The sequence below is a fragment of the Thunnus maccoyii genome, chromosome 5, assembly GCF_910596095.1.
Source record: "Thunnus maccoyii chromosome 5, fThuMac1.1, whole genome shotgun sequence".
In the NCBI taxonomy this organism is placed as follows: Eukaryota; Metazoa; Chordata; class Actinopteri; order Scombriformes; family Scombridae; genus Thunnus; species Thunnus maccoyii.
In genome coordinates, this window is record NC_056537.1 from 1,126,347 (window position 1) to 1,243,065 (window position 116,719).

General features: G+C 38.8%; 4 protein-coding genes across 11 annotated transcripts; all 4 read right to left on the minus strand.

The window, feature by feature from the left end:
- Positions 1–2,903: 2,903 nt before the first annotated feature.
- Positions 2,904–8,074, minus strand: LOC121897241 (protein NLRC3-like). The gene is made up of 4 exons (XM_042411635.1): positions 8,007–8,074; positions 6,281–6,385; positions 4,834–5,069; positions 2,904–4,699 (listed from the first exon to the last, which is right to left on the minus strand). Exons 1-4 carry the CDS (start codon positions 8,072–8,074, stop codon positions 2,904–2,906), a joined length of 2,205 nt encoding a protein of 734 aa, XP_042267569.1.
- An 11,309-nt stretch (positions 8,075–19,383) lies between these two features.
- On the minus strand, positions 19,384–33,772 carry LOC121897242 (NLR family CARD domain-containing protein 3-like). The gene is made up of 7 exons (XM_042411636.1): positions 33,645–33,772; positions 32,199–32,434; positions 30,273–32,061; positions 23,865–24,038; positions 21,793–21,969; positions 20,173–20,343; positions 19,384–19,402 (listed from the first exon to the last, which is right to left on the minus strand). The coding sequence occupies exons 1-7, from the start codon at positions 33,770–33,772 to the stop codon at positions 19,384–19,386; spliced, it is 2,694 nt and encodes an 897-aa protein (XP_042267570.1).
- A 20,845-nt stretch (positions 33,773–54,617) lies between these two features.
- Positions 54,618–56,830, minus strand: LOC121897243 (protein NLRC3-like). Its single transcript, XM_042411637.1, has 2 exons — positions 56,548–56,830; positions 54,618–56,413 (listed from the first exon to the last, which is right to left on the minus strand). Exons 1-2 carry the CDS (start codon positions 56,813–56,815, stop codon positions 54,618–54,620), a joined length of 2,064 nt encoding a protein of 687 aa, XP_042267571.1. The 5' UTR covers positions 56,816–56,830.
- Positions 56,831–66,985: 10,155 nt separating this feature from the next.
- On the minus strand, positions 66,986–113,411 carry LOC121896762 (NACHT, LRR and PYD domains-containing protein 12-like). Of its 8 annotated transcripts, none has more exons than XM_042410748.1 (12): positions 113,284–113,411; positions 111,850–112,085; positions 109,930–111,712; positions 103,492–103,665; positions 100,262–100,438; positions 98,686–98,862; positions 79,388–79,561; positions 76,371–76,544; positions 74,234–74,407; positions 71,953–72,126; positions 68,425–68,601; positions 66,986–67,374 (listed from the first exon to the last, which is right to left on the minus strand). In XM_042410748.1, the coding sequence occupies exons 1-12, from the start codon at positions 113,409–113,411 to the stop codon at positions 67,365–67,367; spliced, it is 3,558 nt and encodes a 1,185-aa protein (XP_042266682.1). In that variant the 3' UTR covers positions 66,986–67,364. The 8 variants fall into 8 exon arrangements, with proteins under 8 accessions (XP_042266682.1, XP_042266681.1, XP_042266686.1 ...); XM_042410747.1 differs by having other exon boundaries at positions 109,930–111,715; XM_042410752.1 differs by lacking the exon at positions 100,262–100,438 and having other exon boundaries at positions 109,930–111,715.
- Between the last annotated feature and the right edge of the window lie 3,308 nt (positions 113,412–116,719).

Here is a 116,719-nt window from a genome sequence, read left to right on the forward strand (position 1 = left end):
CCTGCTATCACTGCAATCACCTCATTCCCCTCACCTGAGCTTCCCGCCCATCTCCCTACACGCAAACCATCAGGAGACAGTTTCACCTTTCTCACTGCTGTTATATAGGAGCATGTGTTTAGTTTAAGGAATTGTTATGAGGAAAATGTAATCTGAGACACTACTGCATTTTATTTTATAGGAACATCATCTGTCTCATTGTGTTTTTTGGGTTTTTTTTATTATCATAACCTTTTCTTTTTCTTTATTTGTCATGCAGAAAACCATCTTATTGACATGTCTATATTTATTAGCCTACATGAATATAAAGTTACTGAATTTCATTGACTGTTTTATGATACAGTACAGCTGTTTCAAACACATTGTGAGCATTTTTGAAGCAGCAGGTTCTGACTTTTGCCAATGACAAGTTTCTTATTTTCCCCGGCGGCAGAACAGGTGAAGAGAGCAGTGAATTTAACTTAAATTTCTTCCCCCCTTTTATTGTCATATTGTCATAAGCTTCGAGTAGACAACGTTTGAGAGAAAATGACTTTCTGTCTCTGTCATGATGTCAGTGTTCATGCAGCAGCAGCTGCTTATCATGGGAGTAAAGTACAAAAATAGATTTACGTGGTTTAAAATGTTTTTCCACATGTTGTCATGTATGAAGAGACCCAAAATGATCACTGTAGGTGGACTACTTGATTTCTATAGATGACTTATTTAAACAGCATAAATGTTGTATATGAATGATTCTGTCTCAGAGCTTTTTGATCCATATAAACAGCTGATCACTGTAACTGTGATCACTATAAGCAGTTAATACTGTATACATTTAAACACAGCAGAAGGTCATGGTTTGGACTTTATTTAATTTTCTTTTTGTCTTCACAGTTTGAACAAAATGAATGAATGAATAAATAAATAACTTCAAAATAACGCTGGCACACTTTTATTTCTTAAATTATAAATGCTGAGCTTTTAAATAAAAGGGTTGCGAGTGTGAAAAGACACTTGATGGAACCGTCTTTTGAGAGTCTGTTTCCGTCCGTCAGACATTCTTTGACACGCAGCTGAATTAAGTTTGACCGTTAACCTGCCACGGAGCAGCTAGTTCTGCTGACTAAGTTACCATGGTTACTGAGCTGGGACTCATAGAAGCCGCGGTGATGGAACGAACTCTCACTTAAATTATCGAGGCTTATCGAAATAAACCAGGCTATCCCATTAGCCAGCTTGATGGAACATCCCTCTGGATAAAGATTTATTCTTCAAGTTCCTGTTGCCTGCAGTCTCCTGTGTTTGAGTCCACCTGCTCTGCTCTTCACAACATACCTGACGCACAGGGATTTTCAGCCTCATAGAAACTGATATTTAATTAAATGTGTTTTCTGCTGACAGACAGCAGACTCACCTTCCCTCCCTGACTATATCATCCATGACACAGGCTAAATTAGTAGAAGGAATATAAAAATAATACTCCTTCTACTGAATGATGAAAGTTGTTTTATGCTTCCTTTATTAATCAGGCCTACAGTGAAAATTTTAATCAAAAATGTTAAATAGACTGAGAATCAGAAAACAAAACATCTAAACTTGGGAGTGATATTACACCTGAGTTGGTTCTGTTAATTGTCTCGATATAAAACTGAGATGTTAGTGATGTAATATCAGATCAGTCCGATCAGCTGCTGCGTCTAATCACTACAGATTTCCAATAAAGGGTTGTGTCAGTTTGATAAAAAATGAAGGATGATCTTGTGTACTGTTTACTCCCTCCTTCAGGCAGCCTCCTCTCTCCTCCAAACAGAAATAAGCAAATTCAAACATCCTTCATGATGAGACCAATTTCCAGATCAATTTCCGGGTCACCCGAGGAGAGAGAAGACATGAAATAAGATCATGAGAAGCACCTATCATATCAAAGTGTCTCCACAAAGTTCAAATGAAATTGTCTTGCTCATAAAACCTGAGCAGCTTCAAACTGAGTCTCTTCAATTATCACCGTGCACTCACAGCAATTAAGTGTTATCAGCAGGAAGAGCTTTGTAGACTTTTTTTGCCCTGGGTTTCGCCTCTCAGGCTTCATACAAGCTGGTAGCTGCAGCAGATCACAGATATTACATGTATGTGTCTGTATATAAAATAAACAGACACATTATAGAAAGGTACAGCAGGTTCTGTCCACTGGAAAATACTGTTGTCTGTTGTGATGAAATAATGACTCTTTAAACATTTTCAACAAAAACTTGAAACCTGAAGATATTTTGCTGGATTTGTATTAAACCCAAAGGAAGAAAACTAGAAGGTGAACAATAAACTGTAAAATCATTATAAATAAACAGAATAACTGTATTTACTAATGTGAGGTATAAACACACCAACAATAATAAGTTTTTCTTGCTCTCATAGCATTTGAACATCTGAAGAACATTTGAAGTGAAGCACTATAAGTCAGAGTCGTCGTGTTCACATCCACAAACCCTCAGTGGGATAGGTGCTGGATACAAAATCTATTCAACTGGGATACAAGGAGAACTCACACACTGGAATCACAGCTCCATTTAAATTTACTGGTAACATTTCAACTGATTACAGGTCTTCCTCAGACAAATACCCACAGGAGGAAAATGAAGGATATTTATATCAAAATGACCAGTGACATAATCAATGTGTCAAGATATCCTCATCACTATGAAAATAAAAACATTAATGTGAACAGAAATATGTTTTCCTTGTGATAAGGATGTCTTGACACATGTGAATGTGCTTGCAGGTACTCCTTGTAGTGAAGCACTACTCATGTATAACTTTGGCAACAAGCAGGTGTAACACATGTTTAACACTTTGATAGTGTGCATGTGTGAATCTTTACTGTAATACTGATGGCAGCTTTATAATGTTGATAATCACATCTGGACTTACTGGGCCTTTCTGCAGTTCCTCACAGCTGGGATCAGTCTCCGTTTTCCTTCCTCTGATGTGTTGTACTTCTTCAGGTCCAACTCATCCAGAACCTCCTCTGACATCTGCAGCATGTAGGCCAGAGCTGAGCAGTGGATCACAGAGAGTTTCTTCTCTGATCTGTTCTCTGACTTCAGGAACTCTTGGATCTCCTGATGTACTGAGCAGTCGTTCATCTCCATCAGACAGTGGAAGATGTTGATGCTTCTGTCAGGAGAGATTCTGTGGGTGTTCATCTTCTTCAGGTTGTTGATGGCTCTCTGGATGATTTCTGAACTGTTCTTTGTCTGACCCAGCAGGCCTCCTAAGAGACTCTGGTTGGACTCCAGAGAGAGGCCATGAAGGAAGCGCACAAACAGGTCCAGGTGGCCATTTTTACTTCTGAGAGATATCTCCATGGCTCTCTGCAGGAAGACATACAGAGGTGAGTGACTGTAGCATTTTCCCAGGAAGTCCTCCAGTACCTTTGTCTTCCTGTTGGTGTAACAGTGGTACATGTAGACTGCAGCCAGAAACTCCTGAACGCTCAGATGAACAAAGCAGTAGACTGTTTTCTGGAAGATCACACTCTCTCTTTTGAAGATCTCTGTACAAACTCCTGATAACACTGAGGCCTCTGTGACATCAAGACCACACTTCTTCAGGTCTTCTTGGTAGAACATGATGTTTCCTTTCTCCAGATGTTCAAACGCCAGCCTCCCCAGCTTCAGAAGAAGTTCCCTGTCAGCCTTCGTCAGCTCCTGTGGACTCGTCTCATGTCCATCATCGTACTTGTGCTTCTTCCTCTTTGTCTGAACCAGCAGGAAGTGTGAGTACATGTCAGTCAGGGTCTTGGGCAGCTCTCCTCTTTGGTCTGTAGTCAACATGTGCTCCAGAACTGTAGCAGTGATCCAGCAGAAGACTGGGATGAGACACATGATGTGGAGACTCCTGGATGTCTTGATGTGTGAGATGATTCTGCTGGACAGCTCTTCATCACTGAATCTCCTCCTGAAGTACTCCTCCTTCTGGGTGTCAGTGAAGCCTCGTACTTCTGTTACCCTGTCAACACATGTAGGAGGGATCTGATTGGCTGCTGCAGGTCGGGAAGTTATCCAGACGAGAGCCGAGGGAAGCAGCTTCCCCTCGATGAGGTTTGTCAACAGCACGTTGACTGATGACTTCTGTGTGACATCAGACACGACCTTCCTGTTGTTGAAATCCAGTGAAAGTCTGCTTTCATCCAGGCCATCAAAGATGAACAAAACTTTCCAGACAGCGAGCTTCTCTGCTGTGACCTTCTGTAATGTTGGATGGAAATCATGGATCAGCATGAGGAGACTGAACTGCTCATCTTTGATCAAGTTCAGCTCTCTGAACGAAAGCAGAATCACCAGACTGACATCTTGGTTTTCCGAGCCCTCTGCCCAGTCCAGAGTGAACTTCTGCACTGAGAAGGTTTTTCCAACGCCAGCGACGCCGTTGGTCAGAACGACTCTGATGTCTTTCTGTTGGTCAGGTAAGACTTTAAAGATGTCGTGACACCTGATTGGAGTGTCATGGAGGGTCTCCATCTTGGAAGCTGCTTCAAGCTGCCTCACCTCATGTTGGGTATTAACGTCTTCACTCTGTCCCTCTGTGATGTAGAGCTCAGTGTAGATCCTGTTGAGGAGGGTTTCACTTCCTGCTTCATCACTTCCTTCAGTCACACATTCACATCTTCTCCTCAGACTGATCTTATGTTCATCTAAAACCTCCTGCAGACGACTTTCTGCTGAAAGAGAAGAAAAAAAGGTATAATTAAAAAGAAATATGTCTGACTGTGTTATTTCTCAGTAGGACAGAGGAGGTAGATTCCTGTCCTGTTTTCAGAGATGATGACATCAGCAGACAGATCTTCAGTCTTACTTTGTACAGTGCTGGTCTGACTGTCTGTCTGCAGTCCAGGTCTGGTTCTGGATCTTTCTGTACACTGGGGACAGGAGGAGTCTCCTGATGAAGCAGACTGGTCCCAGTATGAAGTGATGCACAGTCTGCAGAACCAGTGTCCACAGCTGGTAGAGACTGGATCCTTCAGGACGTCCTGACACAAAGAACAGCAGGACAGCTGCTCCTCCACAGAAACACCCCTCTTCTTCCTCTCTCTGTGGACATGAACACATTCTTTATGACACATGACATTAGTGGTGGCCAACCGACAGCTCACAAGTTGATGCAGCTCTTTCCCTCCATAAACAGTCCAGACTGTCAGTATTTGGACAGTTACACATTTTTTTGATCTTCAGGCTCTGAGCTTCAGCACATTCAATTTAAATAAAATAATATATAATATATTTATAAGGGTTCAGAAGTAATTAGACAGACACAACAATGTGCCAGCAAAGGCAGAGAAGAAGAAGAAGAGTGCAAACTAGTAAACATGGATGTAAACAATGCAGGATTTAAAATACTAGCTTCAAAAATCGACTTTGCAAATGTTTCATGAGGAGGGAAATGGATTCAACACATTTGTTAGACCACAAGGATTCACACAATGTGTTTTGGTCAGTAAGTCAATGTAAACATGACTTTTGTCTGTTAACAAGAAAACTCCACAGGGCTCCTTTAAGCTACTATGAGACTTTAAAAGTCAGGAAAAATAAGCAGGAGGCAACTGAGCAAAACAGAAAAGTCCACTTGTGAAAAATAACAGACTGCTGCTCTTTTGTCTTGTGTTGTGGTGGTGAACAGAGAGCTCTGCTAAATATCTTCATAATGCATCTTTTCATTTGTGTCTCTCTCTCACTGTTTCTGCTATAATCTCTCTCCCTCTGTGTCAGTGTGATACAACAGTTTTACACATTTGACTTTTCCCAAACGTTAAATGTCAGACTCAGTTTCCTCTAATGCAGTGGTCAGTCTGCAGTGATAAATCAGCTGCAGCAGGCTGTTTGTATACATTTCCATTACTTCCTCCCATATTTTGTGTCTTTGAACAGGAACACATTAAGACACATTCTGTATTGCAGGAGACCAAACACTCAATTTTCTTCCATTTTACCTGCACAAAACCCCGGTGCAGTCCTTTAGTAAATAAGGAGACACAATGTGACTTGTTACTAAATCCTTAGTAAATATCACCCTGGGTTACCTGCTACTACTTTAGATTGTTAGACTGGAAAATCAAATAGCAATATCAGCCCTGTCTCTGTCTCTGGTTAACATGTACATGAAGATCTGTTCTAGATTACAGCTGAATGGAAGGTAGTTCATTATTTCTTTCCACTGTGTTTCCTTCATATCTACACTACAACCTTAATGAAACCGTCTCACTGAATCATCTTCAGGTCAGTTTACAGTAGAAACAGTCTCTTACTTTGTGTCTGAGGGTCCAGGTTCATTACTGATGTCTGGAGGACGATCTTTAGACCAGTCACTCTTCATAGACAGACAGCTGGATATCAGAGACTCTGCTCTCTGTCTGTGGAAACAACAATTGTTTTACACATATTATTAGTTCTTGTAAAGAGCAGGTTTAACATGAAACATGGCTCAGGGTCATGATTCAATAACGACAACAAATAGTTATATTCATCTCTCCTTCTTCATGTTCTAAACATTTTATCTACAGCTGGATATATTTGCGTGAAGAGTTTTTAAACATCTACATGTTTAAGAACACAAAGTCTGACATGTGAGCTGTGAAAATGCCAAATGACAAAAAATGAATTTTATATAACAGTTTATTTTTCTAACAGTTAAACACACAACATGTAATTTCAGCCACAAGGGCTCTCAATCAAAACAATAACAATAGATGGAGTGTGATGACGGTGTGAAGCAGCAAGGGATCATGGGAGTTGTTGTCTTTGTTGTTAAACAACCAGCTTCTCAGGGTTAGGATAACTCCAGTGTTCATCATTCAGGATGTCTTTACTGGGAGCTGAATTATTCGCAGAGGTCTCCCCCTCTCCAGAACAAACAGACCCACTGATTAAAACAGGTAAAAACACTGAATGAAGCAGTTTCACTTTAAAAATCAGTGTTTCTCCGACATTGTTTGGTGGACACAGAACATCAGGGAGGGGCTGTTAGCTGAGCTGCTGCTAACATTTTCTCAGCTTGTTTCTCTAATAACTTAAGATCCAGACGTTCAGCAGATTTTTAGCATGAGCTGAATTATCGGAAGATGTCTCCTCCTCTCCAGAACAAACAGACCCGGTGATTAAAACTGGTTAAAACACTGAATAAAGCAGTTTCACGTTAAAAATTAGTGTTTCTCCAATGCTGTACGGCGGACACAGCATGTCAGGGAGGGGCTGCTAGCCGAGCTGCTGCTAACTTTTGCTCAACTTGTTTCTCTGATAATTTAAGGTCTTTCTAAATCCTTCATCTGGTTAAAAGATACAGTTAAAAACGACCAACATCTAAAAAGTTTATCATAAAATGTGGCTTAAGACAGAATAGGAGTTGATTTATGACAGTTTCTGGCAGGTACCACAACGCCTATGTATTATCTTGTAGGTGTATATTGTTTGGTAGATGCCACTGTAGAGGACAACCACAATGCTGACGCATGTATCTTGTGTGTGTAAACTCTTTGGTAGAGGAGGTATGACGCCATTGACAGGTGACCAAATGAAACAGACCTTTACCTTGATTAAAATTATAAATTTCTCTGGGTTTGAAAATTGTTGGAACCATTTGGTTTAATGTAAGTACACAACTCAACAAAACATATAACGTAGGTCTAGTTGTTTTTAGACATTTTAATGCAGAATAGTTACATATTATAGTTTTAAACTAAAGGCACTGCTGCCTGATGCTGGGCTGTCAGATTAACTTGTTCATGTCTAGAAAACAAACAAAACAATCTGTCCTCTGTAATTTAACCTGCATTAAATATTGCAACTAGCACTCTTAAAACAAAATGAAAGCTATAAACGAAGAAATAATGCAGTCGATGTTCAAACAACAAAAACATCAGTAACTGAATTAAAAAACACAGAATTATGAAAGAACAGAGTTGTAATGTAGGTTATCAAATGAGATTAAAAACTGAATCATCTTCAGGTCAGTTTACAGTAGAAACAGTCTCTTACTTTGTGTCTGAGGGTCCAGGTTCATTACTGAGGCGTGGAGGACGATCTTTAGACCGGTCACTCTTCATAGACAGACAGCTGGATAACAGAGACTCTGCTCCGTCCTCCTCTTCCTCCGAATCCTTCATCTTCTGGAGTCTGAGAGGTAAACCAGTAACACTGGAGACACACACACACACACAGTAGAATAAACCCAGTCCTTCCTCTCAACTTAGTAGCTTCTTATTAGTTTACATGACTTCAACTACAACCATGTGTGTTTTCCAGCCATCACAAAGATAAACTTTGACTCTGCTTTAAATCCAACAAACAGACTTCAGATAAACATCTGTGTGGTTCTTAACTGTGACTTCTCTCTATTTTAACTGCAGCAGTGTGTCACGTTACATCACTGTGAGGACGCAGAAACCAGGAAAAGAACAAAGGAAACAACGTTTGAAGACGTCAACACTGTGATTTCATATTTTTCTGACACAGTTTAATCAACTAAACAATTAATCAGTAAAATAATCAGCAGATTGATCAATAATGACAGTAATCATTATTAGCAGCCCTGATATTAACACTCACCCTGCCTCAGACTGTTTCCTCCTTCTGCTCTGTTGACTTTAAAATGGAGTCTGAATAGACTGGACTTTCACCTTTATTCCCTACCTGTTTACTCCTCCCTTCTTCTTCTTTACTGGAAGTCACGTACGTGTGTGTGTATGTGTGTGTGTGGTGTGTGTGTGTGTGTGTGTGTGTTTGTGTGTGTGTGGAGAGAGAGCGGTAATGTGTTGAATGAACAATTGCATCTGAAATTACTCTGAACTTTACAAATTAACTCACAGCTCAAAGTGTGAGCAGAGAATTTTATTGAAGACGTTTCTGATAACATTTATGTTCACTGTTAGCAGAGCAGCTCACAGCAGCTTTCAGTTAGCAGGTAAAGTTGAATCTGACTCAACTATCTGCTAATTTAACACAATGTCACAATCAAATATGTACAGGTAAATGTTCCTGGTAGATAACTTTCTAACAGGATGGCATCAGTCTTTAACCAAACATATTGTGGATAACATCCTGTTCAGTGTTATAAAGCACACCCTCCTGCATGTTTAGCTGCCAGCAGCAGCTTAGTCCGATGCTTTGGTTCAGACTGAAATTTCTCAACAAGTATTTGATGTATTGTTATTAAATGTTGTTCAGACATTCATGTTCCTCAGAGGATGAATCCTATTGACTTTGGTGATGCTCTGACTTCTCCTCTAGCGCCACCATGAGGTCGACTTTTTACTTCTTTATTGAAATATCTCAACAACTATTGGATGGATTGCTGTGAAATTTAGTTTCACACATCCATGATCCCCTCAGGGTGTGTATCATAAAAACAAGGTAGGTAGGTAAAAAAATAATTAAACAACTAAAAGATTAATTATATATTTAATAATTAGGATAAAATATAAAAATAAACAGACTAAAGATAGAGCAATAACTAGATGACACTTTGTGCTGAATGTACACTGATAGTAATGTCCTATAATCAGCTGTACATGAAGGTTCAGGATTAAATTACATTGAATTCCTGCTGCAACTAACAATTATACTCATTATTGATTAATCTACCAGTTATTTTCTATATTAATCAGTTAATTGTTTTGTCTATAAAATGTCATAAAACAGTTTTGTCTGGTCAACAGGCAGCGGAGCATCAAGACCAGAACAACGAGGCTCAAACGCAGCTTCTACCCAGAGGCTGTTAGACTCGTGAACTCCACGCCTCATTGGACACACTTTCACCGTTCGGCCTCTGTTCTGCTATCTGTCATGCTGCCATGTTAACTTAACATGCTGCTCTTTTTCTAACGCTGCTGTTTTTATCATGCTGTGCAGCTTTTTTTTATCTATTGCACTGCAGTATTTATTAGATATGCTTATTTGTGTTATTTATTCTTAGTATAGGACTAATTATTATAGATTATTTTTAGACTTATTGCATTGTACGCGCTGAACCTGAGTACAAATTTCGTTTACATGTGTAAGCATGCAAATGACAATAAATTAACCTTGAACCTTGAATCATTATTAGCAGCCCTGATATGAACACTCACCCTGCCTCAGACTGTTTTCCTCCTTCTGCTCTGTTGACTTTAAAATTGAGTCTGACTGAATACTTTCACTTTTACTTTCTGCCTGTTTGCTCCTCCCTTCTTCTTCTTTACTTTAAGTTACATGTTTGTGTGGTGAGAGAGAGAGAGAGAGAGAGAGAGAGAGAGAGAGAGAGAGGTAATGTGTTGAATGAACAACTGCAGGGCAGCACTCAATTACTGTTAACCGATTCACAAATAAAAAAACACAAAAAACTTTTTAATAAATCCCTTTTCTGTACTCAAAGATTGATTAAAAAACTCCCACACTGGAAACCAGGAGTCTTCCTCCAATTCCTCGACATGTGTCTGGTTCTCCAGAAGCACTGTGAAGCGTCCTCTCTCCTCTCATCTTGAGCATGTCTTTAAGAAAATACGAACAATACCTCCCTCTCTGTCTGCTGAAAGTCATCTGCCAGTAGTTCTCTCCTGCTGAAAACAGCCCTGTCTTCCATTTGTTTGTTATCTGGCCTCAGTTCATCCTGTGAGCCTTATCGACCTCCAACCACACACACTGCAGTCTGTAAAGCCCTCTGCTGCATGTTCTTTAGTCCTTTACTTGGGCTAAAAAGTTTTTTAATATTATCCTGTTAAACCAGAAGTCTTCCTCCAGTGCTGCTGTTCACCAGCTCGGGGGCGTCATGTAGTAAAGTGGGCATGTCTTGTAATAAAGGGGGGTATCTTTTATTAAAGTGGGGGTGTCTTTTAGTAAAGTGGGGGTATCTTTTAGTAAAGTGGGGGTATCTTTTAGTAAAGTGGGGTATCTTTTAGTAAAGTGGGGGTATCTGTTAGTAAAGTGGGGGTATCTTTTAGTAAAGTGGGCATGTCTTTTAGTAAAGTGGGGTATCTTAGTAAAGTGAGGGTATCTTTTAGTAAAGTGGGCATGTCTTTTAGTAAAGTGGGGGTATCTTTTAGTAAAGTGGGGGTGTCTTTTAGTAAAGTGGGGGTATCTTTTATTAAAGTGGGGGTGTCTTTTAGTAAAGTGGGGGTATCTTTTAGTAAAGTGGGGGTATCTTTTAGTAAAGTGGGCATATCTTTTAGTAAAGTGGGGTATCTTTTAGTAAAGTGGGGGTATCTTTTAGTAAAGTGGGCATGTCTTTTAGTAAAGTGGGGTATCTTAGTAAAGTGAGGGTATCTTTTAGTAAAGTGGGCATGTCTTTTAGTAAAGTGGGGGTATCTTTTAGTAAAGTGGGCATGTCTTTTAGTAAAGTGGGCATGTCTTGTAGTGAGGAGGGGGTATCTTTTAGTAAAGTGGGGTATCTTTTAGTAAAGTGGGGGTATCTTTTAGTAAAGTGGGCATGTCTTGTAGTGAAGAGGGGGTATCTTTTAGTAAAGTGGGCATGTCTTTTAGTAAAGTGGAGGTATCTTTTAGTAAAGTGGGGGTATCTTTTAGTAAAGTGGGGTATCTTTTAGTAAAGTGGGGGTATCTTTTAGTAAAGTGGGCATGTCTTTTAGTAAAGTGGGGGTATCTTTTAGTAAAGTGGGCATGTCTTTTAGTAAAGTGGGCATGTCTTTTAGTAAAGTGGAGGTATCTTTTAGTAAAGTGGGGGTATCTTTTAGTAAAGTGGGGTATCTTTTAGTAAAGTGGGCATGTCTTTTTTTTCCGGTCCATTTATTGAAGGCTTCAGCAGGAACACATCAGTCCTTCCTGTAAAATGTGACGTTACAAACAAACAGATGAGCTTTGGTTAAAGAGCCGACCGAAGACAATCATCTGTGATGTAAATCAACCACACATTTCACACGCATGTAGCAAACCGACAGACGTGATGTTTTGGACACATTGACTCCACACAACACAGTTTATTGCGTTCACAGGAAGAAGAAACGTAGAGCTTAGCCTCCGAGCAGCTCTCAGGTCTGAAGGCTTTAAAAAGGAGCTTCTGTGCTTCCAAACAGCTCAGTGACGTCTGAGAGAGAAAGAAGACGTGAGTCTGTGTTCAGGACCGACGACAAAGTCAGTGTTTCCCACAGGAAGAGAACTTATCTATGGAGGTCAGAGGTCAGAAACAACCTGAACTCATTAAAACTGATTTACTTGTCTGACAAAATGATTTTAACACAAGATCTACTTACTAGAGTCTTAACTTCAGTCACATGACAACAGGTGACAACTTCATCCACTGAAAGCTCTGGAAAAAAGTAAGTATAATAGTATAATAGTAAGTGGACTTTGTGTTAAGATTATTTCATCAAACTATTTCCAAGAATGAACTTTAACATTTGACTGAATGATTTCTGCTAAAAACAAATGAAACCAGGATGTGTAAACAAAATGCATTTATAAAATGTCTGAACTGGAGAACAATCACAGTTTGTGTTTAAAGCACTTAAAAACAAAAAGTCGTCTGTAGTAAGGGACACTTGAGTGTGACGGGGCGGCTGTGGCTCAGGAGGTAGAGCGGGTCGTCCACTAATCAGAAGATTGGTGGTTTGATTCCCGGCTCCTGCAGTCTGCATGTCAATGTGTCCTTGGGCAAGATACTGAACACCAAATTGCTCCTGATTGCTGCAGCATCAGTGTGTGAATGGTTGGTTTCCTCTGATGGGCAGGTTGGGACCTTGCATGTTGGCCCCTGTATCCATTCAGCATATGAATGGATGCGAATGTGATTCAAAGTGTAAAAGCGCTTTGAGTGGTCAAAAGACTAGAAAAGCGCTTTACAAGTACAGTCTGTTTACCATTTGAGTAAGTTTTTATCTCCTTCATCAGCAGCTTCAGTCCTACAAGTTCTGGTTCATTTATCCAGAGAAAATACTACAAATACAGCAGCAAACAGCTTCAAACGTCACTCTACCTGGTAACGATAAGACGCGCAACATCTGTCTCATGTTATAATATTATATTTAAAAGAGTTAATTTACCATAAAATGACTCAACAAAAACCTGAAATGTTCTGGTGTTTCCTCTGGCTTCTGCGGCAGTGTTCGGTTTATGTTTCTGTCTGTGATTTATGAAGTTTGTTGTAGACGGTGAAGGTCTGAAGATCTGATGTCAAAGTTTAAGTTTCTATTCTGGTTTGTAAATGTAAACGCAGCACTCTGCTCTGACTGGTAGGCAGTTATATACATGACACAATAACACAAATATTCATTCTGTATTTCCTGAAATATAATTACATGTTGATCTTTAAAAACCCAGAAGACGTTTAACCAACACGTCCTGCTGTTCTGAAGCTGTTTCAGAATCTTCTGGATGAAAAAATATTCCGTCTGTTGCTTCATGAAAAATATTTTCTTTGTTTTCTGATCCAAACAAATATGGAAGCTGAAAACCGTCGACTCTTCCTGCTCAATTTGTACGACGTGAAACACGACTGAAAGGTTTTTGTCAGTTATATTTAGATATATTGCGTCACTATTATTAATAATTATTTTATATTTTCATATAAAACATGTTCTTACTTTTCAAGGTCTCATGTCCAGGTAGCTGAAAATAACCTGACACTGCACTTTCTGTACGCCACAAGAAAAATATGAACATGTTGTTTTGTATGAAAACATAATAAAAAGTAACATAATACCAATATAACTGATCATACCTTTTAATATTGTTTCACATCTTTTTACAGCCGCCATCTTTGTTTGGATCAGGAAGCAGGTTTCAGTCTTTTTCATGGAGCAACAGACAGAATATTTGTTCATCCAGACGGTTCAAAGAGTCTTTGAAGATTCTGGAAATATCTCCTGAACATCACAGTTTATTTTCAGATTTTAATTGGATGTTTTGTGCTGTAATGGAAACACATGAGAGGTACAAACTGCTGCCAGACGACTTTTAAATACAAATAAATACAAAAATGGGAAAAATTCAGTTCAACTCAGACGCCCAAATAAATTCTGCTGTAATTAAAGCAGAACAACAGACTCATCATGTCCCAAACACAACAAATCATGATCTGCACTGTGAGGACTCAAGTGTGTGGAGGAGCGAAACAAACTATTTCTGTAACTGATAGTGAACCGAGTGCAACACAGCCGAGGATCATGGGTATTGTAGTATTTAGAAACTAAAACGGACAAAACTTGATTCCTCAGAAACAAAAGTGTAAATAATTGGAACTGATGGTCAGAATTTACAGATCCACTCCTGACATATTGTAAGATGTATATAAAATACCTTTAAAAACTTACATCTCCTCCTTCTGCCTCATTAAAAATCCAGAATCTATGAATATCTAAATATATTTTATTTCTACAGTTTTCCTGCTGGACATCAGATGTCTGCTCCTTTACTGTAATGTTCATTCTCAGTGTTTGTGCTCTGGAGGCTTCAAGTTTCATCATCACACTGTGTAAGTTGAATACTGGACCATGATTGGCTCCAAACTAGCTGTGATGTCACATCCTGAAAATCAGATTTTCAGTGAGCTCAGAGAAATTTCCTCCTTCAGCAGATGAATGAAAACAAACTCTGCACAGAGACGAGAACAAACATCCAGCTGAAGGAACAAGAACGAACATGTTTCTGAGAGGAGGAACTTTAAACATATGATGGTCACATGATCCAGGAGCATTTCTGTGTTCAGTCACATTCAGGAAATTGTTTAAAGAAAACTGAATACAGAACAAGGAAAAACACTTCACTGATCTATAACAACAGACTTTGAACTCCTTCCACTGCAGCTGCTAACAAGCTGTAAACACATCTAAACACATCATATGATCGACTTCTTCTCAGCGTAACACGACCCTGACGGCTGGAAACTGAAGTTTGTCACCTTGAATTTGGTCTTCAGGTTGTCCCACTTCTTGGCGACCTGGTCAGGTGTTATCTTCCCCGTCAGACCCATCTCCTTCACTATTCCCCTGCAGACCAAACAACACCAACTCATCATATAAACACACACGTGTACAATAACCATGCAGCTGCTCTGTTGTGGTGTCAAACATCTCATTAAACACATGAAGAGGAACCTTATTAAACTGATTATAAAGCTCCAGAGGTTTAATGATCACAGACTGAACATGTGAACATCAGTGCAGATGTTCTATCTTGTGCTTCTTTACCTCCAGGCCGGCTTGGCGGTGTTCCTCCTCCTGGTGAACAGAGACTCGTTAGCAGCTCGCAGCTCAATTAGTCTCCTGGTGTCGTCTTCAGTCACTGTGATGAAGGTTAGAAACCAGTAAAGATACAATAGTTTTAGATATACATCAGATCAGGTCAACATGACAGAAGCAGATCGATCGATTGTTTTAGTGACATCTGCTGGTTCCAGCTTCTGAGGATTTGCTCCTTTTCTGTTTTAAATCATTATAAACTGAATATTTTTGGGTTTTGGGATGTTGGTCAGACAAAACTAAACATCTGTCGCAGATTATAACGTGATTTTCACTATTATCTGACATTTTATAGACTGTGAATCAAGAAAATACTGCAAAGATTCATAGATAATGAAAATAAAAGTTAGTTTCAGTCCTAATTGTCTCTAAAAAATCTTCAACAATAGAACCAGTGTAGATGTTCAAGAAGAACTTGACTGATTTTTTTACTTTGATTACTTTTCCCTCAGTAGATCAATAATGAGGATCTGTGCTGCATCTTTCACCTGAATCTGATCATGTCTACACTGAGCTGTCTGATTTTACACTCAGTTGTTGTTTTTGTCCACAAAGAGTTTCAGGAGGTTTTATAGTCAAACACCTAAATAGAAAAACAGGTAAATATCTTCTTCTTGGTCCTTTTTTCAGTTGGAAACAACAAAACTGCATCACAGTCGACATGACGCCTCTCATATTAGTAATGGAGCTCTTTGCTTTAGAAAGACATTTTTTAGCATCTAACTTCATGTTGCAGTGTTTCCTCTTTATTTCTGTCACAGTGCAGCGCTGCTCTGATGGATTCATGTTTTCTAATAGTTTCAGGACATTTTAGGGTGAAATCTCAGAAAAGCAACCACTTTGGTGCTTGTTTCAGCTCAGTACTCGCACTCCAAGCCCGGAGCTGAAGGTCTAACTCGGGATGCACAAATCACTCACTCACCAACAAGCTCCACGCCACAGACAGTAACCATCCATCAATTTTAATTTGTCCTTTTTAGTAGTTTACTACAACTCGATTCTGATTGATCAACCATGACATTCAACAGTGTAATATAATGACTATCACCTCTATTCAAATCACAAACATTCTCCAAGAGAAATATTTCATGGGGTTTATTTATTTGTACCAGTCAGGGCCGAGCTGTCGGCTGTAATCAGTAGACGAGTGTTTGTTAAGCGGTGGGGGATTCTCCAGGCTCTGGGCAACTGACTCGGTGACTCGAGTCACTTGAAAATCCAACTCTATTTAGTCAGTGACTCATAAAATGTTGAGTCAGTAAAAAGAATCGAACCGCCAATCTCATTCTCAAAGACTGAAAACCTGCTGCTTCACCCACAACACCCTGTTCAGTGAGCTTCAGCCCCTCCCATCAGGCCCACGTCTTCAGGCCTCCAGCTGCAACAGTAACAGAGCGAGGAATTCCTTTATCCCATCAGCCATCGCTCTCTATAACACACAGCAGCACATAAACACTCCTGGTACTCACAGCAGTACTGTAGTCAGTGCTGCACAGTGGAAAGTATGGTATTGTGTATATTTCTGGGCTGCATTGTGTCTTCTCTCACATTGAATCTTTGTACTCCAGGAGCACTGCTGGACCTGCTGTGTAGTAGTTTAGTGTATTTTATGAAGGATGTGTGCCATGTGTGGACTATGTCTTGGATTGCTTTTTTCTTCTTAGTGTGTATGTTTCTTTTATTGTGTTTGTTAAGTAAAACCAATTTCCCTAAATTTAAATTTTCTCTATTTTTTGACATTTCATGGACAAAATGATTAATAGGAACATTTCTAACTAGATTTACTCTCCTCTCCTCACATTTTTTAAAATGTCTTTTTTCATGTATTTATTTCTCCTTGTTGTGCATCTTAAACCTATAATGCAGAACTTTTACTTATAAATGAATGTCCGCTACATTCAAGCCAAACAAGTTCACACATTGCTGATTAAACCAATCACTGCCAGATAAATCTCTCTGTATACATATATATACTTCACAGTATACAGAGTTTTTAATCTGGTGGTGAGTTTCCCGCGCTGGTTCACCAGTAGTGATGCATTTTACGTCAACCATTGATGATTGGTTTGCCAGAGCTGAAGGGCCATAGAGCATGAGCACCAGATAGTGAAACAAGTCATTTTGTGGGTTGTGATGCTCAGAAAAATGTATCCACCATTTTACAGCTGTTACAGTACTTAACTGGAGTTACATTCAGGTAACTACTATTTACTCTCACTGCCAGATAGGGGAGACAGAAGTTCCACACTGCAGGTTTAAGTCTGTATGGATTGCTGTTTTCTTGTATTGTCACTTGGTGGCGCTGTTTCCTTGTTGCAAACATGTCTCATATACAGAAAAACATACAATTCAACATATGAGAATAAAGTTTCCAATAATAAATGACTGATGAATAAATATGAACTCAGGTGGAAATGAAATCTATAAATAGACCAAATTACACAGACAATTCTTTCCTGGAAACTTTGAAGAAATTAATATGAAATTATAAGAATAATGGAACTTTAAAATAAAGCGTAGGTAAAAACTCGGATGGTGTGTCCTGGTGGTCCAGTGGTTAAGCAGAAAAACCTGACAGATCCACAGATATCCACAGATGGTTCATTTATACACAAAGACAGAAAAAATAACTACAATAAAAATAGATGTTATACATGAAGCTGAAGCTTGACACAAGATAAACACACACAAGTTTATTTATTTCCACAGATGTTTATTCGAATTTGGTCTTTGTTTCCCACCACCATCATCCCACCACCCTCCCTTCACAAGTCTATAAAACTTCTCAAAACCAACGTTACACAATGTTTTACACAAAACTAACACACACATACAGGAAGAAAATAAACCAGTAAAACACACATTAGATTCACATTTAAGATGTGCAGCATATAGAACAAAAATAATCAGTAGATCAGTGGATAAAATGAGTTTGAAGAAGTGATTTAAAGGAAGATAATGACTTATCAGACTGAGCTCCTCAAACAGGTTGATCCAGAGCCCTGACAGCAAAGACCAGGACCCATATTTATCTGTGCTGATAATCAGCACTAATTCATTTCCCACCACTCAGTGTCAACTTATAGAAAAACAAGCATGTTACACTTTATGGTAACGGGGAAAATGCAGCTGTGCAACAGTGACGATTCTGTCAGAAGCGACAATGATGGAAGTCATGAATCAAACTTTGATCTGGCTTAATGCACGTCGTAAAGATAATGAGCATGACGAGGGTCCTCAGTTACAGCCCACTAAAACTTTGATTTACACACAATCATGTCAGCTGCACAATGAAGGATATCTCAACTTCATTACAACAGCTCAAATATTTTATAGGCTTATTTTTTATTGAGGCTCCTTCAAATAACAGCAGAGCTACAGCCTGATATTTGAGTGAGGAGGATGCACCTGAACAATATATGTTTTTATTGTTACGCTGTATTTACCTTCATGTAGAGAACACAAGTTCACACACAATATGTGCAAGATGCAGCACTATTACAGGCTGTGAAACCATGTGGCTGAACCAAGATCATTTCACACAGCTGAGTCTAATTACCTGTTATCTTCATTAACATATAGGCTACATTTATTTCTCAGGCTTTCTTTACACTTTGTAAATATCATCTTATAATGAATTTTGGCATCATAGTTTTGTTCCATAACCTTGGTAAGTTACCTGCCTGGTTACCTGCCTATACACATAATATACCAAATTACCACTGTTTCATATTTCCAGCTGAGACTGTGAGAAAACTACAACACGTCATCATTATTTCTACTTTGCTGCTCTGACTGTGGTAAAACAGCGACGTCTCACTCTCTCCCAGGAGTAATCCTTCTCCTGCTGACAGTCACAGTAAATTCTCTTCTGCTTCATTAATTAGTTTTAGTCCTCGTTAACTCTCAGTGTGATTCTGAGACGCTTGATAAATATGGGCCCAGGGTCAGAGTCTGACTTATAACACCTGTTTTTAATCTTTTCTGCATCAAACAGCTCATGTATAACACATCTGTAAAGTGCTGATTCAACAAAATCCAGAGATAACTGTTCAGTTTGTAGTCAGTAAAGAGACTTAAGTGAAGATGAAAAAATCCAGATCCAGAATCTGGTCCAGATGGATCATCAGGATCCAGCTGATCCTCTCTCAACACACACTCCTGGATGTTCACTCACACTCTGACAGAGATCAAAACATCCCCTCCCATCTGATGAGAGAAGAAGAAACAACAGAGGTTAAAATCAGTGTTTAGTGAGACTCACTTCATCAGCTGTCAGTCAGTGATGCAGCACATCCAGTATAAAGAGCAGCAGGGACTTCAGTCCTGTTCAGACCAGAAGTGGAACAGCTGTGCAGCGTAGCCTGCTTCCTTTCAGCTCTCATGTTAACATGTTGGAGTGAACACACTGAGCTCCAAGCTCACACACCTGCACAGACTTTTGCTATCAAGTCTGTTTACTCTGCAGATTTCATTGAAGTACACAGAGGAAATAAAGTGCTGAGAGTCATGAACACATCATTACTGCAGAAACAGAGACATTCACTCATCAGTTTACTGATGGATTTACTGTTGATACATGTGAACTGTTAGAAAAGTTGAAAGCTACAGAGTCTCTGTGGGATTTGAAGATCTTTTCTGCTGTTAAATCATCACATGACAATCAGTCAGAGCTCTCAGCTAAACACCTGCTGTGATTCCTGGACTTCAGCAGAGGTTCTGGTCTGTATAAAGACCACATGGTTACTAAACGTAATGATGCTTGTGTGAAATCAGAGCCAGTGATTTGCAGGCTGTCTTTCTGTCCAATCCTGAAGCCTGTCACCATTCTCCTCTCACAGCTTCACTGAGGAAAGCAGCCACTGAGAAGGTTGAAGGTTCACCAGGAAATACTGAATCTTTGCTTTGATACTAACTGTGCTTAATACAATACTGCTGAAACCAGCACGGACTGACTCCAACTCTCTACTGACCTCAGAGTCTCCAGTCTACAGTCTGGACTCTCCTGAAGGTCAGACAGCTGCTCCACGTCTTCGCTCTGCAGGTAGTTTCCTCTCAGATTCAGCTCTCTCAGACGGGATGAGGGGTTGGACTTCAGAGCTGAGGCCAGAGAATCACAGCTGATCTTTGACAAATTGCACCACCCAAATCTGAAAAAAAAAAAAATGACGTCACTTTAGAAAACAAAGTTCCTTTTTTAAATCATTCAATGTTTCATAATCTGTTCACATGTGAAGAAGGTTTAGAAGCTGCTGGAACAGCCTTCAGAGGATCTGAGAGGAGCTGAAAATATACATATTTTTAAACATAAACTAAAAACCATCTGTTTAGTCTGGCTTTTATGTAGTGTTTTATCATTTTATGGTTTTATTATTTATACTTATTTTATTTATCATCATTATTTATTTTATTCTATTTATCAACATTTTACTGTTGATCATTATCGATTATTTTATTCTATTTAATATTTAACATTTTACTATTTTACTAATCTATTTATAATGTGTAGTATTTGACAACTTTTTGTTGTTTTTATTGATTGTATTATCTTTTATTATTTATATTTTATTATCTTAACTATCCATTTTTTATTGTTGTCTTATTTATTGAACCTTTTTTGCTTTTTTAATTGCTTTGGTGTTCATTAGTCTCTAAATCCATTTTTAACATCCTACGTTTTGTCAGTCACTTGTGCAGCACTTTGAATTGCATTTTATTTGTTCGAAAGGTGCTATATAAATAAAGTTTGATTGATTGATTGATTGATTGATAGAACGTAGAAGTTTATAAAATGGAAACTCCAAACACCTGAACCCAACAGGATGCAGGTTAAAAACTGTCAAATATAAAAGACAAAAAAAGTTTCAGTGGTTCAGAGTGAATTATCCAGTGCAGATTTTTCTTGTTATATGAAGGTTTTAAATGTGCAGCTCAACATTGCTCTGACACAGTCAATGGACTAAACCACTGAAGAAGAAAATAGACTTTCCCATTAAGATCCTCAGTGTGGATCAGCATAATATCAGCTTTATGTCTGCAGTTTAGTGTCACCACAACTGTCACATCATATTAATCTCAGCACAGCAGTAAGAAATGGTGTCTGACCTCAGAGTCTCCAGTCTACAGTGTGGACTGAAGACTCTGAGGTCACCTGCATTGATCTCTGTGTCCCTGTGTGTGTGTGTGTGTGTGTGTGTGTGTGTGTGTGTGTGTGTGTTCTGATGGATAAATATCAATGATCAGACATTATTCATTAAAACACATTAAAGAATATAATAAAGAAATATTTCTCCTTCATCAAATAAACTTTTTAAACCATTTGAAACAGATATTAGTTGAGAGGATCTTCTGTATACAGATGTGACTCTTTACTATGAATTATAAACATTAATTGACTTTAACAACTAACAGTGGACATTTTCTACAGTTTCTTTAAGAATCCGTCATCTTTTATAACTACAGACTAAGCTTTGTACAGGAAAAAATGAAAATGTGGGGAAAAAAATAACTTCATAGATGTAAGTTATGTATGTACATGAATTAGGTTCAGTTGTTAAACATTAAGATCAACAATAGTAACAGACAGTCAGTGAACTTACATCAGAGTCTCCAGTCTACAGTGTGGACTCTCCAGAAAATCACACAGCAGATTCAATCCTGAACCCTGCATGTTTTTGTTTCCTCCCAGATCCAGCTCTCTCAGATGGAAGGGGTTGGACTTCAGAGCTGAGACCAGAGAAGCACAGCTGATCTCTGACAAATCGCAGCTCCTCACTCTGAATAAAGAATAAATGACGTAGATAAAAATCCATCATAATCCATCAGGTGTGTTCAGGTTTTAAATGTGCAGTTCAACAGTATTATGTCCTCATCAATGAGCTTTTCACTAAAATGAGCAGAGTGACGTTGTCATTGTGTTATTATAGATCATCATCATGTCAGCCTTCTACAGACATCATCCAAATGTCACCACAACATTCAGACACATATTCATGTCAACACTGATCAATAAATTGATCAGATGTGCACTGAGCACAGTGAGAAACATGTTCTCCTAATCCTAGATGTAACCTAGAATCATCCTTTACAAATATACCTGCAGGGCTATATTTATGCTCCTGTTTACTGCTGGTGCAGCTACACAAAGTGACATCATTTCCTTACAGGAAGCATCATGCACATGTTGAAGCATCACCTGTTGTTGGTGGCAGCTCAGACACGACTACAGATACAAACTGCATTTGGAAATATGATTTGCTCTCTTTGTGTCTGTTGGCCTGTATGAGTTTAAAGTGAGTGTGTCAACAGTTTTCTTGCAGATGTTTGTCTTTTTTTAATTAGTGACTAAATTCAAAGTGAAACCAGCTGTTCAGTACGGTGGCCCTGAAGTGCAGATCACAACGACAAATAGGAAAACACAACAGCACATCAAAAAACACAACAACAAATCACAAAACACAACAAATAACAAAACACAACAACAAATAACAAAACACAACAAATAACAAAACACAACAACAAATAACAATACACAACAACAAATAACAAAACACAACAACAAATAACAAAATACAACAAATGACAAAACACAACAACAAATAACAAAACACAACAACAAACGAGAAAACACAACAACAAATAACAAAACAACAAAACAAAACAATCGCAAAAGCAGAAAACACAACAACACTAACTTCTAACGGATAAGGTAGGTACCTGCTATCAACAAAGCTTGTTGCTGATTGGACGCTCTCCCATTTACAAGGATCATCGCTGATTGGACCCCGCACTGCCCGTACTGCGTCGACACATAGCCTAGACGCGGTCATCTCGACTGCCATGGGAGCGCGAGTGCTGACAGCGAAAGTCCATTTCTGATTCTGTGGTTGTTTGCACTGTAGAGTGTTCTCATGTTGCAGTGCTTTACTTGGATTTTTATAAAAAAAATATTTTATTTTTATTTTAGATATGGTCTATGGGTGAAGCAGCATAACCCCATATGAGGGGGATAAAAAAACAAACAGGGATTCTCCCTCCAAATCACACCCTCTATCTATCTATCTATCTCTCTATCTATCTATCTATACATATATATACTTTTTTGTATGCTACAGCAAAAAACAAGTTGTTTTCTGGATTGAGTTTCTTTTGTATTCCAATTGCCAATTTGCAGACTAAAATGGGAAAAGCATATTTTGTTTTGTTTTTAATTCACACGAAAAACAGAAAAACAAAGTGATACATTGATTGTTTATCTTGTTATGAATCAAGTTGAACACAGCTCTGGGCGGAGACTACACGGACCCCAACGGAAGCTTCCAATCAGCGATGATCCTGGTCAATGGGAGAGCGTCCAATCAGCAACAAGCTTTGTCGATAGAATGTGCCTACCTTTTCCGTTAGAAGTTAATGTTGTTGTGTTTTCTGCTTTTGTGGTTGTGTTTTGTTATTTGCTGTTGTGTTTTCCTATTTGTCGTTGTGATTTGCACTTCAGGGCCCCTGTTGTTCAAGCATTTGGACTGACAAACTTTGAAAACTTGTAATTTGTGAATGTGTTATGACTCAAACTAATTTTAAAATTTAATTTACAACTTTTAAGTCTAAAACCGTTATGGATTGAAATTGGGTAAATATAAGATGAACAAGAGGAAAACACAGTCAGTGAACTGACCTCAGAGTCTCCAGTCTACAGTTTGGACTCTCCAGTCCAGCAGACAGATGCTTCACTGCTGAGACAGACAGACTGTTCTGGCCCAGGTCCAGCTCTCTGAGGTGGGAGGGATTGGACTTCAGAGCTGAGGCCACAACTTCACAGTGAGTCTCTGAGAGTCCACATTTAATAAGTCTGTAATGCAGATAACATACATACAATATACACTTTAATAATAAATATAGATTCTAGGCATTTTGATCACTAAACAAACTAATATGTGATGAATAGCTCAGTTATCTCTGTTGGCAGAGCTGGTCGGCCATTAATCACCATGTTGGTGGTTTGAAATTTGAGCTCCTTCTGTCCACATGTCCAAGTGTCTTTGAGCAACACACTCAATCCAAAATTGTACGTGTATGTAAAAAAATGTAAGTCACTTTGGACAAAAGCGTCTGAAAATGAAAGTAATGTAAATGTGTCATGTTGTGATTTAGCCTTCAAATCAAAGTTGAGTTATTCAGTAACTCTCCTCACTCTCTCTGCTGCTGTACTGCAGACTTTTTAATGGGATTCTCTGTTTTGGTTTCATCTTCCAGACAAAGGCAAAGAAAATGGAGTTGCATTTATGCTTCTATAAAGTCCACAGTGATTGCATCTTATTTGTCTTAAATGTCTCCTTGCTTTGCTCGCTTGAGTCGTATCCTTGTGTCTTAGTCCCTCCCACCTAAGATACAAGGGAGAGATGCAGGAAAAGATGTGAGGGAAGAAGAATGAAGGAAACATGTTTTTGGACGTCCTTTCCTTTCAGGCGTCATCTGAAGTGACGTCAGCTGTCAGTCTACAGGTGTTAACAGCTCTTCAGTGTCTTTTGATGTGCTGGAGTTTAAATGTGATGTACTGTCTAAAAAATGAATAATGCCGTACAGTTACCACTGCCAGCACAGTGATGTAGTGATGTTCTCTAACATGACAAAAGACAACGTGAAATATCTCTGCATGTTTCTCCTGAAATAAACTTTGACAAACATCTGCATGTTATATTGTGAACAGATCCATCAAACAGTTTTTAACTACTCAGACACTGAATACACATTTCTACTAGCAGCAACTTTTTCTAAAATGTATTTAGGCAGCTATAGAAAGCCGCACTTACTTGAAAAAGTCTGGCTAGAATTAACGTCAACTTTCACTTGAGGCTCAAGTCGTTCCACTAACGCAGCTTAGCTGTGTCTAGTCAACGCTAAGTCTATCCAGACTGGAATAAGCTTGAAGTGTGCGCGTCCACAGAGTACATAAGCAGCCCAGAATAGTTGATTGTCGAAAAGACGATACTATATTGCAAAAAAAAGAGAAAACTAGAGCGGTGTTCAGCAGAACAAACCTGCTGATGAAACTATATAAAGAATATAAAGGAGTTTTCACCAAAAAGAGAAATATTGCTACAATTAACAAGGTGAAGGAGATGACTTGGCACAAAACTGATGACAGATTAAATGCATACCTGTAGGCAGGTAGTGATGGCCTAAAGGTTAGAGGAGTGAACTTGTTACTAGAAGGTTGACGGTTCAATCCCTGCATTCAGCTTGATGAGCCTGCATGGTGAAAGTGAAGAGCAGCGCTTGTCCCTGTTCATGGTTTTATCTTTATTTGTTAATAAATAAGCATTCAGATCAGTGACTGTGGTTATATTATCACTAGACTGGATAATATCAGATGTATAATTAAAATTATGGTGTAGTCAACTTAAGAGAACCAACTTACCAACATTACCATACTATTTGACACATTTTCTCTTTCACAGGATCCATTTACAAGCATCACTGAACGTTAAAAATTAACTGGAAACTGGAGAAGGATATAAGTACAGTAGAAGCCACTCATAATGATCTTCAGTGTTTCATTTTAGAAAAATAAATATGTAAATAAATAGATGATTAAATAATTTTAAAATGTTTAAAAAGTATTCTATTAAAAACCACTTAAGTTGAATGTTAAATACAGTTCTTAGGGAATTAAAAACACGTTATAGGCAGATGAATGAATCTTTGTCATTGTGTGGGTGAAGTTCATGCAGTTCAAGTAGTTTGTTTGCTGTACACATAAGAATAGTGTGTTTATCTCACAGCCTAACCCTAGAGGGTGTAAAGTTGTCAATCTTAACATTTTGTTAATTGCACTGGTTGTGACCGACCTGTCAGCCAATTGGAAAGGTGGAGGGTTGGGAGGCAGAGGAGACCCTGTACAGTAAAGCCATGAGCTAGTCAGACGACAAACAGGAGCTGTGTGAAGTTTGTATACGCTGTTGAAGACGGTTTATGTTCATTACTTCGGTGGATGCAGAGTTTACCAACGGTTAACGGACATAATAGCAACCTGCAGAAGACTGAGGACCAGAGGGGTGAACTACGAAGCGAGATTAGTGGGTTAGTGAGGTATGTTGAGCCTAAAGCCAGGGTTTTCAATGTCACAAATGTGGCTCTCTTTTAACCTGGCTAGATCACCATGGTAACTGATGCTGCAAACCTAACCTGGTCCGGAGCAGGTTATGTTCCGAGTTTTGGCTTAAATCAGTGATGAAAAGTGCCGCCATTTCACCAACTATCTGATTTTTTAATTAACAAATTTACACGATCAGCAATTTTCTGCCAGCGTTCCTCTCTTGCCTTATGTTCAGAAACAGAGTTGCTTTTCGCTGTGATAATGTATTTATATTCTTCATTGCTCTCCGTTATAATGACCTGTCCCTCCTGACTGAAGTAGGCGACACGCGATCAGTCTATTTTGTGTGGAAAAAGAGTCAAATGACGCGCCAAACGCCCCCTTTCATGGGGACCCGCACAGAGCCTGAAGCAGAAAGCCTGAGTTAACAAAGAAAGTTCATAACCACCGTCGTGATACCACTTATCTCTGATCGTGAGTTTAGGGTTTGTGGAGCCAGCTCACATAAAGAAAGCCTGGATATGTTGAACTTGCTTCGTAGTTCACCCCTCTGGAAACACTCCTTTGACTCTCTGGAAGAATAGATGTCTCCCGCTCAGCTATCACTTCGTCTGGACTGTTGTCGCCCGCCAGCCTGTAACCTAAGTCAGTTCAAATCATTCCCCTCATCATGCATCACCTCGTTCCTCATCCTTCACCCATGTTTCAACTCAGGGATTTGTGAGTAACAATTAATCAGTGCATGTGCTATTTTATTTAACAGCTTGCGTTTGCAAGTGAAGCAGCCATTTGTTTTAGGTCACTACGCTCCCGAGCAACGACTCAGGCCTGCAACCTTTTGTTTTGGTTTTAAGGACACTATTTTATTTTGGTTGCAGAGTGAGTGTGTGCGTGTGAGTGTGGGCCCTTTAGTTAGGAGCTTCAAAATTGATAAGATAGAAAAAGGTCACAACTTCTGAGAAAGGTTTGAAAGAAAAAGGGAAACGCATTTAATTTTTGTATAATATTTTTATACCTGTTTATTTTTATTAATTGGTTTAAATATTTGTTTTCATTAACTAAATTCATTATTTGCATTTAAAGTATTGTGTGTGTGTGTCGTATTTACATTTCATTAAGGTGTGAGTTGGGAATAGTACTTAAAAACATAATTCTTAGTGGGATTTAAAATCGGTGATTCCTACTATACATTCCTGCTGTGGAGGCACCGCCATATATTTCTAGTTCATGGTCTTGTTAAAAAGTTTAAAAGCTGGTCATTTCATTTATGTCAGCCAGGTTAGCACAGCCAGCCACAGGTAAACGTACCCAGGGCCCCGCCCATAGTACTACAACACTTGTTAGAGTTACAGTTGCTAACTAAATAGCTACATGGGATGGGTGTAACATTTGTCATGTAGAATACCATCTCATTGACATTTGTATATTTATTAGCCTACATGAATATAAAGTTACTGAATTTTAATGACTGTTTCAAAATAAAGTACAGCTGTTTCAAATGTAGTGTGCACATTTTTGAAGCAGCAGGTTCCTTATTATAGACGAAGATAGTGGTGAAATTTACTTAAATCCCCCCCCCCCCCTTTATTGTCATAAGGTTTGAGGAGACGACGTTTGTCATTGAGAGAAAATGACTTTCTGTCTCTGTCATGATGTCAGTGTTCACGCAGCAGCAGCCGCTTATCATGGGAGTAAAGTACAAAAATAGATTTACGTGGTTTAAAATGTTTTTCCACATGTTGTCATGTATGAAGAGACCCAAAATGATCACTGTAGGTGGACTACTTGATTTCTATAGGTGGTATTTAAACAGCATAAATGTTGTATATGAATGATTGTGTCTCAGAGCTTTTTGATCCATATAAACAGTTGATCACTGTAACTGTGATCACTATAAGCAGTTAATACTGTATACATTTAAACACAGCAGAAGGTCATGGTTTGGACTTTATTTAATTTTCTTTTTGTCTTCACAGCTTGAACAAAATGAGTGAATGAATAAATAAATAACTTCAAAATAATGCTGGGACACTTTTATTTCTTAAATTATAAATGCTGAGCTTTTAAATAAAAGGGTTGCGAGTGTGAAAAGACTCTTGATGGAACCGTCTTTTGAGAGTCTGTTTCCGTCCGTCAGACATTCTTTGACACGCAGCTGAATTCAGTTTGACCGTTAACCTGCCATGGAGCAGCTAGTTCTGCTGACTAAGTTACCATGGTTACTGAGCTGGGACTCATAGAAGCCGCGGTGATGGAACGAACTCTCACTTAAATTATCGAGGCTTATCGAAATAAACCAGGCTATCCCGTTAGCCAGCTTGATGGAACACCCCTCTGGATAAAGATTTATTCTTCAAGTTCCTGTTGCCTGCAGTCTCCTGTGTTTGGGTCCACCTGCTCTGCTCTTCACAATATACCTGACGCACAGGGATTTTCAGCCTCATAGAAACTGATATTTAATTAAATTGTGTTTTCTGCTGACAGACAGCAGACTCACCTTCCCTCCCTGACTATATCATCCATGACACAGGCTAAATTAGTAGAAGGAATATAAAAATAAATATCTTTCTAGTGAATGATGACAGTTGTTTTATGCTTCCTTTATTAATCAGGCCTACAGTCAAAATTTTAATCCAAAATGTTAAATAGACTGAGAATCAGAAAACAAAACATCTAAACTTGGGAGTGATCTTACACCTGAGTTGGTTCTGTTATTTGTCTTGATATAAAACTGAGATGTTAGTGATGTAATATCAGATCAGTCCGATCAGCTGCTGCGTCTAATCACTACAGATTTCCAATAAAGGGTTGTGTCAGTTTGATAAAAGATGAAGGATGGTCTTGTGTACTGTTTACTCCCTCCTTCAGGCAGCCTCAACAGAAATAAGAAAATTCAAACATCCTTCATGATGAGACCAATTTCCAGATCAATTTCCGGGTCACCCGAGGAGAGAGAAGACATGAAATAAGGTCATGAGAAGCACCCATCATATCAGAGCGTCTCCACAAAGTTAAAATGAAATTGTCTTGCTCATAAAACCTGAGCAGCTTCAAACTGAAGCTTCAATTATCACCGTGCACTCACAGCAATTAAGTGTTATCAGCAGGAAGAGCTTTGTAGACTTTTTATGCCCTGGGTTTCGCCTCTCAGGCTTCATACAAGCTGGTAGCTGCAGCAGATCACAGATATTACATGTATGTGTCTGTATATAAAGTAAACAGACACATTATAGAAAGGTACAGCAGGTACTGGAAAATACTGTTGTCTGTTGTGATGAAATAATGACTCTTTAAACATTTTCAACTAAAACTTGAAACCTGAAGATATTTTGCTGGATTTGTATTAAACCCAAAGGAAGAAAACTAGAAGGTGAACAATAAACTGTAAAATCATTATAAATAAACAGAATAACTGTGTTTACTAATGTGAGGTATAAACACACCAACAATAATAAGTTTTTCTTGCTCTCATAGCATTTGAACATCTGAAGAACATGAAGTGAAGCATTATAAGTCAAAGTCGTCGTGTTCACATCCACAAACCCTCAGTGGGATAGGTGCTAGATACAAAATCTATTCAACTGGGATACAAGGAGAACTCACACACTGGAATCACATCTCCATTTAAAAATTTACTGGTAACATTTCAACTGATTACAGGTCTTCCTCAGACAAATACCCACAGGATGGAAATGAAGGATATTTATATCAAAATGACCAGTGACATAATCAATGTGTCAAGATATCCTCATCACTATGAAAATAAAAACATTAATGTGAATAGCAATATGTTTTCCTTGTGATAAGGATGTCTTGACACATGTGAATGTGCTTGCAGGTACTCCTTGTAGTGAAGCACTACTCATGTATAACTTTGGCAACAAGCAGGTGTAACACATGTTTAACACTTTGTTAGTGTGCATGTGTGAATCTTTACTGTAATACTGATGGCAGCTTTATAATGTTGATAATCACATATGGACTTACCGAGCCTTTCTGTAGTTCCTCACAGCTGGGATCATTCTCAGTTGTCCCTTCCGTGATGTGTTGTACTTCTTCAGGTCCAACTCATCCAGAACCTCCTCTGACATCTGCAGCATGTAGGCCAGAGCTGAGCAGTGGATCTCAGAGAGTTTCTTCTTTGATCTGTTCTCTGACTTCAGGAACTCTTGGATCTCCTGATGTACTGAGCGGTCGTTCATCTCCATCAGACAGTGGAAGATGTTGATGCTTCTGTCAGGAGAGATATCCTCAGTGTTCATCATCTTCAGGTTGTTGATGGCTCTCTGGATGACTTCTGGACTGTTCTTTGTCTGACCCAGCAGGCCTCCTAAGAGACTCTGGTTGGACTCCAGAGAGAGGCCATGAAGGAAGCGAACAAACAGGTCCAGGTGGCCATTTTCACTTCTGAGAGACTTCTTCATGGCTCTCATCAGGAAGTTATCCAGAGATGAGTAAGTGTAGTATTTTCCCGGGAAGTCCTCCAGTACCTTTGTGTTCCTGCTGGTGTAACAGTGGTACATGTAGACTGCAGCCAGAAACTCCTGAACGCTCAGATGAACAAAGCTGTAGACTGTTTTCTGGAAGATCACACTCTCTCTTTTGAAGATCTCTGTGCAAACTCCTGATAACACCGAGGCCTCTGTGACATCAAGACTACACTTCTTCAGGTCTTCTTGGTAGAACATGATGTTTCCTTTCTCCAGATGTTCAAACGCCAGCCTCCCCAGCTTCAGAAGAAGTTCCCTGTCAGCCTCCGTCAGCTCCTGTGGACTCGTCTCATGTCCTTCATCATACTTGTGCTTCTTCCTCTTTGTCTGAACCAGAAGGAAGTGTGAGTACAGGTCAGTCAGGGTCTTGGGCAGCTCTCCTCTCTGGTCTGTGGTCAACATGTGCTCCAGAACTGTAGCAGTGATCCAGCAGAAGACTGGGATGAGACACATGATGTGGAGACTCCTGGATGTCTTGATGTGTGAGATGATTCTGCTGGACAGCTCTTCATCACTGAATCTCCTCCTGAAGTACTCCTCCTTCTGGGCATCAGTGAAGCCTCGTACTTCTGTTACCCTGTCAACACATGTAGGAGGGATCTGATTGGCTGCTGCAGGTCGGGAAGTTATCCAGACGAGAGCTGAGTGAAGCAGCCTCCCCTCGATGAGGTTTGTCAACAGCACGTTGACTGATGACTTCTGTGTGACATCAGACACGACCTTCCTGTTGTTGAAATCCAGTGAAAGTCTGCTTTCATCCAGGCCGTCAAAGATGAACAAAACTTTCCAGACAGCGAGCTTCTCTGCTGTGACCTTCTGTAATGTTGGATAGAAATCATGGATCAGCATGAGGAGACTGTACTGCTCATCTTTGATCAAGTTCAGCTCCCTGAACGAAAGCGGAATCACCAGACTGACATCTTGGTTTTCCGAACCCTCTGCCCAGTCCAGAGTGAACTTCTGCACTGAGAAGGTTTTTCCAACGCCAGCGACGCCGTTGGTCAGAACGACTCTGATGTGTTTCTGTTGGTCAGGTAAGACTTTAAAGATGTCGTGACACCTGATTGGAGTGTCATGGAGGGTCTCCATCTTGGAAGCTGCTTCAAGCTGCCTCACCTCATGTTGGGTATTAACGTCTTCACTCTGTCCCTCTGTGATGTAGAGCTCAGTGTAGATCCTGTTGAGGAGAGTTTCACTTCCTGCTTCATCAGTTCCTTCAGTCACACATTCACATCTCCTCCTCAGATTGATCTTATGTTCATCTAAAACCTCCTGCAGACCACTTTCTGCTGAAAGAGAAGAAAAAAATGTATAATTAAAAAGAAATATGTCTGACTGTGTTAATTTTCAGCAGGATAGAGGAGGTAGATTCATGTCCTGTTTTCAGAGATGATGACATCAGCAGACAGATCTTCAGTCTTACTTTGTACAGTGCTGGTCTGACTGTCTGTCTGCAGTCCAGGTCTGGTTCTGGATCTTTCTCCGCACTGGGGACAGGAGGAGTCTCTTGATGGAGCAGACTGGTCCCAGTATGAGGTGATGAACCATCTCCAGAGCCTGTGTATAAAGCTGGTAGAGACTGGATCCTTCAGGACGCCCTGACACAAAGAACAGCAGGACAGCTGCTCCTCCACAGAAACACCCCTCCTCTTCCTCTCTCTGTGGACATGAACACAGTCTTTATGACACATGACATTAGTGGTGGCCAACCGACAGCTCACAAGTTGATGCAGCTCTTTCCCTCCATAAACAGTCCAGACTGTCAGTATTTGTACAGTTACACAGTTTTTTGTTCTTCAGGCTCTGAGCTTCAGCACATTCAATTTAAATAAAATAATATATAGTATAATTACAAGGGTTCAGAAGTAATTAGACAGACACAACAATGTGCCAGCAAAGGCAGAGAAGAAGAAGAGTGCAAACTAGTAAACATGGATGTAAACAATGCAGGATTTAAAATACTAGCTTCAAAAATCGACTTTGCAAATGTTTCATGAGGAGGGAAATGGATTCAACACATTTGTTAGACCACAAGGATTCACACAATGTGTTTTGGTCAGTAAGTCAATGTAAACATGACTTTTGTCTGTTAACAAGAAAACTCCACAGGGCTCCTTTAAGCTACTATGAGACATTAAAAGTCAGGAAAAATAAGCGGGAGTCAACTGAGCAAAACAGAAAAGTCCACTTGTGAAAAATAACAGACTGCTGCTCTTTTGTCTTGTGTTGTGGTGCTGAACAGAGAGCTCTGCTAAATATCTTCATAATGCATATTTTCATTTGTGTTTCTCTCTCTCACTGTTTCTGCTATAATCTCTCTCCCTCTGTGTCAGTGTGATACAACAGTTTTACACATTTGACTTTTCCCAAACGTTAAATGTCAGACTCAATTTCCTCTGCTGCAGTGGTCAGTCTGCAGTGATAAATCAGCTGCAGCAGGCTGTTTGTATACATTTCCATTACTTCCTCCCATATTTTGTGTCTTTGAACAGGAACACGTTGAGACACATTCTGTATTGCAGGGGACCAAACACTCCATTTTCTTCCATTTTACCTGCACAAAACCCCGGTGCAGTCCTTTAGTAAATAAGGAGACACAATGTGACTTGTTACTAAATCCTTAGTAAATATCACCCTGGGTTACCTGCTACTACTTTAGATTGTTAGACTGGAAAATCAAATAGCAATAGCAGCCCTGTCTCTGTCTCTGGTTAACATGTACATGAAGATCTGTTCTAGATTACAGCTGAATGGAAGGTAGTTCATGATTTCTTTCCACTGTGTTTCCTTCATATCTACACTACAACCTTAATGAAACCGTCTCACTGAATCATCTTCAGGTCAGTTTACAGTAGAAACAGTCTCTTACTTTGTGTCTGAGGGTCCAGGTTCATTACTGAAGTTTAGAGGTTCATCTTTAGACCGGTCACTCTTCATAGACAGACGGCTGGATATCAGAGACTCTGCTCCGTCCTCCTCTTCCTCCAAATCCTTCATCTTCTGGAGTCTGAGAGGTAAACCAGTAACACTGGAGACACACGCACATACACAGTAGAATAAACCCAGTCCTTCCTCTCAACTTAGTAGCTTCTTATTAGTTTACATGACTTTAACTACAACCATGTGTGTTTTCCAGCCATCACAAAGATAAACTTTGACTCTGCTTTAAATCCAACAAACAGACTTCAGATAAACATCTGTGTGGTTCTTAACTGTGACTTCTCTCTATTTTAACTGCAGCAGTGTGTCACGTTACATCACTGTGAGGACGCAGAAACCAGGAAAAGAACAAAGGAAACAACGTTTGAAGACGTCAACACTGTGATTTCATATTATTCTGACACAGTTTAATCAACTAAACAATTAATCAGTAAAATAATCAGCAGATTGATCAATAATGACAGTAATCATTATTAGCAGCCCTGATATTAACACTCACCCTGCCTCAGACTGTTTTCCTCCTTCTGCTCTGTTGACTTTAAAATGGAGTCTGACTGAATACTTTCACTTTTACTGCCTACCTGTTTACTCCTCCCTTCTTCTTCTTTACTGGAAGTCACGTACGTGTGTGTGTGTGTGTGTGTGTGTGTGTGTGTGTGTGTGTGTGTGTGTGTGTGTGAGTTTTCGGAAAAGTTTTCTGACTGTTTGCTTGCTGGTACAAACTCAGACACAAAGACTTCCTCATTGTACTAAAAATAATAATCAATAATAATAATAAAAATAATAGATCTGTCTCTGATCTACAAACATCAGACAGCAAGAAACAAACCCTGAAGTTACTAAAGACAAATTTTAAACTATGAAACAAAACAAACTTACAGTGAACAGTTCAAACTGCTGAAGACAAAAACTCTCCTCTCGACGTCTGTCAGAAAAGTGTTTGCCACAGGTGAGCTGTTTCCTGGAATGAGTCTGAGCTCCACCTGTAGAGGAGGCGGGACATGTATAAGGTACCTGAAACCAGTCTGACCTGTTAGAAGACAATAGTTGAGTTGTTTCACCACTTCTGCTATTTAAACAAAACAGTTCATGGAATCTGTTTAGAGCTGCAACTTGCAATTATTTTCATTATCGATGTATCGATTAGTTGTTTAGTCTATAAAATGTCAGGAAATGGTGACAACTGTTGAACAGTGTTTCCTAAAGCACAAGATGACGTCATCAAATGTCTTGTTTTGTCCACAACCCAAAGATATTCAGTTTACTGTCATAGAGACTAAAGAAACCAGAAAATATTCACATTTATGAGGCTGCAATCAGAGAATTTGGACTTTTTCTTCTAAAAAAACTGAAAGACTCAAAACGGTTAATCAATCTGGCTGTCGAATTAAATCATTTTCTGTTGAATCAACAACTAATCAATTAATTGTGTAATTGTTGCAGCTCTGTCTGTGTTCATATTGGCATCATTCAGTTTATCTTTGCACCACCAGAAGGCGCCAAATCATTTCTAATGATAAACAGGGAAACCTGTGGAAGAAAACCCACCAACATGTGACAACAAAGGCCAGTAAAGTTAATATCTTTGTGTTGCTGACATGCAGTAAGATTCTTCTTCTGTGTTTCATATCAGTGTCAAATTAAACCTTCTGGAGTCAGACTGAAAAAAAACAGAATGATTGTGAATTATTATCAGCTGTACTCACTAGTGTTTGGCAGAGACTCTGCTGTGTGTGAGAAAGTCCTGATGATACAAGTTTATTTTTTCTTCTCAGAGAAACAGGTTTGTCCTGACTGCAGCTCTGCGTGTGTGTGTGTGTGTGTGTGTGTGTGTGTGTGTGTGTGTGTGTGTGTGTGTGTGTGTGTGATGTTGAGAACAATCATCAATAATCACAGAAGATGTGAAAATGTTTTTAATTGCTGATAATGAAACAGCTACAGCAGATCAGTTCCAGCTCAGATGACCAGCTGGAGGTCGACTGATTAACCAGATCAAACTAGTTTTCAGTGTCACATTAAAGTGTTGAAAATCAAAATATTCCCTGTCAGCAGTAGAGCCTTTAAACTGGGATTCATTTTCTTCAGTAAAAACTGAGTTTGAAGAATCACTTTGGATGCTGAGAACAGACATTTGGGATTAATCAATACTAAAAATAATTCTTAGTTGCAGCCATGAATCATTTTCAATAACTCTTTACTGAATGACATGATGGACTTTTATACTTCCACTCCACTACATTTCAGAGGGAAATATTGTACTTTCTACTCCACTACATTTATCTGACAGCTTTAGTTACTTTTCAGATGAAGATTTGACACAATGGATAATATAACAAGCTTTTCAAATACAACACATGACTTTTACTGCAGTAAAGGATCTGAGTATTTCTTCCACTGCTGGTAATTAGCTACTCACCAGCTACACTAGTTCATCAACTATCTACTATGTTAAGTCAAACTTCCACTAAATCTATCAAAGTACTAAAGCACAACATACTTCATTAATAATTACAGCTGGCTAAATGTGAATAAATATGTTTTATCCTCATTAAAAATCTAGCTGAGGCTTTATTTAACAGTTAGTTAGCAGATATTTAAGGTGTAATTTTCAGGACATTTCACAGAGAGGAGGGTGTAATTAAATAAACAACCTGATATGCTGATATATCCACTGACACAAAACTACACACTGAGAACTCATTGATTTTATTATTATTCAAATGAAGAACTACATATGAATCTCAGTATATTGACTGCATGCCAACCAAACCATCTTAACACTTTCCCCCATTTCTGTCTGTAAAATGTCCTAAAAATGAAGCTGAAAATGTCTTTGAAATGAGTATAAAGTTAAAATAAAGAAAATCTGCTTCAGTCATCAGTCCACCTCTGTGAGCACATTTGCTTTGTTTTTTGGGAGTTTTACAGCAAACATTCAGACTCTTGATTGTACACTGATACAAAATAAGGAGGAAAATCAACATGAAACAGACGGCTGAGCTTCAGGTCTTCACAGGTTTGTTTGTTTAAACTTCATGTATGAACACAGGCAGGTCTGTTTTATTGGACCCATGAAGACCTCCAGGCTGAGCTGGAATTGTCTCACACACAGACAGACTTCTACATCATTAATCCCGGGTAGTATTTGCTCAGATTAGGACTGCTCGCTGTGTTTTGAGCACCATGAGATGCTACTGGTTCCCTCCTGAGTCAGTTTGAGTCCAGCTCCACGTCAGCAGAGAGGAAACAGAACTGCTGCTGGACAAACAGAAAACAGAAAAACAGCATCTACAGTCAGACAGTCCAGTGCTGAATCTCCACTTTCTGTCCGCTTCATCTCACAGTTCAAATGATTTTCTACAACACTCCAGATGGATCATATCATTTCATATCTACCTCATTTATGTTTTGAATGACAGTGTTCATTACAGCTACAATAAGGGCAAAAATATCCTAATATTAATAATAAAAATATGTTTTCATGCTGATGTGAACAGATCTGCAGAGTAAAGGTTGGACAGACTGACGCTCAGTGAAGAAAATACAACTTCACTCTGAATATTATTATTAAATACCATGACAGATGAATCTAAACATACGTGTATCATTGGTTTAATGCTGCACCATGTAGATTGTATTTTCTATCAAAATGAGCAGCAGCTACAGAGACACTTAACATCAGGCTACAACATGCTCAGAGATGTCCACTGTCAAGGAATAAGAGTCCAAAACTAAACACTACTAAGATTCTCAGTCTTCCATCAATGTGTTTCTGTGATCAGATGCTTGAATATCAACACTGGACTTAACAGAGCAGCTTCCTTCAACACAACCACAGTTCACAAAACTTCACATCAATAATATGAAGCTTTCACCAAAAAACATCAAAGTCCAAACTGAGTTTAGTACTTAACAAGTGAAATAATCTGAGATGAAATCAAAAATGATCAACTGACTGTGGATGTTCATTTATGAGCTTCAGAAACAATATTTGATGGAGAAAATCTGATCTAAGCACAAAGATGAAACTAAACTAAACTAAAGGTCAAATATCACAGACACAACAGCTCTATTCACTGAATGAAGGCCATGAGATCTGCTTGAAAGCTTCCATGCTAGTAAGTGGCCCTTTGTGCTTTGATTATGAAGTATATGGCCAAAAGTAAAGGGACAGCTGAGTGGTTCCTTTCCCCTAAAACTGTCTACTTGTGACTCTGCATCACAGGCTGCATCTGTCTGTTGGTTGTGAGCAGTTCAGATCAGATTATATTGTTTTCTGAGTCCTGGAGACATAAAATGATGTCAGCATGCTAACAAACATACGTGTAATGACAATGCTAACATGCTGATATACAGCAGGTATAATGTTTAGCGTCTTCACCATCTTAGTGCAGCATGTTAACATGTTCTGAGGCTGATGGGAACGTCATTCCTTCTGAAGGTATTTGCTCATAAAGCAAAGTATTGACAAATGAAAAGTTGAGCTGATGATACATGATGGACAGTCAGAGGATCACTAAAGTTATCAGGGTTCATCCTCTAAGCCACGTCTGCCAGCATGGAGAAAAGTCAAACTTTTGTGTTTGTGCAGCAGAAATATGTTTTTGATGATTTTCTATGGATTGATCTTGTGACTCTTTGTGGGGGTCCTGACTCCCTGGTTGGGAGCCTCATACTTTAGTGTCCTTTTGTTTCCTGGTTTGGTTGAAGCCACTTAGTCTCAATGAAGGAAAATCGCAAAGCTACAGCATACAGTGATATTTTACACAATAAACCTTGATGACAGTTTGGGAAAGGACCTTACAGCAATTTTCAGCTGTCCACATACTTTTGGACATATAGAACATCACAAACATTCAAAGACATATTTCTGTTCCAAATTCTCTGATTGCAGCTTCTTAAATGTGAATATTTTCTGCTTTCTTTAGTCTCTATGACAGTAAACTGAATATCTTTGAGTTGTGGACAAAACAAGACATTTGATGACGTCATCTTGGACTTTGGGAAACAGTGTATTCAAACAAAAACAAAACAAAACAAAACAAAAACAACAACATGTTGATAGTTTGTTTCCTGTGGGAGGGGCTAAGAAGCATTTATTCTCTCTTTTTTATTTGGGTCCCATCAGCTTTTTCCTTCCTACAAAACAACTATTTAAAATCAAGTTGCTCAAAAAACAACAAAACAAAACAAGAAAAAGCAAAACAAGCAAAATATAAAAATTAGAAATCAAGTGAAATAACTCTACGTTTGAAAACTGTGTTTGAAAAGATGAAAGTAATTTATTATTAAAAAAAAGTTAAAATAAATAGCTAAAAATAAAATATAATAAAAATATACAGGACAGACTTTCTCATTGAAGTGAATGGGAAGGTGTGTCCAAGGTTTTGGCTGGTATTGTATATAAAACTGGATGATAAAATATATTAAAAAAGAAGAAGTAAAAAAGCTTTTATCTATGTGAGATTGATCAGTTTTCGTTTTAGTGACTTTTTGAAAGAAAATCTACTTTTGATGCGTCTTTTTGTTGCAGGCAGAAGAAGAAGTTTGTTTGATTATTACATCTGTGACAGAAAGCAGGATGTTGTAGTTTGTCACTAAAGAAATGTGGTAAAAAGATCTTTCTCTATGTACACTCACTAAGAAGGTCATCATCAATAACTGTATTGTTTGAAATATGCCAACTCAGAAAGAATGGATGACTGAAGCTACAGAAATGATGAAGTTAGAAAAGGAAGCTTTTAGATTGTAAAATAATGAGACAGAATCCATGAAACATGAGCACCGGTGGAAAAGTCCTTAATGTCACGATACAAATCAATCCAACCTTTTCATTTGATTTGACTTTTTTCTCTTTATTTGAATGAATTGAATAGTTGTTGTCTTCTTCTTCTGTCAGTGCTGCTCTACAGTATGAACACTGCATGCTGCCTGTGCTGTAAGATGTAAGTACAGTGAGAATTGAAGGACATTAATAAGGTTTATGACTGATATTGTTTGAGGGTAAAGGCTTGCTTCAGATTTTCACATTGTTTTGGGAGCGTTAGAGATGGTAGGACTCAGTTGTTTCTTCATTAACTGTCAGAATTCTCTATTTTCTGTCTTTCTCTTTGTACTTTTGTGAATCAATAAAAAAAGAAACATGGTGAATTATTACAAATGACATTTTACATAAATATTACAAGACTAGATTTGATTTGAGCCTCGATAATCGTTTTTGCATCTCAGAGAAAAACTAAAGTGTCTCTCAGCAGAACTGTGTTAATCCAAAAATGTGCCTATTAGATATGGCGTACATTAAAAACACTTATTAGGACAACAACAATAATAATGATAATAATAATAACAACAACAACAACAACAACAATAATAATAATAATAATAATAATAATAATAATAATAATAATAGTAAAGATAAAAAGCTTTGTGAAGTGCTGTGTATAGATAGAGCAGAAAGATACATTATACAACAATATAAAATGATAAAAAATAATAAGAAATAATACATCATAAAAAAAACACTACAAAACCACATAACTAAGAGGTATTAAGAAAACACAACAAAAACTCATTAATTGAGAGATAAACTTTGGAAATTGAAAATCCAAAATGAGAATGACTAAGAAAACTAACATTGCCACCTCTTGGACTGGACTTCATCACTTCTATGCCTGTGAAAAATAGAGATGAGATGTGATGTTGCTTTTCATTGAAATGTCTTGTAACAGGGCTGGTTACATCCTTTCTCTTAATAGAGCTCCAGTGTTTACTTACAGCCTGATGCAAATGACTTGTTAAATATTGTTATGAGATATAAACTATTCATCGTGACATCATATGTTTGCATATAAAAGCTAGATACCTTTAATATTTACACACAGAGCAACTCTGAAATGTCATCTGGAGCCATGAAGAGCCTTTAAAAGTAATCAATCAAATCTTTACAATCAATCCTAAAACAAACAGGTAACCAGTGAAGTGATGATAGAAATGGAGTAATACGATCTCTTTTCCTGCTTTTAGTTCAAAGTCTGACAGCAGCAGTGTTCTGTGCTGGTTTTATAGATATTATTTGAATATGTTTAAATGGTGAAAACAGGACTGGACGAGCTGCTGATATGATCATCAAAACTTAGACTGGAATCAAAAATACAAAGTTTTTCACCACAGAACCAAGATATGATGTAGGAACATCATCTTTATTAATACAAAATCCTCGTTTGAAAAGGGGCACCACTTCCCATTATTAGTCTAATTTAACTGTGCCGGGAAGAAACACAGAAACAACTTATCAGTCTCACGTTTGATGTAGTGTGTTACGATGCAGTGATCTAATTCTCTGCTTAAATTGAAGCCACAGACAACGACATGCTGATAAAGATATATTTATTGAACTAAATAATGAACAGTAAATAAATGAGATTTCAATGCAAACAGATAAATGAATAATCAACCAGAATAAATGTTCTAAATGGCATATATGAAGTTATGGATGAGTGATGGTGAAATGTTAATGAAAGCGTAATTAACGGAGAATTAATTCTTCACTAAACTTCTCTAAGGAATTAACCAGAGAGTTCAATTTAAACGACACCAACTCTTAATCATGAAGGAGATGGAGAGCAGGAGTAGCGTTGTTCAGCCTACTTTGCGTGGTGAGTTTCCTCTCGTGAGCGTTGCGGGAGCCTTTAAGGAGAAGTGATGTCGTTACAGCTTCTTCAGGTGATTCTCCAGATCACCACAGGGTTCACCGTTACAAAGAAGGATAAAGGTCTTGAAACCTTGAAGAGGTATTGATCCATAGAGAGCGGATCGTTTTAATTGAAGTCTCTGACTGAATGACTTTCTTACTAAATAACTCCAATAATAATCTCGCCGGCCGAACGAAACTATACTTAAAAATAAAACGCGTGAAAGAATTTCAACATAAAATTTGTTTTACTGAAGTAACAATACTGCACGTGCCTTAAAGGGGGAAAAAGTTAACTTAGAAGATCACGTGATACAAAAGAAAAAGTGTGGAGAAAATTAAAATGGCGGAAGTCTTCAGGACGCAACGTACGTCGACGTAGCAGAGTATCGGAGTATCAGAGAGAGCGAGCGTAGCCAGCATGCTGTTTTTATCAGGGCTGGCGCTAAGATGGGCCTGTGTGGGTGGAGATAGATGTTCTCCCGCGCAAAAGAAAACACGTGATCTTCCCTGAGTTAATTACATTTCAACCATTCAACTATCTCACCATGATCATCCAGATTTAACCCTAAATTGCAAATGTACGATACGGTACTCAAATGTTCAGAGACACACATCTATAATGTAATCACCATCACAATACCTGAATTTAATCCTTTGATTAGGTTAAAACAGAATGTAGTTTGTTGGCTATACATCCATTAACACACAAAGTTAACAATCATCAATGCAGCTTAATTAAAACATACTATAGTTATTTAACAAATTACTTTTCATACTAGCTAACATACTTTATAACTACTAGTGTTACTTCTTTGTTTATCAAAGTATCTTTCATACATATCACATTCCTACTGAGTTATATAGAGTTTAATGGCAATTTAATAGATATTACAATAATAAAACATTATGCATCATACACTGGGAGAGGTCTGTCTTTAACATTCAACCTCATTGAAAGTTGTCCACTAGATGGCACTGTGGTTCCATTACTATGGAACAATTAAAGTTAGATATCTCTATCTCAGCTATACTTTATCACAGAAAGATCGAGTTGGACTAGTTAAACAGGAATTACTTTGTGACCAATAATATATAGATTACAAGATGATTATATACTTAAGAAACATTGAATCAAACTTCTGGTTTTAAGGAACACAGAAAGGCTTAACTGAATTTACGACAGGTCTGGACTATCTTTATCTGAAGTCACACCAGGGTGAAAGCAACAGGGGAGGATGTGCTTTGGAATGTGTGTGTGTGTGTGAGTGTGTGTGTGTGTGTGTGTGTGTGTGTGTGTGTGTGTGTGTGTGTGTATGTATGAGATTAGAAGGTGAAAAGAGAACATAAAATGTAGGTAGAGTTGTCCAAACTCATCAAACAAATGGATGAGGTTTCACTATGATAAACAGTCTCTCTGCATTTGTCCAAGGAAAGGGTCCTTTAATCCGGTATCCTCTGAGACTTGGGTTGGTAAAGCATGTAGCATCATTAGTGTCATAATTTCCATTTGGGATTGTCCCACACAGTTTGAGGAGAGTTTGGGGTGAGGAGATGGTTCTGTGAGGAGTCAAAACTGACATTTAAATGTGAAGAAAGGGTTCTCAGTTTACCTGAGGGCATTTCCAGATGAAGTTGAATATACATCCATGTCTTTAGAGGTTAGAAGTTATTGTTGATTGAGCCCAGGCCTTCTTTGGGCTATTTTGGAGATTGCAGAAAAAACAAAGATCAACTGGTTCTCCTACAATGATTTCACCTGCAGGCAGGTTTTCTGGACCAATGATAAATTCTTTCACAATTTAACTGAATGAAATTTGTGGACATCCAATCTGTCACATCTGTCACATCTGTCACATCTGGGCCTGTATTTATCAAGCGTCTCAGAGCAGGAAATCACTCCTAACTGGCCAAAAATGATCAGAGTGACGCATCTCTGCTTCTACTTTTAGGAGAAAAAGCCTTTTATCAACTTTCCAAACTTGGTAAATGATTCCTATCTCTGCCAATATTTAGGAGCTGCAGGAGATGGAGTTCAGGCAGAGATATTCCCTGAGAGGAGAGATGTTTTGGGAACGCTTGATGACACTGAGCTTATTAAAAGATTGTTTGAACTAAAACAGAATCATTAGTGAGACTGACTTTGTGTGTGATGCAGAGGAGAACACATGATGTTTCTACAGAACATCATTTAAATAAATACAGAACGTCCTCACAATGTTACACTTTATGGTAACGGGGAAAATGCAGCTGTGCAACAGTGACGATTCTGTCAGAAGCGACAATGATGGAAGTCATGAATCAAACTTTGATCTGGCTTAATGCACGTCATAAAGATAATGAGCCTGACGAGGGTCCTCAGTTACAGCCCACTAAAACTTTGATTTACACACAATCATGTCAGCTGCATAATGAAGGATATCTCAACTTCATTACAACAGCTCAAATATTTTATAGGCTTATTTTTTATTGAGGCTCCTTCAAATAACAGCAGAGCTACAGCCTGATATTTGAGAGAGGAGGATGCACCTGAACAATATGTTTCTATTGTTACGCTGTATTTACCTTCATGTAGAGAACACAAGTTAACTTGGGGTGTAGTTGAAAGAGGAATTGGACAGTGGAAGAGAGGATGTTCTTCATGGAGACGGTTTGCAACATGTGTCTGTGCAATATGTGCAAGATGCAGCACTATTACAGGCTGTGAAACCATGTGGCTGAACCAAGATCATTTCACACAGCTGAGTCTAATTACCTGTTATCTTCATTAACATATAGGCTACATTTATTTCTCAGGCTTTCTTTACACTTTGTAAATATCATCTTATAATGAATTTTGGCATCATAGTTTTGTTCCATAACCTTGGTAAGTTACCTGCCTGGTTACCTGCCTATACACATAATATACCAAATTACCACTGTTTCATATTTCCAGCTGAGACTGTGAGAAAACTACAACATGTCATCATTATTTCTACTTTGCTGCTCTGACTGTGGTAAAACAGCGATGTCTCACTCTCTCCCAGGAGTAATCCTTCTCCTGCTGACAGTCACAGTAAATTCTCTTCTGCTTCATTAATTAGTTTTAGTCCTCGTTAACTTTCAGTGTGATATTGAGACGCTTGATAAATATGGGCCCAGGGTCAGAGTCTGACTTATAACACCTGTTTTTAATCTTTTCTGCATCAAACAGCTCATGTATAACACATCTGTAAAGTGCTGATTCAACAAAATCAAGAGATAAATGTTCAGTTTGTAGTCAGTTAAGAGACTTAAGTGAAGATGACAAAATCCAGATCCAGACTCCGGTCCAGATGGATCATCAGGATCCAGCTGATCCTCTTTCAACACACACTCCTGGATGTTCACTCACACTTTGACAGAGATCACCACCACTCCTTCCATCTGATGAGAGAAGAAGAAACAACAGAGGTCATAAATCAGTGTTTAGTGAGACTCACTTCATCAGCTGTCAGTCAGTGATGCAGCACATCCAGTATAAAGAGCGGCAGGGACTTCAGTCCTGTTCAGACCAGAAGTGGAACAGCTGTGCAGCGTAGCCTGCTTCCTTTCAGCTCTCATGTTAACGTGTTGGAGTGAACACACTGAGCTCCAAGCTCACACACCTGCACAGACTTTTGCTATCAAGTCTGTTTACTCTGCAGATTTCACTCAAGTACACAGAGGAAATAAAGTGCTGAGAGTCATGAACACATCATTACTGCAGAAACAGAGACATTCACTCATCAGTTTACTGATGGATTTACTGTTGATACATGTGAACTGTTAGAAAAGTTGAAAGTTACAGAGTCTCTGTGGGATTTGAAAATCTTTCCTGCTGTTAAATCATCACATGACAATCAGTCAGAGCTCTCAGCTAAACAGCTGCTGTGATTCCTGGACTTCAGCAGAGGTTCTGGTCTGTATAAAGACCACATGGTTACTAAACGTAATGATGCTTGTGTGAAATCAGAGCCAGTGATTTGCAGGCTGCAGTCAGACTGATCTTAGAGCTCTGACAAAGATGAACTGATCAATTCTTTAGTGTTGAAATGAGAGAACAAACACTTTCAGGTCAGATTTGATGGTAGGACAGTTTGATGATGAGGACCACTGTCTCTATACATCTTGTAAGGCTGTCAGCTGTAATCCAGCTTTATTTCCTGCAGACATCAACACAACAACAACAGTCGTCTTCACATCAACTCAAACACATGATCACAACAAGCTTCTGGCTGATCTGATTGGCTGACTGTTCTCTCTCTCTCTGTCTTTCTGTCCAATCCTGAAGCCTGTCACCCTTCTCCTCTCACAGCTTCACTGAGGAAAGCAGCCAATGAGAAGGTTGAAGGTTCACCAGGAAATACTGGATCTTTGCTTTGATACTAACTGTGTTTAATACAATACTGCTGAAACCAGCACAGACTGACTCCAACTCTCTACTGACCTCAGAGTCTCCAGTCTACAGTCTGGACTCTCCTCAAGATCAGACAGCAGCTTCACGTCTGAACTCTTCAGGTTGTAGTTTCCTCTCAGATCCAGCTCTCTCAGATGGGATGAGGGGTTGGACTTCAGAGCTGAGGCCAGAGAATCACAGCTGATCTTTGACAAACTGCAGCACCTCAATCTGAATAAAGAATAAATGACGTCACTTTAGAAAACAAAGTTCCTTTTTTAAATCATTCAATGTTTCATAATCTGTTCAGATGTGAAGAAGGTTTAGAAGCTGCTGGAACAGCCTTCAGAGGATCTGAGAGGAGCTGAAAATATACATATTTTTAAACATAAACTAAAAACCATCTGTTTAGTCTGGCTTTTATGTAGTGTTTTATCATTTTAAGGTTTTATTATTTATACTTATTTTAATTGTCATCATTATTTATTTTATTCTATTTTGTTTATCAACATTTTACTGTTGATCATTATAAATTATTTTTTAAATTGTTTATTAACATTTTACTATTTTACTAATCTATTTATAATGTGCAGTATTTGACAACTTTTTTGTTATTTTTATTGCTTGTATTATCTTTTATTATTTATATTTTATTATCTTAACTACCCATTTTTTATTGTTGTCTTATCTATTGAACCTTTTTTGCCTTCTTAATTGCTTTGGTGTTCATTAGTCTCTAAATCCATTTTTAACATCCTACGTTTTGTCAGTTGCTTGTGCAGCACTTTGAATTGCGTTTTATTTGTTTGAAAGGTGCTATATAAATAAAGTTTGATTGACTGATTGATTGATAGAATGTAGAAGTTTATAAAATGGAAACTCCAAACAGCTGAACCCAACAAGATGCAGGTTAAAAACTGTCAAATACAAACAGTGAAAAAGAGCTCTCCTTAATATTAATGACAACATGCTGCTACTTCAATAAAGATGTAGTGACTTCACCTCTTAAACTCTGCAGCTCCACCAGTGACTCCATCTATACAAACTCATGTTGTGCAGCCAAACACAAGTAAAAATGCAAAAAGACTCAAACATGACACAGCTATATTTTTTAGGCCTACATGTGCAAAACAGTTGAGCAAGAATAATAAAAGACCTGCATCACTTGCAAGAGTTTCATCATTATGCACATTTACACAACATAAATGCTATCCCATAATGCAACACATGGACTGTCAGTTACATTACTGCCTTCTACTGGATTGAAAATAAGACTCAGTTCTCCTATTCAATCTAAATGATTATATATAAAATAAAACTAATATATATATTCCCACCCTCATCCCATTCTCTAATATAACTTCTCAATCAAGGCTCTGAGAGAGTCTGAAAGCCTCTCAGCAGCCTCTGCACTTCCTCTCCAGTAATAATCTCTATTCTCTCAGATTTCCTTTCTGCCTCAGCGGCACAGTTAATCACCATGGACAGAAGTGCTCAGAACTTCATCTTGTCCTCACAAAAACAATATTCATCATGCTTCCTACCTGATTAGTTCTCCTTCACTTCTTGAATCTTTTCATTCCTAGCTGCTTCCTCATGGCTCAGCCTTCTCTTGGACCTGATCCTCATGACTTCCATCTCTTTCTTTCTCTTTGGACAGTCTGCTTGCCTCATGTCTCCCCCCACACTGATTACACTGGGGTTCTTTTTCACAGTTTCTGCTGCTGCACGTCTCATCTCCACATTATCCACATATCCCCAAATCATGTCTACACACAAGCCAGCTGTGTCCACATTTCCAACAACGTCTGCACTGAATGTGTTTGGGAACAAACAGCCTTACTGGGTAACTGATATGATCTAAGAATACTTTGTCAGGCAGGATTTCTGATTCAAAATGCAACACACCAGCGGCCAGATGCATAAAACTCTGTGTAGATTCATGACTAAAACTGTGTGTACGCATAAAGCCACAAACATGCAGACGCATTCTTTTCATCAGCTTTATAAAGCCGTGCGTATGCATGTTTCTGTTTTATAAATCTCAATCATTGAGGAACTGGACGCACGTGCACGAGCCTCATTTCCACTCCCACAATTAACCATAAATGGATGAAGACACACCCTGAACCAGCCGTTTTCATATCAATTGGTCACCTGCCTCATCAGTCTGTACAGCTGTCAATGAAACAAACAGGAGAGAAGAAGTGCAGTTTCACTAAATTGTGTTGCACCGGCGAGTTTCTCCAACAGTCAGAATAGCTGTCATTACGTGCCACCATTACACACGGCTGTGCAGCTCTTTATACCATCCATATCATTAATTCATCACATGGACTGTAAACCATCGTCAGCAGTAATATCTCAGAAATGGAATCAATGTTGTAGTTTGTAGCTCATATCTAAACCGACTTTACAAGGTGTGCCACAACTAAGGATAAAATAAAAAGAATAATAAGAGAAAAATAAAATGTTGGCTCCTATGGAAATTAAAGGAATGACAAAATTAAACACAAAAGTAATTAATCAATGTTAACTTAATAAATGATCCTTTGATTGACATTTTACAAATACCTGTGTAAACACCCCAAAAGAACCCAAAAACACACACAGTCAGTGCAGCTGGTTATCAACCTAAACAAACAACGTTTTACTAAAAGATTCCGTCTCTCAGCTTATATTTCATCTCCACCTCATCACATCAGCCTCAGATCTCTTAGGAAAAACATGTGTATGCCTGGTCTAAAGTATGCGTGAGGTGTTCACATTCTCACCGCACATTCTGTGTTTATAAATACCAGTTTATGTGCGAGAAATGGTGTGTGCGTGGTTTTTGTGCATACGTATCGTTTATGCATCTGGCCCCTGGTCTTGTCTCAAACTTTTCTCCGTCACTCATCCTGATCATTCAATGACTGCCAACAACTTACTGGAACTCTTCTATGAAGTGGGAAACATGACACCTGCTAACCATCTAACTCATATTTCCAACAACTTCTTCAGCTGTGTCTGTGAAACACATCCAACAATGATCAATCCATTTCTTTTAACATCAACTAAGTTGACATCACCAAGTTTGTCCTTAATCCAACTGGCGACTTCATGTTTGTTCAACAGAACTCCAAATCTGTCCTTGTTCCCAGTCAGTTTTATTGCAGCCAAGTGGATTTCTCTTTCTTTCTCTCTATCATCATTGTAACTTCAAATTTCTTCTTCTTTCTTCTGTTTTCTTCCTGATTTCTTCCCGCTGCCACTTTCAAGATCGTCCACCTCAATCTTCCTTCTGCCGTCTTTCTATGGGACTGTCATGACTCAGGGCAGCTAATATAGCAGCTAGCATCTACCTTACTTTTCAACTTGAAATCAGATTTTTGTGCACATTGTAATAACTCCATTTCCACAAAGTAGATATTTTACACGTCACGCAGTTCTAACTGAACCATTTACAATAAGTAACCACTGCATACACACAACACAGTGCACATGTACACATGTTCACTGAGTAAAGGTGCAAATGCAAAGTTTTCTCTGGATTTCAAGAACCGATTATTGATCAAATAAGAATTGCAATTAATCACAACTATTTTATTTATCTTGTGTCCAGCTCTAAAGTTTAGAAGATGGAAACTCCAAACACCTGAACCCAACAGGATGCAGGTTAAAAACTGTCAAATATAAAAGACAAAAAAAGTTTCAATGGTTAAGAGTGAATTATCCAGTGCAGATTTTTCTTGTTATATGAAGGTTTTAAATGTGCAGCTCAACATTGCTCTGACACAGTCAATGGACTAAACCACTGAAGAAGAAAACAGACTTTCCAATTAAGATCCTCAGTGTGGATCAGCATAATATCAGCTTTATGTCTGCAGTTTAGTGTCACCACAACTGTCACATCATATTAATCTCAGCACAGCAGTAAGAAATGGTGTCTGACCTCAGAGTCTCCAGTCTACAGTGTGGACTGAAGACTCTGAGGTCACCTGCATTGATCTCTGTGTCCCTGTGTGTGTGTGTGTGTGTGTGTGTGTGTGTGTGTGTGTGTGTGTGTGTGTTCTGAAGGATCAATATCAATGATCAGACATTATTCATTAAAACACATTAAAGAATATAATAAAGAAATATTTCTCCTTCATCAAGTAAACTCAATCCCTTTAAAACATATTAGTTGAGAGGATCTTCTGTATACAGATGTGACTCTTTAACAAAAATTATAAATATTCGTTGACTTTAACAACCAACAGTGGACATTTCCTACAGTTTCTTTAAGAATCAGTCATCTTTTATAACTACAGACTAAACTTTGTACAGTAAAAAATGGATGTAAGTTGTGTATGTACATAAATTAGGTTCAGTTGTTAAACATTAAGATCAACAATAGTAACAGACAGTCAGTGAACTGACCTCAGAGTCTCCAGTCTACAGTTTGGACTCTCCAGTCCAGCAGACAGATGCTTCACTGCTGAGACAGACAGACTGTTCCGGCTCAGGTCCACCTCTCTGAGATGGGAGGGGTTGGGTTTCAGAGCTGAAGCCACAACTTCACAGTGAGTCTCTGAGAGTCCACAATCAGCAAGTCTGTAATGCAGATAACATACATACAATATACACTTTAATAATCAATATAGATTCTAGGCATTTTGATCACTAAAGAAACTAAGATGTGACGAATAGCTCAGTTATCTCTGTTGGCAGAGCTGGTCGGCCATTAATCACAAGGTTGGTGGTTTGAAACTTGAGCTCCTTCTGTCCACATGTCCAAGTGTCTTTGAGCAACACACTCAATCCAAAATTGTACGTGTATGTAAAAAAATGTAAGTCATTTGGACAAAAGCGTCTGAAAATGAAAGTAATGTAAATGTGTCATGTTGTGATTTAGCCTTCAAATCAAAGTTGAGTTATTCAGTAACTCTCCTCACTCTCTCTGCTGCTGTACTGCAGACTTTTTAATGGGATTCTCTGTTTTGGTTTCATCTTGCAGACAAAGGCAAAGAAAATAGAGTTGCATTTATGCCTCTATAAAGTCCACAGTGATTGCTTCTTATTTGTCTTAAATGTGTCTTTGCTTTGCACACTTTAGTCATATCCTTGTGTCTTAGTCCCTCCCACCTAAGATACAAGGGAGAGATGCAGGAAAAGATGTGAGGGAAGAAGAATCAAGGAAACATGTTTTTGGACGTCCTTTCCTTTCAGGAGTCATCTGAAGTGACGTCAGCTGTCAGTCTACAGGTGTTAACAGCTCTTCAGTGTCTTTTGATGTGCTGGAGTTTAAATGTGATGTACTGTCTAAAAAATTAATAATGGCGCACAGTTACCACTGCCAGCACAGTGATGTAGTGATGTCCTCCAACATGACAAAAGACGACATGAAATATCTCTGCATGTTTCTCCTAAAAAAAAAGTCTTTGACAAACATCTGCATGTTATATTGTGAACAGTTCCATCAAACAGTTTGTAACTGCTCAGACACTGAATACACATTTCTACTGGCAGCAACTTTTTCTAAAATATATTTGTTATTTGCATCTGCATTCATTGATATTCTGTTTGTAAATTCATTATTTAATAATTCATGTTATGATGAGCATGTCTCCTAATTTGTAGGAATAATTTAAACTTGTAGCTTATATGTTTTAAGGAAAGAGGAAATATGTAAATATATCTGACATCAATGTTTACTTTCTACCTTGTCACAGTCTGACTCTATGTATCTTCCTCTCAGCTCTGAGTGAGTCTGGCTCTATGTGACTATCTAGTCATGTACAGTGCTGGTTATGGAGCGGCTTCTTTAGTGTTGGCTTAGTTACTCTTCATCTAGACATCACTCTCTTAGGTTGTATTTATCCACCATCATTTATGTGTTACACTTCTGTTATCCAGTCCTTTTGCTCATGTAATTTTACTCATTCATACGATGAGTTGCCAGTTTTTATGAGCGTCTTATTTCACCACAGTAGTGATGTCTGTATATAGTTTGTGTTCAACATTAGATGCACTATGCCACTCCCGTCTGCCCTGCTATCACTGCAATCACCTCATTCCCCTCACCTGAGCTTCCCGCCCATCTCCCTACACACAAACTATCAGGAGACAGTTTCACCTTTCTCACTGCTGTTATATAGGAGCATGTGTTTAGTTTAAGGAATTGTTATGAGGAAAATGTAATCTGAGACACTACTGCATTTTATTTTATAGGAACATCATCTGTCTCATTGTGTTTTTTGTGTTTTTGGTTTTCTGTTTGCTCTGTGTTTCCTTCCTGTGTTCATGTACTCCTCCCCAGCCTGCTTTTCCCTCCTCACTTTCCCTCCACACCTGCCCTGCATCAGCCTTGTTAGTCCTGCCCTGCTCCCTGTGTCTTCACCAGCCAATCAGCTTCTTTCCTGTTCTCCTGCTGCAAAGAAGATAGTAGTGAAATTTACTTAAATCCCCCCCCCCCCCCCCCCAAGTTTGAGGAGAAGACGTTTGTCATTGAGAGAAAATGACTTTCTGTCTCTGTCATGATGTCAGTGTTCACGCAGCAGCAGCCGCTTATCATGGGAGTAAAGTACAAAAATAGATTTACGTGGTTTAAAATGTTTTTCCACATGTTGTCATGTATGAAGAGACCCAAAATGATCACTGTAGGTGGACTACTTGATTTCTATAGGCGACTTATTTAAACTGCTTAAATGTTGTATATGAATGATTGTGTCTCAGAGCTTTTTGATCCATATAAACAGCTGATCACTGTAACTGTGATCACTATAAGCAGTTAATACTGTATACATTTAAACACAGCAGAAGGTCATGCTTTGGACTTTATTTAATTTTCTTTTTGTCTTCACAGCTTGAACAAAATGAGTGAATGAATAAATAAATAACTTCAAAATAACGCTGGCACACTTATTTCTTAAATTATAAATGCTGAGCTTTTAAATAAAAGGGTTGTGAGTGTGAAAAGACACTTGATGGAACTGTCTTTTGAGAGTCTGTTTCCGTCCGTCAGACATTCTTTGACACGCAGCTGAATTAAGCTTGACCGTTACCATGGTTACTGAGCTGGGACTCATATAAGCCACGGTGATGGAACGAACTCTCACTTAAATTATCGAGGCTTATTGAAATAAACCAGGCTATCCCGTTAGCCAGCTTGATGGAACACCCCTCTGGATAAAGATTTATTCTTCAAGTTCCTGTTGCCTGCAGTCTCCTGTGTTTGGGTCCACCTGCTCTGCTCTTCACAACATACCTGACGCACAGGGATTTTCAGCCTCATAGAAACTGATATTTAATTAAAATGTGTTTTCTGCTGACAGACAGCAGACTCACCTTCCCTCCCTGACTATATCATCCATGACACAGGCTAAATTAGTAGAAGGAATATAAAAATAAATATCTTTCTAGTGAATGATGACAGTTGTTTTATGCTTCCTTTATTAATGAGGCCTACAGTGAAAATTTTAATCCAAAATGTTAAATAGACTGAGAATCAGAAAACAAAACATCTAAACTTGGGAGTGATCTTACACCTGAGTTGGTTCTGTTATTTGTCTTGATATAAAACTGAGATGTTAGTGATGTAATATCAGATCAGTCCGATCAGCTGCTGCGTCTAATCACTACAGATTTCCAAAAAGGGTTGTGTCAGTTTGATAAAAGATGAAGGATGGTCTTGTGTACTGTTTACTCCCTCCTTCAGGCAGCCTCCTCTCTCCTCCAAACAGAAATAAGCAAATTCAAACATCCTTCATGATGAGACCAATTTCCAGATCAATTTCCGGGTCACCCGAGGAGAGAGAAGACATGAAATAAGATCATGAGAAGCACCCATCATATCAGAGTGTCTCCACAAAGTTCAAATGAAATTGTCTTGCTCATAAAACCTGAGCAGCTTCAAACTGAGTCTCTTCAATTATCACTGTGCACTCACAGCAATTAAGTGTTATCAGCAGGAAGAGCTTTGTAGACTTTTTATGCCCTGGGTTTCGCCTCTCAGGCTTCATACAAGCTGGTAGCTGCAGCAGATCACTGATATTACATGTATGTGTCTGTATATAAAATAAACAGACACATTATAGAAAGGTACAGCAGGTTCTGTCCACTGGAAAATACTGTTGTCTGTTATGATGAAATAATGACTCTTTAAACATTTTCAACTAAAACTTCAAACCTGAAGATATTTTGCTAGATTTGTATTAAACCCAAAGGAAGAAAACTAGAAGGTGAACAATAAACTGTAAAATCATTATAAATAAACAGAATAACTGTGTTTACTAATGTGAGGTATAAACACACCAATAATAATAAGATTTTCCTGCTCTCATAGCATTTGTAACATGTGAAGAACATTTTGAAGTGAAGCACTATAAGTCAAAGTCGTCGTGTTCACATCCACAAACCCTCAGTGGGATAGGTGCTGGATACAAAATCTATTCTACTGGGATACAAGGAGAACTCACACACTGGAATCACAGCTCCATTTAAATTTACTGGTAACATTTCAACTGATTACAGGTCTTCCTCAGACAAATACCCACAGGAGGGAAATGAAGGATGTTTATATCAAAATGACCGGTGACATAATCAATGTGTCAAGATATCCTCATCACTATGAAAATAAAAACATTAATGTGAACAGAAATATGTTTTCCTTGTGATGAGGATATCTTGACACATGTGAATGTGCTTGCAAGTACTCCTTGTAATGAAGCACTACTCATGTATAACTTTGGCAACAAGCAGCTGTAACACATGTTTAACACTTTGTTAGTGTGCTTGTGTGAATCTTTACTGTAATACTGATGGCAGCTTTATAATGTTGATAATCACATCTGGACTTACTGAGCCCTTCTGCAGTTCCTCACACCTGGGATCAGTCTCAGTTTTCCTTCCTTTGATGTGTTGTACTTCTCCAGGTCCAACTCATCCAGAACCTCCTCTGACATCTGCAGCATGTAGGCCAGAGCTGAGCAGTGGATCTCAGAGAGTTTCTTCTTTGATCTGTTCTCTGACTTCAGGAACTCTTGGATCTCCTGATGTACTGAGCGGTCGTTCATCTCCATCAGACAGTGGAAGATGTTGATGCTTCTGTCAGGAGAGATTCTTTGGGTGTTCATCTCCTTCAGGTTGTTGATGGTTCTCTGGATGATTTCTGAACTGTTCTCTGTCTGACCCAGCAGGCCTCCTAAGAGACTCTGGTTGGACTTCAGAGAGAGGCCATGAAGGAAGCGAACAAACAGATCCAGGTGGCCATTTTCACTTCTGAGAGATTTCTTCATGGCTCTCATCAGGAAGTCATCCAGAGATGAATAACTGTAGTATTTTCCCAGGAAGCCATTCAGTACCTTTGTGTTCCTGTTGGTGTAACAGTGGTATATGTAGACTGCAGCCAGAAACTCCTGAACGCTCAGATGAACAAAGCAGTAGACTGATTTCTGGAAGATCACACTCTCTCTTTTGAAGATCTCTGCACAAACTCCTGATAACACCGAGGCCTCTGTGACATCAAGACCACACTTCTTCAGGTCTTCTTGGTAGAACATGATGTTTCCTTTCTCCAGATGTTCCAATGCCAGCCTCCCCAGCTTCAGAAGAAGTTCCCTGTCAGCCTCTGTCAGCTCCTGTGGACTCGTCTCATGTCCGTCATCATACTTGTGCCTCTTCCTCTTTGTCTGAACCAGCAGGAAGTGTGAGTACATGTCAGTCAGGGTCTTGGGCAGCTCTCCTCTCTGGTCTGTAGTCATCATGTGCTCCAGAACTGTAGCAGTGATCCAGCAGAAGACTGGGATGAGACACATGATGTGGAGGCTCCTGGATGTCTTGATGTGTGAGATGATTCTGCTGGACAGCTCTTCATCACTGAATCTCCTCCTGAAGTACTCCTCCTTCTGGGCGTCAGTGAAGCCTCGTACTTCTGTTACCCTGTCAACACATGTAGGAGGGATCTGATTGGCTGCTGCAGGTCGAGATGTCATCCAGATGAGAGCTGTGGGAAGCAGCTTCCCCTCGATGAGGTTTGTCAACAGCACGTTGACTGATGACTTCTGTGTGACATCAGACACGACCTTCCTGTTCTTGAAATCCAGTGAAAGTCTGCTTTCATCCAGGCCATCAAAGATGAACAAAACTTTCCAGACAGCGAGCTTCTCTGCTGTGACCTTCTGTAATGTTGGATGGAAATCATGGATCAGCATGAGGAGACTGTACTGTTCATCTTTGATCAAGTTCAGCTCCCTGAATGAAAGCGGAATCACCAGACTGACATCTTGGTTTTCCGAGCCCTCTGCCCAGTCCAGAGTGAACTTCTGCACTGAGAAGGTTTTTCCAACGCCAGCGACGCCGTTGGTCAGAACGACTCTGATGTCTTTCTGTTGGTCAGGTAAGACTTTAAAGATGTTGTGACACCTGATTGGAGTGTCGTGGAGAGTCTCCATCTTGGAAGCTGCTTCAAGCTGCCTCACCTCATGTTGGGTATTAACGTCTTCACTCTGTCCCTCTGTGATGTAGAGCTCAGTGTAGATCCTGTTGAGGAGGGTTTCACTTCCTGCTTCATCACTTCCTTCAGTCACACATTCACATCTCCTCCTCAGACTGATCTTATGTTCATCTACAACCTCCTGCAGACCACTTTCTGCTGAAAGAGAAGAAAAAAATGTATAAGTAGAAAGAAATATGTCTGACTGTGTTAATTTTCAGCAGGATAGAGGAGGTAGATTCCTGTCCTGTTTTCAGAGATGATGACATCAGCAGACAGATCTTCAGTCTTACTTTGTACAGTGCTGGTCTGACTGTCTGTCTGCAGTCCAGGTCTTGTTCTGGATCTTTCTGCACACTGGGGACAGGAAGAGTCTCCTGATCGAACAGACTGGTCCCAGTATGAGATGATGCACTGTCTGCAGAACCAGTGTCCACAGCTGGTAGAGACTGGATCCTTCAGGACATCCTGACACAAAGAACAGCAGGACAGCTGCTCCTCCACAGAAACACCCCTCCTCTTCCTCTCTCTGTGGACATGAACACAGTCTTTATGACACATGACATTAGTGGTGGCCAACCGACAGCTCACAAGTTGATGCAGCTCTATCCCTATTGACCGTATTTATGTTATACCCTCAGTGGTGAGAGCAAAACTACAAGAGGAGAAAAATACATTTGCTTGTTTTGTTGATTTCTGATGTTCTGGTATCGATGGCAAATTTTATAAGGCCATCGAAGCCTTGTATACTGCCCTGATTTCGTGTGTATAGCTAAATAATTTTAGGACTGGCTGGTTTCCTACTCCATTTGGAGTGAAGCAGCAGATGTACTTTCCCCTACATTATTTGCCCTTTATGTAGATGATTAAACTGAAGAAATTAAGCAGTCCAATCTAGGTATAGCAATTGATAATATGAATTTAAGTATTTTATTATATGCTGATGATATTGTGTTGCTTGCAGAGACAGAGATTAATTTACAAAAAATGTTAAATATTTTGAGTTTCTGGTGTAGTAAATGGAGACTGACTATTAATAATGACAAAACACAGATTATACATTTTAGAAAGCAATGTGAATGACAAAGCAACTATATATTTAAATTTGGACCAATGCCTCTAAAGTACACCAGTTCTTACACATATCTTGGTTTGGATTTTAATGAAAATATGTGCTTTACAGAGGGAATTAAAGTACTAGCAGAATCAGCAGGAAGAGCACTAGGGTCTGTAATGAATAAAATAAAATTGTGTCCTGAGCTTAGTTTTTCAACTTTCACTAAACTTTATGATTCAATGGTTGGCTCAATTTTATTTTATGCTGCAGGTGTGTGGAGTTTTAAAGATGTAATGCCATCCAGAATCAAGCCATGAGGTGTTTTCTTGGGGTGCATACATTTACTGCTAAGCAAGCTGTTGAAGGTGACATCGGATGGGAGTCATTTCTTGTAAAGCAGAGAGTTGAAATGGTTAGGTTGTGGAACAGCGTTATGCAGTTGCCAGAGGAAAGACTGACCAAAAAGATCTTCAACTGGGATCGAGCACACAATTATCCTCGGTCGAGAGAGGTCGCTACAATATTTTCTCTTTCTGATTTGAATTTTATTTTCAGGAATAACTTGCAGTGTAATATAAAAAAGTTGCACAAAAATTATTAAAGATTTATAAGGAGCAATGGAAGGAAGACATTTATAAGAAGCCAAAGCTTAGAAACTACATTCAAATGAAAGATGATTATTATACAGAACTATATATAAAGCTAAACTTACAGAGAAGGCAAAGGTCCCTGTATGCTCAGTTAAGAACTGGGACTTTACCACTGGCAATTGAGGTAGGCAGATATAAAGGTACTCCTGGAGAGGAATGTTCATAGTTTTTTGTGATCGTTGTGTTGTCGAGGATGAATTTCATTTTGTATTTCATTTACCTCTGTACAATGACTTGAGGAATTGTTTGTTTGAAAAGATAGAATTGAAAAACCCCGATTTGTTTTGGTTATCCGATGCTGATGTGTTGAGTTGGCTTTTTAATATGGAAATTTTTATTTTAGCGAGATTTATAGGAGATGCTTGGCAGCTAAGACAGAGAACATTGTATCCATCATAATGGGACATTTCTTCCATGTAAACTAAATGTTCCGAAATGCTTTATTTCTGAATTTGTGGAACTGTACATTATGATATGTCATGTGGCCATCTTGGTTATTTTTGTCTAGTGTCTTGTAAGCCCATATGGGCTGGGCACCAGAAAGGTGCAGCACACTTAAATAAACAATTCAATCAATCAATCAATCAAACAAACAAATGTTCAGAAGTAATTAGACAGACACAACAATGTGCCAGCAAAGGCAGAGAAGAAGAAGAAGAGTGCAAACTAGTAAACATGGATGTAAACAATGCAGGATTTAAAATACTAGATTCAAAAATCGACTTTGCAAATGTTTCATGAGGAGGGAAATGGATTCAACACATTTGTTAGACCACAAGGATTCACACAATGTGTTTTGGTCAGTAAGTCAATGTAAACATGACTTTTGTCTGTTAACAAGAAAACTCCACAGGGCTCCTTTAAGCTACTATGAGACATTAAAAGTCAGGAAAAATAAGCAGGAGGCAACTGAGCAAAACAGAAAAATAACAGACTGCTGCTCTTTTGTCTTGTGTTGTGGTGCTGAACAGAGCTCTGCTAAATATCTTCATAATGCATCTTTTCATTTGTGTTTCTCTCTCTCACTGTTTCTGCTATAATCTCTCTCCCTCTGTGTCAGTGTGATACAACAGTTTTACACATTTGACTTTTCCCAAACGTTAAATGTCAGACTCAGTTTCCTCTGCTGCAGTGGTCAGTCTGCAGTGATAAATCAGCTGCAGCAGGCTGTTTGTATACGTTTCCATTACTTCCTCCCATATTTTGTGTCTTTGAACAGGAACACGTTAAGACACATTCTGTATTGCAGGAGACCAAACACTCCATTTTCTTCCATTTTACCTGCACAAAACCCCAGTGCAGTCCTTTAGTAAATAAGGAGACACAATGTGACTTGTTACTAAATCCTTAGTAAATATCACCCTGGGTTACCTGCTACTACTTTAGATTGTTAGACTGGAAAGTCAAATAGCAATAGCAGCCCTGTCTCTGTCTCTGGTTAACATGTTCATGAAGATCTGTTCTAGATTACAGCTGAATGGAAAGTAGTTCATTATTTCTTTCTACTGTGTTTCCTTCATATCTACACTACAACCTTAATGAAACCGTCTCACTGAATCATCTTCAGGTCAGTTTACAGTAGAAACAGTCTCTTACTTTGTGTCTGAGGGTCCAGGTTCATTACTGAAGTCTAGAGGATAATCTTTAGACCGGTCACTCTTCATAGACAGACAGCTGGATATCAGAGACTCTGCTCCGTCCTCCTCTTCCTCCGAATCCTTCATCTTCTGGAGTCTGAGAGGTAAACCAGTAACACTGGAGACACACACACATACACAGTATAATAAACCCAGTCCTTCCTCTCAACTTAGTAGCTTCTTATTAGTTTACATGACTTTAACTACAACCATGTGTGTTTTCCAGCCATCACAAAGATAAACTTTGACTCTGCTTTAAATCCAACAAACAGACTTCAGATAAACATCTGTGTGGTTCTTAACTGTGACTTCTCTCTATTTTAACTGCAGCAGTGTGTCACGTTACATCACTGTGAGGACGCAGAAACCAGGAAAAGAACAAAGGAAACAACGTTTGAAGACGTCAACACTGTGATCTCATATTTTTCTGACACAGTTTAATCAACTAAACAATTAATCAGTAAAATAATCAGCAGATTGATCAATAATGACAGTAATCATTATTTGCAGCCCTGATATTAACACTCACCCTGCCTCAGACTGTTTACTTCCTTCTGCTCTGTTGACTTTAAAATGGAGTCTGAATAGACTGAACTTTCACATTTACTCCCTACCTGTTTACTCCTCCCTTCTTCTTCTTTACTGGAAGTCACGTACGTGTGTGTGTGTGTGTGTGTGTTTGTGTGTGTGTGTGTGTGTGTGTGTGTGTGTGTGTGTGTGTGGTGTGTGTGTGTGTGTGTGGAGAGAGAGCGGTAATGTGTTGAATGAACAATTGCATCTGAAATTACTCTGAACTTTACAAATTAACTCACAGCTCAAAGTGTGAGCAGAGAATTTTATTGAAGACGTTTCTGATAACATTTATGTTCACTGTTAGCAGAGCAGCTCACAGCAGCTTTCAGTTAGCAGGTAAAGTTGAATCTGACTCAACTATCTGCTAATTTAACACAATGTCACAATCAAATATGTACAGGTAAATGTTCCTGGTAGATAACTTTCTAACAGGATGGCATCAGTCTTTTACCAAACATATTGTGGATAACATGAGTTATAAAATCCTGTTCAGTGTTATAAAGCACACCCTCCTGCATGTTTAGCTGCCAGCAACAGCTTAGTCCGATGCTTTGGTTCAGACTGAAATTTCTCAACAAGTATTTGATGTATTGTTATTAAATGTTGTTCAGACATTCATGTTCCTCAGAGGATGAATCCTATTGACTTTGGTGATGCTCTGACTCCTCCTCTAGCGCCACCATGAGGTCGACTATTTACTTCTTTATTGAAATATCTCAACAACTATTGGATGGATTGCTGTGAAATTTAGTTTCACACATCCATGATCCCCTCAGGATGTGTATCATAAAAACAAGGTATGTAGGTAAAAAAATAATTAAACAACTAAAAGATTAATTATATATTTACTAAATAGGATAAAATATAAAAATAAACAGACTAAAGATAGAGCAATAACTAGATGACACTTTGTGCTGAATGTACACTGATAGTAATGTCCTATAATCAGCTGTACATGAAGGTTCAGGATTAAATTACATTGAATTCCTGCTGCAACTAACAATTATACTCATTATTGATTAATCTACCAGTTATTTTGTATATTAATCAGTTAACTGTTTTGTCTATAAAATGTCATAAAACAGTTTTGTCTGGTCAACAGGCAGCGGAGCATCAAGACCAGAACAACGAGGCTCGAACGCAGCTTCTACCCAGAGGCTGTTAGACTCGTGAACTCCACGCCTCATTGAACACACTTTCACCGTTCGGCCTCTGTTCTGCTATCTGTCATGCTGCCATGTTGTCTTAACATGCTGATCTTTTTCTAACGCTGCTGTTTTTATCATGCTGCGCAGCTTTTTTTAATCTTGCACTGCAGTATTTATTAGATATGCTTATTTGTGTTATTTATTCTTAGTATAGGACTAATTATTATAGATTATTTTTAGACTTATTGCATTGTACACTGCTGAACCTGAGTACAAATTTTGTTTACATGTGTAAGCATGCAAATGACAATAAATAAACCTTGAACCTTGAATCATTATTAGCAGCCCTGATATTAACACTCACCCTGCCTCAGACTGTTTTCCTCCTTCTGCTCTGTTGACTTTAAAATGGAGTCTGACTGAATACTTTCACCTTTACTCCCTACCTGTTTACTCCTCCCTTCTTCTTCTTTACTGGAAGTTACATGTTTGTGTGGTGAGAGAGAGAGAGAGAGACAGAGAGAGAGAGAGAGAGAGAGAGAGAGAGGTAATGTGTTGAATGAACAACTGTATATAAATACATATATTTCTTAATCCCCCCCCCCCCCCCTTTAAAAAAACACAACTTTTTAATAAATCTCTGTTTTGTATTCAAAGATTGATTAAAAAACTCCAACACTGGAAACCAGGAGTCTTCCTCCAATTCCTCGACATGTGTCTGGTACTCCAGAAGCACTGTGAAGCGTCCTCTCTCCTCTCATCCTGAGCATTTCTTTAAGAAAATACAAACAATACCTCCCTCTCTGTCTGCTGAAAGTCATCTGCCAGTAGTTCTCTCCTGCTGAAAACAGCCCTGTCTTCCATTTGTTTGTTATCTGGCCTCAGTTCATCCTGTGAGCCTTATCGACCTCCAACCACAGACACTGCAGTCTGTAAAGCCCTCTGCTGCATGTTCTTTAGTTCTTTACTTGGGCTAAAAAGTTTTTTAATATTATCCTGTTAAACCAGAAGTCTTCCTCCAGTGCTGCTGTTCACCAGCTCGGGGGCGTCATGTAGTAAAGTGGGCATGTCTTTTAGTAAAGTGGGGGTATCTTTTATTAAAGTGGGGGTATCTTTTAGTAAAGTGGGGGTATCTTTTAGTAAAGTGGGCATGTCTTTTAGTAAAGTGGGGGTGTCTTTTAGTAAAGTGGGGGTATCTTTTAGTAAAGTGGGCATGTCTTTTTGTAAAGTGGGGGTGTCTTTTAGTAAAGTGGGGGTATCTTTTAGTAAAGTGGGCATGTCTTTTAGTAAAGTGGGCATGTCTTTTAGTAAAGTGGGGGTATCTTTTAGTAAAGTGGGGGTATCTTTTAGTAAAGTGGGCATGTCTTTTAGTAAAGTGGGGGTATCTTTTAGTAAAGTGGGCATGTCTTTTAGTAAAGTGGGGGTATCTTTTAGTAAAGTGGGCATGTCTTTTAGTAAAGTGGGGGTGTCTTTTAGTAAAGTGGGGGTATCTTTTAGTAAAGTGGGCATGTCTTTTAGTAACGTGGGCATGTCTTTTAGTAAAGTGGAGGTATCTTTTAGTAAAGTGGGGGTATCTTTAAGTAAAGTGGGGTATCTTTTAGTAAAGTGGGCATGTCTTTTTTTTCTGGTCCATTTATTGAAGGCTTCAGCAGGAACACGCCATCAGTCCTTCCTGTAAAATGTGACGTTACAAACAAACAGATGAGCTTTGGTAAAAGAGCCGACCGCAGACAATCATCTGTGATGTAAATCAACTACACATTTCACACGCATGTAGCAAACCGACAGACGTGATGTTTCGGACACATTGACTCCACACAACACAGTTTATTGCATTCACAGGAAGAAGAAACGTACAGCTGAGCCTCCGAGCAGCTCTCAGGTCTGAAGGCTTTAAAAAGCAGCTTCCGTGCTTCCAAACAGCTCAGTGACATCTGAGAGAGAAAGAAGACGTGAGTCTGTGTTCAGGACCGACGACAAAGTCAGTGTTTCCCACAGGAAGAGAACTTATCTGTGGAGGTCAGAGGTCAGAAACAACCTGAACTCATTAAAACTGATTTACTTGTCTGACAAAATGATTTTAACACAAGATCTACTTACTAGAGTCTTATCTTCAGTCACATGACAACAGGTGACAACTTCATCCACTGAAAGCTCTGGAAAAAAGCTAGTAAGTGGACTTTGTGTTAAGATTATTTCATCAAACTATTTCCAAGAATGAATTTTAACACTCAACTAGATGATTTCTGCTAAAAACAAATGAAACCAGGATGTGTAAACAAAATGCATTTATAAAATGTCTGAACTGGAGAACAATCACAGTTTGTGTTTAAAGCACTTAAAAACAAAAAGTCTTCTGTAGTAAGGGACACTTGAATGTGAGGGGGCGGCTGTGGCTCAGGAGGTAGAGCGGGTCGTCCACTAATCAGAATGCAGCTGCTCTGTTGTGGTGTCAAACATCTCATTAAACACATGAAGAGGAACCTTATTAAACTGATTATGAAGCTCCAGAGGTTTAATGATCAAAGACTGAACATGTGAACATCAGTGCAGATGTTCTATCTTGTGCTTCTTTACCTCCAGGCCGGCTTGGCGGTGTTCCTCCTCCCGGTGAACAGAGACTCGTTAGCAGCTCGCAGCTCAATTAGTCTCCTGGTGTCGTCTTCAGTCACTGTGACGACGGTTAGAAACCAGTAAAGATACAATAGTTTTAGATAAACATCAGATCAGGTCAACATGACAGAAGCAGATCGATCAATTGTTTTAGTGACATCTGCTGGTTCCAGCCTCTGAGGATTTGCTCCTTTTCTGTTTTAAATCATTATAAACTGAATATTTTTGGGTTTTAGGATGTTGGTCAGACAAAACTAAACATCTGTCGCAGATTATAACGTGATTTTCACTATTATCTGACATTTTATAGCCTGTAAATCAAGAAAATACTGCGAAGATTCATAGATAATGAAAATAAAAGTTAGTTTCAGTCCTAATTGTCTCTAAAAAATCTTCAACAACAGAACCAGTGTAGATGTTCAAGAAGAACTTGACTGATTTTTTTACTTTGATTACTTTTCCCTCAGTAGATCAATAATGAGGATCTGTGCTGCATCTTTCACCTGAATCTGATCATGTCTACACTGAGCTGTCTGATTTTACACTCAGTTGTTGTTTTTGTCCACAAAGAGTTTCAGGAGGTTTTATAGTCAAACACCTAAATAGAAAAACAGGTAAACATCTTCTTCTTAGTCCTTTTTTCAGTTGGAAACAACAAAACTGCATCACAGTCGACATGACGCCTCTCATATTAGTAATGGAGCTCTTTGCTTTAGAAAGACATTTTTTAGCATCTAACTTCATGTCGCAGTGTTTCCTCTTTATTTCTGTCACAGTGCAGCGCTGCTCTGATGGATTCATGTTTTCTAATAGTTTCAGGACATTTTAGGATGAAATCTCAGAAAAACAACCACTTTGGTGCTTGTTTCAGCTCAGTACTCGTTCTCCAAGCCCGGAGCTGAAGGTCTAACTCGGGATGCACGAATCACTCACTCACCAACGAGCTCCACGCCACAGACAGTAACCATCCATCAATTTTAATTTGTTTTAGTAGTTTACTACAACTCGATTCTGATTGATCAACCATGACATTCAACAGTGTAATATATTGACTATCACCTCTATTCAAATCACAAACATTCTCCAAGAGAAATATTTCATAGGGTTTATTTATTTGTACCAGTCAGGGCCGAGTTGTCGGCTATAATCAGTAGACGAGTGTTTGTTAAGCGGTGGGGGATTCTCCAGGCTCTGGGCAACTGACTCGGTGACTCGAGTCACTTGAAAATCCAACTCTATATAGTCAGTGACTCATAAAATGTCGAGTCAGTAAAAAGAATCGAACCGCCAATCTCATTCTCAAAGACTGAAAACCTGCTGCTTCACCCACAACACCCTGTTCAGTGAGCTTCAGCTCCTCCTATCAGGCCCACATCTTCAGGCCTCCAGCTGCAACAGTAACAGAGCGAGGAATTCCTTTATCCCATCAGCCATCGCTCTCTATAACACACAGCAGCACATAAACACTCCTGGTACTCACAGCAGTACATGTTTTAAAATGTCTGTTTTCATGTATTTATTTCTCCTTGTTTTGTGTGTTCAGTCTGTATGGATTGCTGTTTTCTTGTATCGCCACATGGTGGCGCTGTTTCCTTGTTTGTATATTTCACTTGATTTCAGAAATAAAGTGAAGGAATAAAGAAAACATAGACAATCTAAAGTAAGTAAATTTCCTGGAAAGAACCAAGTACTTTATCACTAATTTACAGGTCAAATAAAGACAGTGTTCAGTTGGTTCACTTCCAATGAATGAATTCCAGTTGCTAAGCTAGCATAAGCTAAAGTCTTTTAGTCAGTTCACAGCAGGTCAGACAAACATGCAAACATGTTTCATCTACAGAAAAACATACAATTCAACATATATGAGAATAAAGTTTCCAACAATAAATGACTGAGGAATGAATATGAACTCAGGTGGAAATGGAAATCTATAAATAGACCAAATTACACAGACAATTCTTTCCTGGAAACTTTCAACAAATTAATAAGAAATTATAAGAATAATGGAGCTTTAAAATAAAGCGTAACCAAAAACTCAGATAGCGTCCTGGTGGTCCAGTGGTTCAACAAAAACATCTAACAGATCCACAGAAACAAAACAAAGAACACAGATTCAATCAAATATGGTTCATTTATACACAAAGACAGAAAAAATAACTACAATAAAAATAGATGTTATACATGAAGCTGAAGCTTGACACAGGATAAAAACACTACAAGTTCATTATTTATTTATAATAAATACAGAATGTCCTCACAATGTTACATTTTATGGTAACGGGGAAATGCAGCTGTGCAACAGTGACGATTCTGTCAGAAGCGACAATGATGGAAGTCATGAATCAAACTTTGATCTGGCTTAATGCACGTCGTAAAGATAATGAGCATGACGAGGGTCCTCAGTTACAGCCCATTAAAACTTTGATTTACACACAATCATGTCAGCTGCATAATGAAGGATATCTCAACTTCATTACAACAGCTCAAATATTTTATAGGCTTATTTTTTATTGAGGCTCCTTCAAATAACAGCAGAGCTACAGCCTGATATTTGAGAGAGGAGGATGCACCTGAACAATATATGTTTCTATTGTTACGCTGTATTTACCTTCATGTAGAGAACACAAGTTAACTTGGGGAGTAGTTGAAAGAGGAATTGGACAGTGGAAGAGAAGATGTTCTTCATGGAGAGGGTTTGCAACATGTGTCTGTGCAATATGTGCAAGATGCAGCACTATTACAGGCTGTGAAACCATGTGGCTGAACCAAGATCATTTCACACAGTTGAGTCTAATTACCTGTTATCTTCATTAACATATAGGCTACATTTATTTCTCAGGCTTTCTTTACACTTTGTAAATATCATCTTATAATGAATTTTGGCATCATGGTTTTGTTCCATAACCTTGGTAAGTTACCTGCCTGGTTACCTGCCTATACACATAATATACCAAATTACCACTGTTTCATATTTCCAGCTGAGACTGTGAGAAAACTACAACACGTCATCATTATTTCTACTTTGCTGCTCTGACTGTGGTAAAACAGCGATGTCTCACTCTCTCCCAGGAGTAATCCTTCTCCTGCTGACAGTCACAGTAAATTCTCTTCTGCTTCATTAATTAGTTTTAGTCCTCGTTAACTCTCAGTGTGATTCTGAGATGCTTGATAAATATGGGCCCAGGGTCAGAGTCTGACTGATAACACCTGTTTTTCATCTTTTCTGCATCAAACAGCTCATGTATAACACAGCTGTAAATTGCTGATTCAACAAAATCCAGAGATAAATGTTCAGTTTGTAGTCAGTTAAGAGACTTAAGTGAAGATGACAAAATCCAGATCCAGACTCCGGTCCAAATGGATCATCAGGATCCAGCTGATCCTCTCTTAACACTCACTCCTGGATGTTCACTCACACTCTGACAGAGATCATCACTTCCATCTGATGAGAGAAGAAGAAACAACAGAGGTCATAAATCAGTGTTTAGTGAGACTCACTTCATCAGCTGTCAGTCAGTGATGCAGCACATCCAGTATAAAGAGCAGCAGGGACTTCAGTTCTGTTCAGACCAGAAGTGGAACAGCTGTGCAGCGTAGCCTGCTTCCTTTCAGCTCTCATGTTAACGTGTTGGAGTGAACACACTGAGCTCCAAGCTCACACACCTGCACAGACTTTTGCTATCGAGTCTGTTTACTCTGCAGATTTCACTCAAGTACACAGAGGAAATAAAGTGCTGAGAGTCATGAACACATCATTACTTCATTACTGCAGAAACAGAGACATTCACTCATCAGTTTACTAATGGATTTACTGTTGATACATGTGAACTGTTAGAAAAGTTGAAAGCTACAGAGTCTCTGTGGGATTTGAAGATCTTTCCTGCTGTTAAATCATCACATGACAATCAGTCAGAGCTCTCAGCTAAACAGCTGCTGTGATTCCTGGACTTCAGCAGAGGTTCTGGTCTGTGTAAAGACCACATGGTTACTAAACGTAATGATGCTTGTGTGAAATCAGAGCCAGTGATTTTTGGGCTGCAGTCAGACTGATCTTAGAGCTCTGACAAAGATGAACTGATCAATTCTTTAGTGTTGAAATGAGAGAACAAACACTTTCAGATCAGACTTGATGGTAGGACAGTTTGATGATGAGGACCACTGTCTCTATACATCTTGTAAGGCTGTCAGTTGTAATCCAGCTTTATTTCCTGCAGACATTAACACAACAACAACAGTCGTCTTCACATCAACTCAAACACATGATCACAACAAGCTTCTGGCTGATCTGATTGGCTGACTGTTCTCTCTCTCTCTGTCTTTCTGTCCAATCCTGAAGCCTGTCACCATTCTCCTCTCACAGCTTCACTGAGGAAAGCAGCGACTGAGATGGTTGAAGGTTCACCAGGAAATACTGGATCTTTGCTTTGATACTAACTGTGTTTAATACAATACTGCTGAAACCAGCACAGACTGACTCCAACTCTCCACTGACCTCAGAGTCTCCAGTCTACAGTCTGGACTCTCCTCAAGATCAGACAGCAGCTTCACATCTGAACTTCTCAGGTAGTTTCCTCCCAGATGCAGCTCTCTCAGATGGGATGAGGGGTTGGACTTCAGAGCTGAGGCCAGAGAATCACAGCTGATCCCTGATAAACTGCAGTCCCACAATCTGAATAAAGAATAAGTGACGTCACTTTAGAAAACAAAGTTCCTTTTTTAAATCATTCAATGTTTCATAATCTGTTCAGATGTGAAGAAGGTTTAGAAGCTGCTGGAACAGCCTTCAGAGGATCTGAGAGCAGCTGAAAATATACATATTTTTAAACACAAGAATGTAGAAGTTTATAAAATGGAAACTCCAAATAGCTGAACCCAACAAGATGCAGGTTAAAAACTGTCAAATACAAACAGTGAAAAAGAGCTCTCATTAATATTAATGACAACATGCTGCTACTTCAAGAAAGACGTAGTGACTTCACTTCTTAAACTCTGCAGCTCCACCAGTGACTCCATCTATACAAACTCATGTTGTGCAGCCAAACACAAGTAAAAATGCAAAAAGACTCAAACATTTTTAGGCCTACATGTGCAAAACAGTTGAGCAAGAATAATAAAAGACCTGCATCACTTGCAAGGGCTTCATCATTATGCACATTTAAAAAACATGCTGCTACTTCAAGAAAGACGTAGTGACTTCACTTCTTAAACTCTGCAGCTCCACCAGTGACTCCATCTATACAAACTCATGTTGTGCAGCCAAACACAAGTAAAAATGCAAAAAGACTCAAACATTTTTAGGCCTACATGTGCAAAACAGTTGAGCAAGAATAATAAAAGACCTGCATCACTTGCAAGGGCTTCATCATTATGCACATTTAAAAAACATAAGTGCTATCCCATAATGCAACACAGTCAGTTACATTACTGCCTTCTACTGGATTGAAAATAAGATTCAGTTCTCCTATTTAATGTAAAGGATTATATATAAAATAAAACTAATATATTTATTCCTACCCTCATCCCATTCTCTAAAATAACTTCTCAATCTAGGCTCTGAGAGAGTCTGAAAGCCTCTCAGCAGCCTCTGCACTTCCTCTCCAGTAATAATCTCTATTCTCTCAGATTTTCTTTCTGCCTCAGCGGCACAGTTAATCACCATGGACAGAAGTGCTCAGAACTTCATCTTGTCCTCACAAAAACAATATTCATTATGCTTCCTACCTGATTAGTTCTCCTTCACTTCTTGAATCTTTTCATTCCTATCTGCTTCCTCATGGTTCAGCCTTGTCTTGGACCTGATCCTCATGACTTCCATCTCTTTCTTTCTCTTTGGACAGTCTGCTTGCCTCATGTCTCCCCCCACACTGATTACACTGGGGATCTTTTTCACAGTTTCTGCTGCTGCATGTCTCATCTCCACATTAACCACATATCCCCAAATCATGTCTACACACAAGCCAGCTGTGTCCAAATTTCCAAATACGTCTGCACTGTATGGGTTTGGGAACAAACAGCCTTACTGGGTAACTGATATGATCTAAGAATACTTTGTCAGACAGGATTTCTCATTCAAAATGCAACACGCCAGGGGCCAGATGCATAAAACTCTGTGTAGATTCATGACTAAAACTGTGTGAACGCATGAAGCCACAAACATGCAGACGCATTCTTTTCAGATTTATAAAGCCGCGCATACGCATGTTTCTGTTTTATAAATCTCAATCATTGAGGAACTGGGCTCACGTGCACGAGCCTCATTTCCACTCCCACAATTAACCATAAATGGATGAAGACACACCCTGAACCAGCCGTTTTCATATCAATTGGTCACCTGCCCCATCAGTCTGTACAGCTGTCAATGAAACAAACGGGAAAGAAGAAGTGCAGTTTCACTAAATTGTGTTGCACCAGCGAGTTTCTCCACCAGCCAGAATAGCTGTGCCATTCTGTGTTTATGAATACCAGTTTACGTGCGGGAAATGGCGTGTGCGTGGTTTTTGTGCATACGTATCGTTTATGTATCTGGCCCCTGGACTTGTTTCAAACCTTTCTACGTCACTCATCCTGATCATTCAATGACTGTCAACAACTTACTGGAACTCTTCTATGAAGTGTGAAACATGACACCTGCTAACCATCTAACTCATATTTCCAACAACTTCTTCAGCTGTGTCTGTGAAATACATCCAACAATGATCAACCAATTTCTTTTAACATCAACTAAGTTGACATCGCCAAGTTTGTCCTTAATCCAACTCGCGACCTCATATTTGTTCAACAGAACTCCAAATCTGTCTGGATTTCTCTTTCTTTCTCTCTATCATCACTGTGCCTTCAAATTTCTTCTTCTTTCTTCTGTTTTCTTCCTGATTTCCTCCCACTGCTTCTTTCAAGCTCATCCACCTCAATCTTCCTTCCACCATCCTTCTATGGGACTGTCATGACTCAGGGCAGCTAATATAGCAGCTAGCATCTACCTTACTTTTAAACTTGAAATAAGATTTTTGTGCACATTGTAATAACTCGATTTCCACAAAGTAGACATTTCACATGTCACGCAGTTTTAACTGAACCATTTACAATAAGTAACCACTGCATACACACAAGACAGTGCACATGTACACATGTTCACTGAGTAAAGGTGCAAATGCAAAGTTTTCTCTGGATTTTAAGAATCGATTGTTGATCATTCAAATAAGAATTGCAATTAATCACATCTATTTTATTTATTTTTTGTCCAGCTCTAAAGTTTAGAAGACAGAAACTCCAAACACCTGAACCCAAGAAGATGCAGGTTAAAAACTGTCAAATATAAAAGACAATAAAGTTTCAGTGGTTCAGAATGAATTATCCAGTGCAGATTTTTCTTGTTATATGAAGGTTTTAAATGTGCAGATCAACATTGCTCTGACACAGTCAATGGACTAAACCACTGAAAAAGAAAATAGACTTTCCCATTAAGATCTTCATTGTGGATCAGCATAATATCAGCTTTATGTCTGCAGTTTAGTGTCACCACAACTGCCACATCATATTAATCTCAGCACAGCGGTAAGAAATGGTGTCTGACCTCGGAGTCTCCAGTCTACAGTGTGGACTGAGGACTCTGAGGTCACCTGCATTGACCCCTGTGTCCCTGTGTGTGTGTGTGTGTTCTGAAGGATCAATATCAATGATCAGACATTATTCATTAAAACACATGAAAGAACATAATAAAGAAATATTTCTCCTTCATCAAGTAAATTTGATCCATTTAAAACAGATATTAGTTGAGAGGATCTTCTGTATACAGATGTGACTCTTTACCAAAAATTATAAACATTAATTGACTTTAACAACTAACAGTGGACATTTTTTATAGTTTCTTTAAGAATCAGTCACCTTTTAACTACAGATTAAACTTTGTACAGTAAAAAATGAAAATATGGAAAAAAATAACCTTGTTTATGTATGTACATAAATTAGGTTCAGTTATGAAATATTGAGATCAACAATAGTAACAGACAGTCAATGAACTGACCTTAGAGTCTCCACTCTACAGTTTGGACTCTCCAGTCCAGCAGACAGATGTGTCACTGCTAAATCATACAGACTGTTGTAGCTCACATCCAGCTCTCTGAGATGGGAGGGGTTGGACTTCAGAGCTGAAGCCACAACTTCACAGTGAGTCTCTGAGAGTCCACAGGCACGAAATCTGTGATTACAGATAACATACATACATACAATATACACTTTAATAATAAATATAGATTCTAGGCATTTTGATCACTAAAAAAACTAAGATGTGACTAATAGCTCAGTTATCTCTGTTGGCAGAGCTGGTCGGCCATTAATCACAGGGTCGGTGGTTTGAAACTTGAGCTCCTTCTGTCCACATGTCCAAGTGTCTTTGAGCAACACACTCAATCCAAAATTGTACGTGTATGTAAAAAAATGTAATTCACTTTGGACAAAAGTGTCTGAAAATGAAAGTAATGTAAACGTGTCATGTTGTGATTTACCCTTCAAATCAAAGTTGAGTTATTCAGTAACTCTCCTCACTCTCTCTGCTGCTGCACTGCAGACTTTTTAATGGGATTCTCTGTTTTGGTTTCATCTTGCAGACAAAGGCAAAGACAATGGAGTTGCATTTATGCTTCTATAAAGTCCACAGTGATTGCTTCTTATTTGTCTTAAATGTCTCCTTGCTTTGCTCACTTGAGTCGTATCCTTGTGTCTTAATCCCTCCCACCTAAAATACAAGGGAGAGATGCAGGAAAAGATGTGAGGGAAGAAGAATCAAGGAAACATGTTTTTGGACGTCCTTTCCTTTCAGGCATCATCTGAAGTGACATCAGCTGTCAGTCTACAGGTGTTAACAGCTCTTCAGTGTCTTTTGATGTGCTGGACTTTAAATGTGATGTACTGTCTAAGTAATTAATAATGGCGTACAGTTACCACTGCCAGCACAGTGATGTAGTGATGTCCTCCAACATGACAAAAGACAACGTGAAATATCTCTGCATATTTCTCCTGAAATAAACTGTTTGACAAACATCTGCATGTTATATTGTGAACAGATCCATAAAACAGTTTGTAACTGCTCAGACACTGAATACACATTTCTACTGGCAGCAACTTTTTCTAAAATATATTTCTTATTTGCATCTGCATTCATTGATATTCTGTTTGTAAATTCATTATTTAATATTAAATGTTATGATGAGAATGTCTTATAATTTGTAGGAATAATTTAACATTGTAGCTTATGTTTTAAGGACAGGAAATATGTAAATATATCTTACATCAATGTTTACTTTCTACCTTGTCACAGTCTGGCTCTATGTATCTTCCTCTCAGCTCTGAGTGAGTCTGGCTCTACTGAGTTCACGTCTCATTCACACCAACTTTCTTCCTCACTGCTTTATATGACTATCTAGTCATGTACAGTGCTGGTTATGGAGCGGCTTATTTAGTGTTGGCTTAGTTACTCTTCATCTAGACATCACTCTCTTAGGTTGTATTTATCCATCATCATTTATGTGTTACACTTCTGTTATCCAGTCATTTTGTTCATGTAATTTTACTCATTCATACAATGAGTTGCCAGTTTTTATGACACCATGACACCTGCTAACCATCTAACTGATATTTCCAACAACTTCTTCAGCTCTGTCTGTGAAACACATCCAACAATGATCATTCCATTTCTTTTAACATCAAATAAGTTGACATCGCCAAGTTTGTCCACAGTGTACATGTACACATGTTCACTGAGTAAAGGTGCAAATCTAAGAAAGTAAGAAATGGTGTCTGACCTCAGAGTCTCCAGTGTACAGTGTGGACTGAAGACTCTGAAGTCACCTGCATTCATCTCTGTGTCCCTGTGTGTGTGAGTGTGTGTGTGTGTGTGTGTGTGTGTGTGTGTGTGTGTGTTCTGAAGGATAAATATCAATGATCAGACATTATTCATTAAAACACATTAAAGTGTATAATAAAGATAATAACGAAATATTTCTCCTTTATCAAGTAAATTTGATCGATTTAAAACAGATATTAGTTGAGAGGATCTTCTGAGTACACATGTGACTCTTTACCAAAAATTATAAACATTAATTGACTTTAACAACTAACAGGGGACATTTTCTATAGTTTCTTTAAGAATCAGTCATCTTTTAACTACAGATTAAACTTTGTACAGTAAAAAAATGAAAATATGGATAAAAAATAACTTCATGGATGTAAGTTATGTATGTACATAAATTAGGTTCAGTTGTTAAACATTAAGATCAACAACAGTAACAGACAGTCAGTGAACTGACCTCAGAGTCTCCAGTCTACAGTTTGGACTCTCCAGTCCAGCAGACAGATGCTTCATTGCTGAGACAGACAGCCTGTTCGAGCTCAAGTTCAGCTCTCTGAGATGGGAGGGGTTGGACTTCAGAGCTGAAGCCACAACTTCACAGTGAGTCTCTGAGAGTTCACATCCATCAAGTCTGTAATGCAGATAACATACACTTTAATAATAAATATAGATTCTAGTTGTTGTCATATGTGGGGGACATATCAAAAACTCAAGACAGATACTCATCGGCTAGACATTTCTCCGTTCTCTGTTAAACAGCTGCTGAGATTGACACTAAAATGAGTATTACTGGTCCACCTTAAAAGTTAGTCCACCTGAAGTGAGCCTGGTCAAGTTAAGCTAACACGTTGTTGCTAACTTAGGGGCTAACCCCCTTCAATAGGTGTGTATTTTCTTTGTCTTGAGGAGCTGCAGCATTTATTAAGCGACAAACAGTCTGTACTGTACATTTACTGCCAGATTTACAACTTACTGCTAAACTCCGCTTGTGTTCACGTCATGTTTCTGCCACTCACCCTCTGTGCTCGCGCAACTACACGTGCACATTTACACACACATACCCACATACATACGCACTGCCTTATTCCCTAACGGAGCTATGCTACTCTTGTACCTTTCACGTAGATGTCCTTTGAAGAACGAAGAGAGGGAGGATGACTAAAGAAAATCCACAATAATGTAGGATGTTGCACAGTGTGTGAGTGAAAATCATTAGTAGCTTGTTGATATTAATGATCATCTGAAATTTTAGCAGCAGCGCTCGTAATTTAGCAGCAGTGCACCACCACTGCTAAATGAATAGAAGCGTCTAAAAATGAAAGTAATGTAAAACTGTCATGTTGTGATTTACCCTTTAGTGATGGGTGGACAGATTCTTTTCACAGTTTCGGTTCCTTCGAGTTGATACATGTAAATGTATCGAACCTTTCGAGTTTTGATACTTTTTGCAAAATGTGCTGTCAGTTTCTCTGTGACACTCAGTTATAGTACAGGCACATTCGACAGCTAGTGGTGCCTGCCCCACAAAATTTCTCTTCAATGCATTATCAGTCATCATGTATAAGTTTACATTAATAAAGATAAAATATTAATTTAAATGCATTGATTCAGCATCCCACTTGTATATAGGTGGGCTCATTCATACAATGAGTTGCCACTTTTTATGACACCGTGCTTTCTCTGGATTTCATGAATTGATTATTGATCATTCAAATAAGAATTTCAATTAATCAGAACTACTTTATTTATTTTTTATCCAGCCCTAAAGTTTAGAAGACGGAAACTCCAAACACCTGAGCCCAACAGGATGCAGGTTAAAAACTGTCAAATATTAAAGACAAAAAAGTTTCAGTGGTTCAGAGTGAATTATCCAGTGTAGATTTTTCTTGTTATATGAAGGTTTTAAATGTGCAGCTCAACATTGCTCTGACACAGTCAATGGACTAAACCACTGAAGAAGAAAATAGACTTTCCCATTGATATCTTCAGTGTGGATCAGCATAATATCAGCTTTATGTCTGCAGTTTAGTGTCACCACAACTGTCACATCATATTAATCTCAGCACAGCAGTAAGAAATGGTGTCTGACCTCAGAGTCTCCAGTCTACAATGTGGACTGAAGACTCTGAGGTCACCTGCATTGATCTCTGTGTCCCTGTCTGTGTGTGTGTGTGTGTGTGTGTGTGTGTGTGTGTGTGTGTGTGTGTGTATGTTTTCTGAAGTATCAATATCAATGATCAGACATTATTCATTAAAACACATTAAAGAATATAATAAAGAAATATTTGTCCTTCATCAAGTAAATTTGATCCATTTAAAACAGATATTAGTTGAGAGGATCATCTGTATACAGATGTGACTCTTTACCAAAAATTATAAACATTAATTGACTTTAACAACTAACAGTGGACATTTTCTATAGTTTCTTTAAGAATCAGTCATCTTTTATAACTACAGACTAAACTTTGTATGGTAAAAAAATGAAAATATGGAAAAAAAATAACTTCATGGATGTAAGTTATGTATGTACATAAATTAGGTTCAGTTGTTAAATATTGAGATCAACAATGGTAAAAGACAGTCAATGCACTGACCTCAGAGTCTCCAGTCTACAGTTTGGACTCTCCAGTCCAGCAGACAGATGCTTCACTGCTGAGACAGACAGACTGTTGTAACTCAGATCAAGCTCTCTGAGATGGGAGGGGTTGGACTTCAGAGCTGAAGTCACAACTTCACAGTTAGTCTTGGAGAGTCCACATCCATCAAGTCTGTAATGCAGATAACATACATATAATATTCACTTTAATAATAAATGTAGATTCTAGGCATTTTGATCACTAAACAAACTAAGATGTGATGAATAGCTCAGTTATCTCTATTGGCAGAGCTGGTCGGCCATTAATCACAGGGTTGGTGGTTTGAAACTTGAGCTCCTTCTGTCCACATATCCAAGTGTCTTTGAGCAACACTCTCAATCTCAAATTGTACATGTATGTAAAAAAATGTAAGTCACTTTGGACAAAAGCGTCTGAAAATGAAAGTAAACCTGTAACCATGTAAACCTCATGTTATGATTTACCCTTCAAATCAAAGTTGAGTTATTCAGTAACTCTTCTCACTCTCTCTGCGAATGGGATTCTCTGTTTTGGTTTCATCTTGCAGACAAAGGCAAAGAAAATAGAGTTGCATTTATTCCTCTATAAAATCCACAGTGATTGCTTCTTATTTGTCTTAAATGTCTCCTTGCTTTGCTCACTTGAGTCGTATCCTTGTGTCTTAGTCCCTCCCACCTAAGATACAAGGGAGAGATGCAGGAAAAGATGTGAGGGAAGAAGAATCAAGGAAACATGTTTTTGGACGTCCTGTCCTTTCAGGCGTCATCTGAAGTGACATCAGCTGTCAGTCTACAGGTGTTAACAGCTCTTCAGTATCTTTTGATGTGCTGGAGTTCAAAATGTGATGTACTGTCTAAAAAATTAATAATGGCGTACAGTTACTACTGCCAGCACAGTGATGTAGTGATGTCCTCCAACATGACAAAAGACAACATGAAACATCTCTGCATGTTTCTCCTGAAATAAACTTTGACAAACATCTGCATGTTATATTGTGAACAGATCCATCAAACAGTTTGTAACTGCTTAGACACTGAATACACATCTCTACTGGCAGCAACTTTTTCTAAAATATATTTCTTATTTGCATCTGCATTCATTGATATTCTGTTTGTAAATTCATTATTTAATAATTCATGTTATGATGAGAATGTCTCGTAATTTGTAGGAATAATTTAACATTGTAGCTTATATGTTTTAAGGAAAGAGGAAATATGTAAATATATCTTACATCAATGTTTACTTTCTACCTTGTCACAGTCTGGCTCTATGTATCTTCCTCTCAGCTCTGAGTGAGTCTGGCTCTACTAAGTTCACGTCTCACTCACACCAACTTTCTTCCTCACTGCTTTATGTAACTATCTAGTCATGTACAGTGCTGGTTATGGAGTGGCTTGTTTAGTGTTGGCTTAGTTACTCTTCATCTAGAAATCACTCTCTTAGGTTGTATATATCTACGATCATTTATATGTTACACTTCTGTTATCCAGTCCTTTTGCTCATGTAATTTTACTCATTCATACCATGAGTTGCCAGTTTTTATGACACCATGACACCTGCTAACCATCTAACTCATATTTACAACTTCTTCAGCTCTGTCTATGAAACACATCCAACAATGATCAGTCCATTTCTTTTAACATCAATTAAGTTGACATCGCCAAGTTTCTCCTTAATACAACTTGTGACTTGAATTTTTGTTCAACAGAACTCCAAATCTGTCCTTGTTCCCAGTCAGTTTTATTCCAGCCAAGTGGATTTCTCTTTCTTTCTCTCTATCATCACTGCAACTTCAAATTTCTTCTTCTTTCTTCTGTTTTCTTCCTGGTTTCTTCCCGCTGTCTCTTTCAAGCTCGTCCACCTCAATCTTCCTTCCGCTGTGCTTCTATGGGACTGTCATGACTCAGGGCAGCTATATAGCAGCTAGCATCTACGTTACTTTTAAACTTGAAATAAGATATTTGTGCACATTGTAATAACTCGATTTCCACAAGGTAGACGTTTTATACGTCACGCAGTTCTAACTGAACCATTTACAATAAGTGACCATTGCATACACACAACACAGTGTACATGTACACATGTTCACTGAGTAAAGGTGCAAATGCAAAGTTTTCTCTGGATTTTAAGAATCGATTGTTGATCATTCAAATAAGAATTGCAATTAATCACATCTATTTTATTTATTTTTTGTCCAGCTCTAAAGTTTAGAAGACAGAAACTCCAAACACCTGAACCCAACAGGATGCAGGTTAAAAACTGTTAAATATAAAAGACAAAAAAAGTTTCAGAAGTTCAGAGTGAATTATCCAGTGCAGATTTTTCTTGTTATATGAAGGTTTTAAATGTGCAGCTCAGCATTGCTCTAACACAGTCAATGGACTAAACCACTGAAGAAGAAAATAGACTTTCCCATTAAGATCCTCAGTGTGGATCAGCATAATATCAGCTTTATGTCTGCAGTTTAGTGTCACCACAACTGTCACATCAAATTAATCTCAGCACAGCAGTAAGAAATGGTGTCTGACCTCAGAGTCTCCAGTCTACAGTGTGGACTGAAGACTCTGAGGACACCTGCATTGATCTCTGTGTCCTTGTCTGTGTGTGTGTGTGTGTGTTCTGAAGGATCAATATCAATGATCAGACATTATTCATTAAAACACATTAAAGAATATAATAAAAAAATATTTCTCCTTCATCAAGAAAACTTGATCCATTTAAAACAGATATTAGTTGAGAGGATCTTCTGTATACAGATGTGACTCTTTACCAAAAATTATGAACATTAATTGACTGAACAACTAACAGTGGACATTTTCTACAGTTTCTTTAAGAATCAGTCATCTTTTATAACTACAGACTAAACTTTGCACAGTAAAAAAAATGAAAATATGGGAAAAAATAACTTCATGGATGTAAGTTATGTATGTACATAAATTAGGTTCAGTTGTTAAACATTAAGATCAACAACAGTAACAGACAGTCAGTGAACTGACCTCAGAGTCTCCACTCTACAGTTTGGACTCTCCAGTCCAGCAGACAGATGCTTCACTGCTGAGACAGACAGCCTGTTGTCAGTCAAGTCCAGCTCTCTGAGATGGGAGGGGTTGGACTTCAGAGCTGAAGCCACAACTTCACAGTGAGTCTCTGAGAGTCCACATCCAACAAGTCTGTAATGCAGATAACATACATACAATATACACTTTAATGATAAATATAGATTCTAGGCATTTTGATCACTAAACAAACTAAGATGTGATGAATAGCTCAGTTATCTCTATTGGCAGAGCTGGTCGGCCATTAATCACAAGGTTGGTGGTTTGAAACTTGAGCTCCTTCTGTCCACATGTCCAAGTGTCTTTGAGCAACACACTCAATCCAAAATTGTACGTGTATGTAAAAAAATGTAAGTCACTTTGGACAAAAGCGTCTGAAAATGAAAGCAATATAAACGTGTCATGTTGTGATTTACCCTTCAAATCAAAGTTGAGTTATTCAGTAACTCTCCTCACTCTCTCTGCTGCTGCACTGCAGACTTTTTAATGGGATTCTCTGTTTTGGTTTCATCTTGCAGACAAAGGCAAAGACAATGGAGTTGCATTTATGCTTCTATAAAGTCCACAGTGATTGCTTCTTATTTGTCTTAAATGTCTCCTTGCTTTGCTCACTTGAGTCGTATCCTTGTGTCTTAGTCCCTCCTACCTAAGATACAAGGGAGAGATGCAGGAAAAGATGTGAGGAAAGAAGAATCAAGGAAACATGTTTTTGGACGTCCTTTCCTTTCAGGCGTCATCTGAAGTGACGTCAGCTGTCAGTCTACAGGTGTTAACAGCTCTTCAGTGTCTTTTGATGTGCTGGAGTTTAAATGTGATGTACTGTCTAAAAAATTAATAATGGCGCACAGTTACCACTGCCAGCACAGTGATGTAGTGATGTCCTCCAACATGACAAAAGACGACATGAAATATCTCTGCATGTTTCTCCTAAAAAAAAAGTCTTTGACAAACATCTGCATGTTATATTGTGAACAGTTCCATCAAACAGTTTGTAACCTCAGACACTGAATACACATTTCTACTGGCAGCAACTTTTTCTAAAATATATTTGTTATTTGCATATGCATTCATTAATATTCTGTTTGTAAATTCATTATTTAATAATTCATGTTATGATGAGAATGTCTTATAATTTGTAGGAATAATTTAAACTTGTAGCTTATTTGTTTTAAGGAAAGGGAAAGTATGTAAATACATCTGAAATCAATGTTTACTTTCTACCTTGTCACAGTCTGGCTCTATGCATCTTCCTCTCAGCTCTGAGTGAGTCTGGCTCTACTGAGTTCACGTCTCACTCACACCAACTTTCTTCCTCACTGCTTTATGTGACTATCTAGTCATGTACAGTGCTGGTTATGGAGCGGCTTGTTTAGTGTTGGCTTAGTTACTCTTCATCTAGACATCACTCTCTTAGGTTGTATTTATCCATCATCATTTATGTGTTACACTTCTGTTATCCAGTCCTTTTGCTCATGTAATTTTACTCATTCATACGATGAGTTGCCAGTTTTTATGAGCATCTTATTACACCATAGTAGTGATGTATGTATATAGTTTGTGTTCAACATCAGATGTACTATGCCACTCCCGTCTGCCCTGCTATCACTGCAATCACCTCATTCCCCTCACCTGAGCTTCCCACCCATCTCCCTACACACAAACTATCAGGAGACAGTTTCACCTTTCTCACTGCTGTTATATAGGAGCATGTGTTTAGTTTAAGGAATTGTTATGAGGAAAATGTAATCTGAGACACTACTGCATTTTATTTTATAGAAACATTATCTGTCTCATTGTGTTTTTTGTGTTTTTGGTTTTCTGTTTGCTCTGTGTTTCCGTCCTGTGTTCATGTACTCCTACCCAGCCTGCTTTTCCCTCCTCACTTTCCCTCCACACCTGCTCTACATAAGCCTCGTTAGTCCTGCCCACTGAGATAGTCTGTGTGCATACTAACTTCCACACCAGGTGCTCAAGCTGTAAAGACTGATAATTACACCTTGAGGTGGACGGGCAGTCCACGCCTTTACTTGAAGAGTTTACCAACTTTTATGTAAACAGTGTCACGGCTCTTGTCAATCAGATGTAATTGTCTTTTTAATATCAGACACTACTTTGTATTTGCTGCTCCACCTGAATCTCATCCCCTCTTCAGTTTCGTTTGTATTTAAGTCTTGGTTTTCAGTTCAGTCTTGTTGGATCCTTTGTTCTGTGTTCAGTTCAGTTTTGTTCTGAAGTTCCTGTTGCCTGCAGTCTCCTGTGTTTGGGTCCACCTGCTCTGCTCTTCACAACATACCTGACGCACAGGGATTTTCAGCCTCACAGAAACTGATATTTAATTAAAATGTGTTTTCTGCTGACAGACAGCAGACTCACCTTTCCTCCCTTACTATATCATCCATGACACAGGGTAAATGAGGAGAATGAATAAAAAAATAAAAATCTTTCTAGGGAATGATGGAAGTTGTTTTATGCTTCCTTTATTAATCAGGCCTACAGTGAAAATTTTAAATAGATCAGAAAACAAATCAAATCTAAACTTGGGAATGATCTTACACCTGAGTTGGTTCTGTTATTTGTCTTGATATAAAACTGAGATGTTAGTGATGTAATATCAGATCAGTCCGATCAGCTGCTGCGTCTAATCACTACAAATTTTTAAATAAAGGGTTGTGTCAGTTTGATAAACGATGAAGGATGATCTTGTGTACTGTTTACTCCCCCCTTCGGGCAGCCTCCTCTCTCCTCCAAACAGAAATAAGCAAATTCAAACATCCTTCATGATGAGACCAATTTCCAGATCAATATCCGGGTCACCCGAGGAGAAAGAAGACATAAAAAAAGATCATGAGAAGCACTCATCATATCAGAGTGTCTCCACAAAGTTCAAATGAAATTGTCTTGTTCATATGACCTCAGCAGCTCTAAACTGAGTCTCTTCAATTATCACCGTGCACTCACAGCAATTAAGTGTTATCAGCAGGAAGAGCTTTGTAGACTTTTTATGCCCTGGGTTTCGCCTCTCAGGCTTCATACAAGCTGGTAGCTGCAGCAGATCACAGATATTACATGTATGTGTCTGTATATAAAAATAAACGGACACATTAACGAAAGGTACAGCAGGTACTGTCCACTGGAAAATACTGTTGTCTGTTGTGATGAAATAATGACTCTTTAAACATTTTCAACAAAATCTTGAAACCTGAAGGTATTCTGCTGGATTTGTTTTAAACCCAAAGGAAGAAAACTAGAAGGTGAACAATAAACTGTAAAATCATTATAAATAAACAGAATAACTGTTTACTAATGTGAGGTATAAACACACCAATAATAATAAGATTTTCTTGCTCTCATAGCATTTGAACATGTGAAGAACATTTGAAGTGAAGCACTATAAGTCAGAGTCGTCGTGTTCACATCCACAAACCCTCAGTGGGATAGGTGCTTGATACAAAATCTATTCAACTGGGATACAAGGAGAACTCACACACTGGAATCACTGCTCCATTTAAATTTACTGGTAACATTTCAACTGATTACAGGTCTTCCTCAGACAAATACCCACAGGAGGGAAATGAAGGATATTTATATCAAAATGACCAGTGACATAATCAATGTGTCAAGATATCCTCATCACTATGAAAATAAAAACATTAATGTGAATAGAAATGTTTTCCTTGTGATGAGGATATCTTGACACATGTGAATGTGCTTGCAGGTACTCCTTGTAGTGAAGCACTACTCATGTATAACTTTGGCAACAAGCAGGTGTAACACCTGTTTAACACTTTGATAGTGTGCATGTGTGAATCTTTTGTGTAATACTGATGGAAGCTTTATAATGTTGATAATCACATCTGGACTTACCGAGCCTTTCTGCAGTTCCTCACAGCTGGGATCAGTCTCAGTTGTCCCTCCCGTGATGTGTTGTACTTCTTCAGGTCCAACTCATCCAGAACCTCCTCTGACATCTGCAGCATGTAGGCCAGAGCTGAGCAGTGGATCTCAGGGAGATACTTTGATCTGTTCTTTGACTTCAGGAACTCTTGAATCTCCTCATGTACCGAGCGGTCATTCATCTCCATTAGACAGTGGAAGATGTTGATGCTTCTGTCAGGAGAGATTCTTTCGGTATTCATCACTTTCAGGTTGTTGATGGTTCTCTGGATGATTTCTGGACTGTTCTTTGTCTGACCCAGCAGGCCTCCTAAGAGACTCTGGTTGGACTTCAGAGAGAGGCCATGAAGGAATCGAACAAACAGGTCCAGGTGGCCATTTTCACTGTTCAGAGATTTCTCCATGGCTCTCTTCAGGAAGTCATCCAGAGATGAGTAACTGTGTTTTTTTCCTAGGAAGTCCTCCAGTACCTCTGTCTTCCTGTTGGTGTAACAGTGGTACATGTAGACTGCAGCCAAAAACTCCTGAACGCTCAGATGAACAAAGCAGTAGACTGTTTTCTGGAAGATCACACTCTCTCTTTTGAAGATCTCTGTACAAACTCCTGATAACACCGAGGCCTCTGTGACATCAAGACCACACTGCTCCAGGTCTTCTTGGTAGAACATGACATTTCCTTTCTCCAGATGTTCAAACGCCAGCCTCCCCAGCTTCAGAAGAAGTTCCCTGTCAGCTTCCATCAGCTCCTGTGCACTTGTCTCATGTCCTTCATCGTACTTGTGCTTCTTCCTCTTTGTCTGAACCAGCAGGAAGTGTGAGTACATGTCAGTCAGGGTCTTGGGCAGCTCTCCTCTCTGGTCTGTAGTCAACATGTGCTCCAGAACTGTAGCAGTGATCCAGCAGAAGACTGGGATGAGACACATGATGTGGAGGCTCCTGGATGTCTTGATGTGTGAGATGATTCTGCTGGACAGCTCTTCATCACTGAATCTCCTCCTGAAGTACTCCTCCTTCTGGGCGTCAGTGAAGCCTCGTACTTCTGTTACCCTGTCAACACATGTAGGAGGGATCTGATTGGCTGCTGCAGGTCGGGAAGTTATCCAGACGAGAGCCGAGGGAAGCAGCTTCCCCTCGATGAGGTTTGTCAACAGCACGTTGACTGATGACTTCTGTGTGACATCAGACACGACCTTCCTGTTCTTGAAATCCAGTGAAAGTCTGCTTTCATCCAGGCCGTCAAAGATGAACAAAACTTTCCAGACAGCGAGCTTCTCTGCTGTGACCTTCTGTAATGTTGGATGGAAATCATGGATCAGCATGAGCAGACTGTACTGCTCATCTTTGATCAAGTTCAGCTCCCTGAACAAAAGCGGAATCACCAGACTGACATCTTGGTTTTCCGAGCCCTCTGCCCAGTCCAGAGTGAACTTCTGCACTGAGAAGGTTTTTCCAACGCCACCGACACCGTTCGTCAGAACAACTCTGATGTGTTTCTCTTGGTCAGGTGAGGATTTAATGGAAATGGAATTTAATGGAAAATGTAAACATTTGCATTTCTTTTTGTATTTCTTTTTGGGTGTTAAGAATTTAAATATGTCATGGCACTTGATTGGAGTGTCATGGAGGGTCTCCATCTTGGAAGGTGCTTTAAATTGCCTCACCTCATGTTGGGTATTAACGTCTTCACTCTGTCCCTCTGTGATGTAGAGCTCAGTGTAGATCCTGTTGAGGAGGGTTTCACTTCCTGCTTCATCAGTTCCTTCAGTCACACATTCACATCTCCTTCTCAGACTGTTCTTATGTTCATCTAAAACCTCCTGCAGACCACTTTCTGCTGAAAGAGAAGAAAAAAATGTATAATTAAAAAGAAATATGTCTGACTGTGTTAATTTTCAGCAGGATAGAGGAGGTAGATTCATGTCCTGTTTTCAGAGATGATGACATCAGCAGACAGATCTTAAGTCTTACTTTGTACAGTGCTGGTCTGACTGTCTGTCTGCAGTCCAGGTCTTGTTCTGGATCTTTTTCCACACTGGGGACAGGAGGAGTCTCCTGATGGAGCAGACTGGTCCCAGTATGAGGTGATGCACTGTCTGCAGAACCAGTGTCCACAGCTGGTAGAGACTGGATCCTTCAGGACGTCCTGACACAAAGAACAGCAGGACAGCCGCTCCTCCACAAAAACACCCCTCCTCTTCCTCTCTCTGTTGACATGAACACATTCTTTATTACACATGACATTAGTGGTGGCCAACCGACAGCTCACAAGTTGATGCAGCTCTTTCCCTACATAAACAGTCCAGACTGTCAGTATTTGGACATTTACACAGTGTTTTGTTCTTCAGGCTCTGAGCTTCAGCACATTTGATTTAAATAAAATAATATATAATATAATTACAAGGGTTCAGAAGTAATAAGACAGACACAACAATGCGCCAGCAAAGGCAGAGAAGAAGAAGAAGAGTGCAAACTAGTAAACATGGATGTAAACAATGCAGGATTTAAAATACTAGCTTCAAAAATCGACTTTGCAAATGTTTCATGAGGAGGGAAATGGATTTGACATATTTGTTAGACCACAAGGATTCACACAATGTGTTTTGGTCAGTAAGAAAAGTCCACTTGTGAAAAATAACAGACTGCTGCTCTTTTGTCTTGTGTTGTGGTGCTGAACAGAGAGCTCTGCTAAATATCTTCATAATGCATCTTTTCATCTGTGTTTCCCTCTCTCACTGTTTCTGCTATAATCTCTCTCCCTCTGTCAGTGTGATACAACAGTTTTACACATTTGACTTTTCCCAAACGTTAAATGTCAGACTCAGTTTCCTCTGCTGCAGTGGTCAGTCTTCAGTGAGAAATCAGCTGCAGCAGGCTGTTTGTATACATTTCCATTACTTCCTCCCATATTTTGTGTCTTTGAACAGGAACACGTTAAGACACATTCTGTATTGCAGGAGACCAAACACTCAATTTTCTTCCATTTTACCTGCACAAAACCCCGGTGCAGTCCTTTAGTAAATAAGGAGACACAATGTGACTTGTTAGTAAATCCTTAGTAAATATCACCCTGGGTTACCTGCTACTACTTTAGATTGTTAGACTGGAAAATCAAATAGCAATAGCAGCCCTGTCTCTGTCTCTATTTAACATGTACATGAAGATCTGTTCTAGATTACAGCTGAATGGAAGGTAGTTCATTATTTCTTTCCACTGTGTTTCCTTCATATCTACACTACAACCTTAATGAAACCATCTCACTGAATCATCTTCCGGTCAGTTTACAGTAGAAACAGTCTCTTACTTTGTGTCTGAGGGTCCAGGTTCATTACTGAAGTTTGGAGGATAATCTTTAGACCAGTCACTCTTCATAGACAGACAGCTGGATATCAGAGACTCTGCTCTCTGTCTGTGCTGCTGACCTCTGGAAACAACAAATGTTTTACATACATCATTACTTCTGGTAAAGAGCAGATATAAACACATGTAACATGTCATATTATCACTATTTAGTTTTTTTTATTTGTATCTACAGCTGAAAACAGATGTGAGAGTAAAACATTTTAACTTCATGTGTAAACACTGAATTTGTCTCCTGTAAACTCAGTTTGTTTGTAGAGTCTGATGCCTGCATGTAGTTTGTATCATTTACAGACATTTTCATGAGCTGCAGCTTTTTTAAACACATCAGCTGCCACTTTATATTTAGATGAATAAACCTGCTGCAGAAGAGCACTAATAACTGATGGAGATGCTTGTAGTAGAGTCTGGGTTTGTTTTTAAATGACATTTCAACACTGAATCATCTTCAGGTCAGTTTACAGTAGAAACAGTCTCTTACTTTGTGTCTGAGGGTCCAGGTTCATTACTGAAGTTTGGAGGATAATCTTTAGACCGGTCACTCTTCATAGACAGACAGCTGGATATCAGAGACTCTGCTCCGTCCTCCTCTTCCTCCAAATCCTTCATCTTCTGGAGTCTGAGAGGTAAACCAGTAACACTGGAGACACACACACATACACAGTATAATAAACCCAGTCCTTCCTCTCAACTTAGTAGCTTCTTATTAGTTTACATGACTTTAACTACAACCATGTGTTTTCCAGCCATCACAAAGATAAACTTTGACTCTGCTTTAAATCCAACAGACTTCAGATAAACATCTGTGTGGTTCTTAACTGTGACTTCTCTCTATTTTAACTGCAGCAGTGTGTCACGTTACATCACTGTGAGGACGCAGAAACCAGCAAAAGAACAAAGAAAACAATGTTTGAAGACATCAACACTGTGATTTCATATTTTTCTGACACAGCCTAATCAACTAAACAATTAATCAGTAAAATAATCAGCAGATTGATCAATAATGACATTAATCATTATTTGCAGCCCTGATATTAACACTCACCCTGCCTCAGACTGTTTTCCTTCTGCTCTGTTGACTTTAAAATGGAGTCTGACTGAATACTTTCACTTTCAGGGTTCCTCCCTTCTTCCTCTGCACTGGAAGTCACGTGTGTGTGTGTGTGTGTGTGTGTGTGTGTGTGTGTGTGTGTGAGTGACTGACTTCCTCATTGTACTAAAAACAGTTATTTTCTGGGGTTTATTCCAGAAAGCAGGTTGAACAAACTCTGAGTCTAATGTAACAGGGTCAAAAATGCCTTTTGCATGTTTTTATTTGTATGATGTTATTTCACTTTGCATGTTGTTGGTTGACGCTTTTACTTGTTTTGCTGTGTAACTTTTTTATTCTTGATCATTTGGTGTGTTTTGAATGTGTTTATGTGTGTTTTAAGTATTGATTATTTTGCATGATGAACTGGGCAATAATGATACTGGGAGAGACACATCTCCAATCATCTCACTAATTGCAGAATGAGCGACAAGCTGAGGAACCGGAGGAACCGGAAAACACGAGCAGACGGCCCGGTTCGTAGAAAGAACCCAGAGACAGAGTCCGGAGCGGTTCGACACGACAGACAGCCACCAGCCAGCGACCCCGGAGTTACCGTGGGACTACATGCAGCAGCCAGTGTCCGGTTCACTCGGGGTGCTTTTCATTACGCTGACGTGTCTCCTCGCTTCCGTCTCTCACGCCTCTTCCTCGAGCCTTAGCTCCTCCCAGCGAGGATGGAGGAATTTAATTTATCAAACGGCGTCATTTTGAGGAGACGACAAGTTGTTATTACTCACTTAGCTTTAAATGTCAATTATGAATAAGTCAGCAATAGAAATGACTAAGTAACAGTTTAAAGTTTAAAGTTTGTAATTAAAATTCATATACAATTAATGAACACTTTGCGGTGTTACTTAATACTTTCTACATATTGATAGCTGGAAGGAAAACAGCTGATAACTGCTCCAATGAATCAACATCATCATCATCATCATCATCATCTGGCTGTCACAGAATAAGACACAAATAGACAATTTAAATCTGTTAATTACTGAAGGAACAGAACCGATATAAAGGAACAATAGAAACAGCTGCAGCCTGCAGAATATGTTTAAATAAAATGTTGCTTATTTAGTTTGTGAAAGTCTGACGTGCTTTTCAGGTTCAGGATGATTTTATAGGAGACGCAGCGTCATGTTTTTCTGAAGGAACTGAGACGCACTGAAACGGAGAAAAGGCTCATGAAGAAAAATAGTAGAATGTTTTTATGATTCAGTCATCTTTATTTTATAAATAAATAGGCTATGATCAGCTGCTGTTGATGCTTTCTGTAATTAAGTGACTGTTGCATGTCATTGCAGCCCCGAGCCAGTAGGGGGCTCTGGTTCCACTTGCCATTAAGGGGGATTATGTACAGTCTTACGCAGAATGTTATGGCAGTAACCAAGAGAAGTCGTACCCTCATGTTGGTCATGTTATAATGTGGTTATGGCCGTTACTACATTAAAGCCAGCTCAGCTGAAGACAAGTGTCGCATCTGATGACGTGTACCCTAAGATATCACACTTTCATTCCTTCTCCACAGGTAGTTTTCCTGATCTGCTGTATTACAACAGCCCGACTGTTTACTGTCCCATCAGATCAGCTGATCAATCAATACACACTCTTTGGATCAAAGGGGTGTTGCTGTCCGTTAAAACACTTCCGCATAGGATACACCTGTGTTTACTCGCTCTACTCTCCTCCTGGAGCCTCCTCTCTCCTTGCTCCTCGTCTCCTCCAGGTGCATTTAAGGGATCGGAAGATCCTCCATGACGGCGGAGGGAGATCGGTTTCAGGCTCACGGAGGAGAGAGGACGCGAGGAAGCAGAGAATTAGCGTATTGAAAAGCAGCCTCAGGTCTGGGTCAGCAGTTGGTCAGCTGTCGCCCAGAAAACCGCGAGTATCCTCCCAGAGAGGCAGACGGGGAGGACTGTAACTGAAGACAGGAGTGTTCGGCCCGCAGTGGGGAACTCTCTACCCGCTCTGGTGTCTCTGCTCGTCCGCAGATCCCACGGAGTTGATGTGAGAGGAGGCGGGAACTCGGAGTTAATAAAAGTAGTAAGAGCTTACTATAAACATTATTAACAAATGACTAATTATCTCCATATATTTGTACATCAGACACTGAGACAGTTTTTGCTAAATAAGCTTTATTGAATAAAATATGACAGATGACAGCGGTGAGTTTACTTATATTTTGTCTGTTTCATGACGTCTTTCCCTGAATTCTTACATATAAAAGCAATGTCAAAGTTGTCCAGCAGATGTCGCCATTTTGACCATCAAATGCTTTGAAACTGAAGCATTTTCAATACAACTGCTTCATATTGATTCACTGCTTCAGAAAGCTTCTTTTGTCCCATAACTACAGTAAATATTATCAGCTGTACTCACTAGTGTTTGGCAGAGACTCTGCTGTGTGTGAGAAAGTCCTGATGATACAAGTTTATTTTTTCTTCTCAGAGAAACAGGTTTGTCCTGACTGCAGCTCTGTGAGTGTGTGATGTTGAGAAGAATGTTTTTAATTGCTGATAATGAAACAGCTACAGCAGATCAGTTCCAGCTCAGATGAACAGCTGGAGGTCGACTGATTAACCAGATCAAACTAGTTTTCAGTGTCACATTAAAGTGTTGAAAATCAAAATATTCCCTGTCAGCAGTAGAGCCTTTAAACTGGGATTCATTTTCTTCAGTAAAAACTGAGTTTGAAGAATCACTTTGGATGCTGAGAACAGACATTTGGGATTAATCAATACTAAAAATAATTCTTAGTTGCAGCCATGAATCATTTTCAATAACTCTTTACTGAATGACATGATGGACTTTCATACTTCCACTCCACTACATTTCAGAGGGAAATATTGTACTTTCTACTCCACTACATTTATTTGACAGCTTTAGTTACTTTTCAGATGAAGATTTGACACAATGGATAATATAACAAGCTTTCAAATACAACACATGACTTTTACTGCAGTAAAGGATCTGAGTATTTCTTCCACTGCTGGCAATTAGCTGCTCACCAGCTACACTAGTTCATCAACTATCTACTATGTTAAGTCAAACTTCCAATAAATCTATCAAAGTACTAAAGCACAACATACTTCATTAATAATTACAGCTGGCTAAATGTGAATAAATATGTTTTATCCTCATTCAAAATCTAGCTGAGGCTTCATTTAACAGTTAATTAGCAGATATTTAAGGTGTAATTTTCAGGACATTTTACAGAGAGGAGGGTGTAATTAAATAAACAACCTGATATACTGATATATCCACTGACACAAAACTACACACTGAAAACTCATTGATTTTATTATTATTCAAATGAAGAACTACATATGAATCTCAGTATATTGACTGCATGCCAACCAAACCATCTTAACACTTTCCCCCATTTCTGTCTGTAAAATGTCCTAAAAATGAAGCTGAAAATGTCTTTGAAATGAGTATAAAGTTAAAATAAAGAAAATCTGCTTCAGTCATCAGTCCACCTCTGTGAGCACATTTGCTTTGCTTTTTGGGAGTTTTACAGCAAACATTCAGACTCTTGATTGTACACTGATACAAAATAAGGAGGAAAATCAACATGAAACAGACGGCTGAGCTTCAGGTCTTCACAGGTTTGTTTGTTTAAACTTCATGTATGAACACAGGCAGGTCTGTTTTATTGGACCCATGAAGACCTCCAGGCTGAGCTGGAATTGTCTCACACACAGACAGACTTCTACATCATTAATCCCAGGTAGTATTTGCTCAGATTAGGACTGCTCGCTGTGTTTTGAGCACCACGAGATGCTACTGGTTCCCTCCTGAGTCAGTTTGAGTCCAGCTCCACGTCAGCAGATAGGAAACAGAACTGCTGCTGGACAAACAGAAAACAGAAAAACAGCATCTACAGTCTGACAGTCCAGTGCTGAAACGCCACTTTCTGTCCGCTTCATCTCACAGTTCAAATGATTTTCTACAACACTCCAGATGGATCATATAATTTCATATCTACCTCATTTATGTATGGAATGACAGTGTTCATTACAGCTACAATAAGGGCAAAAAATATCCTCATATTAATAATAAAAATATGTTTTCATGCTGATGTGAACAGATCTGCAGAGTAAAGGTTGGACAGACTGACGCTCAGTGAAGAAAATACAACTTCACTCTGAATATTATTATTAAATACCATGACAGATGAGTCTAAACATACGTGTATCATTGGTTTAATGCTGCACCATGTAGATTGTATTTTCTATCAAAATGAGCAGCAGCTACAGAGACACTTAACATCAGGCTACAACATGCTCAGAGATGTCCACTGTCAAGGAATAAGAGTCCAAAACTAAACACTACTAAGATTCTCAGTCTTCCATCAACGTGTTTCTGTGATCAGATGCTTGAATATCAACACTGGACTTAACAGAGCAGCTTTCTTCAACACAACCACAGTTCACAAAACTTCACATCAATAATATGAAGCTTTCACCAAAAAACATCAAAGTCCAAACTGGGTTTAGTACTTAATAAGTGAAATAATCTGAGATGAAATCAAAAACGATCAACTGACTGTGGATGTTCATTCATGAGCTTCAGAAACAATATTTAATGGAGAAAATCTGAACAGAAACCAGCATGTTGTAGTTCGTCACTAAAGAAATGTGGTAAAAAGATCTCTATGTACGCTCACTAAGAAGGTCATCATCAATAACTGTATTGTTTGAAATATGCCAACTCAGAAAGAATGGATGACTGAAGCTACAGAAATGATGAAGTTAGAAAAGGAAGCTTTTCGACTGTAAAATAATGAGACAGAATCCATGAAACATGAGCACCAGTGGAAAAGTCCTTAATGTCACAATACAAATCAATCCAACCTTTTCATTTGATTTGACTTTTTTCTCTTTATTTGAATGAATTGAATAGTTGTTGTCTTCTTCTTCTGTCAGTGCTGCTCTACAGTATGAATACTGCATGCTGCCTGTGCTGTAAGATGTAAGTACAGTGAGAATTGAAGGACATTAATAAGGTTTATGACTGATATTGTTTGAGGGTAAAGGCTTGCTTCAGATTTTCACATTGTTTTGGGAGCGTTAGAGATGGTAGGACTCAGTTGTTTCTTCATTAACTGTCAGAATTCTCTATTTTCTGTCTTTCTCTTTGTACTTTTGTGAGTCAATAAAAAAGAAACATGGTGAATTATTACAAATGACATTTTACATAAATATTACAAGACTAGATTTGATTTGAGCCTCGATAATCGTTTTTGCATCTCAGAGAAAAACTAAAGTGTCTCTCAGCAGAACTGTGTTAATCCAAAAATGTGCCTATTAGATATGGCATAGATATAGATATAGCTTTGTAAAGTGCTGTGTATAGATAGAGCAGAAAGATACATTATACAACAATATAAAATGATAAAAAATAATAAAAAATAATACATCATAAAAAACCACCACAAAACCACATAACTAAGAGGTATTAAGAAAACACAACAAAAACTCATTAATTGAGAGATAAACTTTGGAAACAGAAAATCCAAAATGAGAATGACTAAGAAAACTGACATTGCCACCTCTTGGACTGGACTTCATCACTTCTATGCCTGTGAAAAATAGAGATGAGATGTGATGTTGCTTTTCATTGAAATGTCTTGCAACAGGGCTGGTTACATCCTTTCTCTTAATAGAGCTCCAGTGTTTACTTACAGCCTGATGCAAATGACTTGTTAAATATTGTTATGAGATATAAACTATTCATTGTGACATCATATGTTTGCATATAAAAGCTAGATACCTTTAATATTTACACACAGAGCAACTCTGAAATGTCATCTGGAGCCATGAAGAGCCTTTAAAAGTAATCAATCAAATCTTTACAATCAATCCTAAAACAAACAGGTAACCAGTGAAGTGATGATAGAAATGGAGTAATATGATGTCTTTTCCTGCTTTTAGTTCAAAGTCTGACAGCAGCAGTGTTCTGTGCTGGTTTTATAGATATTATTTGAATATGTTTTAATGGTGAAAACAGGACTGGACCAGCTGCTGATATGATCATCAAAACTTAGACTGGAATCAAAAATACAAAGTTTTTCACCACAGAACCAAGATATGATGTAGGAACATCATCTTTATTAATACAAAATCCTCGTTTGAAAAGGGGCACCACTTCCCATTGTTAGTCTAATTTAACTGTGCCGGGAAGAAACACAGAAACAACTTATCAGTCTCACGTCTGATGTAGTGTGTTACGATGCAGTGATCTAATTCTCTGCTTAAATTGAAGCCACAGACAACGACATGCTAATAAAGATATATTTATTGAACTAAATAATGAACAGTAAATAAATGAGATTTCAATGCAAACAGATAAATGAATATACAACCAGAATAAATGTTCTAAATGGCATATATGAAGTTATGGATGAGTGATGGTGAAATGTTAATAATAGCGTAATTAACGGAGAATTAATTCTTCACTAAACTTCTCTAAGGAATTAACCAGAGAGTTCAATTTAAACGACACCAATTCTTAATCATGAAGGAGATGGAGAGCAGGAGTAGCGTTGTTCAGCCTACTTTGCGTGGCGAGATTCCTCTCGTGAGTGTTGCCTTTAAGGAGAAGTGATGTCGTTACAGCTTCTTCAGGTGATTCTCCAGATCACCACAGGGTTCACCGTTCACCGATCCGTAGAGAGCGGATCGTTTTAATTGAAGTCTCTGACTGAATGACTTTCTTACTAAATAACTCCAATAATAATCTCGCCGGCCGAACAAAACTATACTTAATAATAAAACGCGTGAAAGAATTTCAACATAAAATTTGTTTTACTGAAGTAACAATACTGCACGTAGCTTAAAGGGGAAACAGTTAACTTAGAAGATCACGTGATACAAAAGAAAAACATTCGTCTCCTTGGAGATGTAAATGAAAAAGCAGGAAAAGCAGAATATCAGAGTATCGGAGTATCAGAGAGAGCGAGCGTAGCCAGTACGCTGTTTTTATCAGGGCTGGCGCTAAGATGGGCCTGTGTGGGTGGAGATAGATGTTCTCCCGCGCAAAAGAAAACACGTGATCTTCCCTGAGTTGATTACATTTCAACCATTCAACTATCTCACCATGATCATCCAGATTTAACCCTAAATTGCAAATGTACGATACGTTACTCAAATGTTCAGAGACACACATCTATAATGTAATCACCATCATAATACCTGAATTTAATCCTTTGATTAGGTTAAAACAGAATGTAGTTTGTTGGCTATACATCCATTAACACACAAAGTTAACAATCATCAATGCAGCTTAATTAAAACATACTATAGTTATTTATCAAATTACTTTTCATACTAGCTAACATACTTTATAACTACTAGTGTTACTTCTTTGCTTATCAAAGTATCTTTCATACATATCACATTCCTACTGAGTTATATAGAGTTTAATGGCAATTTAATAGATATTACAATAATAAAACATTATGCATCATGCACCGGGAGAGGTCTGTCTTTAACATTCAACCTCATTGAAAGTTGGCCACTAGATGGCACTGTGGTTCCATTACTATGTAACAATTAAAGCTAGATATTTCTATCTCAGCTATACTTTATCACAGAAAGATCGAGTTGGACTAGTTAAACAGGAATTACTTTGTGACCAATAACATATAGATTATAAGATGATTATATACTTAAGAAACACTGAATCAAACTTCTGGTTTTAAGGAACACAGAAAGTCTTAACTGAATTTACGACAGGTCTGGACTATCTTTATCTGAAGTCACACCAGGGTGAAAGCAACAGGGGAGGATGTGCTTTGGAATGTGTGTGTGTGTGTGTGTGTGTGTGTGTGTGTATGAGATTAGAAGGTGAAAAGAGAACATAAAATGTAGGTAGAGTTGTCCAAACTCATCAAACAAATGGATGAGGTTTCACTATGATAAACAGTCTCTCTGCATTTGTCCAAGGAAAGGGTCCTTTAATCCGGTATCCTCTGAGACTTGGGTTGGTAAAGCATGTAGCATCATTAGTGTCATAATTTCCATTTGGGATTGTCCCACACAGTTTGGGGAGAGTTTGGGGTGAGGAGATGGTTCTGTGAGGAGTCAAAACTGACATTTAAATGTGAAGAAAGGGTTCTCAGTTTACCTGAGGGCATTTCCAGATGAAGTTGAATATACATCCATGTCTTTAGAGGTTAGAAGTTATTGTTGATTGAGCCCAGGCCTTCTTTGGGCTATTTTGGAGATTGCAGAAAAAACAAAGATCAACTGGTTCTCCTACAATGATTTGACCTGCATGCAGGTTTTCTGGACCAATGATAAATTCTTTCACAATTTAACTGAATGAAATTTGTGGACATCCAATCTGTCACATCTGTCACATCTGGGCCTGTATTTATCAAGCGTCTCAGAGCAGGAAATCACTCCTAACTGGCCAAAAATGATCAGAGTGACGCATCTCTGCTTCTACTTTTAGGAGAAAAAGCCTTTTATCAACTTTCCAAACTTGGTAAATGATTCGTATCTCTGCCAATATTTAGGAGCTGCAGGAGATGGAGTTCAGGCAGAGATATTCCCTGAGAGGAGAGATGTTTTGGGAACGCTTGATGACGCTTATTAAAAGATTGTTTGGACTAAAACAGAATCATTAGTGAGACTGACTTTGTGTGTGATGCAGAGGAGAACACATGATGTTTCTACACAACATCATTTAAATAAATACAGAACATCCTCACAATGTTACACTTTATGGTAACGGGGAAAATGCAGCTGTGCAACAGTGACGATTCTGTCAGAAGCGACAATGATGGAAGTCATGAATCAAACTTTGATCTGGCTTAATGCACGTCATAAAGATAATGAGCATGACGAGGGTCCTCAGTTACAGCCCACTAAAACTTTGATTTACACACAATCATGTCAGCTGCATAATGAAGGATATCTCAACTTCATTACAACAGCTCAAATATTTTATAGGCTTATTTTTTATTGAGGCTCCTTCAAATAACAGCAGAGCTACAGCCTGATATTTGAGAGAGGAGGATGCACCTGAACAATATATGTTTCTATTGTTACGCTGTATTTACCTTCATGTAGAGAACACAAGTTAACTTGGGGTGTAGTTGAAAGAGGAATTGGACAGTGGAAGAGAAGATGTTCTTCATGGAGAGGGTTTGCAACATGTGTCTGTGCAATATGTGCAAGATGCAGCACTATTACAGGCTGTGAAACCATGTGGCTGAACCAAGATCATTTCACACAGCTGAGTCTAATTACCTGTTATCTTCATTAACATATAGGCTACATTTATTTCTCAGGCTTTCTTTACACTTTGTAAATATCATCTTATAATGAATTTTGGCATCATAGTTTTGTTCCATAACCTTGGTAAGTTACCTGCCTGGTTACCTGCCTATACACATAATATACCAAATTACCACTGTTTCATATTTCCAGCTGAGACTGTGAGAAAACTACAACACATCATCATTATTTCTACTTTGCTGCTCTGACTGTGGTAAAACAGCAACGTCTCACTCTCTCCCAGGAGTAATCCCTCTCCTGCTGACAGTCACAGTAAATTCTATTCTGCTTCATTAATTAGTTTTAGTCCTCGTTAACTCTCAGTGTGATTCTGAGACGCTTGATAAATATGGGCCCAGGGTCAGAGTCTGACTTATAACACCTGTTTTTTCATCTTTTCTGCATCAAACAGCTCATGTATAACACATCTGTAAAGTGCTGATTCAACAAAATCAAGATCCAGACTCCGGTCCAGATGGATCATCAGGATCCAGCTGATCCTCTCTCAACACACACTCCTGGATGTTCACTCACACTCTGACAGAGATCACAACACCCCCTCCCATCTGATGAGAGAAGAAGAAACAACAAAGGTCATAAATCAGTGTTTAGTGAGACTCACTTCATCAGCTGTGAGTCAGTGATGCAGCACATCCAGTATAAAGAGCAGCAGGGACTTCAGTCCTGTTCAGACCAGAAGTGGAACAGCTGTGCAGCGTAGCCTGCTTCCTTTCAGCTCTCATGTTAATGTGTTGGAGTGAACACACTGAGCTCCAAGCTCACACACCTGCACAGACTTTTGCTATCAAGTCTGTTTACTCTGCAGATTTCACTCAAGTACACAGAGGAAATAAAGTGCTGAGAGTCATGAACACATCATTACTGCAGAAACAGAGACATTCACTCATCAGTTTACTGATGGATTTACTGTTGATACATGTGAACTGTTAGAAAAGTTGAAAGCTACAGAGTCACTGTGAGATTTGAAGATCTTTCCTGCTGTTAAATCATCACATGACAATCAGTCAGAGCTCTCAGCTAAACAGCTGCTGTGGTTCCTGGACTTCAGCAGAGGTTCTGGTCTGTATAAAGACCACATGGTTACTAAACGTAATGATGCTTGTGTGAAATCAGAGCCAGTGATTTGCAGGCTGCAGTCAGACTGATCTTAAAGCTCTGACAAAGATGAACTGATCAATTCTTTAGTGTTGAAATGAGAGAACAAACACTTTCAGATCAGATTTGATGGTAGGACAGTTTGATGATGAGGACCACTGTCTCTATACATCTTGTAAGGCTGTCAGCTGTAATCCAGCTTTATTTCCTGCAGACATGAACACAACAACAACAGTCGTCTTCACATCAACTCAAACACATGATCACAACAAGCTTCTGGCTGATCTGATTGGCTGACTGTTCTCTCTCTCTCTCTGTCTTTCTGTCCAATCCTGAAGCCTGTCACCATTCTCCTCTCACAGCTTCACTGAGGAAAGCAGCCACTGAGAAGGTTGAAGGTTCACCAGGAAATACTGGATCTTTGCTTTGATACTAACTGTGTTTAATACAATACTGCTGAAACCAGCACAGACTGACTCCAACTCTCTACTGACCTCAGAGTCTCCAGTCTACAGTCTGGACTCTCCTGAAGATCAGACAGCTGCTTCACGTCTTCGCTCTGCAGGTAGTTTCCTCTCAGATGCAGATCTCTCAGATGGGATGAGGGGTTGGACTTCAGAGCTGAGGCCAGAGAATCACAGCTGATCTTTGACAAATTGCACCACCCCAATCTGAATAAAGAATAAATGATGTCACTTTAGAAAACAAAGTTCCTTTTTTAAATCATTCAATGTTTCATAATCTGTTCAGATGTGAAGAAGGTTTAGAAGCTGCTGGAACAGCCTTCAGAGGATCTGAGAGGAGCTGAAAATATACACATTTTTAAACATAAAGTAAAAACCATCTGTTTAGTCTGGCTTTTATGTAGTGTTTTATCATTTTATGGTTTTATTATTTATACTTATTTTATTTATCATTATTATTTATTTTATTCTATTTATCAACATTTTACTGTTGATCATTATTGATTATTTTATTCTATTTAATATTTAACATTTTACTTTTTTAATAATCTATTTATGCGTAGTATTTGACAACTTTTTGTTGTTTTTATTGCTTGTATTATCTTTTATTATTTATATTTTATTATCTTAACTACCCATTTTTTATTGTTGTCTTATTTATTGAACCTTTTTTGCTTTTATAATTGCTTTGGTGTTCATTAGTCTCTAGATCCATTTTTAACATCCTACGTTTTGTCAGTCACTTGTGCAGCACTTTGAATTGCATTTTATTTGTTTGAAAGGTTCTATATAAATAAAGTTTGATTGATTGATTGATTGATAGAATGTAGAAGTTTATAAAATGGACACTCCAAACACCTGAACCCAACAGGATGCAGGTTAAAAACTGTCAAATATAAAAGACAAAAAAAGTTTCAGTGGTTCAGAGTGAATTATCCAGTGCAGATTTTTCTTGTTATATGAAGGTTTTAAATGTGCAGCTCAACATTGCTCTGACACAGTCAATGGACTAAACCACTGAAGAAGAAAATAGACTTTCCCATTAAGATCCTCAGTGTGGATCAGCATAATATCAGCTTTATGTCTGCAGTTTAGTGTCACCACAACTGTCATATCATATTAATCTCAGCACAGCAGTAAGAAATGGTGTCTGACCTCAGAGTCTCCAGTCTACAGTGTGGACTGAAGACTCTGAGGTCACCTGCATCGATCTCTGTGTCCCTGTGTGTGTATGTGTGTCTGTGTGTGTGTGTGTGTGTGTGTGTGTGTGTGTGTGTGTGTGTGTTCTGATGGATAAATATCAATGATCAGACATTATTCATTAAAACACATTAAAGAATATAATAAAGAAATATTTCTCCTTCATCAAATAAACTTTTTAAACCATTTGAAACAGATATTAGTTGGGAGGATCTTCTGTATACAGATGTGACTCTTTACTCTTTAATCAGTCATCTTTTATAACTACAGACTAAACTTTGTACAGTAAAAAATGAAAATGTGGGAAAAAAATAACTTCATAAATGTAAGTTATGTATGTACATGAATTAGGTTCAGTTGTTAAACATTATGATCAACAATAGTAACAGACAGTCAGTAAACTTACATCAGAGTCTCCAGTCTACAGTGTGGACTCTCCAGAAAATCACACAGCAGATTCAATCCTGAACCCTGCATGTTTTTGTTTCCTCCCAGATCCAGCTCTCTCAGGTGGGAGGGGTTGGACTTCAGAGCTGAGACCAGAGAAGCACAGTTGATCTCTGACAAATCGCAGCTCCTCACTCTGAATAAAGAATAAATGACGTAGATAAAAATCCGTCATAATCCATCAGGTGTGTTCAGGTTTTAAATGTGTAGTTCAACAGTATTATGTCTTCATCAATGAGCTTTTCACTAAAATGAGCAGAGTGACGTTGTCATTGTGTTATTATGGATCATCATCATGTCAGCCTTCTACAGACATCATCCAAATGTCACCACAACATTCAGACACATATTCATGTCAACACTGATCAATAAATTGATCAGATGTGCACTGAGCACAGTGAGAAACATGTTCTCCTAATCCTAGATGTAACCTAGAATCATCCTTTACAAATATACCTGCAGGGCCATATTTATGCTCCTGTTTACTGCTGGTGCAGCTACACAAAGTGCGTCACCTGTTGTTGGTGGCAGCTCAGACACGACTACAGATACAAACTGCATTTGGAAATATGATTTACTCTCTTTGTGTCTGTTGGCCTGTATGAGTTTAAAGTGAGTGTGTCAACAGTTTTCTTAAAGATGTTTGTCTTTTTTTAATTAGTGACTAAGTTCAAAGTGAAACCAGCTGTTCAGTACGGTGGCCCTGAAGTGCAGATCACAACGACAAATAGGAAAACACAACAGCACATCAAAAAACACAACAAATCACAAAACACAACAAATAACAAAACACAATGACAAACAACAAAACACAACAAATAACAAAACACAACAACAAATAACAATACACAACAACAAATAACAAAACACAACAACAAATGACAAAACACAACAACAAATAACAAAATACAACAAATAACAAAACACAACAACAAATAACAAAACACAACAACAAACGAAAAAACACAACAACAAATAACAAAACAGAACAACAAATAACAAAACAACAAAACAAAACAACCGCAAAAGCAGAAAACACAACAACACTAACTTCTAACGGTAAAAGGTAGGTACCTGCTATCGACAAAGCTTGTTGCAAGGCAAGGATCAAGGATCAAGGACAAGGATCATCGTTGATTGGACGGATGCACTGCCCGTCTTTTTAACAGGAAGGATTGATTCATAAGAGGATAAACAATCAATGTATTACTTTTGTTTTTCTGTTTTTCGTGTGAATTAAAAAAAGACCCAAACAAAATCCACATGCTTTTCCTGTTTTAGTCTGCAAATCGGCAGACTAAAATTGTTTTTTGCTATAGAATATATATATATACATACACATAGATAGATAGATAGATAGATAGATAGATAGATAGATAGATAGATAGATAGATAGATAGATAGACAGACAGACAGACAGACAAATACAGGGACTAATTTGAGAAAAAAATTCAGAGGGAGATCTTTCCAAAAAGTTTTTATTCATTCATTCAAATAAATCACAGTACTGCCACTCGGACAGACGTGCTAAATACATTTGGGCCCTAATTTAACTGAATAAGTGCAATGACAAGAACAGCGTAGTGGGTCTGAAGCTCACAGACTGTGTGCACATCTCCATGCGCACCTGCTATGTACGTGCAGCAGTGCAACATTCAAAAGGGATGGATGACAGTGAATATAGATCAGTGGGTGTGATGATTAACGCTCTCTCAGCCAGTCACATAGATGTGAAACAGTTGAGCAATCATAGTAAACGTGATAATGAAAGGCTAAACAAAAAGAAGGCTTTTCTTTAGGAAATGTCTGGATAGTTCAAAGTGTTACAACATGAACACACGTCATCAAAAATCTGAAGAGAAGACAGATAGAGTTATTTTCATCAGTGAGTTGGCCTAGTAAAAAAAATAATTAATTAATTTGGTGAAGCCATTGATATGATCATATCGAATCGCTATTTCAGCAATGATTTTAATGTATCTCACCTCGTACCCTAATGTAAAATTACTTACTAAACTATTGCATAGTTTAGTAATTAATGTTACACAACAGTGTTTGCACTTCAATGTGTTTCAAGGGTAAAATGAGACGCTACTTTTGGTAAAAACAAAGTTGGAAAAGAGGCTGATGAGCCCAGGTAAACGGACGCTCCTTCATAAAAAGCAGAATATTGAGGTATAACCGGCCAGTCTGGTGTGTGTAGAGGTGTGTGTGCTTATTTTGTAGCAGCCTGGTGTAATTTTCAGGTGAATTAATGACGGTAAAGACAGTGAACAGCTGTGTGTAATGGCACTGTGCTCTTGTGCAGAGGCAACCTCTGGTCCATTTACTGCGTCAACACATAGCCTAGACGCAGTCATCTCGACTGCCATGAGAGTGTGAGTGCTGACAGTGAAAGTCCATTTCTGATTCTGTGGTTGTTTGCACTGTAGAGTGTTCTCATGTTGCAGTGCTTTACTTGGATTTTTATAAAAAAATATTTTATTTTTATTTTAGATATGGTCACTGGGTGAAGCAGCAAAACCTCATATGAGGGGGATAAAAAAACAAACAGGGATTCTCCCTCCAAATCACACCCTCTGTCTATCCATCTATCTATCCATCTATACATATATATACTTTTTTGTATGCTACAGCAAAAAAGAAGTTGTTTTCTGGATTGAGTTTCTTTTGTATTCCATTTGCCAATTTGCAGACTAAAACGGGAAAAGCATATTTTGTTTTGTTTTTAATTCACACGAAAAACAGAAAAACAAAGTGATAAATTGATTGTTTATCTTGTTATGAATCAAGTTGAACACAGCCTTGGGCGGAGACTTCACGGACCCCAATGGAACCGTCCAATCAGCGATGATTCTTGTCAATGGGAGAGCGTCCAATCAGCAACAAGCTTTGTCGATAGAAGGTACCTCCCTTTTTAGAAGTTAATGTTGTTGTGTTTTCTGCTTTTGCTGTTGTGTTTTGTTATTTGTCGTTGTGTTTTCCTATTTGTCGTTGTGATTTGCACTTCAGGGCCACCGTAGTTCAGGCATTTGGACTGACAAACTTTGAAAACTTGTAATTTGTGAATGTGTTATGACTCAAACTAATTTCAAAATTTAATTTGAAACGTTTAAGTCTAAAACTGTTATGGATTGAAATTGGGTAAATATAAGATGAACAAGAGGAAAACACAGTCAGTGAACTGACCTCAGAGTCTCCAGTCTACAGTTTGGACTCTCCAGTCCACCAGACAGATGCTTCACTGCTGATTTGGACAGACTGTTCCGGCTCAGATCAAGCTCTCTGAGATGGGAGGGGTTGGACTTCAGAGCTGAAGCCACAACTTCACAGTGAGTCTCTGAGAGTCCACAATTAGCAAGTCTGTAATGCAGATAACATACATACAATATACACTTTAATAATAAATATAGATTCTAGGCATTTTGATCACTAAACAAACTAAGATGTGATGAATAGCTCAGTTATCTCTGTTGGCAGAGCTGGTCGGCCATTAATCACAAGGTTGGTGGTTTGAAACTTGAGCTCCTTCTGTCCACATGTCTAAATGTCTTTGAGCAACACACTCAATCCAAAATTGAGTGTATGTAAAAAAATGTAAGTCACTTTGGACAAAAGCGTCTGAAAATGAAAGTAATGTAAACATGTCATGTTGTGATTTAGCCTTCAAATCAAAGTTGAGTTATTTAGTAAGTCTCCTCACTCTCTCTGCTGCTGTACTGCAGACTTTTTAATGGGATTCTCTGTTTTGGTTTCATCTTGCAGACAAAGGCAAAGAAAATGGAGTTGCATTTATGCTTCTATAAAGTCTACAGTGATTGCTTCTTATTTGTCTTAAATGTCTCCTTGCTTTGCTCACTTGAGTCGTATCCTTGTGTCTTAGTCCCTCCCACCTGAGATACAAGGGAGAGATGCAGGAAAAGATGTGAGGGAAGAAGAATCAAGGAAAAGTGTTTTTGGACGTCCTTTCCTTTCAGGCGTCATCTGAAGTGACGTCAGCTGTCAGTCTACAGGTGTTAACAGCTACTCAGTGTCTTTTGATGTGCTGGAGTTTAAATGTGATGTACTGTCTAAAAAATGAATAATGGCGTACAGTTACTACTGCCAGCACAGTGATGTAGTGATGTCCTCCAACATCACAAAAGACAACGTGAAATATCTCTGCATGTTTCTCCTGAAATAAACTGTTTGACAAATATCTGCATGTTATATTGTGAACAGATCCATCAAACAGTTTGTAACTGCTCAGACACTGAATACACATTTCTACTGGCAGCAACTTTTTCTAAAATATATTTAGGCAGCTAAAGAAAGCCGCACTTACTTGAAAAAGCCTGGCTAGAATTAACGTCAACTTCTACTTGAGGCTCAAGTCGTTCCACTAATGCAGCTTAGCTGTATCTAGTCAATGCTAAGTCTATCCAGACTGGAATAAGCTTGAAGTGTGCGCGTCCACAGAGTACATAAGCAGCCCAGAATAGTCGATTGTCGAAAAGACGATACTATGTTGCAAAAAAAGAGAAAACTAGAGCGGTGTTCTTCTCCACAGCAGAACAAACCTGCTGATGAAACTATATGAAGAATATAAAGGAGTTTTCACCAAAAAGAGAAATATTGCTATAATTAACAAGGTGAAGGAGATGACTTGGCACAAAACTGATGACAGATTAAATGCACACCTGTAGGCAGGTAGTGATGGCCTAAAGGTTAGAGGAGTGAACTTGTTACTAGAAGGTTGACGGTTCAATCCCTGCATTCAGCTTGATGAGCCTGCATGGTGAAAGTGAAGAGCAGCGCTTGTCCCTGTTCATGGTTTTATCTTTATTTGTTAATAAATGAGCATTCAGATCAGTGACTGTGGTTATATTATCACTAGACTGGATAATATCAGATGTATAATTAAAATTATGGTGTAGGCAACTTAAGAGAACCAACTTACCAACATTACCATACTATTTGACACATTTTCTCTTTCACAAGATCCATTTACAAGCATCACTGAAAGTTAAAAATTAACTGGAAACTGGAGAAGGATATAAGTACAGTAGAAGCCACTCATAATGATCTTGAATGTTTCATTTTAGAAAAATAAATATGTAAATAAATAGATGAATAAATAATTTTAAAATGTTTAAAAAGTATTCTATTAAAAACCACTTAAGTTGAATGATAAATACAGTTCTTAGGGAATTAAAAACACGTTATAGGCAGATGAATGAATCTTTGTCATTGTGTGGGTGAAGTTCATGCAGTTCAAGTAGTTTGTTTGCTGTACACATAAGAATAGCGTGTTTATCTCACAGCCTAACCCTAGAGGGCCTAAAGTTGTCAATCTTAACATTTTGTTAATTGCACTGGTTGTGACCGACCTGTCAGCCAATTGGAAAGGTGGAGGGTTGGGAGGCAGAGGAGACCCTGTACAGTAAAGCCATGAGCTAGTCAGACGACAAACAGGAGCTGCGTGAAGTTTGTATACGCTGTTGAAGACTGTTTATGTTCATTACTTCGGTGGATGCAGAGTTTACCGGTGGTTAACGGACATAATAGCAACCTGCAGAAGACTGAGGACCAGAGAGGTGAACTACGAAGCGAGATTAGTGGGTTAGCGAGGTATGTTGAGCCTAAAGCCAGGGTTTTCAATGTCACAAATGTGGCTCTCTTTTAACCTGGCTAGATCACCATGGTAACTGATGCTGCAAACCTAACCTGGTCCGGAGCAGGTTATGTTCCGCGTTTCGGCTTAAATCAGTGATAAAAAGTGCCGCCATTTCACCAACTACCTGATTTTTTAATTAACAAATTTACACGATCAGAAATTTTCTGCCAGCATTCCTCTCTTGCCTTATGTTCAGAAACAGAGTTGCTTTTTGCTGTGATAATGTATTTATATTCTTCATTGCTCTCCATTATAATGACCTGTCCCTCCTGACTGAAGTAGGCGACACGCGATTGGTCTATTTTGTGTGGAAAAAGAGTCAAATGACGCGCCAAATGCCCCCTTTCATGGGGACGTGCACAGAGCCTGAAGCAGAAAGCCTGAGTTAACAAAGAAAGTTCATAACCACCGTCGTGATACCACTTATCTCTAATTGTGAGTTTAGGGTTTGTCGAGCCAGCTCACATAAAGAAAGCCTGGATATGTTGAACTTGCTTCGTAGTTCACCCCTCTGGAAACACTCCTTTGACTCTCTGGAAGAGTAGATGTCTCCCGCTCAGCTATCACTTCGTCTGGACTGTTGTCGCCCGCCAGCCTGTAACCTAACTCAGTTCAAATCATTCCCCTCATCATGCATCACCTCGTTCCTCATCCTTCACCCATGTTTCAACTCAGGGATTTGTGAGTAACAATTAATCAGTGCATGTGCTATTTTATTTGACAACTTGTGTTTGCAAGTGAAGCGGCCATTTGTTTTAGGTCACTACGCTCCCGAGCAACGACTCAGGCCTGCAACCTTTTGTTTTGGTTTTAAGGACACTATTTTATTTTGGTTGCAGAGTGAGTGTGTGCGTGTGAGTGTGGGCCCTTTAGTTAGGAGCTTCAAAATTGATAAGATAGAAAAAGGTCACAACTTCTGAGAAAGATTTGAAAGAAAAAGGGAAACGCATTTAATTTTTGTATAATATTTTTATACCTGTTTATTTTTATTAATTGTTTTAAATATTTGTTTTCATTAACTAAATTCATTATTTGCATTTAAAGTATTGTGTGTGTGTCGTATTTACATTTCATTAAGGTGTGAGTTGGGAATAGTACTTAAAAACATAATTCTTAGTGGGATTTAAAATCGGTGATTCCTACTATACATTCCTGCTGTGGAGGCACCGCCATATGTTTCTAGTTCATAGTCTTGTTAAAAAGTTTAAAAGCTGGTCATTTCATTTATGTCAGCCAGGTTAGCACAGCCAGCCACAGGTAAACGTACCCAGGGCCCCGCCCATAGTACTACAACACTTGTTAGAGTTACAGTTGCTAACTAAATAGCTACATGGGATGGGTGTAACATTTGTCATGTAGAATACCATCTCATTGACATTTGTATATTTATTAGCCTACATGAATATAAAGTTACTGAATTTTAATGTTTCAAAATAAAGTACAGCTGTTTCAAATGCAATGTGCACATTTTTGAAGCAGCAGGTTCCTTATTATAGACAAAGATAGTGGTGAAATTTACTTAAACCCCCCCCCCCCCCCCCCCCTTTATTGTCATAAGGTTTGAGGAGACGACGTTTGTCATTGAGAGAAAATGACTTTCTGTCTCTGTCATGATGTCAGTGTTCACGCAGCAGCAGCCGCTTATCATGGGAGTAAAGTACAAAAATAGATTTACGTGGTTTAAAATGTTTTTCCACATGTTGTCATGTATGAAGAGACCCAAAATGATCACTGTAGGTGGACTACTTGATTTCTATAGGCGACTTATTTAAACAGCATAAATGTTGTATATGAATGATTCTGTCTCAGAGCTTTTTGATCCATATAAACAGCTGATCACTGTAACTGTGATCACTATAAGCAGTTAATACTGCATACATTTAAACACAGCAGAAGGTCATGGTTTGGACTTTATTTCATTTTCTTTTTGTCTTCACAGCTTGAACAAAATGAGTGAATGAATAAATAAATAACTTCAAAATAACGCTGGCACACTTTTATTTCTTAAATTATAAATGCTGAGCTTTTAAATAAAAGGGTTGTGAGTGTGAAAAGACACTTGATGGAACCGTCTTTTGAGAGTCTGTTTCCGTCCGTCAGACATTCTTTGACACGCAGCTGAATTCAGTTTGACCGTTAACCTGCCACGGAGCAGCTAGTTCTGCTGACTAAGTTACCATGGTTACTGAGCTGGGACTCATATAAGCCGCGGTGATGGAACGAACTCTCACTTAAATTATCGAGGCTTATCGAAATAAACCAGGTTATCCCGTTAGCCAGCTTGATGGAACATCCCTCTGGATAAAGATTTATTCTTCAAGTTCCTGTTGCCTGCAGTCTCCTGTGTTTGGGTCCACCTGCTCTGCTCTTCACAACATACCTGACGCACAGGGATTTTCAGCCTCATAGAAACTGATATTTAATTAAAATGTGTTTTCTGCTGACAGACAGTAGACTCACCTTCCCTCCCTGACTATATCATCCATGACACAGGCTAAATTAGTAGAAGGAATACAAAAATAATACTCTTTCTAGTGAATGATGAAAGTTGTTTTATTCTTCCTTTATTAATCAGGCCTACAGTGAAAATTTTAATCCAAAATGTTAAATAGACTGAGAATCAGAAAACAAAACATCTAAACTTGGGAGTGATATTACACCTGAGTTGGTTCTGTTATTTGTTTTGGTGTAAAACTGAGATGTTAGTGATGTAATATCAGATCAGTCCGATCAGCTGCTGCGTCTAATCACTACAGATTTCCAATAAAGGGTTGTGTCAGTTTGATAAAAGATGAAGGATGGTCTTGTGTAATGTTTACTCCCTCCTTCAGGCAGCCTCCTCTCTCCTCCAAACAGAAATAAGCAAATTCAAACATCCTTCATGATGAGACCAATTTCCAGATCAATTTCTGGGTCACCCGAGGAGAGAGAAGACATGAAATAAGGTCATGGGAAGCACCCATAGTATCAGAGTGTCTCCACAAAGTTCAAATGAAATTGTCTTGCTCATAAAACCTGAGCAGCTTCAAACTGAGTCTCTTCAATTATCACCGTGCACTCACAGCAATTAAGTGTTATCAGCAGGAAGAGCTTTGTAGACTTTTTATGCCCTGGATTTCGCCTCTCAGGCTTCATACAAGCTGGTAGCTGCAGCAGATCACAGATATTACATGTATGTGTCTGTATATAAAATAAACAGACACATTATAGAAAGGTACAGCAGGTACTGTCCACTGGAAAATACTGTTGTCTGTTGTGATGAAATAATGACTCTTTAAACATTTTCAACTAAAACTTGAAACCTGAAGATATTTTGCTGGATTTGTATTAAACCCAAAGGAAGAAAACTAGAAGGTGAACAATAAACTGTAAAATCATTATAAATAAACAGAATAACTGTGTTTACTAATGTGAGGTATAAACACACCAACAATAATAAGTTTTTCTTGCTCTCATAGCATTTGAACATCTGAAGAACATTTGAAGTGAAGCACTATAAGTCAGAGTCGTCGTGTTCACATCCACAAACCCTCAGTGGGATAGGTGCTGGATACAAAATCTATTCAACTGGGATACAAGGAGAACTCACACACTGGAATCACAGCTCCATTTAAATTTACTGGTAACATTTCAACTGATTACAGGTCTTCCTCAGACAAACACCCACAGGAGGGAAATGAAGGATATTTATATCAAAATGACCAGTGACATAATCAATGTGTCAAGATATCCTCATCACTATGAAAATAAAAACATTAATGTGAACAGAAATATGTTTTCCTTGTGATAAGGAAATCTTGACACATGTGAATGTGCTTGCAGGTACTCCTTGTAGTGAAGCACTACTCATGTATAACTTTGGCAACAAGCAGGTGTAACACATGTTTAACACTTTGATAGTGTGCATGTGTGAATCTTTACTGTAATACTGATGGCAGCTTTATAATGTTGATAATCACATCTGGACTTACCGAGCCTTTCTGCAGTTCCTCACAGCTGGGATCAGTCTCAGTTTTCCCTCCCGTGATGTGTTGTACTTCTTCAGGTCCAACTCATCCAGAACCTCCTCTGACATCTGCAGCATGTAGGCCAGAGCTGAGCAGTGGATCACAGAGAGTTTCTTCTCTGATCTGTTCTTTGACTTCAGGAACTCTTGGATCTCCTGATGTACTGAGCGGTCGTTCATCTCCATCAGACAGTGGAAGATGTTGATGCTTCTGTCAGGAGAGATTCTTTGGGTGTTCATCGCCTTCAGGTTGTTGATGGCTCTCTGGATGATTTCTGGACTGTTCTCTGTCTGACCCAGCAGGCCTCCTAAGAGACTCTGGTTGGACTCCAGAGAGAGGCCATGAAGGAAGCGCACAAACAGGTCCAGATGGCCATTTTCACTTCTGAGAGATTTCTTCATGGCTCTCTTCAGGAAGTTATCCAGAGATGAGTAAATGTATTTCTTTCCCAGGAAGTCCTTCAGTACCTTTGTGTTCCTGCTGGTGTAACAGTGGTACATGTAGACTGCAGCCAGAAACTCCTGAACACTCAGATGAACAAAGCAGTAGACTGTTTTCTGGAAGATCACACTCTCTCTTTTGAAGATCTCTGTACAAACTCCTGATAACACCAGGGCCTCTGTGACATCAAGACCACACTTCTTCAGGTCCTCTTGGTAGAACATGATGTTTCCTTTCTCCAGTTGTTCAAACGCCAGCCTCCCCAGCTTCAGAAGAACTTCCCTGTCAGCCTCTGTCAGCTCCTGTGGACTCGTCTCATGTCCTTCATCATACTTGTGCTTCTTCCTCTTTGTCTGAACCAGCAGGAAGTGTGAGTACATGTCAGTCAGGGACTTGGGCAGCTCTCCCCTCTGGTCTGTAGTCAACATGTGCTCCAGAACTGTAGCAGTGATCCAGCAGAAGACTGGGATGAGACATATGATGTGGAGGCTCCTGGATGTCTTGATGTGTGATGTGCTGGACAGCTCTTCATCACTGAATCTCCTCCTGAAGTACTCCTCCTTCTGGGCGTCAGTGAAGCCTCGTACTTCTGTTACCCTGTCAACACATGTAGGAGGGATCTGATTGGCTGCTGCAGGTCGGGAAGTTATCCAGACGAGAGCCGAGGGAAGTAGCTTCCCCGCGATGAGGTTTGTCAACAGCATGTTGACTGATGACTTCTGTGTGACATCAGACACGACCTTCCTGTTGTTGAAATCCAGTGAAAGTCTGCTTTCATCCAGGCCGTCAAAGATGAACAAAACTTTCCAGACAGCGAGCTTCTCTGCTGTGACCTTCTGTAATGTTGGATGGAAATCATGGATCAGCATGAGGAGACTGTACTGCTCATCTTTGATCAAGTTCAGCTCCCTGTACGAAAGCGGAATCACCAGACTGACATCTTGGTTTTCCGAGCCCTCTGCCCAGTCCAGAGTGAACTTCTGCACTGAGAAGGTTTTTCCAACGCCAGCGACGCCGTTGGTCAGAACGACTCTGATGTCTTTCTGTTGGTCAGGTAAGACTTTAAAGATGTCATGACACCTGATTGGAGTGTCATGGAGGGTCTCCATCTTGGAAGCTGCTTCAAGCTGCCTCACCTCATGTTGGGTATTAACGTCTTCACTCTGTCCCTCTGTGATGTAGAGCTCAGTGTAGATCCTGTTGAGGAGGGTTTCACTTCCTGCTTCATCAGTTCCTTCAGTCACACATTCACATCTCCTCCTCAAACTGATCTTATGTTCATCTAAAACCTCCTGCAGACCACTTTCTGCTGAAAGAGAAGAAAAAAAGGTATAATTAAAAGGAAATATGTCGGACTGTGTTAATTTTCAGCAGGATAGAGGAGGTAGACTCCTGTCCTGTTTTCAGAGATGATGACATCAGCAGACAGATCTTCAGTCTTACTTTGTACAGTGCTGGTCTGACTGTCTGTCTGCAGTCCAGGTCTTGTTCTGGATCTTTCTCCACACTGGGGACAGGAGGAGTCTCCTGATGGAGCAGACTGGTCCCAGTATGAGGTGATGCACTGTCTGCAGAACCAGTGTCCACAGCTGGTAGAGACTGGATCCTTCAGGACGTCCTGACACAAAGAACAGCAGGACAGCTGCTCCTCCACAGAAACACCCCTCCTCTTCCTCTCTCTGTGGACATGAACACATTCTTTATGACACATGACATTAGTGGTGGCCAACCGACAGCTCACAAGTTGATGCAGCTCTTTCCCTCCATAAACAGTCCAGACTGTCAGTATTTGGACAGTTACACAGTGTTTTGTTCCTCAGGCTCTGAGCTTCAGCACATTCAATTTAAATAAAATAATATATAATATAATTACAAGGGTTCAAAAGTAATTAGACAGACACAACAATGTGCCAGCAAAGGCAGAGAAGAAGAAGAAGAGTGCAAACTAGTAAACATGGATGTAAACAATGCAGGATTTAAAATACTAGCTTCAAAAATCAACTTTGCAAATGTTTCATGAGGAGGGAAATGGATTCAACACATTTGTTAGACCACAAGGATTCACACAATGTGTTTTGGTTAGTAAGTCAATGTAAACATGACTTTTGTCTGTTAACAAGAAAACTCCACAGGGCTCCTTTAAGCTACTATGAGACATTAAAAGTCAGGAAAAATAAGCAGGAGTCAACTGAGCAAAACAGAAAAATAACAGACTGCTGCTCTTTTGTCTTGTGTTGTGGTGCTGAACAGAGAGCTCTGCTAAATATCTTCATAATGCATCTTTTCATCTGTGTTTCTCTCTCTCACTGTTTCTGCTATAATCTCTCTCCCTCTGTGTCAGTGTGATACAACAGTTTTACACATTTGACTTTTCCCAAACGTTAAATGTCAGACTCAATTTCCTCTGCTGCAGTGGTCAGTCTGCAGTGATAAATCAGCTGCAGCAGGCTGTTTGTATACATTTCCATTACTTCCTCCCATATTTTGTGTCTTTGAACAGGAACACGTTAAGACACATTCTGTATTGCAGGAGACCAAACACTCCATTTTCTTCCATTTTACCTGCACAAAACCCCGGTGCAGTCCTTTAGTAAATAAGGAGACACAATGTGACTTGTTACTAAATCCTTAGTAAATATCACCCTGGGTTACCTGCTACTACTTTAGATTGTTAGACTGGAAAATCAAATAGCAATAGCAGCCCTGTCTCTGTCTCTGGTTAACATGTACATGAAGATCTGTTCTAGATTACAGCTGAATGGAAGCTAGTTCATTATTTCTTTCCACTGTGTTTCCTTCATATCTACACTACAACCTTAATGAAACCGTCTCACTGAATCATCTTCAGGTCAGTTTACAGTAGAAACAGTCTCTTACTTTGTGTCTGAGGGTCCAGGTTCATTACTGAAGAATAGAGGAAAATCTTTAGACCGGTCACTCTTCATAGACAGACAGCTGGATATCAGAGACTCTGCTCCGTCCTCCTCTTCCTCCAAATCATTCATCTTCTGGAGTCTGAGAGGTAAACCAGTAACACTGGAGACACACACACATACACAGTATAATAAACCCAGTCCTTCCTCTCAACTTAGTAGCTTCTTATTAGTTTACATGACTTTAACTACAACCATGTGTGTTTTCCAGCCATCAAAAGGCCATCACTTCAGATAAACATCTGTGTGGTTCTTAACTGTGACTTCTCTCTATTTTAACTGCAGCAGTGTGTCACGTTACATCACTGTGAGGACGCAGAAACCAGCGAAAGAACAAAGGAAACAACGTTTGAAGATGTCAACACTGTGATTTCATATTTTTCTGACACAGTTTAATCAACTAAACAATTAATCAGTAAAATAATCATCAAATTGATCAATAATGACGGTAATCATTATTTGCAGCCCTGATATTAACACTCACCCTGCCTCAGACTGTTTTCCTTCTTCTGCTCTGTTGACTTTTAAATGGAGTCTGACTGCATACTTTCACTTCCAGGGTTCCTCCCTTCCTGTTTTTTACTGGAAGCCGTGTGTGTGTGTGTGTGTGTGTGTGTGTGTGAAGCGCTTCCTAAATGACTCAGACTCTATTGTGAATGTCTTCCCCTCCTGTGTTTTTTAAATCAGGTGGTCTAAAGCTCCTCTTAAACTGCAATTATGATTTTTTTATAAAAATCTCCACAGGTAAACGTTACTCTCTTGGTCTCACATCTTTAAACATCATTTTTCTCTCCACTCTTTTGTCATTTGGAACAACAGGAACATTCTTCACAAGAACAAACAAGTCTCTATTCTTGGAGATTTGGTTTCAGGATAATATTTTGCTGGTTGACCGGCTGCTTCATGTTCAGTTATATACAGTAACTATTAGTTTCTTTGCTTATGCTGTTCCAATAAAGAGTTTTCCACTGATTTGATGCCATTCCCTCTGGAGTAGTTCTGTTGCTGAGAGACATTGACTTTAATGTTCCTGTTGTTTCTCCCGACCCTTGTGAAACTGCAGTGGATAAAATCTGTTTTTGAGTTTGTCATCGCAAAAGAAGAAGAAGATCAGAGCTCTTCTTCAGCGTGATATTGTTACAGCTCCTGTTATAGTTTCATACTGGGATGCACCGTAACCAGTGGGGAGGACAGGAGGAAAACCAACATGGAATCTTACAACAAACCGCGTCAAACTATATCATTGTCCCCCACCTGGTGAAATCGGAGGGGTGGGGGGCAATTTTATATGCCAATAAAACAAATTGCTTGAGTGGTGAAAATGCTGCTTCTTTAAAGACATTTAGCATATACATAATGTCTCTAAACAAAGAAGAGCTCATTTTAGCCATGGAGTGGATCAAATGTGTCATTTTACCAACAAAGTGAAATTCTAATTTATAGCATTGTTCTATTGTGACAACAAATTTATGTTCTGATCAAAAACAGACAAGATATCACATGATTTACACGTGTTTCCTGTGTATTTTCTTAGTATACAGAAATATATAAAGTACCACAAAGCTTATAATGTGATACAGGAACAGATCAGTGCTGAATACTAGAAAGACTGAACACTAAAAACATTCACAGATCTAAAAGTGTAGGTTCACATCAGAAAGTATTAATGCACGTATCAAATACATGACTTACACACTCTGATCTATGTTCACGACATACAAAATATAGTCTACAAAGCTGACATGTTAACACTAGGGGTGTTAACATGAACACAAAACTCACGGTTCAGGCGTATCACGGATTTGAGTCACGGATCAGATCATTAAATAAATAAATAAAACTTTGATTTCCATTTATTCTGTGACACACTTACAGCCAGAAACAGCAAGGAACTTTTGCCCATGGTCTTAAATGAAAACAACATTTAAGATGTCCAATGTTTAAATAAAATAAAATATATAATGCTCAGTTATTGCATTATGAGGCATGAAACCTTCCTCTTTTAAACAGTGAATGAAACAGCCTCTGTCCACATCATCAAAACTTGATGATAACAAACATTCACCGCTAACGTCAGTTAGCAGCTAGATGCTAATTAGCTGCTCAGCTGCAGCACATCAAACAGCAGGTAAACAACTCAAATGTCACATCGGACCCGTTAGATGCTGGTTTGATCGTTGCTCTTCAAAATCCCTGTTAGCGACACGCTGTCTGTCTATGACTTGTACTTACAGCAGTTTGTTTACTTTGTTTTAAATGAGACATTCAGTTTTGCAATTAATCCGCAGTTCATATGCCTGTTGAACCGTGGGGGGGGGGGGGGGGGGGGGGGGGGGGGGGGGTACCAGTAAAGACGTCCTTAACAGTCCTTCCATGGATGTATAAAGAGTCCTTCAGGCTGCTACAACAAGCCAGCTGTTGCATTGGCTAAAGCAAGGAGCTATCTACTGCTGCTACTCTGCCTTACAGTGGAGAGAAGTGAAGATGAAATCTGGAAACTATCATTGGACCAACTCGATGTCAATATTACATTCTGGTTGTTGATTGGTTAGAGAGGACAGCCTCCCTTGGAGCGTCATTTTACGTGTCATGGCCAATCACAGATTAGCATGAAAAAAAAAGAAATACATTAAGTCCAATGTAAGAGATCCCGCTCTGCGGAGGACAGCAGGCACCCGTCCTCCTCTGTCCCCCACTCCACTTCCACCAATTGCGGCCCGCCCCCCCACCACTTCACACACACTGCCCTTTCTCCTCCCGCCCTGCAGGTGTCGCTGTTGAAGCATTTTAACCAGAATTTCAATAATGGATTTTTTTCCAAAGAAGAGAGAAAAATACTTTATAAATAATACTGAGATTTGTAATGATTTATTTCAACCAAATATTCTTTTTTATATTTTTTATATATCTCCCTTTTGCCTCTCAAAAAATAGAGGAGGATCAACCTCTTCTGCTTCTATGGACCAGCCTCTACTGACTGTAACATGTAACTTGTTGTTTCAACTTAAATATGAGTGACAGGGCTGCCTTAAAAAGTCAACAAATACAAACAGTTCTTCTAACACCACCAAAAGTTATCTTGACTAAAACTTGCATGTTGCCTTCGTTTGGTGGATTTAGATCCATTAATTTATTGAACTGGTCATTTGGTTCATAAGTCGAGGCTCGTTTTAACTGAACATTGAATCTTCCAAAAAAGTTAAAGCTATGAAAACTGAATTTTTATTTACACCTCCTCTGAAAAATCTGTGTTAATGTATAATTATTTAAAATCTTTTTTTTTCTATTTATTTATTTATTTATTTATTTATTTATTTATGCTGCTCCCTGTTTTGTTGATCTGTTGTTTGTGTTTGTGTCTCCTGGCTTTAAGTTGTTTA

Bases quoted from the DNA above. Each gene is read 5' to 3' on its own strand.
- LOC121897241 (XM_042411635.1), bottom strand. From the start codon at position 8,074: ATGAAGAGTGACCGGTCTAAAGATCGTCCTCCACGCCTCAGTAATGAA. The intron at 5,070-6,280 runs GTAAGAGACTGT...TCATGTCCACAG, and splicing joins CCTGGACCCTCAGACACAAA to AGAGAGGAAGAAGAGGGGTG. The intron at 4,700-4,833 runs GTAAGACTGAAG...CTTCTCTTTCAG, and splicing joins TCAGACCAGCACTGTACAAA to CAGAAAGTCGTCTGCAGGAG.
- LOC121897242 (XM_042411636.1), bottom strand. From the start codon at position 33,772: ATGAAGGATTTGGAGGAAGAGGAGGACGGAGCAGAGTCTCTGATATCC. The intron at 24,039-30,272 runs GTAAGTCCATAT...TCTGCATTACAG, and splicing joins AGGAACTACAGAAAGGCTCG to ACTTATTAAATGTGGACTCT. The intron at 21,970-23,864 runs GTCAGTTCACTG...TTCTTTATTCAG, and splicing joins TGTAGACTGGAGACTCTGAG to AGTGAGGAGCTGCGATTTGT.
- LOC121896762 (XM_042410747.1), bottom strand. From the start codon at position 113,411: ATGAATGATTTGGAGGAAGAGGAGGACGGAGCAGAGTCTCTGATATCC. The intron at 74,408-76,370 runs GTCAGTGCATTG...TCTGCATTACAG, and splicing joins TGTAGACTGGAGACTCTGAG to ACTTGATGGATGTGAACTCT. The intron at 68,602-71,952 runs GTCAGTTCATTG...TTCTTTATTCAG, and splicing joins TGTAGAGTGGAGACTCTAAG to ATTGTGGGACTGCAGTTTAT.
- LOC121897243 (XM_042411637.1), bottom strand. From the start codon at position 56,815: ATGTGTCATAAAGACTGTGTTCATGTCCACAGAGAGAGGAAGAGGAGG. The intron at 56,414-56,547 runs GTAAGACTGAAG...CTTCTCTTTCAG, and splicing joins TCAGACCAGCACTGTACAAA to CAGAAAGTGGTCTGCAGGAG.